Raw genomic sequence first — 144,179 nt, forward strand, 5'->3', positions numbered from 1 at the left:
TTAAGTAAAAAGCTTTGATTTTTACAGACCTTTGACCCTAAAACACAGTGCATTTTTTAAAAGATTGTTAACGCATCGTGAGGTCGTAAAGGCGATGTTATGGAAAGCCTATAGAGTGAATTCAGCTTGGTGCGTGTGCACAGTTCACAAGTTTTTATTCACGGTGGATTTATCTACATCATAAATTATCTTTGATGCAACACTTATCAAATGTCATTTAATTGAGTCATTTTTTAGTGCTGATTGAAACTGTAATTTTCTAAATGTCATTTTCTTTTCAGCACTCAGTTTTATTCTGCTTCAATTTTCCCACCTGTCATCAAAAGATCACAAATACCAATTTCCCTGCAAAAATGTCTGTTTATGATAATTTGATCCCACCATACAAACACTGTTCTGCCCAATATGTGGTATGCATCCTTTTAGTCATCATTTTAAATGCTTAAAGGCATAGTTCATCCAAAAATGAAATGTGAATTGTTGTGCCTGTCACTAAACTGCAATATGTGATGGAAAGGCATTAAAAGGGCCAACAGAACTTTTCTTGTATTCCAAAGAAAAAAGGCGGTCATGCAGGTTTTAAACGACACGCGGGCAAGTAAATGATGACAGAATTTTCATTTTTGGATGAACTGTTTATTTGAACAAACTTTGATTTGATCCACGGTCCTTTTAATGCTGATGAGAGACCTTTCCATCACACGTTGAGGTTTAATGACAGACAGAGCAATTCACAGCTGAAAAAACACAGAACAGGCCAAAAATGACAGGACCCCGCACTGCACTAAAAGGGTGCAAACAGCATAAGCACAAAACAAGTGTCCCAGTCGTGCTATTCCACCACATAAATCCAAAGAAAATTGCTTTGCAATATTCGGCTCATTAGCTGTCATTGTTATTGGAGCACTGAAGAGAATAAGTCCCTTATTGGATGAATATGCATAAAATTTGTATTCTTTATGGTAGGTGGTCTGAGAATAGTTTCACATTTGTGATTTTTTTCTATATATTTGTTTTTTTGTAAATGTTATCAATGACACTTGCACTGCAAAAAATGATTTTCATAATTTATTATTTTTATTCATGTTCAAAAATACATATAATTTGTGAACACACAAAAATCAGAGAACATTTCTGTAATTGTGTTTTTTCTTACCAATATTTGAAAGTACAGTAAATGTGTGTGTGTGTGTGTGTGTGAGAGAGAGAGAGAGCATTGTGTTTCTTGTTGATCTGGTATTATCTCCTGTGTAGGTTAGGGTGATTATTATTATTAATATCGGCCACCTCCTGTGCATCAGTCCAGCTCGCTGTCACCACCCTCTCATCGCTTCCTGCTCTTTAATCACATGATAAGGCCCAATGACGCCTCCTGGACTGGCGTCATGCAGTGTGTGTTTGTGTGTGTGAGTGTGTATGTATGCATATGTGTCCCACATGGCCCACTGTTGATGTCAGTCACCCCAGATGAGAGCCAGGCCTCCGCCCTGTGTCCCTCAGCCTCCCGCTGTCTCTCCCCGTGATCTAACTGGGCAGCTTGGTGAGAGAGAGGCTCAGGAGAAATGTTGGCGCCCGCCTGTGGCACAGCTTATGGGAATTAATCTGGTTTTCCTGATGGCCCCTCTCTAATGGAGAAAGCAGTGTGTGCAGACATGAACTTCCACTTTCAGACACTGACTCTGCTGACGGAAGCAAGAAATTATGATGTTTTGAAAGAAGAGAGTCTATCTAATTATCTATCTATCTATCTATCAATCCATCTATCCATCTATCTATCTATCTATCTATCTATCTATCTATCTATCTATCTATCTATCTATCTATCTATCTATCTATCCATCTATCCATCTATCTTACCTTTTAAATGTGATAGATATAAATAAACATTTACTGTAATATTGCAGTTTACACATGATAATTATAAAATATTCGATTTTTTCAAAATAATATATATATAAAATTGTGGATGTTGTGTATGCCTTCAATATACAATATACAGTACAGTACTTACATACAGGCAGACAGATGGATAGAGACTGCGATAATGTGCTTTGAATTTTTAATTTGAAACAAAGTGGTAAATTGGGAGTTTTGTGTGTTTGTGTATTCGTGTGTATTTGTGTGTGTCCACAAGGATGGCACTTTCTGAAATCTTTGTCCTTGTGGAGACATTATTTGATCACTATGAGGAAAACAGCATATAAATAATACTAAGTGATGTTTTTTTATTTTTTTTATGTAAAAATGCAGAATGTTTTCTGTGATGGATAGGGTTAGTTTAAGGGCATAGAATATACAGTTTGTACAGTATAAGGGCCCTATTTTAACGATCTGAAACGCAAGTGTCAAAGCGCAAGTAACTTTGTGGGCGGGTCTTGGGCGCTGTTGCTATTTTCCCGGCGGGATAAATGACACTTGCGCCCGGCGCAAATCTAAAAGGGGTTGGTCTGAAGTAGCTTCATTATTCATAGGTGTGGTTTGAGCGTAACGTGAAATAAACCAATCAGAGCGTCATCTCACATTTCCTTTAAGAGCAGACGCGCTTTTTCCATGGCGGAATGCTATTATCGCCAGGAGCGGTTCACAGCCAAGGAGAGCAACGCTCTCGTCACGGCCGTAAAAGAGAGAAGTTACATTGAAATGGAGAAACCCACCCAAATTAACTTAGGTTAAACAGGCGTATGATAATTTGGGTAAATGTGTAAGCTAAATGTATGCTTTTATAATAAATTGTCTATCTATCTATCTATCTATCTATCTATCTATCTATCTATCTATCTATCTATCTATCTATCTATCTATCTATCTATCTATCTATCGTAATAATGTATGATTTGCAAAAATGAAAACTGCTGCTTCTGTGTAGATGAGAGAATCAAAGTGTATGCGCGTTGTGCACACGCTACATTGATTATGGCCAAGCATGCGCCCTTAAAATAGCATATGAATAACATGCGCAACGCGCCACTGACTTTAAACTATTTTTTCCTGGTTAGTGGCGCAATTGTTTTCTAAACCTGCAAAATAGCATGAAGGAACGTTTGCGCCGGAACATGCCTCCTCTTTGCGCTGAACCGCCCTGGGGAGCGCAAGTGTATTTTCTAATTTACCGACGTGCATCTGTGGAGGGAAAAGTCTGCTTTGCGCGGGTGCAAAATAGGAATGATACATGCGTCGGTGTACAAAGTCAATTGCGCTGGGTGCAAGATAGGGCCCTAAAAACCATTACGCCTATGGAGAGTCCCCGTAAACCATATATTCATGTGTAGGCTATGTGTTCTCACACTGTAGTTTAGCCAAAATACACTTGTGAATGAGTCCAGAGAGCCTCATTCCAGGAATGTTTCAGCAGTGATCTAACTAAGAGTGACGCTCCATTGGAATGTCTGTGCTGTTGTCACTGCGGCCCTGCAATGAAAAGGAAGTTGATTTAGGACAAGCTCAACAGGGAAACGTAGCAATATGATATGATGAGATTGTTGTGCCGGAAATTAAAGCTTTGGCTTTAGACAAGGCTTTAATTTGATTTGACATATTTTGAAAATTAAAAATATAATGAATGGTGATGTGGTACAGTACATTAGTATCAAGCATTGTTGTCTTGATATTAGTATTGTTTTTAATTTTTTTTAATTATTTTTTTAAAGAGAAAATGTTAAACACTCTTACGCATCTATCTTTCAAAAGTTTGGGGTTGGTGAGATTTTTTTATGTCTCTTATTCTCACCAAGGCTGCATTTATTTGATCAAAAATACAGTAGCCTAAACACAACACTGTGAAATATTATTAACTGTTTTCTATTTTAATATATTTTAAAATGTAATTTATTGCTGTGATGTCAATGCTGAATTTTCAGCATCATTACTCCAGTCTTCAGTTTCACATGATCCTTCAGAAATCATTCTATATGTTGATTTGGTGCTCAAGATACTTTTCTTCCTCAAATTGAAAACGGATGTCCTTCTTAATATTTTTGGTGGAAACTGTGATACTTTATTTCAGGATTTGTTGATGAATGCAAAGTTCAAAAGTAATTAAAATAATAATTTAGAGTACCTTTGTGTAAGTATTATTAGACCTTTTGAAATCCTTCGGAGAACAAAACTATGCTATATGGAATATCAGACTGCCTTCAATGATGTGTAGCTTGTCATATCATGTTGCCGTCATGTCACAGACCAGGATCATCTGTGTCTTTAGTCATTGTTGGGTGTCTGACACATTAATGTGTCTTTGAGGATGCGTATACTAATGTGCAGCATGGGACAGACTTGTAATCATTATACTGGCATGCATTACCTGTAATGCCCCCTGTCAATTATACGTACCACCTTCTCCATCTCCTCCATTCACAGACTTAATTATAGTCCTGTTAAGAGGTTTTTCATTTTCTTCTCCGTCTCATTTGCTCTCACATTTACTGTTGCACACAGTTTCATGTGTTGATCTCTTGTCTGATCTGCTATGTTTTATATTACGTTAAGAGCTTGGCTTTAGTTTCTGGACAGTTCTGTCGAAAATCTCGCCCTGTCAAGCGTCCAACTTTGTTTGTTTGTTCTCAGCATGCAAATTGATAACTTTTCTAAAACATGTGCAGCTAGCACTGCTATATAAATATGCCAGGAAAAGACCTTATTCATAAAACACAAGCAAAACTAATTTTGCTTTATAGTTTTTCGCAGGTGCTTTGATACATTTCTCAGATCACACCTGAAATACACAAAACTATACATGTTTAACATTTACATCATCTAATCACTTGTACACATTATAAAAGCAAACAAGTTGCAAATGCTTTGGTACATTCATGCAATTGATAATGCACAGAACAATTGTCTGCTATATTATCAGTTGCTAATGTCATGTTGCTCAGAATGTATTATACTGGCTCCCTGTTGAATAGTCTTAGCCCTAAAAATATCTAGGTTGATCGAAAGGAGCAGCAGTAGCATTTTTACACTTACAGTAGCATATTACACTTGCATTTTACAGTAAATAGTAAATACACTTTATATATATACACACTATATCACACAAACACATGTATGGATATATAGTCTTGTCTTTTTCTTTTATAAATCGCAATGACATTGTACTGTCATTTGTTGATAGACCAACAGTAAAAGTGTCACTGTGAATCCTGTCCAGTCTCTTGCAATCAATATCCCATATACAGTAATGTGTCAATTTGTACTGTTAAAATTGATAAATGCCATACAGATCAGTCTTGTTTTCAATCATTGTCATTAAAATCGTAGCCATATTTACATCTGAAAATACTGACACTATATAATATAGCTTCATTTTTCAATTGTAGTATTTTAAAAAGGCATCTGAAATAAACAAAGTGCAATCTAGTGTTGTCAAAAATAATGTTTTTTTCGATACATATCGATACTGAAATATCTGAAACTCTTCCACAGAATGGATATAGCCTACGATACCAAGAGAGATGCTGTCGGACTAAATCCTCAGACTTTTACGTGCTTTTCCCAAATCACGGAAGTGACCTCGACGTCCAGGTTAGCGGTAGCATGAGCCATCAGGCAAGTGTTATTTAAATAAACTCCTGATGTACTTACATACTTTCCAATGTCTCATTTTATGAGTACAGAACCTATTTGTACTACTGTAGAAGTTTGGTACCATTCTGGGCATTATTAGTGGGGTAATTTACGGGATACATCCTTGGATCCATTAGCGCCTGCACTAAGCCATTCGGCTGATATCTCTAAATAAGCTCTAAATTTAATAATGTTCGACATAGGGAAACAAAGCTTCTGGGGGGGGTGTTTGGCTCGAGGTCATGGTGCAAAGGACCCTAGGTTGATTTTACTCCGAACCATCCCTTTAACGCACAACCCGCGTCCCTTTACTCATTCGTTTCATTTCCTCCGGATGAATATTGTTGGTGTAACAGGCAGCTTGGGCTTGAATTTCGGCGAGGGATTGCGCATATTCAGCATAATTTACTCATTCCTGCAGATTTTGTGCTCACACCCAAAGTGAAGCACACATAAAGACAAGTATTGGCTATATAAAACAGTATAATGGGTCCGTGCGTCAGGTCTTAAACCGACAGCAGCCTAATATAGGCCTACCGGCTGCCAAATTATGAGATAATAATAAAAATATCTGTATGGCAGGTTTTCCCGATGCTATCGATGTCAAAATGGTGGCCAGTGAAAATGAGTGGCTAGTAACTTTGGAAAACCACTAGCCACAGTGGCTGGTGAGCAAAAAAGTTAATGTCAAGCCCTGTTATGACAACGTGGCTAAACATTTGAACTATCTTGTTTGTGAGCAATGACACAGGGACTTGTCATTCTGATAGCACTGATATGTTCATTAATAAATACTTGCTTTTGAGAGACGAACAAAGGATTTCGAGCCAGTTACAGGCTTTTGCAGGTAGTCCATTGTCTGGTGCTGTTTGTACGAATTGTTTCGAGAAATTTAACCAATGTTATCTCACGACTAATTCGTATGTAGGCCTATTTTACGAGGTGGCTAATTCGTACGAATTTGTGCGATTTGTCTAAACCCCGGTGACGGGTAGGTTTAGGGGCGGGGTCAGGGGTAGGTCATTAGTACGAATTCATACGATTATAGCCACCTCGTAAAATACGTACGAATTGCCGTGAAATCGGGTTGAATGAACTTAACTGGTTTGCAAATGTTAAGGATGATTCGAGAAATGCACCAAAGCGACTGAGAAAAGCTGTAAGAACGAATGGATTTATGAATGAGATCTGTTATTTTAGCATTATAGTATTTATTAATATTTTAGATGTATGTTTTCATTTTAGTAAATATATATTTTTTAATTGTTAATAGCTTAAATTTATTTTCATTTCAGTTTTAGGAATTTTGGAACTTACACGTCAAACATGATTTGTTTAGTTTAGTTTATTTAGTTGTCAAGGCAGCATTTCTAATTTTAGTTTTTTGTTTTGAGTAAGTTTTTTTTTCAGTTTTATTTCAATTCACGAAAACAAATTTGAATAGTTTGTTTAATAACAACACTGTTACCAATGAGTGCAAAGCACATTTTTAACATTTTCAGCAACTATAATCTATACTGTTTTTATCAAATATTTTTTTTTGTTTAAATTCAGTTTTACCTCTGAGAGGGTAAGTTGCACAGATAAAGTGGACAAGTTTCCCACAGTGTCTAGTGTCAACTATGCCGACAGGTTGAACAAATACGCCACAGGCTTATTTGATTGCTTCACTGTCTTAATGGGCTGATGGGATTCTGCTGTCTGTCCCATAGGAGCTCTCATGTATAACTTTTAATCATCATATGTTGCCATGGTGACAACATAACACACAAGCACTCCCACACCCTGCAGCTCCAGCTCGGTTTAAGGAGCATGAAAACCTGTAGGGTGGAATCACTATGAGAAACAATAGATCATATACAAAAAACTCTCACGCATGTAAGTAGATCCAGACTAAATTCAAATGCAATCAGCAACTGAATGCATGCTAGAACGTTTTCTGTTTGTTCTGCTACATGGTTGCAAAAGAAAACCTTCTGTTGTGATTAATGACAATGGGATTAATAATGATCAGTAGTGCTTGCTATGACAAGTATCACTAATACTGTTGCTCATATTTAGGATTAGGGAACAAACCACTAACAGTAAGTATTACAATTTGGTGCATAACTCATAAAAGACATGAATTATGCTTCAGATAATAGGATTTGTTGAGGGGAGGTGTGTTATTGCTTTTCTAAGGAATCAGTCATACGCTTTTATACCAGATGAAGTACATTGGAAGAGACTCAAATCAGAATATTAGAGAGAAAAGGCTATCATATTTGATCAAATCAAGAACATCCTATCTTTTGATTTGGGAAAATAAGAAGTAACCCAAAACACGCTAGCAACCACATAACACACACACACAGACGCACACACACACACACAACCGTTCAAAAGTTTGGGTCAGTATTATTTTTCTATGCTTTTATTTAGAAACTGACAGTATGACAGAATTGAAAGACTTTTGCAGGGTTTAATTCTTTTTTTTTACTTTGATCTCTCAGTTTCCACAAAAATATGAAGCAGCACAACCTTTTTCAGCATTGTTGATGACAATAAATGTTTCTTGAGCACCAAATCAGCATATTAGAATGATTTCTGAAGGATCATGTGACGCTGAAGACTGGAGTAATGACGCTGAAAAATCAGCAATGTTATTTCCCAACATTATTGTCGATCAAATACATGCCTTGATGGGCATAAGATAGTTCTTTCAAAAACGTACCAACTCAAACGTTTGAACGATATTGTGTAACTATTGTTTAAACACTAACAATGTCATATCATTGCAACATTCCAGCATTACTGTTTTGTGAGTGTGTGCACTCAAGTGAACTGACTTAGTCATAAACCATCAGACACGTTAAATGCAACAGTTTTTAAAACATGCATAGTTTCTCAGTGAATCAGGGAATCACAGCCATTTAAAACCTCGCACGGATGCCATTCCAAGCGCACAGAGAATGAGTTACCCGCAGGGAAGTGAGAATTATTGAATAAGAACAACAAGTTATAATTAGGGGTGTGGGCCCGCTTGCTGTAATGCTGTAAAAGATGAGACTCACACTAATAGATACTCTATGTAACATGTTCATTGTATCTTGTGCTCTACAGAGGGATTAAGCACCAGCTGTGAGACACCACCTAATTACCTTACTTGAGCTGTGGATTACACCCAGATGAGAAGGTACTACCAGTGGTAAGAGATCTCACCCCTCTCAGACAGGCCCAGACAGGCCTCCTTCAGACCTGGGACAAAGTAACGAGTATCATACGTCCATCTCTTGGGGTTTGTAAGGTGTTTGCTGTTGACAAGTATGGCTGGGGTGGTTGTGCTGGGCCATAGAAGATGTGCTGTGGGTCTTTTGCCAAGGTTTGCATTAACATTATGTGTGAAAGGTTTATTGCATTAGGTATTGTCAGGAACTAACAATGAATTCTTTCAAAGCATTTTGTTCATTTCTGCGTATTTAACTTATTTATTATGAAAAAACAAATTAACTATGAACAAATAATATAATATAATATAAATGCTGTAATAAAATTAAACCTTATTGTCAATTTTTTAAATAATAAAAAGTTATTACCATTGCTTCTAAATGTCCCAAATATATTTTAATAAAATTTACTTTTACTTTTGCACAAATGTTGACTTTGTCTTGCTGTGATGCCCAAAAGTGAAATTTAAACCTGAATTCTAAAAAACATTGTTAATCCACTAAGCAAATTGGCTATATTGAGCATTTAAGTAATTTAAAGTAAAAGGAAAAAACAAATACTAAGAAATGTATATATATATATATAAATGTATTTCAACTTTTTACCCAAATTGTTTTGTTGATAATATAATTTGTATTAAATTAGATTGAGAAATGAAAAATAGGAGCATAATCACTGGTCTCAGACACTGGACCTCGGTGTATATCATAAGACTAGCGGATCTACCTGAAGAAGAACATTCACCACTAAAAGGTTATTATGTTTGAGTACTTGTTGCATTCACTTGGAAAGTAGGTGGGTGGATGTAGCACTTCAGATGCTGTGATATGATGATTTCTCATGTCTGTCTGTCTCCGGCTCTCCACTTTTTTTTTCTTCCCTGAGAACAAAACGTGTCTGTATAAAAGCACTGCTGGACGGAGAGTGAATTAAGCTGAGCCTGCTCTAATGGAAAGGCCAATAATTGCTCTGTCTGTTAAAAGATACAAAGTGGGAAACATGGGGATAAGAGTGTGCCATTGAAAGTGTGAACGGGAATAAAAGGACTAATCATGAGGGGTTTTTTCACGGCCCTAAAATGCTGTGCTAGTTAAAGGTCAATCTTTATTAGTGGGCTAGTTTTAGCTCACGCAGACCTACAGCCCGGTTCATCTCTTCAGAGCGTAATTTGGTCTTTATGAAAAGCAAGAGATATTATTTGAATCAAAGGCCATCTGAAAAAAGGGTACAGTCGATGTAATAAAGCTGTTGCACAATGGTTAATATTCCTGCGTGGAAGGCGGAGATAATGGCATCATGCGGTGTCGTAATAGTTAACGTTACTCAGAGAAATTACCAAAATGGCTTTGATGTGGTGTTCAGACTCTTTGGAAGATGGACATTATGAAGGCTATTTTCAGATGTCTTTCTCTTTTGCACTCTGAAAGTTATGACTCAGAAGTGAACACACGACTACAAAACTTTTGGGCCTTGAGCTCTCTGGAAAGAAAGTTGACATTTGCGCTGACGAAGACATGAAAGGATCCTCTGCGCGTTCTCCGCCGTGTCTCTCCGGCCTGTCTGTTGTGGTGTGTTTTGTCTGATCATATTCCGTTGACTGCTGTCTATCCCTTCACTCTCCAGGAAATTGTGTTGAATCTGTGACGCAAGGCCAACTCTCACAAGCTCGTTTTGATTCGATTATGGCTCACCTAATCAAATTTAGGCTTTAATGCTTTTCTCAATTTAATCTTGGCTATCAAAGATGCTCCTCAATTCCTCACTACTGCAACAAGGTTGTGAAACCATGGGCAACGTGCCTTCAAGATGCCCCAGAAAAGAGTTTAAAGTGCCAAATCAGATTCGTTTCAGCTAAATGATGAGATGAATGCTGTATTTTAGAAGATGTGTGTGTAACGGTGAATGTGAAGTTTTCTGTGTAGGTTTTATGCATTTAATTATGGTGTTGCATTGAACCAAAGGCTTTCCTCAGTAAACTGTTGACCTATGACTCCACTTAAAGACTTTTTATTCTCAAAAGATGTGGTCCACAAATCAACTGTAAGACAAAATAAAGAAGACTGTCAAACAAAATGTATATGAATAGTGTTTGCCTCTTAGCAGGTTTCTAAATCACTAGAATTATACATTTTTCTGTAAATTTAGGCTGTAAAAATGTTTTTAGTATCTAATTGGAAACTTTATTTTTTGTTGCATTATTATTAGTATTTTTCATTTCAGCTCCCAATTTCAATTGCACGATAAAGTGCAGTGTTTTTTAAAAGCAGCAATAAATAGACAATTCTCGAAATTCTTCTCGAAATTCTCGTTTCTGAACCAGTGGTCCATGGACGGTAGTCTTACTGCCTGGGGGTTGGTATCTAAGTACCATATGTCATATAAATATTTTTATTTTTTGAAACATGTTGTGTTCCAATAAAAGAATAAGCCATGCATATAACTGATTATATGAATGAAAATTGGATAAGTCAACTGCCTTTAGTTGTGAATTATACTTGCTTGCATTTGGTCGTCACAAAGAAGCTTTAAATATGGATATTTTCTTACACAAACGCATCGCTTCAGAAGGCCTTTATTAACCCCCTGGAGCCGTGTGGATTGCTTTTACAATGGATGGATGCACTTTTTTGGGCTTCAAATTTTGGGCTCCCATTCACTGCCATTATAAACCTTAGCCAGGACATTTTTTAATATAACTCGGATTGTACTAGGATGGCTTGAGGGTGAGTAAATAAATCATGGGGCAATTTTCATTTTTGGGAATGAAACTATCCCTTTAATGATGTCAATGAATCGATTTTGTTCTGGGGGTTCAGTAGTTCTGTAGTTCAATGGGGATCCAGAAAAAGGTTGAGATTCACTGTTCTAAAGAACATGGTAATAGTTTGTTGTTGAACCTAAAAAAGTTCTCTCATCAGGCTGCAAAACCCTTTTTGCTTCTAAATGGATTCTTTAATTTTAGTAGTACTGTAGCCGCAGCTACATTCACCAAATAGCTGTGTGGCGTTCACCGGCCTAATTGCCCATAATAATACAGTGACTCGAATCGTGAGTTGTTGACTCAATTTATTTCACTGGGGTTGATGGGAGACACTGCAGACAGGTCCACAGCATGAAGCAGGCATGTGGTGTTTAGTAATGGAGCAGAACGGAGCTGTGTAAAACAGAAAGCTCCCTTATAAACTTTCTGGAGAGACGCTTTTAGCTGAAGCGCCGCAACTTAAATGCGATTAAGGTCGACGAAAATATGATTTCAGACGGGGGTCTCGCCACTGAAGAGTGTCTCTTTCAGCTGTTGAAAATAAACTGACCCATAATCAGATTTCAGCTGTAATTAACATTATGCAGCGGTTGAAACCACCGAATCCTATTTTGCACAAATGATTTTAAAATGCACCAAATAAAGGCTGCAGAGACTGGCTGTGGATCCAGAGGAGTGATTCGTGGGTCAGTGCTGCTGGGACACAAGCCAGGGCCTGATCAACCCTGGCTGGGTCACCTGAGAGAGTGTGATGTTGAAAGACCCAAAACACATGATGACCTCAGGAATATCACTGAAGTTGTGTCCCAGCGCAGGATTATTAAAAGAGCCAAACACCAGCTTTCTTTGGCATGTGGCTCTGTTTTACTAGGTGTGGGCCTGGGTGTATGTAAGAGAATACCTGAAACACATAATGTGCACCAAGCTACACACAAATATGGGAGGATTGGCGAGTGTAATGGGCCGAACTAAAGATCCACACTGTAAAAAAAAGTTGCTGCCTTAAATTTTTTAAGTACAATCAACTTGGATGTTCAAGTCATGTCAACTTAAATTAGATTAAACTGACTTAAACAAAGAGTTGAATCTTGCATAACTTATAAAAAAGTTGAAGACTGCTTAACTTATTATGATGAGGTAAAGCAATGTAAAATCATGTTTTCATAACTTATTGATCGTATAATGTTACAGTGTAGTCTCTCTAAATCTGTCATTATTCAGGAAAGCTCCCAACAGAGCTTCCAATGCAGCGCTGCTATTCCCAAATGAATTGAAATATTGATTTTAGTTTAAATGATTTTATAATCTTCCCTGTATATTATCTACTTAGAGCTTCCACTAAGAAAAAAAAAATGTCTATCATAATGTACAAAACAATCGGCACTATACAAGAGGAACACTGCACTGTAAAAAAATAAAATAATGATTGTATACTGATGAATGTACCAGTTTTGGACGTTTAGGCCTAAAAAGAACAAATCATCCTATTATTTATAGTAAAAGCCGTAAACTGACAGTCCCAGAAATCCTGTGTGATTCTTCATATTTGATGTTTTTTTTTTTCATTTTAATAATTGTGTTCTTATTTCTTTGCTATTAGTTATATACATGAAGGTTTTATGTTACATTTTGTTTTAAATTAATGTTTTTTTTTGGCATTATTATAGTGTCATGTGATGGTGTTATTGTTTTATATGACACTGTGTGCACCTTCTATATATTAGGTATTTAGATATTATTTACCTCAACTTTTTTTTTCTCTTTACCCCCTGTGTTACTTTGGTGGTTGTCAGGGAGGTATTAAACAGATTTTAGCAGTGTGGCCTTGCTGATTCAGCAGAAAAGGGCTGTTTGATTGACCGGTTTGTAACTAATTTCTTTGTTTACCCTGTTTTGTGTTAAAGGACTTCTGTTTTGATATGTAATTTCTGTTTCTGTTTCACTTCCTGTGTTTAGCGCCTGTTTGCCACTGTTTCCACTGCTGCCAACGTATGCTTCCATAGTTACCCTTGTTTGTTGCCATAGCGATTCATGACCTTCACCTGTGCCTTGTTTAGCCTCTTTTTATCTTGTGTATATATACACAGTACACCCCTGTGTTTCAGTAGTCTGTTGTTGGTCATAGTCTTTATCTACTCCTTGTAAAGCTGCTGTGTTTAGATTTGTGTTTTTGCTTGGATTATTGTCAGCCTTGTTTGGATATGTTTTTTGTTATTTAAAAATTACATAGTGTGCAATAATATTAATGCTGAAATCCTCTGATGATTTTCAATACTCTCGATTACTGAGACGCAAGATAGCATCATTTGCGTTTGTATAAAAGACCACTGTGTGATAAACAGTTTGCCACATGGGAAATCTAGTGAAATATCTGACTGCTAAATTCCATCACTGACCAATCAGAATCAAGTATTCCAGAAAGCCATGTAATGAAATGAGACAAAGTTGAGGACATTTTTTTTTTTTAAAGAAGCCTAAAACAGATCACAGGACTGCCTCGCAGAGATTTCATGGCGACATTGTCTCGTAAATGTCATTTTCTTAAACCCATAGGGAACATTGTAGCTTTGCTGATAATAAAAACCAAATTTACTGACAGCTTTTAAAAGCTACTCAATATTTGGGCAAAGCTTGTTTCCATCTCTACGTTCCAGCTAAATCTATCTACAAGCCTAACAAATATAGGTTTAAATAGATGAGGACGTGAGGACTACACTCCAACCATGTCTAACGCTTTCTTCTGTACTTACGTGTCATCAGTTAACTGAGAAACAAATTTTAAACATATGTAACTTTTTTTTTCCTCCCAAGAAATACAGACTGTGTATAATATTCACAGACAGACACTTTATTGTAAGAACTTTATGTCAAAAAGGGAAAAAGTGTAAATTTAGGTTAGGTTGGTTGGTGTGTCTGGGTTTGAAACTTGTGAAGTGGCTTTATAACAGCACAAATTGTGTGATTTACATAGCTGTTAAAAATCAAATGTGGCCAACAGGCACACGTCTGACATATTCTTTTCAGCTTGTCAGCATGTTTCAGAAGAGATGGAACAAAGGGAGGTTCCCTTTGACTACGTGAATTCCCCTTTATAATTCTCAAGCTGGTTTGACAGATCATGGGCTGTCTGAAGAGTAGGTTCCAGAGTGTTTTTTCTCTGAACTGAGGTCTTGCTTTTGAGGGAATCAAAAGCATGGTCAATTAGGGGTAAATTTTATGGCTAATTGAACAAACCATGCTAACAGAACTCACTAAAAAAATTGCCTGCCACCTTGTTGAAATAAGTCATATGACAAACTCTTGTTTGTCTTCATATACACCAAAAGTGCACTAGATCAGCAATATCCCATCCATCTCAGTGTGAGGTCTGCAGCACAAAATGTAAAACCAAATAGTGGGAGTACCAATGAAGCATCAATTTTGAAGCTCAGCAAGTGATTTTTCTGTCCTACTTTCTAACTCTTCCCTTTAATGCAGGCAAATTAAGTCTGGCAGGCTCTTTTGGCCAATTAAAGAGTGTAGCGTGACAGGAGATGAAAGCGCTCTGGTCTACTTTCAACATTTGCAGCACTGTCCATTGCCAGATATATGGCAACATTTTAAAGACACCATCAAAATTGGCTTTTAGTCCACATATGTTAGCTTTAAAATCATCTATATGGTAGTGTACACCTAGTTCAAAAATGTTATCAAGTGGAAAAAGTTAGTCAGTATATGCAAAAATGCTGATGACTCATCCCACACTACACAGATTTTTGTCCAATCAAATGCACTTTAGAATGAGAACGTCACTACAACGAAAACAGTACTTGCAACCAATTAGCAAGTAGCACATTACATTTCATGACTGTGGTATACAGTAGGATCATTGACTTTCTTAGATGTCCACCTAAGCTTCCTGTTTTAATAGGAAATGGCTGCGTCTGAAAGCTTAAAATGGCTGCCTTAGGAGGATGCATTTTCATAGTATTAGTATGGGTGGTATGTATGAAATTCGGACGCACTACCAAAGCCATTTGAAGGCAAGTCGGCAACATTGGATTTATCTATTTTTAGAGTTTACACCAACAACAACAACGAGTTTTATAAAAGAAGGTGCGGACAGGTATGATTTAGTTTACAGCACTTATACATTTCTATGGTAACCGACTGTCGCGCAACTCTGAGAGGATTTATGAATGGCAGTGATGCAACGTAACTGAAGCTGCTAGGTTATATGACAATGGCAACATGGTGAATGTAGTACATCCACCAGATTACAATCATACTTCACACACTCAAACTTTATTTTTGTAGCGGTCGTGGAGTAATTACTTATTCAAAACAAGTGCCTACTCAAGAAAGTATGCAATTTGCAATGCAACCAATGTATTCGGACATACTACTCTTTTGGCTTAGGCTACTATTTTTTGCTTACTATATAGTTGTCACAATTATGTTCTGTCTTGTCTGCACCTGTTTTTCTTAGTCCCTGATTTGTTAACCTTCATCCACCTGTGTCTAGTTAGTTCACTCATTTACCCTGTGTATATATTCTCCCCGTTCAGTCCCTTGTTGGTTATTTTTTCATGTTGTTGTTAATTGGTGGTCAGTTTTCCGCTTTTGATGTCATATCTAGGTGAGAAATTGCTATTGAAGTTATTAAATATTTGCTTAGTTATCACCAAAGCTCTCTCTATTTTAACTGTAGATCATTAAACCGTTACGCTGCCTAAGTCTGTCTGAAATCAGTTAAGGTACCTTCGCATGCAAAGCCTGGTTGCAAAGTAATTGCCTGATAAGGCAGCGGGGCAACAAGTCGGCTGCCTAAGGTTTTGGAGTCGGACACAGCCAATATGTCAGCACAATCTGTGGAAAACTGTATCCCACAATGCAATTTGCCATTGACCTTCGATTTCTTGTGACAAATGATCATCTGCAGATTTTAACAATCCTTCTTTGACTCATTATTTGATCAGACTGCCAACATTGTATTAAATATTGAATTTAATATACATCCATCATCAGTTGTGGAGATGTAAATTAAGCTAATTACATTTATAACAAAGTTTTAGAAAAAAAATTCTTACTGTCTAGTGATTTATTTGTTTTTTTTCTGTGTTATAAGGTATGAAATAAGTGAAAATGAAAATGACAGTGAAGGTCAAGCTCTTTTAATTAGATTTGTACATTCAAACATGTCTTTAATTCATGCTGTGCTCAATTATCTGTGCAGTTGAAACGCATAGAGATCCCTCTGAAATGATGTAATAAATTGTACACAGTTAGTTCAGAAGTGTTTTAAATAACAGTTTGTGTTGCAAGAGACCCTTAGCGCCCTTTAACTTCAATTAAAACTCCACAACTGATGGTGGATGTATATTATATTCAATATTTAATACAATTTTGGCATTCTGATCAAAGTCAAAGAAGGATTGTTAAAATCTGCAGATGATCATTTTTCACAGGAAGGTCAATGGCAAATTGCATTGTGGGATACAGTATTCCACAGTATCCTCAGATTTTATGTTGAAAGACAAAAAATATATGCACATCCAAGACAAACAACTTCAATTGCAATTTTAAAACTGACAAACTAATCTAAAAGTAAACTTCTTAACATCTTGTATACTAATTTTTTTAAACCAAATTAGCATACTGTGTAACATATACTATATACTGCAGAGGAAGTATTTGTAATATGGTAGTGCACTATTCCATGCTACTCCATGACAGGCAGGGTTGATAACAAGTTCCACAGCGCCACCTACTGGGTTTCAAGAGAAAAACTTGCCTCTGTTTATATTGAATTAATGCTAAAGATCTCCCTCTAGTGGACAGAGTCCACATTCACTGTGTAGTTGCCATTTTAGCAATTTTTTTTTTGGTTGTTGACACAAGCAAGGTTCTTTGTCAACACGCACATGATTCTTTGCATAAGTAGGCTAATATACCATGATCGAGACCATCACTTTTCAGAGAAGAGCTATTAGAATAACATAACTCGCCCCACACAGGGTAATAAATACATTTCGTGTAGGTAGAAAATGATATAGCAGGGGGCCCAGCTGGAGACTGTATTTAATGAGTTATATTTGATGCAACCGAGAAAGGTTTTATTGCTGCTTGCTTGCGGCTGTCGACTCGACAGAGAAGTAAAGTGGCAAGAGCAAGGGGATAATGGCTAGATGAGTTTAAACTAAATCACAAAATCATGATAGGACACAATGAATCAACTCATGCCTGTTTGCTCAAAGCAAACACATTTTTGTCATTTTGCTGCCACTTATACTGGTGTGTCTTGCTTAAGCTGAAATAAACTTGTTTATGTCAGGATCTTGTTTTATATATTTCAGTGGCAATGGCAGTAGCACAGGCATGAGCGCAGGGGTGATTTGAGGAAACATGGAGCTGGATGTGCATCAAAAAGCATGAGTTCTACGAGAGGGCCATTTCCTGGATGGAACGTAGCCTACGTCAAGCAATAAAACCGTCTGCCCAGCTGCATGTTTACCTCCCTAAAAGGCTTGATGTTTGCAAGTGAAACTTTTCATTTTTCCTTGGGATACTTGTATGGACGAGGAAGAAGAATGAGGCTTGTTGGCCCATCTATTTTTTTGACTACTTTGAAGTAGTGAGCATTAAAAGAATAAGAAATGCTGTTATTTCAATAATTTATGATGCTGCTTTAACATGATTCAAACAACTTTATCCTCCAAGGGAATTTTTATTCATCTGGTAAAGCTTTTTATGAGAATCTTTGTGCGCTTGGTTTAAATGGTCTTTAGCTGTAATGTTTGTAATCCATTTAATCTAGGCCTAAACTATTACAACATTCTACATTAAATATTAATATACAATATAATTAATATATTGGGAGGGGTAAAAAATCTAGAATAATTATCACATTTCTCTATACTTTAAAGGGTTTCAACTTCTGGGTCTGTTCTGATAGTGTCAGCAGGGAATCATCATAAAAAAAAAAAAAAAGTGGGATTAAATAGGGAGAAAAAACACTTCCCATGTCTTTTTGTTTCTGGCCTCAAAACATGTGCGTCCAATCAAACTCCTCAGTTTTTCATCAAGGATTTTTTGTGTACTTTTGTGCGGTTAAGAATTTTTATATTGAGTTGTGTAACGACTTGATGCCAAATGTAAAATCTGGATCCTGAAGCAGAACTAGATGGAATACTGGCTCCCAATCTTTACAGCAGTGGCCCACTAGGGGTCCTCAGTAAACTTCTGCAAGACGTAAAAAAAGGATTTTAATTAAGAACAAATTAAATAAAGTAACAAACCACTAAAATGCAGCATCCAAAGTGACATCAAATGAATTACTCTGGAGAAAAATCAGGAACTTCCCAAGCAAGAGCACAATGACTTTTTTAATCTAATGAATGGGGTTGCAAAATGACATGGTTGCCATCTACTAATTGTATAGGCTTGTTCATGGCTAAGCCAAGTAAGTAGCTACCTTGAGATTTATTGTCAGGTGGTGTTTTTTGCGTCTCTCTCTGAAAAAACAACACATGCTCCTTGTAATTACATTTGGTCTGATGAAAAGTGGAAAAACAACAGAACAATTTAATATAGGTCATACATTTTGTCATTTCTAAACTGTTTTCTTTCTAGACATGTCAGAGATGTAACCCAAACTGGGGGTGGGGGATTTAATCAAAAATATCTTAATTTATGTTCTGAAGATGAACGAAAGTCTTATGGGTTTGGAACAACATGAGGGTGAGGAATTAAATTTTTGGGTGAACTATACCTTTAAAGGATGGTGCTAAAGTGTCACAGAAGTTACACACTTTACTTATAATTGAATGAAGGATGATAATTAAAAAGGAGAGGGATAAAAGAAAATTGTTATCTTTATTCATTACATTCATCACTGACATTTAATTAGAAAGCAAACAGAAGTTGTCTATAAGCTAAAAAGGGACTACAGGGGTGTTAAAGTGTGAAAGTCAATTTGAGCGCTATGTGTTATGGGTTCTCTGTCCCTTTCTCCTTCACAGAGTGCTGTGTTTGCATTTATGATTTGTGTTGCGAGGTTCATGGCTGAGACTTCTGGAGGGTGAATAACAGAACCTCTTTCTCTGATTCATTCACTCACTCAATGTTGCCCTTTTCCATCATCTCCACCCCTCTACCCCTGATCATGCTCAAACAAGGTATCATCCTTTGTTCTTCATGACTCCTTCTGTGTGTCATTTGTGACTTCACAAATCTGACTGGGTGTCATTTACACTTGGCCAAATAAATGTGTTTCCGCACTTGATGTAGTCCATATGAACTAACAGCATGGCCCAAATTGCTTTTACGATTGCGATATAAAATGCAACAGCTGTTATGTGCCACATTTTATTTTACATTGTTCCATTTGTATAACAATTAACGTATGTGGCCTCCTGAGGTGGTTTGAATGATCGCATTGGTATCGAATGCGACTTGGAGAGCATTTCCACTGCATGCAGCATAAATGCCTTCTTCTTAATCTTGGCTCAACTCAGTGAAGAAGGGAAGGACAATGGCAACCACTATAAAATGACTTTCGTTGTCAGCCTGAATGACGAATTTCTTACAGGGAGACTGTACTGTCTTCAAGTATTCACAGTAATGAGGTAAATGTGTGGGTAACTGTGAGATCTCATTAACTTCTCTTGTGAGATTCTTCATCATTAGCAGGTAACAGTTATGGTGTCTCTGTGGATCACATTTGTCAGTTTAAGCAACATGGTGCAACTACACCACAAAGACAGACTATTTAACATTCTTATGAAGTTTTGACAGCTCATAACCACTTGTGTTGAGGGAGAGGGAATAATTATAATGGTCGTGTTTTGATGAGTGTCTTTGCTCTCCCAGGTCGCAAACTGCCATCAAAGTCAGATGCTCCGATAGGGTAACAAGGTCTCAGTTCATGGTAAATGTCAGCTTGGCACTAAATTAACTACTGTCATATACATCTGTGACATGCAGGTGAATTCTATTGAGCTGAACACACATCTGGCATCTCCTTACACTTTTAATAGACATCTGGGTTTACTGGGTTCACTGAATATTGAGCTGAAATCAGATCAGTCAGGTGGAAAGCAATATGGCTTCTGCAAATTGATTTGGTGCTCAAGTAATCATAAGAGCTAATGAAGCAATAACTCACAGGACACAAATATCATAAATTAAAGTTCTTTAAATTTATTAGCTGGTAAATGCATTTTATTGTGTTTCCTACACAGCACCCCATTACTAATAGCCAAAGTCAGTCATGTGGGGTGTTTATTTAAACATTATTAACATTACTATAATTGTATTATTATTGTTTATTCATTGTTTTATTATAAAATATAGTTTGTTAATTATTAATAGAATCAAGATTTTAGGAGGCAAAGATTATTTTAGGATGTCAAGATTGAAAATTGAACATAGGCTGGGCATATGCAGTTCAAATAATAATCGAATACAGATGGAAATTTTTGCATACAGATTTTTAATATGCTAAACAGAATAATATCATGCTGTGAGGCTGGTAAGTGAAATATTGCACCTTTTTCTTTGTGTTGGTGCAATTAAAACCACCAATGGGAGCAGCATCACAAAGTGTGTGTGAGTAACATTATTCAGTGGTAAGGGGGAAAAACATCAAGCAAACATATGGTCACAAACACTTCAATGATCTGAATGCAGAGCCAGATGCAAAAGAGTTTTACAGAAATTAGTGTGGTGTTTTCCTGTAGGATCATGGTCCATTGAGAAGCTAAATGGTCCGTCTATCTAAAAGGCTTTATACAGAGATTCAAACAGACCTGAGTTGAACAAACTGAATGAGATCAGAGGATTGACTCAGAGGAGGAGATTGAATCAGAGGAGACTGCTCAAATTGTGCTCTCTCTAACATTCGATTGAGAGATTTCCACTCAAAGGCAAGTTCTGGTTGAAGTGTGCAGGAAATACATCCCACTATAGAAGTCATAAGTACCCAATAACTAATCATTGGACAGACATTTGCTGCCCAGATCTTTAAACACTAGGCTATATCACAGTATACATATCAAATAAAGTAGTCTTTCAGTCTGGATATTTCATGCGCAAGAGGCGCTTTCTATGAATTCTGCATGACTGCTTACGGCTGCATCGCTTTACACAAGGGAAAGAAGTAGAGGTGGGCTCCCCCAATTTGCATTTCTCATCAGGGTCAGAACTGCTTTAACATGCAGCAAATCTCTGATGTTGCTTTTGGTTCATAATAAAATGCATGAAACAGCAGTGAAGATATTGAATACTAAAACATCATTACAGCCACATTAGCCAATGCCACCAGAGAGACACTGCTGATGAGAAATAACACTGCAGGATGGAAATTATAATAATGGATCAAGAAGAGGTGCTGACAGTGTACCCTCTCCTCTGTCGGTTCCTGAAGGTCATTGCTGCCCTCAGAACCATTTTGATAAACATCAGTTTGTATGTGCCGTTTAGGCATTGTGACAGCATACATGTGATTGATGCTAGCTAGCCCATGCTAGCTTTCAAAACTCAGCAGTTTGCAAAAGGTTAGTTCGCCCAAAAATGAAAATTCTGTCATTAATTACTCACCTTCATGTCGTTCCAAGCCCGTAAGACTTTCGTTCATCTTCTGAACGCAAATGAAGATCTTTTTGATGAAATCTGAGAGCTTTCTGTTCCTCCATAGACAGCTACGCAACTGAAACTTTGACATTTCAAAAAAGTTCATAAAGAGATAGTAAAACTAATCCATAAGAGACCAGAGACTTGATTGCTTTATATGATGAAAAGATTTAATTTAGTCTTTTATTCACATTTAAACATTGATCAGCGAAACCGATGCTGCTTGACACCGAAAACAAACCTCATTGGTTCTTGCTGAAGCTCAAACATGCTGAGTACCGTATTTTCCGGACTATAAGTCGCACTTTTTTTCATAGTTTGGCTGGTCCTGCGACTTATAGTCAGGTGCGACTTATATATCAAAATTAATTCAGACTGAGATGAACCAAGAGAAAACATTACCGTCTACAGCCGCGAGAGGGCACTCTAATTGGCGGAGATGTTCAGAAGCGACACACCAAGGATGAAGAAAATGATGTGAAATGAGATCGCGGGAGCTTGGTTAACTTGTTTACTGGTAACTTGCATGTTGGACTCGCTGGCTTATGTTAGTTTAGCCTATTCAGCCTCCCAGGTATTATGTTCTTTATGCTATTGTGTAGCTGAATAACTGTTGATGTGTTGCGTTAACACACCAGACACCTATTCAGCCTGTTGTTCTGTGTGCTACTGTGTAGTTGAATAACTTGCCTTTCCAGATTAAATGTCTGTTCTTGGTCTTGGATTTTGTGAAATAAATTTCTAAATAAATGCGACTTATAGTCCAGTGCGACTTATATATGTTTTTTTCCTCTTCATGAGGCATTTTTTGACTGATGCGACTTATACTCCAGAGCGACTTATAGTCCGAAAAATACGGTAACACACGAGAACAAACCTCATTGGTTCTTGCTGAAGCTCAAACATGCTGAGTAACACACGAGAACAAACCTCATTGGTTCTTGAGGGAGCTCAAACATGCTGCATAACATGAGTATGAACCTCATTGTTTACTCCTTAAAAAGGGGGGGTGAAATGCTATTTCATGCATACTGATTTTTTTACACTGTTAAAGAGTTGGATTCCCATGCTAAACATGGACAAAGTTTCAAAAATTAAGTTGTACATTTGATGGAGTATTTCTGTGCCAAAAATACTCCTTCCGGTTTGTCACAAGTTTCGGAAAGCTTTTTTCGAGTATGGGCATGTGTGACGTCAGATGGGGCGGAATTTCCTTATATGGGTCCTAAGGGCACTCTCCCGGAAGGGCGCGCGCGCACCCGTAGACCAGAGCGACCATCAAAGCTCTGTGCTAGCTGCTAGTGCATTTCGACGATGATTGTTTTATAAACAAGGCCCAGTTCGACGCCGGATTTGCAGGTCGTCTAATGCTTAAGGATGGAGCAGTCCCAACGATAAAGGTTAACGGTCGTGCGTTGGAACCGTGAGTAAAACTGCTTCAAATGTCTGTGTGTTGTCAGCTATCGGCGCGTAAGCACAGCCCACACAGCCTCCAGCCGCTCGGTTTTTTTCGGAAAGACTCGGAACAGCCTATCTTTCTTTTATAAATATAATAAAACTAAAGACTTTTTGGAGATATGAAGGATGCAATACTACTCTATAGGTACTCAAGATTAACATGAGATTGACTGAAACTGAGTGTAAAGTAGGCTACTTCAAAATTTCCGACTCAAAAGAACGATTCGTTCTTCAATCGCACATCAGTATTTGACGGGGCATGTGGCGCAGCAGACATAACGTAGGTAGGCTATAGAATATTTTATCTAAATTATGTATTTTATGTAAACTAGAAATTGTATTGTTGCTTTTTAATTTTATGATTAAAATCGTAATATAGTTAATTTCATAAATTATTGTTGATGTTTAAACTTAATTTGTATTTTGTGAAATGAAGCCTATTATTGTACCCCATATAGGGTATAAATTACTTATTTGTCTTCAAAACATTTGTAACCTAATATATTTTTTCACCATAGCTGCTGGAGACACTGTACTTCGTTTCTACTCTCCCACGGAACACCGAATGACAATAAATGATTGCTTTGACTTTGACGAGGGACTTTGAGAGAGCGCGCGGCAGCCAGGCGGAGTCTTGGGAAACACAGCATATTGTCAGACCAGCCCCTGGGCGGAGGATCTGGAGATTGATGCCTCCGCTTGCGCACTTTCCTACTCCGTATTAACACTCGGTTTAGTCCCGGGCGGAGACGTGCATGTGCTCGGGCAGTGAGTGGACTGTTGACGCCAGAGTTAAAGACTTCAGGGACGCTCGACCCAGGACAGGATAGAAGCAAACAGACAGCATACGCCACATTTTTTCGTGTTTTATGCTCTTTAGTTCTTGAAAACAAGTGGAATCGGAAAGAGTGAACGACACAGACATGTGAGATATCTATTGCATGCTTAAATCAGTTTCTGACTCACTTTTGGACTATGGTTCTACATGACAGCTCGTCATAATGTTTTCCTTTATGTTTACATCCCACATGGTTATGGATAGATTACTCATAATGTGTCCATTAACTTTTCTTTTATCAAAATCAAGATTTTAGGTCAAAATGAATGCATGAGGAAAGTGTGTCGTATGTGCTTTACCATTTTAAATCTCCTCTTACTTGCGCTCGTTTTTTAAAGCAATTTTAAATGGCCCTGACATGTGACATATTTTAAAACTACAAATATCACATGTAGTCTCTCCATTAATATGAAGTCATAAAATGTATAATCTATTATGCTAATAAAATGAGCAAAATTCCGTATAAAATGATTTTAGATTGAGTAGCTACAGCATGTTACACAATGTCAACATCCTAAAAATATTTTTTCTGAAACAAATGTATATATATATATATATATTATTAGGTGTGAAAATGTAAATTGTAAACGCACTCTTCATTCATTTAAATACCATAATCCAGAGTTTTGAGTCTTAAAAGTATTTTGTTGCCTGGATATTGTATTTTTGTCTTATTGGTGACATTTTATTTCAATAATGCATTTAATAGTTTAAGTCTGTTCATTGGTCTCTAGAAAACTACCTCAGAAATTTTAGTAATGAGTAATCATGCACGACTGGAAAAGTCAATCAAAAATCTATAATTTCCTGGGTTCTCAGAAGTGGAAGTCGTCATAGTTGAGTAAACTTCTATAATGATAAAAGGGGAATGACAGCAAATATATTTTTTTGTATTCCCATTTGCTTCAACAGCAAATGAAAAAATCCATGATAGTGTTTCCACGACTCCCAAAGATAGAAAAATATAGAGAGATTGATTACAGCAGTCTGAACAGAGAAAATTATCTAAAATTTGCCATTATACTCCCTGAGCTGTTGTACAGTAGAAGCACCCACAGCAGCAGCGTTAATTCGTTTTTGTCATTTACTGTCGGGGTAATATAGAGCTTAGTTGTCACCTTGGACTTATGACTTTTTACTGATTTTCCCACACTTTTTACTATTTCCTCAGGTGTAACCGAGCAGGAAGACATCGGGAGGATCTGGGCCGGTGGGCTTAGTAGCTCTGCATGTGCACAACCTAAAATCAAGTGTCTTTTGCATCTGAAAGCTTTTAGTTTGAGCTGAGCGTGATGGCATCCAGTCTTACATGTGCAGGTGTGGTATGGGCCCTGTTGTCCTTCCTATGTGCAGCCACATCTTGCATAGGCTTCTTCATGCCATACTGGCTGCTTGGGTCACAGATGGGTAAGTCAGTGTCATTTGGAACATTCCGGCGCTGTTCCTATCCCGTAAGGGATGAAGCTCGTGGTGGGACGGTTATGTTGGAGCAATGTGGGCGCTATGCCTCCTTCCAGGGCATCCCGAGTCTGGAGTGGAGGATCTGCACGGTGGTGACTGGGACAGGCTGTGGACTGCTGCTCCTGGTGGCTCTCACAGCAATGATGGGATGCTGTGTTACGGATCTAATCTCTCGCACCATCGGACGAGTGGCAGGAGGGATACAGTTCGTGGGAGGTGAGTCCAATTATAAGGACCTTGACTGGAGATTCAATGGATGGGTAAATGGATAAATGGTTGGATGAATGGATGTATTAGTTGCCTGAATGAGACTGAATTGAGAGATGATAATTGTGAATAATGAATAATTGAATGGACAACTGTCATAATATTAAGTGGTTATAGATTGACATACTAGCCATGATGATAACTCTGCCGATATTTATTTTGGGTTTATCGTCCTGTAATAGAAATAGAATTTAATTAAATGAAATGCTAAAAAATAGCCTAACATTTGCTTATATAATATAATATAATTATTATTAAAAAAAAATTCTAATTTCAGATTTATACCAATATCGGATTTATATCGGCCACCCCACTTTCTGGTTAATTGGTATTGGCATTGGTCGGCTACTAGTTTTCTGTGCATTTATTGGTTGGATGCATAGATGGGTTGTCAGTATATGAATATTTTGATAAATGGATAGTCAGATGAAACACTGCAACTTTGCAAACACACACTTCCATTTGCTGTCTTCCTAGACGTACTTAGCAACTCCTGAGAGGGAACACATGACGACCGCATCCTCTTAGCGAAACTCAGTGTGCTTGTTTTGACATTCGGTCGCTACGATTCGTGTCATCCTGTGAAGAGAGGAGCCTGTGACCTCTTGCTGATTTGGGCAAAGACACCAAACTTACATCCTGGTGAAAATCAGTTTGAGTTTGTTTGTTAACCGAACAAATGGTGAAAAGCAAACAAGAGTTTCCTTTCATGTCCTTTCATGCCTGTTTAGACGGGATTGGTTTGCCAAACAACGATTGAGTTACAATTGTTAACACAACACAGAATGTCTTATGATTTCATGTACTGATTTCGGACGGGGTGTGGGCATATTATGGAAAATTTGGTAAAATGATAAAATAAGTTATATACGTTATTATGTGTATAATTAAAAGCATAGTTCATCCAAAAATTTTAATTCTCTCATCATTTACTCTACTCACAAGATATTTTGAATTCTTATATCGTAGTGTTCTTTCTTTTGTCCATACCATCATATCCATAGACTTTCATTTTACGAAATAAAGATCCTTCAAAAGTCGTACAGGTTTGGGCCGACATGAGGATGAGTAAACGTTAATAGAATTTACATTTGTTTGGTGAACTGTCCCTTTAAGAAAAGGTCATTAAAGTAAGAATCATACCTGATGCTTCTACTACAGTGGCCTTTCTGATCAGTTTGTGATTGGACTTTCTGTAGTGCTTTTCTTTTTATATCGGATGCAATACCAGCAGTACTTGAACCGCCAACTGTTATTTTACCCAGATGGCAAGCTGAAGTCAGCCGAAAGGTCTAAATCCATCATGAAGACTCACCAGGCAGTGAAACGAGAAATTTAAGCTTTAGTTATGGCATTCACCAAAGGTCAAAGTAAATGAGGAGAAGAGTTGTGAAAAATAATATACTGTAATCGCACACATTCCTCTCCGGATGGTATTCGATTTCTCACAGGACCTCAGCATTAGCTGAGAAACTTAAATTGCTCAGTAATTTATACAGAGGTTTTATGAGGGGGGAACAGACTTGTTCAAACGTCTGTGAAGAACAAATTTACCTGACCTCCTTGGGGAAAACTAGTCAAATATGGCCAAATGCCAAATAAGCTTTTAATGGTCAAGAAAATGGATGTGCCTTGCAAATGCAGTCTTGCTCACACACACAGGTAGAAAAAGAGCAGGTTACACAGCATAATTTGGCTCTTGTAACTGTCCTTTTTACGAGATCTTTATATATGTGAGGCAGTAACAGATCTGCTTATGAATTGGCCCTGTAATGAGCAGTATATGAGGGGAGGCGGGCCCCTCACGGGCCCTTATGACTTACATCACCCTTTCTTCTTTTGACTTGCCTCAGAGCAGTGACTTTGCTCCATTTCAATGAGATGGGAAATAATGAAGGTTGATTTTACGTGACCTCTCTATGAGGGACTGTAGGCAACTGTTCTCTCTTTCATATCCCTTTCATATCCCTTTCTCCTTTGTGCTCTCTTAACTTTACCACACACACACTTTGATACATACACCGGCTTGCTTTGTGATGTTTTATTCATGGGCAACTAAATATTTCCTGTTTGTAGTTTTTCCTTGCCATAGAAAGCTGTGGCTTTGCTTTGTTTTTTTAATCACTTGATACAGTAAGGGCGATAGAGACTTGCTAATTCTGGGCCAGATGCCAGATGACATATTGGTGTCACATCTTCAGTTTGCCCTTTTTCAGATGGGAATATTATTCATTAATAGGTCGAACTTGTGAAGTCTATTGTTTAACGTTCCTGCATCATGTTGGATTTCCTCTCACACCCACGTCTCGCTTCACAGCACCCGTTGCATGTTTGCATACATCACGCACCCTCCTGAAAGACAGTCGGCTCAGTCATGTTTTATACACTGAATTTACCATAGGATTTATGGGTTCCGTCTAAATACTGTCAGGATCCTGTCTAATAAGAACACAAGACCTTGAAATGAGTCTTATTCGCTTGAGAGATCTGCCGATATGACTCAGTTGGTCTGGGTGTTTTCTCAATTACTCTTTAATGTCTTCTTATCACATTAGTGAAATACTGAGGACATATCCTTTCAGAACAACCAGTTCCTGGGAGATGTTTCACACTTTGCTGTAATGACAATGCCTGATGAGTTTGTTACATTTTGCGAATACAAACATTTTTTGAATTTCTCCCATGCTTTTCATCCCTTATGCAATGCCTTACTGTCTCTATCAAAGGTCTGTTCTATAATTTTCTTTCCTTATCTCTTACCTTTTTCTCTTAACTGTTGAAGTATTTTCTGCACTGTATGCATTTCACAGTAGAAGATGAAAAAGAATGCATTCATTGAACCATATCAATGCCCACTAGAGTCGATATAACTTTTTTTCATTTTCTGCAGTGGTTGCAGGCAAGACTCTAAAATGATTTAACATAAAAATATATATAAAAAGAGGAATTGAAAACAGAGTAATGATGCTGAAAATTCAGCTTTGCCATCACAGGGATAAATTATTTTGTTATTTGTAATAAAATGTTACATTTTTTACTGTATTTTTGAGCTTGTTGTTGAGCATAAGAGTCTTCTTTCAAAAAAATCTTACAGACCTATTTGCATGTATATCCTCTATAATATAATTGTGAATTCCCCACATTCAGTTCAAGTGACAGAAATGATGCCAACTTACAGTATGTCCAGCTGTGACTCAATATATCACAATCATTCTGTTTTTGTGGCCCCTTCACTCCATAGATCACGTCATTGTATTTACAGTGGGGAAATCTTATACAACCTTACCCTGAGGAAAACACAAATAAGTCAGGTGGCAAAAACTCTGTGTACAAGTGCTCAAGTGAGCTTTGAGACGTGACGGTTCAGTAATCCAGGCGGCAGCAGTATGGCATTGTCTTACTGTAATCTTTCACTTCTTGAACGGTAAACTTTCAACGAATACCAACAGAGAGTCAATGCAGCTTGGAAAGCATGTATGTTGTTTTTCAGTGTTTAATGTTCATTGTTCTCAGAGTTTAAAAACTGCACAATAATATGGTGTTTTACTCTTATCTTTAAGTCATTAAGCAGGATAAGTATGAAAATAATCATTAACTTTTCCAGAGTTGTCCTTGACTTTCCGTCCGGTCACATTGGACTGCAGGGTTCGCCTCCTGATTTCCCTCTGTTAGCTCAGATGTCCAATATGTCACGTTTGTGTGCTGTGTAAATCTCTCTCGTTTAAATCTAGATTGGCAATATTTAATTAGTCACGCTGGAATGTTTCTAATTGGGGATACGACCGGGTGTTGAGAACTGCTGATTTTCGTGTACATTCGTGTGGGTGAATGGAAGCGTGTGCGCTTGAGCGACGTGCCGTGTGTATTTGTAGTTGTGTGGGAACAGGCCTAGCTGAGGGTGTAAACGCTGGTTTTAGCTGACCCGTGCCGACCCCTGGGCGCTTGGAAAGAGACGGATGGAGAGATGAGAGGACGTAGGGTGGTGTGAATGGGAAAGACAGGCAGGATCCAGCTGATGGAGACAGCTGCAACGGCAGGAAGAGACTTACTGGCTCCAGTACGACGAGAAGACTGGTGCACATCTCTCACTATGTCTCACTGTCAGTTTCTCACTGTCTGTCAATCCGTCTGAAAATTCCGTCGACTCATTGGAATGTATTTGGAATGTTGCTGGAAAATAGGAGAAAATAAGTCTGAGAGAGTGACACTTAGTGAACTGAACGGGGGAGCAGAGGTAAAGAAAATCTGTTTCTGTCCTTCACAGAAATCAATGACAGTTGTAACAGATATTGTCTTGTAAACTTGACAACAATGGGTGTAGCCCATTATGAATCCAGGATGAATTTCAATCCACATTTCCTCCTTTCTAAATGAAATGAAAGATTAGAAATCTCACAAGGCCAGCCATGTTTCACCCAAAAATCAAAAAGAAATATTTGACATAAAGGACAATGAAGCCTATATTTAAAACCAGTAAAACCAGCTATTAAGCAAAGTTTCCCCAAATTTTCTTTACTTTAATGTCCCCAGTATTTATTTCATTAATGGTGCATGTTACAGGTTTATCGAATGGTTGTATAATGTATTATTAAACATGATGATACTCAATGCTGTAAATCCGTAATTTTTGTTTTACTGTGTTAAGTTAAAAAATATTTGGGGGGAAAAATCGTAAATTACTGGTAGAACAACAAAAACTATGATGTGAAATATTTTACAATTAAATTTATTTTGCACATTATACTAATTATATTGTAAGAAATAATTTCTTTTTTATATTGAAGAAAAAGGAAAATGTGCTTAGTCAATATAATATAAAAAAATAAAAGATTAAAATGTTAATTATATGCAAAATATATATTCTTATTTTTTTCTTTAGATTTTTGTAGGGACTTTTTCATGACAGATTTTGTTAGATTCACCCTAGTGCCTTCTGAATTATAGTACGTTATAGAAAATAAAATTCCAGAAGATGCCTGAATGATGTACTAGTGTGCATCCATGCGTGCAAATATTGCTCGCAACCCTTTGTGCTATGAAAGAGATGTTTGTAATTATTCCCTTTCAACTTCTTTTACTGAAGTCAATGGCATAATGAAAAAATTAAAGGCAGAAACTACCACAGCTTCTTTTAAATGTATGAATTTAAACGTTAAGTTATAATGAATTTTAAAGTAATGAATTTACAGATGCTAGCAGTACAACTTGATATCAACAGTGTTGAGGGTAACGCGAGTTACGTAATCAGATTACTTTTTTCAAGTAACGCATAGTGAAACATTAAATGTTAACACAAATATACTTTAATCTGTATTTAATATTATTATTTTTTTATTGTTATTAAAAAACAAACAAGCAAGCCCAGGTGGGAAAAAGTAATGCAAAAGTAATGTAACGCATCACTTTCAATAACAATTTTAGTTACTTTTAGGGAGTAACACAATATTGTAAAGCATTACTTTTAAAAGTAACTTTCCGCAATTTTCCTTTTTTTTTTTTTTTGACGTTACACGTCCCTATGCTAGTATGTACTTTCCCATTGCAAAGTGCAATTATAGGGATATTTTATCATTCGGAAAATAAAAATGGGTCATTATACAAGATGTGCAATAACAGTTCCACTTTCCATTTTCTTGTTATTTGAGTCACACATAATTTAAGGCATATTTGGGAGAGATGATGATAGCATCTCTCCAGATTCCAGAGAAAACAATGTGAGAGCAGCAGGGCACCATCAGTTGGTCAATCACAACTTTTATAAAGAAACCCACATGGTTTACAAGAAATGATTCCTCCGTGACTCCTTAAGGAAATGACTCTGGCCACAGCATTGGCCGCCTTGACAAAACTGTACACAGCTGTAATGATATGTAGGTCATGGCTTTGACTGGTTTTCGCATGTTTACATTCTTGTGAGAAAAGCGGTGTGCTGCATGACTTCATTTTCAGCTCCACAAAATCTTTGCCTTTGCTTTGCGCTAGTCTGGAATGATAGGTGCTATCTTTGCTCACTTTGCTCATTGTAGGTCAAGGACAAAATGCGAAGAAACTTGGGGTTGAGAGTGAGATCAAATACATTTTTGGGGGTATGCCTTTTGTGACACTTTTTTTTTTGTCTTTTTTTTTTTTTGTCAGTTGACAATACCAATTTAAAATTGAATTTTAAATATGAATAAAAGGTTTTTTTTTGTATTGAAATTCAGTCATTTTAACCACTAAATATGATGTAAAGTATTTCCCAAAATACAAAGTGACGAGAATAGTATAGTGTATATTGTTTGGACGACGAGACTCACAATGAGTTTGCTATGGATTTGTTGAATATAAAGAGGTTTGTGTTACCATTGTTTTGAGCATCTGTGTGGGGGTGTGTGTGGCCAGATAAACGAGTCAGGCGGACACGTGCTGGAAGGAGAGCTTTCATTCATGAATTATTCATTGGAAAAAAAAAATCTTGTCTTCAAATCCAGTTTGATATTTTAGCTTTGAGGCATAAATCTTGAAACCAGCTCACATAATTGAGAAAGGCAGTGATTCACAAGAGAGCGGGGACGTTCAAATCCTCAGATGCTCAGAATAGCATATGCGAGCATGTGGGTGAGTGCAGCGCACGAAAAAGCATCCTGATACTTTTTCATATTTGCCCGCCTACCATGTCCTCAGTCTGCTTCAGCGTCCCTTGAAAATAGTATTTAGCACTCCTTCTTCCGTCATCATCTGACAAAACTATGAGCAATATGAGACATGGATCTTTTGTTCAAGTTAACGGAATAGTTCACAAAAAAATGAAAATTCATCATTTACTTATCCTCATGTTGTTTCAAACACGTATGACTTGATCGTTCTATTCCAATCAGTTTCAATCAATGAGGACTATAAATAAAGTAGTTTCCATGTCATACAATAGCTTTTGACTGAAATCGACATCATTATTCAGTAATAATCATCCCCTCCAGTGAGCTGTTATCCGCTTTGACTGGATCATTGAGTCAGTGAGTTGATTTGAGAACTGGATTAGTCTGAATAGTTCTTGAACACGATTCAGACATCTTTTGTGAAATGGATCAACCGATTCATCCCAAATCAACTGAAAAGATCTGAATCAAATCATTTCTTAAACTTTTATATTTGATCACCTCCAATCTTTAATTCATGGTTACAACCTCCTTTTTTGTCAAATAATTTAGATATTTATGGTTTGGTTTGCCGTTGAGTTGAAACAATGGCGTTTTTCCAAGGTTTTGGAACTACATGAGGGTGAGTAAAGATGACAGAATTTTTATTTTTCTGTGAAATATCACTTTAATTTCTCATTACAAAGTTTTTTCTTATCCAGTAGGGCAAGAGCTAGACGTTATTAACTTTTCACAAATTTGCACACTCACATTTGAACAAAGCCAACTTTCTATGGATAAGTGAACAAAGGATCCTCTGTGTTCAAGAACTTTGAGAAGTTCCATGTCTGACTTGGCTCAGTCCACTTCCAGCGCTGCGTGGTCCCTCTCCGGCCCGGCTCCCTCCCTCAGATTGGAATGCAGGTCTGCATTCTCCTTAGGGCAATCATACTGGAATGTTCCAGGCTTCCAGATGGTCCTCTAAGGTCCACGACTGTGGCAGCAGAGACATTCTTTGGCTACAGTAGAAGAGGAAATAAATGGTTTTCTCTCCTAACTCGGAGACCGATCCAAAAGCGTGGCAGAGGGAGATTTTTTTGAGGATAAAGCAGAAGAGAAGAAAGGCTTGGATTCACACAGATGGCACATGCATGTTTGAAGGAAGCTCAGTAGAGAAGGGTTTTCATCTTTCGCAACCTGAATGTGTTATCTCTGAGGAACCATTAGAGCCTTGATGGATTTTTTTTCAGTCTGTTTACTGCTTTCTTGAGTTTGAATATTTTTTTAGTTTTTTTCTACAGCACTGTAACCTGCAGTTTCTGTTGAAGCTGATGTAGTGAAAATTCTGTCATTTACTCACCCTCATGATGATCTTTCTTACATAGAAGAAGAACAGAGAACAAAGAATGTGTCTGCTCACTTTTTTATGCAGTTACAGTGAATGAGGACTGGAGCTTTCAAGCTTCAAACAGGACAGAGAAGCACCAAAACATATCATAAATATATCATAAAAGTGCTCCATATGACTTATTTATTATATACTGCAAGTCTTCAGAAGCCATACGATATATTTGTATTATGAACAAAACAAAACAAAAATAAGACTTGATCTCCTATTCTAGGAGTCTTGCGACCGAATCATTGAGTTTACATTGAGAGTGAGTTGAACTTTAGATCTGGATCTGATTTGTGAACAGATCATTCACACTGCTTTTGTGAACTGGATCAACCGATTTATTTACTCCGACTCAGAAGAACAATTTGTGAATAATTTCAGTAAATAATGAATTAAATGTTTGTCTTCTCAAAATAAACTATTGTATGAGTAATACAGACTCGGAATTTAGCATATATGAACCACCTTTATCATACTTTTATGGTGTGTTTTTGTTTAATTGTGAAAATAGAGACAAGGATATTAAACATTTTCTTCGATATATTCTTTTTTTTTAAAGAAATTAATACTTTCATTTAGCAAGGATGCATTCAATTGATCGAAAGCGACAGAAAATACATGTATTATAATGTTACAAAAGATGTTTATTTCAAATAAATGCTGTTATTTTGAACTTTCTATTGAAAGAATCCTGACAAAATAGAATCCAGAAAAATTTTAAGCAGTTTTCTGAAGAAGAGAGATTTCTGAAGACTGGAGTACTGAATTTTTCAAATTTTCAGACCTCTTTCAAAAACATAAAAAAAAAAATAATAATAATTACTGACAGTGTGTTATACACTCTCAGAAAAAAGGGTACAAAAGCTGTCACTGTGGCGGTACCTTTTCAAAAGGTACACCTTTGTACGTAAACAGTGCATATTAGTCCCTCAAAGGTACATATTGGTACCAAAAGTGTACATATTAGTACCTAAATGGTACATATTAGAACCCTTTTGAAGGGTACTGTCCCAGTGACAGCGTTTGTACCTTTTTTTCTGAGAGTGTAAGGAAGAAAGAAAGTCATACAGGTTAACAAAGGGTGAGTAAATAATAAAAGAATTGTAATGTTGGAGAGAACTATTTGTTTAAAAGGGAACTTGGCTATACTATAATTTTAAATAGCTGAGATATTAGGTTCCTCTTAACAGAACTCCAGCATTCTTAATTCATTCCCTGCCTCACACCAACATTGTACAGGTTTTTCTGCAGTGTGATTTTTAAAAGTAACAGGCTTTTGGAATAATTCTGCGTTTATGTTCATGAAAACATTCCCAGCTGTTGGCTGTTATGATGGTAAATGAATTCATGAGCTTAGGACACAGCAGTGACCTTTTTCATCTGTGTTCTTTTCTCTCACCATTTCATGCCTTCCTCAGTCTCTGGCTGATTGAAATAAGAGTTATGGTCCGTGTAAGTCTGTGGTGGTCTATAATGGTGTGTGATGACAGTGCGGCTTTACATCGTGTGCACGAGGCTGATAGCAGTGGCTGGCCGCCCGCTTGAGCCGAGCTCAGGACTGTCAGTCACGTCTAGGGATTGAATGCCAAGTTTTATGATGGAACTCCGTTTGGACACTTTGGTCAAGCTGCTGGCCCAACTACTTTATTAAATGGATATTTCACCCAAAAGATTCTGTGTCTTTCCAAACCTGTAAAACTTTGTTCTTATGTGGAACACAAAAGATGTTTAACAGAATTTTAAAAGCTTAAACCAGTTGGAATAATAGTTTTGTAGTGGCTTGTTATTTTACTCTAATGTTCCTTGTTGGTCTAGCTCAAAGGTTAAACATAAAGACTATCCCTGTCGGGCTCAGCTGGAGTGAAAGGGTCGCCTGGAGATCGTTGACCCTTTATTGCCTTCTCACACGTTACTGTCACGGTATTTTAGTCATGCTTTGTCGGTCTTTTGGTAAAAGAATTTTCAGAAGAACAAGTCAGAAGATGCTTTCGAGAGGGACACACACCTCTGTGTTCAAAGGAAATCTTGTCAGGTCAGGTTTGTTTTGACTGTGGCCCAAGAACACTCTAAATTAGCAGCCTTGGTTTGTCCTCAAATTTACTTTACCATTTTATTTTACAGGTCCCTTTTGTGTCCTCGCTTTGCTGGCAAATTCTTATGCAGACTTTAACAAACAGCAGCTAATTCGTCGCGAAAGCTGCCAAAAAAGCCAGTCATTCATGGAAAATTCCATCTGTAACAGCAGGTCCGAGCCGGTGCAGGTCTGTCTCTGTTTTCACAGTGTTGGGTTGTGATAAGACAGGACTGCACATAAACATCCACTTGCCAACTCACATATAAGATAAAACAGGATGTCTGAATTTTTAGAAATGGTTGTAATTGCTATGAAGAGTTCCAGATTGTAAGTATGTGAGTTGTGGAACTTTTCTGTCTACATTCTGACCAGTTGACTTGGCAACAATGAATTCAGCAATGACATGACTAGCCCTGGCAGTGATAACCCTTCATCCCTGGCAGGCCACTTCACAGATTGTGCTCTGGTAATTGAGATGTAATATGCCTAGTGCAGTTATATATAGATTGGAAAGTGCTTGGTGGTGAAAGTCAGATGAGGAGAAGACAAGCTTATTTATGTGCTAGAACTTCCTCCTTTACAAACATTGCACTCCACAATCACTTTACTATTGACAAATGGTTTGATTAGTTTTCACTGCTTTTGCAAAGTCTTCCTATAAAGCAATGAACTGCAAAAGGTCAGTGATTTTACTCTTTTAACTGGGGTAAAATCTAGGGATGCTCCATTTTTTTCATTCTTGCAGATAATTACGTTTTGGCTAATAAGTGATAAATTACTGATATTAATTTTCTGCACTATTTGTTTAAACAAGTAAAAAATAAAAGATTAAAACCAATAATTTTAGGCATCACTATAGTATTGTACCGTATAAAAAAATGGATATTCATTTTGATGTTTGCTTAGGATTACATTGTTTTTAAAGGTTAACTTTAAGTGAGTGTTATCTAAATGTAAAAAAATAGAGTAAATGAGCATATTCAATTAAATAACATTTTATAGTGGATGATAATTTATACAAGACAAAACAATATAGTATCAATATATTGTGCTTTCCTTTTCACTTTAACACACACCATTGAACTAGAGGGTTCTGGACGGTTGCTAGGGCATTTCTAATATGGTTGCTATGGGGTTTCGGATGGTTGCTGGGTTATTTAATAACCAAAGTCAAAAGTGCCCACCCATGATATTCTGGTCTCTATATGGCTATTTTCTTTAACCTGATTTTGTCCACCACCTAAAAATGTTACTTTCGGTTTCTTGTTTAATACACACCATTAGACATACAAAGCTTTTATTATCTTGTAGTTCTAGTTTCTGTATCTTCTAATGCACTGCCACAGTCACATTCTCTGAACTCTTTTTTGGCAAGCTTTATAACAGAAGGCTTGTTGTTGTTGTTGTTGCAGGTTCAATAGACCTCCTGTGCGTCATTTGAAAGCTATTGATTTTCCATTTTGTAAGTGTGCTTTAATTATATTTTTAGAAAGTAAATGCAAAAAAAATCTCACCTCAGTTTTCCTACAACCTCGGGAAATGATATTGGATTTGAATCACTGCAAAAGACAGACTGCATCGGTAATGCAATACTTACATTGATTTCTTTTGGCGAGAAGTAGAAGACGGACAGAAGTGGTAGAGAGTAATCAGAAATATAACATTCTTCAGTGTGAAACAAGGGCCAGCGGTTTAACATATTTAGAAGTTATTTTTTGTTGCTTATGAAGGACTGTGTGGAGCTGAATGGACAAGCCAGTTTATGCTCAACCCCACAGAGTAAGAGGATATTGTTTATTCAGTGTATATTCAAAGCCACTGACTCTGGGTTTTATGTCTCAACCCACTGAAACTATAATACACTAGTAGAACTAGTTTTAGACACTAGTAATAGAACACATTTAGACACATTCTTTTATATAAACTGGATCATTTAGATGACTTAATCAGTGTTTGACTACACAAAAAAAAAATCAGTGAAATTTACAGTAAAAAAAAACGTCAGTTGGCAGAAATTTACTGTAAAAAAAATACAGTATCAACATTTTAGGTTTTACGGATTTAACTTAAATTTATAGTAAATATAATGATAATATAACTGATGTAATGTTAATATACCAACCTATTGAAGTACTAATATCTATTTCTGTTTTGTACCTAATACACTAACAACCACCAATAACATGTTAGAACGGGAGTCCAAAGATCAATTGCCCTCCAGAGAGTTCCAAAACTCTGGAAGGAAGCCACCGTAGTGCCGGTGCCGAAAACCACACATGCTGTAACACTAAATGACCTTAGGCCAATAGCATTAACATCCCTTATAATGAAATGTTTTGAGAAATTAGTAAAATATGAATTATTAGATAAAACAAAGGATTTGTTAGACCCTCTTCAGTTCGCATATAGAACAAAGCGAGGTGTAGAAGATGCAACAGCAACTCTACTAAACATGGTATTACAGCACCTGGAGGGTAGTAAAACTCATGCTAAGCTCTTATTTGTCGACTTTTCATCTGCTTTTAATTCTCTACAACCTCATATTTTAGCAAAAAAATTAATTACTAATTTTAGTCTGGATCTTAACTTGGTAGGTTGGGTCTTAGATTTTTTAACTGAACGAACTCAGAGAGTGAGAGTTAACGGTAGTCTTTCAGCTCCCTTGACAATATCCACAGGTTCTCCCCAGGGGTGTGTTTTGTCTCCTTTATTGTATATTCTATATACAAATGACTGTCTAAGCAAACATAAAAATAGGTACTTCTTAAAATTTGCAGACGATACAGTTATTGTGAGTCTTTTAGAAGAAAATGAAACGTGCCATGGTCCAGTGGTTGATGATTTCGTGAAGTGGTGTGATGATGCTTGTTTGCAGATAAATGTATCCAAGACAAAAGACATGAGTATTGACTTTAGAATACAAACACATCCTTCCCAAGACACATTTGTCAAGTACAATAAGGTGGAATGTGTGGACAGTTATAAATATCTAGGGACAATTATTGATAAAAGATTGCGGTTTGACTTGAACACAGATGCCCTTTGTAAAAAGGGACAGCAGCGTCTTTTCTGTCTTAGGAAATTAAGATCATTTAATATAGACAAAACACTGATAGAATTGTTTTACAAGTCTTATATAGAGCCAGTGTTGTCTTTTTCCATTAGCTGCTGGTTTGGAAATCTTGGTGTGAAATACAAAAATGCACTAAATAAATTAGTTAATAACAGTGGGAAGATTATAGGTAAAGAGCAAAGAAGCTTGACAGTTCTGTTTAACAGAAATGTTTTGAGTCGAGCCCACTCTGTGCTTTTAGATAATGAACACTTTTTATATTCAGAGTTCTCTATGCTGCCCTCGGGCCGTCGCTACAGACTACCAAAGATAAAAAATAATCGATACAAATACTCTTTTGTTCCGAGTGCAATCAGACTATTAAATAAGTCTTAAAGGTATTTATTAAGTTTTTATTTTATATATTTTATATATGTATGTGTATATATATATATATATATATATGTGTATGTGTATATATATATATATATATATATTTATTTTTTAATTTTTATATCTTAGGTATTTTTTGTACTTTTTTTTTTCTGAAATCCGTAATATGTGTTTGTTATTTACTACCATGATGTACTGTATGTGTCAGTTTGTTGTCTGTTTGCCTGTGCTGCAACCAAATTGCCCTAAAGGGATCTTAATAAAGCTTGACCTTGAGAACTCAGTCATTAACTCGCGCTGTTTGATTGACAGCTCCAGCGATTATAAAGGGAGGACTGATCGCTTTCGATATGATGTTATCACAATTTAAATAACGTCTGACTGTACATGAATCATTACTTCTCATAAATCACTGGTCACAGATCAGACATTAGAATTAACACGGTTACTTATATGTTGTGGCATTACTGTCGGGTCCATATCTTACAGTAAAAGTCTTTTTGCCGAAATTGAGACTGATTTACCAAAGAATCCACAGTGAAATGTACCGAACAAATAATGCTCTACTGAGAAATTCACAATAAATAAGCACTCTCCTAGCATTAGGATCCTTTGGAAGGTAATGTTATTTTTAGTCCAGTGATCCTGTATCGCTCTTCTCTCGGGGCTAAAGATGCGATAAAGTAGAAGAAGGCATTGATCTGATTCTGCAGAGGCGGGCTTTCATGATTGCACTATTACATAATAATGTGACAAAATCCGAAATGAGTCATTTTCAGAGCTTGGTTTCATCAAAAGCTGTTTTTGGACTAATGATTAAGTTTTGCGCTCTAAAACTTAGAGGATGTTTTTAAAGTATAATGACCTCTTACATGTTAAAAGATCAAGGAAAATTTGATTCCTCAATTCATGACCCCTTTAAAAATGCATATAGCACGGGAATTGAAGATCAGATTTATAGATCAGCTCCACTCACATGCTTATAGATCAGCTTTCTATTAGAGCTATGGAAGGAGAAGGCAGCAGTTCTAGTAGATGTCCAGGATGTGTTTTTTAGTGTTTTGTGCAGCCTAAACATGAAATAATTGAGACGTCTCACTGTTTTTTCAGCATCTTGCATCAAAGCATTGTGCTTTTTAAGACAAGACAGAGTGTTTAACTTTCTGTCTTCACCAATTGTTTGAGAGCCTATTTTACTTACTTGTTTGAGATCCTATTTTAATAGTTCCACTGTTTTTTTCTATCTGGTTGTAGCTCACTAAAAGTCACGGTCACCTTCTCAAGCTGAAGAAAAGGACACAGTATTGATCATGACGGGACACAGATCAATAGGAAGATAATCACTCTTGACCCCAGTGCCTCTGTGACCTGTAAGAGGGCATGCATGGTTCTTTGTGCTGATAAAAATGTATAGAGACGTAGTAAGGAGAGGTTTTGTTTGTTTGATTTATTTTGTGTGTTCTAGAGCAGGGAAGGTATCATAGTCTCGGGGGGGACGACAAGTCATAGTCTGTTCTTTGAACTCCTGGTACAGCTGTCACAGCACACTGTGACACCTTAGTATGGCAGCGTAGGACAACCTGTGATGGATGATTTTTACACACGCACACACACACACACACACACACACACACACACACACACACACACACACGCGCGCGCACACACACACACCAATTCTTCACATGAGCAGTGGACTATAAACTAGAGATTTAATTTTCTAGTTGGCAGTCTTTCCATGATTTGTAACCAGAGTTTTCTGTCAGTAGGAGTGTGTGCATTTCGCATCATTTTAGTGTTGCTTGCTTGGACTTATTGCTCATACTCAGGGTTAGGGATTTTAACAAACCCTTAACCATAACCACTGGCACATAACAATTACCTATTTAGTGCTAATCATGCTGCTTAAATATATAAAAAATATACTTTTTTTATTCTTTTTTATTATTTTATTTATAAATTTGTACATTTTGTTTTGTTTTGTAACCAGCCAGAACACCCTAGCATCCATCTAGCGACGTGTTAAAAACCACCAAGAGAGAAACTATGAATAATGGCTTCCGAAAATGTAAGAATCTATAGTCGATCATTTATTCTGAAGACCTTTATCCTTCAGAATAACATGTGACACTCCTCGTCAAACTCCCCTTCCCTCATATATCTCATTTTAATAACATCATCTATGTTTCGCTTAAAAATGTATTTTCTTTTCCTCTTTTACTCTCTATTTGTCTCATCGAGCTTTGGCGTATCTTTCAAGTCAATGTTCACATCTTCACTAATGTGTCTTATTGAAACCTCTGGGTCTGTTTATTTCACAATAGCTTTGCATGTTATTATTTCCTGATTTCATTTTACAAAAATATCACTGGTTTTATAAACTGAGGGACAAAAGAAATCCAGTTCACCCTCTATTGCTATATAGGTGAGATATTTTTTCAGTATTATTATGGCAGAGTATCAAGCCCTGAATATTACACTGGGGAAAGAGAAAGCGAAATTGTATTAGGGTATCTTGATATCATCCAACTGCAATCCATTTCCTCTGAGCTTAACTGGGATTTTCTTTCCCACATCCAAGCTGATGATGACTCTACTTGTGATGCATGTCTCCTAGACGGTGACCTTGAATTCTCTTTTTCTCTCCTTTTAGTAGGTATAACCGGTTGTGATGAAGAGTAAATTACTGTTCTCCTTCCTAATGTGGCACTTCACTTCATGCTGGCATTTTTCATTAGTATGATACTGGGAGTGATTTTTCACGCCTCCTATCCACCTTTACATGTTTTCCATAACTCTTTGATGTCATTCGTTCCCTTCTCTTTTTACCCTTCAGATTCCTGCTCCACTGCTCTTCCATGATCAAAGCTCCTTTTCTATATTAAATCACATCTTGAAAGGGAGAAGATATTAAAAGGGTCCAGACTTTTTTTGCATGGCAGAAACCTTACATGTGAGCTATTAAAATCCCATTTTAACAAATTAAAAGGCAGGGAACATTTAAAGTGTACTGAATTAGATTTTAATTAAATGCGGACTTACTTTTTTAATACCTTAAATGCATTAAAATACCATCTTGATATGTAGAGATAGCTATAAGTAAGCAATGTGTAGGTTGATTCCCACATTAAAAGTGTGAACTGGCAAATTCAAAACATTGCATTGTTTGTTTGTGCTGTCCAACCTGCCCGACAACAGAAACATTGGCTCAATCAATGGCATGAGTTTGGGGTGGAGCTATTTGTTTGGCTGACCAATAATAGAAACAGTCATTCATTTTTTGCTATTCTGTTTGGTAATTGGAGCCTGATAATGTTAAAATTAGTTTATTAGCTTCAAAAGGGATGGTTCACCCAAAAATTTTTATTCCATCATTATTTACCAACCTTTGTGTGTGTGTGTGTGTGTGTGTGTGTGTGTGTGTGTGTGTGTGTGTGTGTGTGTGTGTGTGTGTGTGTGTGTGTGTGTGTGTGTGTGTGTGTGTGTTTATATTGTAAAAGTCGATGGGGTCCAAAGTTGTTTTGGATCCCCTTGACTTTCACTGTATGGACAAAAACATTATTTTATGAATTTTATTAACAATATATTTTATGCTCAACATTTGTACATTACAAGTTTGTAACAATACAAATACATTCAGTAAATGATGCCAGAACTGTTATTTTTGGGTGAACTATTCCTTTAACATACAAGCTTCATGGGTAATGAGTGAAGTTTATTTATTTACAGTTCTATCGATCTATTTATTTATTTATTAAACTTCTAAGAGCTTCTTCTAGAACAATGGAACTCTGTTCTTTTTCTGAGAACCTTGCGACTGTCATTTAACATCTGGTATTGATAGAAGTTGTGGGTCTTTTGGGAAGGTTCCTCCCATCGGTTCTTTTTCTCAACTCTCTCCTGCTGATTCCTGAATGACGTCTTCTCCTCTGTGTGGGAACACACTGTGTTGTAACTGCATCCAGATGTTTCCAATGTTGACTTCAACCAAACTCAATAAACTTTCCATTCTCTCTAGGGTTAAAAAGAAAATCAACACTCAACATCTGCAAGAACGTTATGTTGAAACTAGTGAAATCAGTGGGGTGTTGAAAGCAAGACTCTAGAAGCACTTCACATCGTAACCTGTTTAAGAAAGACTTTCTGCTTTCTTGTGTCAAGACACCCAGTTAGTGTGCGGGTTAGGACAACAATGCCTTAGTTTCCCCTATTTAATCCTTAATCATAAATCCTGTTCAAGAGTTTATGGGTGGTCTGGGAAAGTCCTCTGCCTTCAGAAAATACTTGGTAGAATAATCAAAATGCATATTTTCTGAAGCAAATATGAGCAAAAAATGATTTCCTTTAGGGTTTGAGGAGATCGACTGGTTTAAAGTCAAATGAATTTGAAGTGATTTGAGGTTAGAAAGATGATGACACAATTTTCAGTTTAAAGCAAATAATCTGTGGAAGGAGCTGCTCGATTGGACTGACCAAACTTGAAACGAAAACTCGTTCTGTAATATTTAACAGGAAGATGGTGTGGAATAGAAATGTTGTGTCATTCTCAAAAGGCTGTTAATTTCAGGTTAGAATTGGCTTTGGTCTGTGTGGATATGATCTTCCACCATATGCTGCCATAATGGAGCCATCTGTGATCAGACCTTCCAGCCAAGATGTCACACACTGATGTTAACAGTGACAGGAGTGGATGCATGAACATGGGAGACCAAGGTTGGTCATATGAAGCCTTCAGGGCTCCATTTCCATGAGTTTTTCATCTAAATGAGCCAAGAACTGCCTCTGTTATAGGTCTGTTTCATTAGCCAGGGAGAGTTGTTGTAGTCCACCAAATTATATTCTTAATAATTTGTGGCAAAATAAACGTAGGCAACATTGCAATGTGATTGCAAATCTTTTGTATTTGGTCATTAAATGGATAGCATGCAGGAATGAAAATTCTGTTATGCCAAACTTGTATGACAACATGAAAGAAGATATTTTGGAAGATGTATTTTTTTTTTTTATCCTTACAATGAAAGTCACTGGGGTTAAAAGTTGTTTTGGACCCCACTGACTTTCATTACATAGGCAAAAACAATTGAAATGTTCTACAACATGTCTTCTTGTGTTCCTCAGCAGGCTTTGCTGATTAAAGTGGCACCCGGCCTGGAGCCGCATCAAACCTCAGAAGTGCTTGCTCATGAGAACATTAGTGGACTTTGTCTAAACTTGCAGACCTCACGTTGACCCGTTTGTCATGGCCTTTCATCTTTGACCTGACACTCTTTCCTGAGAGAGGCAACAGTAGCATTGCTAAACGTCAGGCTGCTTTTGCAGCTGCTGAGTTTGAACCCTTCAGAAGTCATTAAAGTCTTCTGAAATAACTTTGTTATACTGACCAATTATCTACTGTAAAAACAAGATTAGAGTTTAGACAATAATTAGACAATAATACAAATAATTTTAATAAAATAATTTATGAGAAACATGTTATGGGTTAGAGGAATGGATCAGATTGCAAGATTTGCAAGCTTTTGGACATTGGCTATTTTCGCAAATGTGACTGCAGATTAATTTCATTATTAGAATATTCAATTATTATAATCATTCAGTATGTTGTTGAAATGTAATACTTTGGTTACTGGTTGGTTTAAACCAGTGTTATTAACTAATCTGTAGTTTTCATTAGTTGAAGCTGAAATAAAATAAAATATTAGATGAAAAACTTAAATATTTAAAAAAACAAAAAACTAATAAAAATGACAAAGGCACATAAAAGTACAAAAGCAAACTAAAATTAAAAGGAAACCTAGATATAATTTTAATTCTATTCATATTATTAATTATATGAATATTAATAAAATATGAATAAATCATATAATATTATATACATAATAATCATAAATAACACTTAATAATGTTAGTGTTAATAATAATAATAATTAGTGGTTCGAACCACTAACCCAAAGTATAAGCAATGGTAAACGTGATGCTTGCATTAGCTACAGAGTAAATACATAAGGCTGTATCTTCAAGTCTGCAGAGATATTTATCAATATGAAAGAGGATTGTCTAGTCCAGTATGCAGTCCAAAGTATATCTGAGCACTTAACAAATGATCAGGCAGGGAGGCTCATCTTTAAGCCAGCATAAGACAATTCTTCTTCCTCCCCAGTTTTGGAGATGCTTATTTTGAGAAGCAGAGGGAATGGAAGTGGGAGGGCAGGAGAGAGCAAGAGTGCAGGGCAGACATGGAGCCAGATCCAGTTCATGAAAGAGCTATGATAAAATATCCCAAAGCCTATAAGACCGACTAGCACTGTATGAATGCCTCCCTTCCTCGAAAATGATGGTTATGTCAGGACAGCACACTCCAGTTCTGAGGAATGGCTTTCAACATTAGAATGAGGACCGGCTGGGTTTTGTTCTCAATCGAAGCGGTCGCAGCCTGCCAAGACTTTTTAATAAAGAAGGGCAGATTTATGCCGACATCAAAGTGAGATTCTAAATGTCTGACATTGTTCGTCTACCCGGTGCCAAACTGTATGGAAAGGGCAGAGCTTGATCTATGATAGTGGTATTATCAAACATTTGAAGACTGAGTTCTTCTGAAGACACTTCACACAAACCTTAGATTTGCAGATGACTTTCAAGGTCACAAGTTCTACATAGATTTTTAACCTTGGCTAGCATGTGGCATAATTTGACTAAATAAGTATTTTTGTTTGAGAAATATTGACTTTATAATGGAATTACACACTGGTTACAAATTTAAAGAAAAATGAAAGCATATTTCTTAAAGGTCCACTATGTAACTTTTGGCCCTCTAGTGGTTAAAAAACAAAACCGCATGCATTTTGCGAAAGAACATTGTTTTGGTTGGGGACTACCCGGGGGGCGGGGTTAGCCTATTCATCTGTTAATATGAAACGCGACTTGGCCATTGTAATTAAGGCTACAGCACATCTTGTACAACTTAAACCCTTGGTAGCTAGGTAACGATAAACAAACTGAAAGACCGCAATTCCTGATTTCGCTATCGTTCACTAAACAAAGACTATGGAAATTAAACATCACTTTTCCACCAAAAAACGTGTTGTAAAAAACATAACTTATTAGATTTAAGACCTAGGTTCGCTAGCTAGCTCTGTGCCTGCCTGTGTGCGCTATGGTGCGCGCTGACCCTGGTCGACGAGAACCCGCACGAGAGATGTGACGCAGGACGTAACCCCGCCCCCCGGGCGAGATGCCCCAAAATTTAGGTATATGGTATACCTTTAATTTCAAAAATTAAATAATTCAAAAGTAAAAATAACATTATTCATTATTATTAGTTGATTGATTGATTGATTGATTGATTGATTGATTGATTGGGGGGCTTTTTTAATTATGAAATGGACTTTTGGATTAGGATTTTTGTTTTGCCCTAAGGGTCATAGTTTGATTGGCAAGGCCACAGGGTTGAAAATATTATTTTATTATTATTGTTGGTTCTTGGCCAAATGTCCATATTTCTTTGATGTGATATCCTCTCTCTTTTTTTTACTAAAGTCTTTGAATCGACAGAGAGGATGGGGTGAGTGATTGCAGTGGAGATGAAAGTGGAATGTTTTGAGACTGTTGTCTGCTGTCGGGATAAGAGATATATCTTATCATTGTGTGCTGGAGTGTTTACTGTATCCATGAGTGACTGATACCCACGCGTTCCCGACAGCAGATCTTCGGGATTGTAAGTGAAATGTGAAGTTCAAGTCATTCCTTTTAGATTATGCTGTCCCTTCCTCCACAGCATGTATTGTTCCCGGTGGAAAACACTTGGTACAGATACTGTATGAAGGTCCTATCTATGCGCACTCACTGAAGAGAGCTTGCGTAAGTAGCAATCAGAGGTGTTGCTTTTAGTGATAAGACAGTTGTCTCAGCTGTCCCTGTGTTGGCGCTCTCATTTCCTGAGGTGTTGTCAGGCTGTGTGAGCACTGTAGAGTTGACAATAGACCATCTGCTGTGTGTGTTGCACAAAAACTAGTTATTACTTATCACCTCTAGAAAACAAGCTATTCCATTGTTTTCCCCAAGCAGGGGTGCAAGTTAATTTTAGGTTTTTTTTTTTTTACTATGCTATTAAATATATCTGTGTATATTTTTTCTTAGTTTTATAGATTGTTATTGGGGTTTATAATACATTTCTAAATGACTAATTTTGGTTATATATTTTATTATTGTTATTCTCTAATAAATTTCTACACTCTTTATCAGTAGCTATGTACCTATTTTCCATCAACCTATTTTTCTGTGCATTTTGAGATATCGCATAAAAAAGCATGTATCGAAATGCCAAGATGAGCATAAATTCTAAAATTGTGTATAAAAAATGTAGGCTCTCAGTTGAGGCGGATACATTTTTTATCCAATAAGAAGACATATTTTAACGATCTGAAACGCAAGTATCAAACGCGAAACGCAAGTAACTTTGTGGGCGGATCTCGGATCTCAAATCTAAAATGGGTTGGTCTGAAGTAGCTACATTACTCATAGGTGTGGTTTGGGCATAACGTGCAATAAACCAATCAGAGCGTCATCTCACATTCCCTTTAAAAGCAAGTGTGCTTGTTCCATGGCGGATTGCTATTATAACGGCAGATTTGCCAGGTGCACGCCAGGAGCGGTTCACAGCCGAGGAGACCGACGTTCTTGTCAGGGCCATAAAAGACATGTTGTCAGGTGTCCTTATATACCTATGTGTCTTTCCACTATTGGTCAAACAGGTTTGATCCGTCATTACTACAATTAGCCTGAATAATTTGGGTAAATGTGTAAGCTAGATTTATGCCTATTTTTTCACATCTTCATGGACACCACAATGATTTCCCTCGTGTGGTAATATTTTTCCTTGTAATTATGTATGGTTTGCACTAATTGGAACTGCTGCGTCTGTGTAGATGAGAGAAGCAAAGTGTATACGTGTAGTGCACGCGCTACATTATGGCCAAGCATAAGCCCTAAAAATAGCATCTGAATAACGCACCACTGACTTTAGACTAGGTTTTTCCTGGTCTGTGGCGGAATTGTTTTCTGAAACTGCAAAATAGCACCAGGGAAGTTGGGAACGTTTGTGCCGGAACACGCCTCCTCTTTTCGCTGAACCGCCCCCGGGAGTGCAAGTTCATTCCCTAATTTATCGACGTGCGTCTGTGGAGGGAAAAGTCTACTGTGCGTCGGGTGCAAAATAGGAATGATACATGCGTCGGTGTACAAAGTCAATTGCGCTGGGTGCAAGATAGGGCCCATAAACTACGATGGAAACGCATTTACCATATAAATCCCTCAATATACAACAAAAACCTTTGCCTAAACAGAGAATGTGATTGGATAACTGGACTAACAACCAGCGTACCAATTTCAATTTCATAGTTTCTCAAATGTTTGTTTGGTCATTCTGAAACGCTTGAGCCAAAGTCTGTCATCAGAATGATTTGGTATAATGTCCCAGAAGTGTCTCACATGATTGCGTTCCCAAACACCAGGCATCCGAACGCAATATAACAGGACAACGTTTATTGTGTTTCATCTGCGTGCTCTGAGATGCGAATCATGTTGATAAAAAAGCCACAGTTGCCTACCCGATTGCAGCAAATCCATTTTTATTACAGATGTTTTGCACAAATTTCCCAGGAAGTGAAGATTTTGTTCTCTTGAATACATGGGATACAATGTGCTTTATTCACAAATGTTTTATGTGAAATTCCAATTTTGCGCACAAGTTAAATTCACAACTTTTGATGGAAACATAAATTATGGAAAAGAAAACTTAATTAAAATCTTAAAAGGTTTTTATTTAAAAATGTATCTGTGGTGAGATGTTTAGACTTTTAGAAATGTATTCGAAAATATTATTATTATTTCTAATAAATTTATAAATTCTGCATCAGTTACTAAATTAAAAGATTTTCTCTCAAATAAAAATGAGGTAAACCCATATTTTTTACATGACAAAGATTGACTAATACTAATCCATTCGATATAAGCCTATATACTCATTCTATTTCAGGGTTCTGAAAGCTCAAGTATTGGCAACACATGTGACATGAGAGTTAAAAGATTGAAGTTGTTGTTTTTGTGGACTGAATGAAAATTCAAAGCCCTGCCACTCTCTATGCAGGCTGAGTATTGTGTTTAGATGAGGGTTTAAATCAGGATTATGGGTTTCAGGTTAGAGCTTGATCTTTATATGTGAGCAACATGAGAATCCTTAGAGACGAGATGCTCAGAAGTAGTGTCTCCTATGCAGGATTCTTTTCTCCTATGCTTCTCTCTTACATGCATCTTTATACTTGATTTCCTCCAAATGTATGGCAGCTACAGATAAGACTTTGCCCAGTACACATAATGGTTTTCCTTTTCATCCTGTTATTCAAACACATATGAAGTAAACACACACATGCCATTTCATCATTATCTATCATTATCTAACGATTCAAACTCTCCACTGTTTTCTTCACTTTGTTCCTTAGATTAAAAAAAATGTTTGTGCTTTCTGTTCAGATCCAGTATACATTACTCACATGTACAACTGCAACTAGTCAGCTTTGCACACAATGTCATGCACTCTACCAAGTGATTTAGTTTTTATGCATTTTTTTTTTTTTTTGGTAATGTAGTGCAATGCATACTATTTTTGTTTCGCATTCTACTTATTATATGCTACATTTGTAATGAATTGTATCTGGTTTAGTCTTGTTGTGTAGTGAATTCTACTGGATACTTGTTTTGTAGTGCATAGTGCCTAGTTCAGTCTAGTTGTGTAGTACATATTTGTAGTAAGCATTGCTAGTGCATACTGTTTTGTATGTAGTTTTCTAGAGCACTTTTATATTTTACTGCAGACTCTTCGATTAAAATGAACTTTTGTTAGTATGCACTAAGGGTGTGCCTGAAGCCGAATACAAAATTCGAAAAGGAAATAACATATTCTACGGAACCCCTAAAGGGATATGGTAATAGAAAAAATATGAGATGGGAGGAAAAAGTATATTTCAATGCTTTTGCGTCTCGCATAATTATATAGTTGGGTAATTATATGTGACCCTGGACCACAAAACCAGTCACATGGTCAATTTTTTTAAATTGAGATGTATATATCATCTGAAAGCTGAATAAGTAAGCCTTCCATTGATGTATGGTTTGTTAGGATAGGAGAATATTTGGTTGAGATACAACTATTTGAAAATCTGGAATCTGAGGGTGCAAAAAAAATCAAAATATTGAGAAAATCGCCTTTAAAGTTCTACATTTATGTTCGCAATTGTGCTGCATTCACTCACAAAAATAAATGTTTTATATATTTACGGTAGGAAATTTACTAAATATCTTCATGGAAAGTGATCTTTACTTAATATCCTAATGATTTTTGGCATAAAAGAAAAATCGATAATTTTGACCTACAATGTATTGTTGGCTATTGCCACAAATATACCTGTGCGACTTGTGACTGGTTTTATGATCCAGGGTCACATATATGCAGGGTATTGAAATTGTGGTAACACTTTATTTTAATGTGTCCTTGTTACACGTTACATGTATTTACTGTAGTAATAACGTCTCGGTTACTGATGTAACCCTCGTTCCCTGAAGGAGGGAACGGGAGACGTAACGTCGACGTGACGACGTAATTGGGATCACTTCAGGGAGCCCTATCAACTTCGAGTGTCTACAGAACGAGCCAATGAAAGTTGGCGTGCGTGAATCGCGTCACGCGCCCCCGCCCCGCCGCGCGGGTATAAACAGGAAGCGGGCGCACGCACACATTGTTTTTCGCTGAGGAGCCGAGATTTGTGACGGCCATGCAGCGATGGCCAGCAACGGTGGCGACGGGACGTTACGTCTCCCGTTCCCTCCTTCAGGGAACGAGGGTTACATCAGTAACTGAGACGTTCCCTTTCAGTCGCTCACGTTCGACGTAACGTCGACGTGACGACGTAATTGGGATCCCATGGAAAACGCCACGGTTGCTGCCACATCCAGCGCCCTACGCAAGACTCTCAGACCCCCAACTGCTGGGGCGGAAGACCTGCGTAGAGGGAGTTCAACTGCTGTTCCATTATACCCCACACAGCGGAACTCTTGGATAACACTGGGAAAGCGTACCTCTCCAGGGGAAAGAACGCTGCGGAGCCACATCCTGCCCGAAGGGAGGTAACATGTGGAGAATACACATATGGACTGGCCGAGGGGGCAGTGCGACATATGGAATGTCACTGGGGTGGCTCCACCCGAAGGGGGAGACACACCGGACAGTGACGGCAGAGCAGACTCTGCCAAGGGAAGACACGGGCTCACCGCAGGGAGCTGGTCGTGGAAGAATACACATATGGGATCGCCGCAGGGATCACCACATATGGAACCCAGCCTAGCACAAGTTACACAAGCATACGAGCACTAGGCCTGGCGTCGGACGCTCCGCAACGTCCGACTGCCGAAGGGGTGCGGAGGAACTCACAGGGTTCGCCAAAGGGGAACTCGACTGGAGTAAAAAGCGCACGTATCCATTCCTAGGAAGGGAGTGGCGCAGCAAGCCGACACTAGAGCGGGAACTTCGGTGTTACCAGCTAGTAGAAGCGAGCACACAGGAAGAAACCGGCTCAACACGTAAGCTATAAAACCTAGCGAACGTGTTAGGTGTCGCCCAGCCCGCAGCTCTACAGATGTCTGTCAGCGAGGCGCCGTGAGCCAGCGCCCAGGAAGAAGCGACACTCCTAGTGGAGTGGGCTTTCAACCCAGGCGGGCAGGGCACGCCTTGGGCTTCGTAAGCCAAGGCGATGGCATCCACTATCCAGTGGGCCATCCTCTGCTTGGAGACAGCCTTCCCTTTCTGCTGGCCTCCGTAACAGACGAAGAGCTGATCTGAGGTCCTGAGGCTTTGCGTTCTGTCCACGTACAGACGCAGAGCGCGAACAGGACAGAAAAAAGCCAGGGCTGGGTCTGCCTCCTCCGAAGGCAGCGCTTGCAGGTTCACTACCTGGTCCCGGAAGGGAGTGGTAGGAACCTTGGGCACGTATCCGGGCCGGGGTCTCAGGATGACTTGAGAGTTATCCGGGCCGAATTCTAGGCACGATTCGTTGACCGAAAATGCATGCAGGTCCCCTACCCTCTTGATAGAGGCCAATGCAACCAGGAGTACTGTCTTACAGGACAGAATTTTTAACTCAGCTGATTGCAGAGGCTCAAAGGGTGGTCTCTGAAGTGCCGAAAGGACCAGAGACAAGTCCCAAGAGGGTATAGAGAGTGGGCGAGGAGGATTCAGTCTCCTCGCTCCCCTCAGGAACCTGACGATCAGGTCATGCTTTCCCAAAGACTTACCATCAACAGCATCGTGATGTGCGGCAATAGCGGCAACATACACTTTAAGGGTGGAGGGAGACAGCCTTCGCTCCAGCCCTTCTTGCAGGAAGGAAAGCACGGCTCTGATCGAGCAAGATCGGGGGTTCTCCTCATGAGAGGAGCACCAGTCAACGAACAGGTTCCACTTCAAAGCATAGAGGCGCCTCGTAGAGGGGGCTCTAGCGGAAGTGATGGTGTCAACTACCGCAGGGGGTAGGTCACTTAGAACCTCCGTGTCCCGTCCAGGGACCAGACATGGAGTTTCCAGAGGTCTGGACGCGGGTGCCATAGGGTGCCCCGACTCTAAGGAGAGCAGGTCCTCTCTCAGAGGAATGGGCCAGGGAGGGGCTGTCGCGAGGAGCACTAGTTCCGGGAACCATGTCCGGTTGGGCCAATACGGCGCAACTAACAAGACCTGCTCCTCGTCCTCCCTGACTTTGCACAAGGTCTGTGCAAGAAGGCTCACTGGGGGAAACGCATACTTGCGAAGGCCCCGGGGCCAGCGGTGTGCCAGAGCATCCGTGCCGAGGGTCCCCTCGGTCAGAGAATAGAACAACTGGCAATGAGACGTGTCCGGGGCGGCAAACAGATCTACCTGAGCGGTCCCGAAGCGCCTGAAAATCGGCTGGACCACCTGGGGATGGAGTCGCCATTCTCCCGGTAGCACCTGCTGCCGTGAGAGCTTGTCGGCTGCCCGGTTGAGCAGGCCCGGAATGTAAACGGCACGAAGCTACCTCAGATGCTTCTGACTCCAGAGGAGGAGATGGCGGGCGAGTTGTGACATGCGGCGGGAGCGTAGACCACCTTGGCGGTTGATGTACGCAACGGTCGCAGTGCTGTCCGTATGGACCAGTACGTGCTTGCCTAGTAGCAGCGCTTTGAAACGGCTCAATGCAAGACGTACTGCTAACAACTCGAGGCAGTTGATGTGCCAATGCAGTTGAGGCCCCGTCCACAGACCTGAAGCTGCATGCCCGTTGTACGTGGCCCCCCAGCCGGTGGTAGAGGCATCCGTGGAGACCACAGAGTGCCTGGACACTTGTTCCAGGGGAACACCTGCCCGCAGGAACGAAGGGTCCGACCACAAGCTGAGAGTTTGGCGACAGTGCGGAGTCACTTGGACCCGGCACGAGCCGCTCTGCCACGCCCATCTCGGGACTCGATCGTGGAGCCAGTGTTGGAGCGGCCTCATATGAAGCAATCCGAGCGGCGTAACCGCGGCTGCAGATGCCTTATGCCCCAGGAGCCTCTGAAACAGTTTCAGTGGTGCCGCTATTCTGCGTTTGAGCGTGCTCACGCAGTTCAACACTGACTGGACACGGGCCTCGGTGAGGCGCGCTGTCATGCTGATCGAGTCCAACTCCATACCGAAAAAAGAGATCCTCTGCCCGGGGGTGAGTTTGCTCTTTTCCCAGTTGACCCGAAGCCCTAGGTGGCTGAGGTGACTGAGCACCATGTCCCTGTGTTCGCACAACTGCTCTCTCGACTGGGCCAGAATAAGCCAGTCGTCGAGGTAGTTGAGGATGCGAACACCACGCTCGCACATGGGAGCAATGGCCGCCTCCGCGACTTTCGTGAAGACGTGGGGCGACAGGGCCAGCCCGAAGGGTAAGACCTTGTACCAGGGCCGTTTCTAGCCTTTTTGGCACCCTAGGCAAGATTCATATTGAGTAATAAGGAACCCCCCCCCCCCCCAATTAAAATTTGGCATTAACAGTTTTACTCACTTAAAAGGACTTTGTTGCACTATGCTGGAGTAAAGTTAATAAATGATCGTTCTCTCCCATAGGATTTTGTGAAACTATGTTGGGTGGACCTCTGTCCCTCTAGGGGGTTTCGGGGGCATGCTCCCCCGCAAGAAAATTTTGTACATTTTAAGGTTAAATTAATGCATCAATCTGATGCACTTTGAGAGCTAAAAATTAAGAGCAAATATATAAGTATTCCTATGACGTAAAATCCATATAGCCAATAATATGTACTGTATAAATTAAAATGAATATTTCAAAAGTATATTTTACATTACACTATAGTATAGGAAAATTACAATACTTTTGTCCTAATTTCTTCACTTGCAAGAAATAAACCCTTTAGCTTTTATTTTGGAGAAAACACCAGATCACCATTCTGATCGCGTGAGCAAAGTGCGCACTTTTCTTTAAATCACGCAGCATAAACAGAATGCCTAGGCTACTTAATTAAAGTATTGTGCTGTTTTATAAAGGCACAAAGCCATATCACGATTTCGATTTTAGTTCGTTGGCAAAATATAACGCTAGAGACCTTTATGTTAGGCTATAAATTTTACATCTCATGTGTTTGGAAAAGGGAGAAGAAGAGCGAGTTCGGCAAAAGGCGGATTCGAACTTCGGTCGAACGCATCAAAAGCTACTTTAAAGCACTTCACGCCCTACGACCTATGGCCACTGTAGATTTTTAGAGATGGGCGTCTTTTTGCCAAAAAGACAGGCACTTAGTGCAAATATATGCTCCATTATCGGAAATGTAAAAAAAGAAGGATTTTTCTTCCACTCGCTTGGACGAGAAAAAAATCTCTTGGTGTGGTGGGGGCTCTCACTGGCGCCGCCCAGCTGTTTGCGCCCTAGGCGACCGCCTAGTTTGCCTATGCCTAGAAACGGCCCTGCCTTGTACTGATATGCCCGTCCCTCGAACGCAAAGCGGAGAAACGGTCTGTGTCGAGAGAGAATCGAGACATGAAAGTACGCGTCCTTCAGGTCGATCGCTGCAAACCAATCTTGGGGACGGATGCATTTGAAAATGCGTTTCTGCGTAAGCATCTTGAACGGTAGCCTGTGAAGGGACCGGTTCAGGACGCGCAGGTCCAAGATTGGTCGTAACCCACCACCTTTCTTGGGTACAATGAAGTACGGGCTGTAGAAGCCGGTCTTCATATCGGCTGGAGGGACCGGCTCGATTGCGTCCTTCGCCAGTAGGACTGCGATCTCCGCCCTGAGCACCGGGGCATTGTCCGCCAGAACACGGGTGAACAGGATGCCCCTGAAAGCAGGGGGGCGCCGGGCGAACTGAATCGCATAGCCGAGTCTGATGGTACGGATGAGCCAGCGAGACGGGCTGGGAAGCGTTAACCAGGCTCCCAGAGACCGAGCAAGCGGGACTAACGGCACCACAGACGTACCCGGGGTGGGGCAGCGCGTCGGAATGCAGGGACCCGACTCGGACGGCACAGCGGCCCGAAGTGGGGTCTGAGTGTGTGGTGCAGCACATACCTGCTTCCGTCGAAGGGCAGAGTGAGTGTGTGGAGGCGACAGCACGTCCGGAACACAGCCACTGCTGCTCGCTGGCGATGAAAGAGGGGCTCGGGAGTGACAAGGCATGGCGGCGTCGTCGACTGCCAAGCGCACCCTCTTGGGGCCCAGAGGTTTCAGAAATTGCTCTTTTTTTGAAAATGTGGGAAATGTCGGAACAAAAAGAAAAGGAAACAAAAGATTCTCCGCCCGGCCCTCCACCGGGGGAAGGAGTGGCGCCTTCGCCATCTCCTGAAGAGCAACTTGATCCACCTCTGGGCCGCCCGTCTCAGGGTCGTTTGCACTGTCGCTTGCCTCCTGGTTTGGCAGCGGCCTGGACGGGCGGGGTCGGCTTCCTGCGGCTTGCTCCACGCTGAGGCCTGGATGATGGCTGCTGCTGCTGGGGCTTAGCGGGAGCGGAGGACGCCGCAGAAGGCCGACCACGGCGACGAGCAGACGGAGGGTCTGCGGCCGGCGGACGGGTGGGAGCAGCAGGGGTCCGCCGGGGCAGGATGTGCCGGATGGCCTCCGTCTGCTTCTGTGCGGCCGAGAACTGTTGGGCAAAGCTCTCGACCGCGTCGCCGAACAACCCAACCTGGGAAAGAGGGGCATCCAGGAACCGATATTTATCGGTGTCCCTCATATCCGCCAGGTTGAGCCAAAGGTGGCGTTCCTGGACCACCAAAGTGGACATCGCCTGACCAACCGAACGTGCGGTTTCCATCGTCGCCCGGAGGGCGAGGTCGGTTGCCACACGGAGCTCCCGGAGGAGCTCTGGGTCAGAACCAGCCTCGTTCATGTCCATGAGCGCCTGGGCCTGGTGGACCTGCAAGAGCGCCATGGCATGGAGGGCGGAAGCAGCCTGTCCACAGGCCTTGTAAGCCTTCGCCGTTAGACCGGACGAAAACTTACAGGCCTTGGACGGGAGGCGTGGATTACCCCACCAAGAGGAAGCGGACGCCGGACACAGCTGCATCGCGACGGCCCGCTCCACTGGGGGGATATCCACATACCCCTTAGCTGCCCCGCCGTCGAGGGTGGCGAGGGGTGAGGAGCCACTAGAACGGCTTCGGGCACTATACGGTGCCTTCCACGTCCTAGAAAGCTCCTCATGCACTTCCGGAAAGAAAGGTACCGGGGCGGCGCACTGAGAACCAGCACGGCCCGCCCCGAGAAACCAATCGTCCAACCGATAAGGTTCGGGACGTGGTGGAGGATTCCACGCAAGCCCAACCTTCTCGGCGGCCCGGGAAAGCATAGCAGTCCATTCTGGATCCGGCTCGGACAACGCTACACACCCCGAGGGGGGCAACGCAGCCGAGTCGTCATTTCCAGAGGACAGCTCCCCCTCCGATGCTGCGATCGACATCTGGTCATCAGCTGGAGCCCCAAAGGAAACGGTTGGTCGTTCCGGAGAAGGACCAAGGCGTCCACTAAGGGGCTCCAGTGGCGACAGCGCTTGTGAGGCGTGAGGGGCCCGCGGAGGATGACTCGACGGGGAAGCCCTCACGGTAATCCTCAGATCACCCTGGTCATGCGCCAAAGTAGGTCTATTCTGCGGGGCAGAATAGACACTAGATCGGGGCATAGGCGAGGGGACTGCACCTCCCTTGAGGTAAGCAAGTCTCGATCTCAGCGCTGCGATAGTCATATTCCCGCAATGGGAACATGAACTTTCCACAAAAGCTGCCTCAGCGTGTTGAATGCCCAAACACGAGAGGCAACTGCTGTGGCCATCTGCTGGCGCCAGGGAACGACGGCATCCAGAAACGCACAAGCGGAATGACATCTTGAAAAAGACGCAGGGTCACGCTTGTGTTGCTCTTTTAGTAAAAAATAAAAAGGATTTAGAACTCTCTTTTTGTGTTGAGGCACCCAGGGGTAGCCGCAGTGTGAATGCACACACAGGGGAAACGCCCACCGAACCGACACACACACACACAGACACAAACACAGTGCTGTGAAAACAGCAGTTGAGAGCTGCAATGCTCGCGGCCACCGCTGATCGCGCCGTCACACCAACACAGGAACAGAGAGAGATGATCCTCTTTGAAGTCTTCAAGGCTGATTCTCATAGACAAAAAAGTATCACAGAAACTCGGCTCCGAAGTGAAAGACAATGTGTGCGTGCGCCCGCTTCCTGTTTATACCCGCGCGGCGGGGCGGGGGCGCGTGACGCGATTTACGCACGCCAACTTTCATTGGCTCGTTCCTTAGACACTCGAAGTTGATAGGGCTCCCTGAAGTGATCCCAATTACGTCGTCACGTCGACGTTACGTCGAACGTGAGCGACTGAAAGGGAACCATAAATTAGGCATAATTGTATTCAACCAACCCTAAACCAAACCCTATAGTAAGTACACATAGTTAATTACTATTACTCAGTACTTAAAGGTATAGCGGAGGATTTTCTTTTTCCGGGTGGGTAGTGTAAACTATTGGTCCACCTAAGTGTCAATCATTCTGGTGATATGTAACATAAGGCCGTCGTACATGCTCGTCCCTTAGTTTTCGCTTTCTGCGCATGCGCACTTTCAGGTGTTTATGTGTGGTGGTGAGCTAGAGTTACGGTTTAAGCCATTCATTGAAGCTCGCCGTTTCACCGGGTCCTTTGAAAATGTCTGAGGTTCGCAAGAGAAAAAGTTTGTACGAACTGTATGAGAAGAAGAGAAAGGCCTCAGAAGAGAGAAACAAGATCAGAGTGTTTTTGGGAGATTGTTTCACACGATGGCGTGCGCTGAAAACACAGGTTGGGCTTCCCACTGATGCCTCAGTCGCGAAGTTTCTACTCGACAGGTAAAGTTTGGCATGCTATTTGGTGAAAAAGTGCAAATCTTCTTTTGGAAAGTAATCTTGTATGAGTGATGCCGACAGCAACTTGTAAACAGAGCGTGCACGAGGAGAACCTCGCACACGTTTAATAGGCGTTCCCTCTCGGGAGCATGTAGTGTGTTGCGCATGTGCATTTTTTCAAAAAGTGGAGAGGGCGGTTCTTATCTAAAATTCGGAAAGATCCTCCGCTATACCTTTAAATGTATAATTACACTGTAAGGGACACATTCAAATAAAGTGTAACCGAAATCGCTTTGGAATGTGCGCACGCTTTTCACTTTCGATTTTGAATTCGCAATCACGTACTCTGTGTATAGGAAGCGGCTGTTCTGACCACACTTTTTATAAGATAATATATTTGTCAATGACGCTCAAGACCTGTTGCACATCAAATCCTCTACCTGGGCAATTAATGTAATGTAACCTACCTTAGCAAGCCAAACTATGTCCTTTTAGGGGCTCCGTAGAATGCTCTATTCATTTTCTGTGCTTTTCCGAATAAGGTATTCAGTTTCGGCATGTATATTTATAACTTTTAACTTTCCCAATGCTAGTGTTGATATGACTTTGAAAACACAGTGCAACCAGAAGCCCATTGCAGGCCAATAAGCTGCTTATTTCATATTCAGAGTGTGCAGCTCTCCGTCCCTCTTATTCACTTTATCACTGTCAATTTTTCCTCACCTTTTCTGTGACCAAAGGACCTCCTAGTTTCACAGTACTGCAACAGTCCATTTTTGTCTTGGTTTTGTCAAGGAGAACTGCTGTACACGCAACCGTACAATACGTGCTCAACCACATGGCAGCGAGTGAAATGAGTATGCCGCTGCAATCCATAAAGTTAATTTCTGCATAAGTTGGCATTCTTCTCATGCTCTCACATCCACATAATAAACTTGCCCAATATCGACTTATCGATTACTCGCTCATAACTTCTCTGATTGCAGGATACAGCAAAGTGAAGCACGTAAAAGGTTATTTCCCTTCTCTCTGTATTCCTTTGTCGTTTTGAACTCTGAAGTAGAATGTCATTTTTATAAGTGCCTGACTCAGTGTAATGGATTTTCAGGCCTGCTTGAATGGATGCAGAGAAAAGAAGACATTTGAAGAATTTTAAAGACAAAGACAAGTTTTGAAACTATAACAAGGAGCGATTCCTATAGAACTGGAAAAATAATGTTGTATTCTTGACTTTTTTTATATCAAAGAATATCCATGACATCAAAGTAAGTACAAATGAAAGTGTCTTTGTTACTGGGATTTAGCTTGCACGGCAGTGTGGGAGTGTTCTTTGTGTTCAGTCCTCTGTCCTTTCATTATCTCAGATTCAAGCCAAAACTATTCTGCACAGACAACTTGAGACGATCACACACCCATCATTTGTAAGCAGACACAAAGAGAACCAAACATTACATGGCACACATAGTATGCACACAACGGCACTAACTGCTAAATATGTTCCATGCACACAGTTAGACAAGGCAAAGTCACTGTATATCTACTTATTTACATGTAATTTCTCTCTCTCTCTCTCTCTCTCTCTCTCTCTCTCTCTCTCTCTCTCTCTCTCTCTCTCTCTCTATATATATATATATATATGAAGAGTTCAGATGCAAAAGCCTCTAAGTGCCATCTGAAATTTTCTTCTAGAATGATCATTTTTATAAAGCTTGTATATTTAAGTTCAATAATTTCACTTAAATGACAATAGGTCATTTGCATTGCCATTTAAGTGACATTATTGAACTTAAATATACGAGCTTGATAAAAATGATCATTCTAGAAGAAAATTTCAGATGGCACTTAGAGGCTTTTGCATCTGAACTCTTCATATATATATATATATATATATATATATATATATATACTGTATATACTGTATGTATGTATGTATATAAATATATATATTCACCACTGAGAAAAGAGCCTGGCATTGAAATAGATGAAGGCACATGGTTTGCAGTTCTTTTTTTATTAGGAAACATTCTGGTAGGGATTTAGAGAGGAGGTGCCACAGTGAAACTACAGTTTTATATATTTCTGGTGGGAATTACATGCCTGTTTATTTTTGCTGAATTGGTGAGAACATAAAAGGGGAAATATGAAATAATTCCCAAGAAGCTTGTTTATAAATAAGCTACTTGCTGCATTCATTATCATATTTTCATGGCTGTTTGGATCTTGAGCCCAGATGAAAACAAGATTTGTGCTTTATAGTCTCTGCGGAGGTGTGTGTTTGCATTTGCGTGTGATAGAGTATCTGTGTCAAATGGGGAAAAAAACAAGCTAATGATCCTGCGTTGTTTGCAGTAAAACAAATAATAGCTTTTCAGACCGATGACAAAATGCGTGAAGCTATCGTGGCTTTCATGGCCATCATCTATTTTTCAGGAGATATCACGCTCTTCTCCTCACAGAGGGGAACTATGTGAGCTCTTAGTCATGTCTTAAAGTTCTACTTCTTGTGTACGTTTGGGTCTCTTTGCATTCATAGTGTGTTTTTTCTCTCTGCAGGGCTGCTGATCGGATCTGGATGTGCCCTGTATCCTTTAGGATGGGACAGTGAAGAGGTCAGACAGACTTGCAGCAACAGTTCTGACCAGTTCGATCTTGGTACGTTGGTATATATATTGAGACGCAATATAATTTAGGCCTATATGGCAAAGTAGGGGTGTACCAATATTGAAATTTAAAAATATTAGATATCAGTCTACATTATATGAGACTTGTCACAATTTATGTACACTACCATTTAAAATTTTGGCATCAGGAAGATTTTTTTTAAGAACTTACTACTTTTTTTCAGCAAGAATTTATTAAATTGATCAAAAGTGACAATAAGACATTTATAATGTTCAAATAAATGCTGTTCTTTTGAACTTTTTTCCACAAAAATATTAAGCAGCACAAAGGTTTTCAACATTGATAATAATAAATGTTTCTTAAAGGGATAGTTCGGCCAAAAATGATATTTAACCCATGATTTACTCACCCTCAAGCCGTTCGAGATGTATATGTCAATCTTTTTTCAGACGAACACATTTTCAGTTATTTTAGAAAATGTCTTAGATCTTCCGGTAGCGGTCGACGCGCGTTCACGGAGATGGATGCTGGCGTATGACGTAGGACGTAGCGTAGGAAGCGTTGTGACGTAGAACGTGACGTGTGTGTGTGTGTGTGTGTGTGTGTGCAAAATCTAATTTCCACAAATATAACAAATTATTAAAGTAAAAAAATGCTGTATCATGGTTAAAATACATGAAAACATTTTATTTTTGTTTAAAAAATAGGTAGGCCAACTTTTGAATATGTGGTTTATGTTTCTTCCAGGTTCTTGTGAGATCGGATGGGCTTATTACTGCACCGGGGCTGGGGCTGTGCTGGCCATGCTGTTGTGCACGTGGATGGCATGTTTCGCAGGGAAGAAACAGAAACACTACCCTTACTGAACATGTGGAAGACAAAACAACAGTAAAGGAAACTATATGAACACCACATACGGGCATGACTTTCATTCTCTGATTCAGAGGGCTTGGCCATCCAGTCCGCTTCCCTAACACTTATCATATACAAGGAGACATGACTGAACGTTGACCTTTCCACGGCAGTTCCCTCTTCAGATTTTTTCTGTGACTGACCTTTGACCTGCATTGGAGTCTTTTGCATTTGAAGTGATCAAAAAGAAATATGTCAAATGACGTATTGACTTTTGACCTTTGTAGTTGAAAAGGACTTACTGTATTACTCTCATTTATCTGTTGTGTTTGTGTAAGAACAGTATTCTTGGTGGCGTTTAAGTACATTGTGATATTATAATAACCTATTCTATATTATGCATTCAATCATGTCCTGTTATTGACTTAAATGTCTCCGCTGCAACAATATACATCTCAAACAGTCTGTGTATTTGCTAATTGTATGTTTGACAACATATTGTCTGATATATTTATCTGTTATTTACAACTTTTATATATCACATGCATAAATGTCCATTATATTTCACTGTATTTGTAAATAAATACTGAGATTTAAACTCGGTTGTTGAGCATAAATCATTCATGTTAGTGCATTTGTGTTTTTAATGCCTTTTATTTTAACCTTAAACAGAGACTCGGTAAACGTAATTTCTTATCTGCATGATCTGTGTATTTTTAACCTGCATGTATCTTTCTCTTTTCAAATGATGGATTGCCTAGTGTTAATTTCCGACAGGGAGATGCAGTGCTGGAGAATTCGCCGCTGGAATGTGAAACTGCAGGGATCCACACTGCAGGGAGATCTAAAGGCTGATCAGAAGTTATTGACGATCTGCTGTTCCCATTTAGCACCATCAGCAAACCGTCACACACACGCTGCAGTCAGCTGTTGTTTTAGGAATGCATATGCCTGCCTGAATAAGATGAACTGTTATTGATAATCACAGCATTTCATCAAACCTCCCCCTGGTTTAACACTTGACTGAGTGAAGGAAAGGTTCAAACAGTTTCCTCCTTGATTAAGCTAAACCTGTCAGTGAGAAGAACAGGCCAGTGGCGGAGAGCTGCAGTCAATGTAAGGCAACAGAAAATCAATGTCACACATGGTGGAGTTTTGACAAAATATCACTTTGTTCAGTAAAGATAAGCAGAATCTGGCTGACTTAAGGGAAAACAAGCTGTCTATATGTATTAAGCTCATCTCTTCACTGCTCTGTGAGTTATTCTTACCTCAATAGTTTTGTTAAATAGACACTTTACTCTCGCTATGGTCCATGTCCCATTGCTCCTACACCTGTATTGTCTTAAATCAGGTATGTCTTTGAATAAGACAGATATTTCATATTCACAACATTCACCTTTGGCCAGATATTTCATATTCACAACACTGTTTTAGACTGGTGTGGTATCGAAATCTGACGCCAATCTGAATCTATTCAACTTTGAGGAGCGCAAGCATTTAAAGCAGCCAATGACAAAACTATAATAAGCAGAACGTTATCGTGTACTGGTGTGGACACTAATATTTATCATTCTAGTATATTTAAGTTATCGTTCTTTGTGTGAATGGATCTTAATAGAAATAACAAACTTATCTGAGGTCATTTCACAACAATCGATAACTGGAAGGCTGGAATACACTTAAAAAATGTTCACATTTTACCAAAGGCAGTAGGCAACATACACTTGCCGACTTTGTAAAAGGTTGCAGAGAAAAACTAGGCATCATACACTAAATGACTGAGGATCACACACTACCAGACATTCAAGTTTTTCAGAACACAACAAACTCATGCAGAAACGTGTGCCTTTGTTGCTAGGAGAGGCAACATATAGTATTCATAGTCTGAAGCTAAAGAATCGGATTCTGTGCCCATTGCCCATACACTACACTACTTTTGTACTCCAACTGCCCAATATCAGCAGCTAGCTATTTTCGGCAACTAGCATTAACTGTAATTCAGGGCAAAAATCTGGGCAAAAGCCATGTTGTGTTTTCCAGCCTTAAAGTCGACATTAAAAAGAAGTTGCCATAGTCTTTTCTTCCCTATTGTGACGTATATCTGAGTGAAACGGCTTCTCAAACAAGAAAAAAAGGGTACTTTTTTTTTAAGTAATGATATGCACATATAATCTATTCAATAATAGCATGATAATATTATTTATAACAAATACTGCAATATTCCATTTAAAAAAAAGGTCAGTTTTGATTTCATGGTGACTTTAAGACTCAAGATGCATTTCATTTTAAACAAAAGAGAGCAAGTGATAGACATAGAGGTAGCAATTACATTATCCCTCATAGAAGTTGTCTGATAGTATGTGACAAGGTTTAGTGTTAGTGTAGATTAAATACAAAACAGGGAATGGTTGATTTTGTTTTTGATGTTTAGAGACATATGTGAAGTTTGAAGGGGTACATAAAGATGCTTCCATTTTTAAAGGTGAGAAACTGTTTTTTCCCTCTTGTAACATCAGGAGTGGACTGAATAACATTTAAATATTAAATTAAAAATATATATATATTTAAAAAGAAGTAAATGTTAGTGGATATTACAGTAAGTAGGTCAATGTCCATTTTAAATCTTACAGAAAACAATGCTTTTCACGACCCATGTCCACTTAAACAGAAAAACCAAAATGTTGATCATGCTTGCTTGGTTATCCAACCTTCTTTTTGATATTGAAATGAGTCCAGTCCAGACACACAATTACATACAAGGTAAATTAGTTGCCCTTCTTTATTTAAAATGAATAAAGGGCATAAAATGACTATACATAATCATGCAGTCAGCAGAATGTCTCATGAATTATATATTGCATTAATTAAAGTGGAAACCTCGAGGGAAGCAATTTGAGGTCACAGTTGGAGACATATAAGCTCCTTATTTACTCATTATCACACACTGAAATGAAGGCACAGTCACATTTTACATTTTACTCAACGTAGAGCTGGTTAAGGGCATAAAGATTGTGGAATCTTCTGCCATCTTGTGGCTGAATGTGATTTTTTTCTACCCCATATGGACAAGTAGAACTGTGAATGCGTCCAAACTTTTTAATCGAGTACATTTTGTAGGTATGCAGGTGTGTAGTATAAATATATTCAAGGACATTGTAGACAAGGCTACTATCCACCATGTTGGATAAGTCATTGTCCTTGCGCGTATGTTATTTGACTAGCAAAAACCATGAACACAATTTACCTCTTTCATTAAACATTAATGTGATTAAACTGGAGTTTAGGTCAAGTGTGTTCGGTCGTCCAAAACACTGAGCAGTTATTAGAGGAATTTTATTTTGGTTCAAAACAGGCAGCACCCAGTTTTCAGAAAAGGGGTGGGGCCGACTCTATTTTTATCACGTGATCAGAAGCAGCCAATACATTTCGTCGGCTGGAGTGACTCACAAACGGTCATCGGCAAAGCCAATCCAACAGTTCGCCGCGCTGAACTCAAATCTCTGTTTGAAAGAGCGTGCTCCATTTGAATGTTAGGATAAATGCTCTTCAAATTCACTTTTTAATCTGAGATACCTATACTTGTCTTGCCTGACTGATTGAAGAAGCCTCAGATAACGTAAGTAGATGTTGTTTTGTCAACCGTTAGCATTGATTTGTGAGTATTGCCATGACCTTTTTGAAGCGTGTTGGAATAATAGGGACTCCTTGCTGATTATTTAGTAAGTTAACGTTACTGGTAAGTTAACGTAGAAACCCGCTGATTATTTTGAGTTAATATGTTCAACATGTTTATAGGTATCATATATGTCTGGGTGCAACCACCGCCTGTTTTCTAACAAACTATGGTTCTCTTAACGTTACCTAGCTTCTAGCGTCATCAGATATCAGAAAATATATCTGTCATGTCAAATATTTGTCATAAATATTGACAAATCTAGCATTCACTTCAATAATTAATGAATTGAGACTAGTGTATTGCATATTTAGCTTTTTTTTTTAAATGCAGAAGCCTTTTTTGGGTATTGTCAGCTAACTGTTACTGAAATGCAGTTATAAATAGTCCCAAACAATCATGATTGTATAGGCTAATTATTAATAAAAGTGTAGCCTTATCAAGAACAATAAAATGTCTAAAACTTAAAATAAATTGATAAATAAAAACTAATTTAAAATATTAATAAATACTTTATTAGTATATAAATCTAAAATAACACTTTTTATAACTTACACACACATAGATCGAGAGGGGGAGGGGTCAAAGTTGAAATGTTGCTGTTTTAAAAACTATTAGGCAGGTAAACTTGAGACATCTTTTCTTGTTTTGCTTGTTTGACCATTATAACAATGTGATGTTCTGCAGGAAAGATAATCTTCTTTGAAGAACTGTCCTTTCCCTGATACACAGAATGGAGTCGGTGGTGACGAGAAAGGTAACATTGCGTTTTGTGAAGCAGACCAGCTCTTTCGTAGATTTAGAGCATTTATTTCTCACATGTACATGTGTAAAATATGTCTGAATGCATGCATTAAATGTAGTTTGCTCAATTTTGCTCTTTTATTACTTCTATTTAGAATAACAAGGAGAACAATAAACCAGTGTGTGGCCCAAAAAAACAAGTCTGCAGTATTGTATCAAAACAAAGAGTGCTAAATAAATCGGCACCTCTTCAGTCAAAGAATGATCTTAAGGAGGATAACTCTGGAAAACCAGAGAGAGAAAAGGATGTTAAACCGAAGACCAAAACTAATGATGCTGATCCTACTAAGCGCAACACACTAAGCCAGGCCTTCCGTACGCAGCAGACTGTAAGACACAGGAAGCTTGTGGAAGAAGTGCAAAAACCACCGTCTACTGTCTCTGCCATTCAGAAATCCAAGCCTGGTACATATAAGGGCCGTGTGGTACAGTCTAAAATAGACTGTTTCAGAAAACCCAGTGGTGATGCGAAGACCACAGAAAAGAAAGTGATTCCAAAACCTGATTTGCCTAGAGTCCGATCCAAGTCTGTTACTTCCCTGCCGGCGTCCTCTAAACCCAGAGTCAACTTATCTAGACCAAAATCTGTTTCTGATGTCCCGCGGAATGCCACTGAAAAACCAGTCCAGAAGTCAGTTTCCCATAATCGGATACTTCAGAAGGTCCCAGGCTCCATCTCTCAAGCAGGTGCCCCGCGGGTTTGTGTTCCCCCCAGGCCAGCCCCTCTGGCTACAGGGCGCTCAGCCATCAGACCCACCGCTTCAAAGAAGCAAGAGATGGTGAAACCCAAACCAGCCACCACTGGACAGAATGTCCGCAAACCTGTCACTAGTACAATCAGCCAGTACAAAGTGCAAACGAATACCGCTGAAGAGAGAAGGTGAGTTGTATACACTGCCATTAAAAAGTTAAGAAGGTAAGATTATTATATATAAAAAGACAAAGAACTAATACTTTATTCAGCAAGGATGCATTAAATGAATCATAAGTGACAGTAATATACAAAATTGCAAATAAACCCGGATAAAAATATATCATGCTTTCCAGAAAAATATCAAGCAGTGCTGTTTTAAATGGTGATAAAAATAAGAAAATGTGCTTATTCAAATGATTTCTGGAGGGTCATGTGACCCTCAAGACTGGAGAAATGGCTGCTGAAAATTAGTCTTGGCTATTATAGGGATTAATTACATTGTAAAATGTATTGAAATGTTATTTTAAATTGAAGTTATTTTTGACCAAATAAATGTAGATGTTGCCTTGGTGTGCATCAGAGACTTTTTAAAAAAAACATTACACCAAACTTTTGAACGGTTGTTTATTTTAGAAACTTCAGTCATATCCTGAATGCAAAACCTGATAAATTATAGCTAGACAAGTGTGACAGTGAAGAGATAGTAGAGGATATATTAATGTGGTTGCCTAATGTTTCATTCATATTCTGCTTTCAGAGCAAAGCTTGCAGAGTGGCTGGCATCTAAGGGAAAGACTCTGAAGAGGCCTCCGGTCTCAGAAAAGTCAGCAACCTTTTCACAAAAACCAGCTCCACAGCCTAAAACTAGAGCCAAAGCCCCAACTGGTGCCAAGTCTAATCCTGTCATCCAAACTGAGGCTGTAAAACCAACCCCTGCATTGCAGACCAACAACCAAACTGATAATATTAAAGTCCCCGACAATAAACCAGTGAATTCTAGTGGAGCAAGCAATATTATGAATACCACACTAGACTTGCTGGACAACAGTGACATGGATCTGCCGATCGACCCAGAGATAAGGATGGAGTCGGTAAGAACTATAAGAGTGTCTTATTTGTCACACGCATACATACATGCATGCACTCGATCATTTTATAACTTATTTCTGTTTTGCAGTTGGTGATAAACTTGTGTGATAAACTGGAGGCAATGGAGATACCCTCATCCTGCGAAGATGGTGAGTCTCATGTGAATTCTTTATGCAGTAATTGCAAATGAATTCTAGTATAGTATTACTAGAGTAAACCGATTTGTAGTCGTGATGTGATTTTCATAAATTGCTCATGTTTTTGCCCATCCTCGACAGGCATGAATGCTGACAGAGCTGATGCGTTGGCAGAGGAAAGTATGGAAGGACAAGTGGAGGAGCACGAAATGGATAAAGTGTTTGAAATTCTGGAAGAGGAAGAACTGAGATATGAGGAAAGCTCAGAGAGCGACATTACAGAAGACACTAAGAAGGCTGGCATAAAGTTTGAGGATGATGATCAGGAACCTAAGGAGAAAAAGCCATTTGAGAGTGAAGATGACAGTGATGATGAGATGAGGAGTGCCACTCCAGAGATGGCAGGGGCTTCCATTGTGAAATACAATGTGAAGACGACACCATATCTGCAAAGGTGAGTTTAGGGTAATTAGAATGATTATTAAAACTTTAAAGGTATTGTCCTAAGTGTGAACGGGCCTTATGATGTTTAAATATTCATTTGGTTTTCTCTTCATGCCCTTTTAGTGTGAAAAAGAGAATCGATTGCGAAACCGCACCAGCCAGTGGCTCGCGACGCAAAAGCACCATCAAAGACCTAAAGTTTCTGACACCTGTGCGACGATCAACACGAATCCAGCGTAAGTCCTCTCGTCTGCCAGGTATGCTGAACGACCATGACACTTGTGTCTCCTCATTGGCTGAGCTGGTGCAGATGGACGATGCAGATGCGAGTGCCTACATCTACAGAAAAAACCCGGCCCTACTCGAAGACCTTCCTGATCAGCCTGTAGACTTTGCAAAAGTATGCAGCTAAACAAGATAAGCTGATACAACACTAAGGTCACTTTCAAAATTGGACATTTATACAGTAGCATACATAACACCTACATTTGAAGTATTCTATGTGACACTATTAAAAATGCTTTATTTTAATATTTAAGTGTTTGTTGCATTTGGCTGCTACGTGGAGTAATCTATTAACTGCAATGGCTTAAGTTTTAAGGACAATAATTTGATTTATAGGCACTATTGTGAAAATATGATATGATAACATAAGGCTCATGCAGTGTGTATATATAAAGCGTTTTAACTCTACACTCCTTTTGTTGGGGAGAAAATTGACACGGTTGGAAAAAGTAGGATTTGTTTTGTTGTTGGTCTGTTTTGGGCAGTATCAAAAAATTATCAAACCAAAGAATGTTGCCTTTCACTTTGTAAGATGTTTAAGATGCTGCAATTTTTATTTGTTCCGTTGTTCATTTTCTCACTTTTAAATGTGTAATCGTTTTAATAAACTAAACTGTTCAAATGAGGATTTAATTCAACCCACACTGACCATGTCTTTTTAAAGGCAAGATGAGCATTCAGCTGTATTTTAACCATTTTGTTGATAACTCTACTATGACCTAAAACAACATAATAAAGAATATTTCATTGAAAAAAAAAAATCCTGTGTCATTATTAACATACTAGAAAAATTGGTTTTAATTTCTCATGCACGCACTAAAGGGTTTATTTGTTCAAATTGACAAATGTAGTTTATTCACTGTCATGTATTCTGTAAATTACAAATAGAGATGTGCAGAATGACAGTTTCAGTCACCATTCACCTTTATTGTATGTGAGATGCAAGGAAATTAAATGGTGACTGGACTTTTTCTTCTGAAAGTCATATAATAACGTCATATGACATAACATTTGGGATAGCAGTTACTTTATAAATTGCTCATACATTTTTTTTTTTTTTTTTCGAATCTATGATTTATTCAGGTTCCTCCCTAACTGCCGCCAATTTCTTCCCGTAAGCGCACTCTGATTGGCTGGAAATTTGAACTCGCGTTGCGAGAGCAAAGCATTGTGGGACGGAGACTAACTCCAACGCGCTTCTCCTCCAGGCCACACAAAGCACTAGAGTGCAGATCAATTTACCGCTTTATTAGTCTATAAAACTAATTTTTTAAAACTTTCTGATCGGAATATCATAACAGTGAGTCAAATGAACTGGATTCGCTATTAAGATTCGACTCAGAGTGAACGCACGATGCCTAATTTCTGCGCGGCGCTGAACTGCTCCAGGAACAGCACTCACTCGGTGCTGGCGTTCTTCAGGTTTCCTCGGGACCCTGAGAGGTATTACACACGTTTTCCTCATCTATCTTACTCTTTGTTAGCAAGACGATATGATTTCGCGTTTAACTTTCATTTAACTTCATTTATTTACCAGTACAGACTATGCAGAGCTCTCCTGAGCTAGTTAGCTTGCTTAACGTTAAAGATCAGATGCAAGTCTGTCATTAAATAGTGTTTATATACTAACTTACACAAAGTATTATTACAGAACTGGGAGTTATTCACCTGACAGCCCTGTTTTACTCAGCATTTCTATTGTTCATATTGGATAGGGAAGTCTATATGTTAGCCCAACTGGCTGTTACAACACAGATTGAATGAACTCATACTGTATTATGTGTATATGAACTTTATTGATCTCAGAGTAAATGTTGTGTATTAGCAGCCAGGCACAATCAACATTGTGTAATACAGTAAAAACAAAAATAGGCACTATATCATAGTATTACACAGATACAATCTTACATGTTTACATCATTGTACTTAATAGGCTAACTGCTATGATGCTCCATTCATGTCATATTTATTCCCTAGATGTAAGAAGTGGGTGGAAAACTGCAGTCGCTCAGACCTGAAAGACAAAACGCCTGACCATCTGAACAAATACCACAGACTTTGTGCAAGGCACTTTGAACCTAACTTGATCACCAAAACCGTAAGTTATGAATTCATGCTCAGTATGTAATTATTGTGGTAGTTTTCTAATGCACTTAAAATGATACTTTAAAATTCTAAAATTGAATTTGTATATGTATAATGGAAAGGATATTGAATTTGTATATGTATAATGGAAAGGGTATGTTTTAGGTGCTGTTACACTTAAATGTAATATTTTTCAAAATCTAAAATAAAAAAATGCATTTATAGTAATTATACAAGTATTAGGAATTGCTGTATAGATTAGTAAACCATGTACAACTATTTGACTCTACAGCTTGACATCACAACAACTTCCCATCAATAAATAGCATGCGATTACTAACATATTGCATTGCACATTATTGTGATTATTACCCAGAGCCCTTTCAGGACTGTACTGAAAGATACTGCGGTACCAACCATATTTGACAATCCTTCCTTCAAACGGTCAAATAATGAGGTAATAGTTGCTCAGTATGTTTTAATATATGTTGATAGTGTACTGTATTATGCCTGTCTCTTTACATTTCAAAGTAAAGTTGAAATTCAATTGTCTAAATACTGAATGTGAGTGGTTTACTAAAAACATACCGAATTCTTTAACAGACTGAAAATAAGGATGCCCCTGAAGCGAAGAAGAATAAATGTGAGTTGCTTTTGTGTTTTGTTTGTGTCTTTGTATCTATCTAGGCATTGCAGTATAATTTTTCTCACATATTTACATACCTCTCTTGCGAAATCTGCAATTTGAAATATTTTAATCATTTCATTGCTGTAATATAGCTATTTGACATTCTTTATACGTACATGTATTCCACAATACAAAATAATTACTACATTTACACAAATATTGTTTTTACATTTTCAGCGGACTCCCAAAGTGAGGAAACTAAAGATAATAGTGAGACAACAACCAAAGAGATCAGTGCGAGCAAAAATGGTGATGGGGTTGACAGCAGCCCTCAGGTCATTGATGAGGAAACGGTGAATAAAGAGTATCTCAAGTCTCTGTTTGATGTTGTTGTGATGATGGGCACACAGAACATCCCTCTGCATGGGCACTCTGACAAAGAACCCAGAAGCAAAAGCTTCACTCCCAGCAACTTCCAGGCATTGTTGGAGTACCGGATCAACGCAGGTGATGAATTCCTCAGAAAGAAGTTTGAGGGGTCGCCTGTAAACCTCGAGTACTGCTCCTCCACACAATTGCAGCAGATGCTGGAAGTGATGGAAAATTGCATTCGTGGAGAGCTTTTGGCTGATGTTAAAGAAGGACGCTTCTTCTCTTTGGTTGTAGACAACCTGGTTGAGATAGGCAGAGAGAGCCATCTCCCAGTGTTCGTACGTTTTGTGGACAAGACCAACAGCCTCCGAGAGGAATTCGTCGGGTTCCTGCTCTTCGAAGGTGATGTGGAGGCTATCACCGAGAGGCTTGTTGCTGAAGTGACCGAGAAATGTGGCCTGGACATGCAGTATTGCAGAGGACAGGCGTATTTGTGTTCTGGTGTGTCCGCTACGAAGGTCAAAGCGGTGGTGGCCAGAATAGCTGAGCTACACCCATTAGCCGTTCTCACCCCTTGCTCCAATTGCTCCTTGAACATCTGCCTGGCGAACACAATGACGTTCACAGGAGTGCATCTCGTCATGTCTACCCTGAAAAAGCTGGATGCATTTTTCAGTAACTCGCCCTTGTTGCAAAATCAGCTAGAAAGTGCAATTTCAATTTACTACCAGGGAAATGAAGACAAAGCCATTGTCCTTAAGGAGGCGTGTTCCTCGAAATGGACCGAGCAGCACGATACATTTGAGGTAGCTGTTGACCTCCTGGAGTCTCTCCTGCTTTGCATGGATAGCGTCCATGACAACGAAGATCACAAATGGAACGATGAAGTGGCTCACAACGCCTTCATCATATCCGAGGCATTGGCCGATTTTGAATTTGTCATGACGTTAGTGGTGCTGAAAAACGCCCTTTCTTTCTCCAGAGCCTTTGGTAAGAATCTGCAAGGGCAAACAAATGAGGTCTTCTTCGCATCTAACAGTCTAACTGCTGTTCTGCATTCTCTGAATGAGGTTTACGATAATATCGAGGTCTACCATGAGTTCTGGTTCGAGGAGGCTGTCAACCTGGCTGCAGCCCTTGAAATCCCGGTGAAAGTTCCCAGGCTGTACTTCAGAAAACGACCAACGTCTGGTGAGGAAATCCAACCTGAAATCTACTATAAAGAGCAAGTCACCCTTCCTGTGGTCACCCATGTGATTAAGGAGCTCGCTGACCTTTTCTCTGAAAATCATCTGAAGGCCTTGAAGTCCTTGTCACTTGTCCCTGCCATCATGGGACAGTTGAAGTTCAACACCACAGAGGAGACCAGTGCAGACATTTATAAAGATGACCTGCTGAACCCGGACACCTTTCCTGCCGAGTTGCACTGCTGGAAGATCAAATGGAAGCATGGAGGTAAAGATGTTGTATTGCCATCGACCATCTACGAGACGCTTCAGCTGTCCGATGTGAAGTTCTTCCCCAATGTGTGTGCTCTCCTGAAAGTCCTGTACAATCTGCCGGTCTTTGCTCTGACAAATGAGAATTGCAGTACCGCGAAACAACGACTGACAACATACCTGGAAGATACACCCATGCATCACAGAAACAAGAGTATGGCCCTGTTCTATATCAACTCTGCTATTAAGCATGATTTGGACAACATGGTGGAGACATACTTGAAAATGTATCCAGATAGTGAGCCATCGGAGAAATGTGATTGATTACAGGGAGCAGTACAGTCTTATTTATGGCAGTATGATGACTCTGCTTGTCAATCAGCAGTTTGTAATTTTGCAGCTATAATTTTGTTACTTTTGCTCTTCATGTACAGTCAGCCAAGATTACCAGGACTCAATCCTTTTCTTATTGTCCTACTGTTTCATTTAACATTGTATATATATATACATCTACCCCCAATTTGAATTGATTTGAAAACATTAAAAATATATTTTCCTGTTCAGCTCCATGAATGTGTCTTGAAATTGTCTTGTGGTTTTTTTCAGAATTAAAAACATTTCTGCAAAAATATTAACATCTTATGTTTTCTGTTCTTCATCTTTGGTATAATTTTATATGAAATCAATTTGGACTGTCAAATAAATTGTGATTTCCTTTGGACACTATTATTACATTTAATAATATGTATATATTTCTATAAAGAGTTTAGAAAAATGCATTACAGATTTAATGGTTATACATTGAATTTTCAATTATTATGTCATGCACATAAACATTTATTTTGTATGCATATTGCATTTACTAAAGATTTATATTGCCATATCACAAAGCTTGGTTATTTTACTGGTACATTATTTATTAATCCTGAGGCCTTTGATTACAGCTTCAAGATGCCATTATTAAATCATTTATTTAATTACACACATTAAAGTTCAGCTAAGTAAATACTAGAAAAACTAGGCTAGTTCAAATCCTTTTACTGAACAAACCACATGCCTTTTCTAAAAAGGTTTCAAAAACATAATTTAATCATCAAAAATCATTTAATAAAAACACTCCAAAGTGGGAAACAATAACTGACAAACGGAATTTATTATAAATCTATTTAAATATTAATATAATTTCAAATTTGAATAAATATTAATACATGTACCAAATGGTGGTTGTGTTTTATGACATCTTTTATAGGAGCAAACTGAAATTAAATATCTGTAGGCATAATATGAAATGTTAACATGAAATCGAGACAGTCTGAACCTGTAATTTATTGTTGACAACTCTGTGTACATCAACTTTTATTATATCCTTCAAAGTCAAATGTTACCGGTGGGATTAAATTAGTTAAACTAATTGTTGCATGCATACTTACACCTATACAATAGTTATGACTCAATATTAAGTGTTATTAAATGGGTGTGACCTCGAATGTTCACGTGGGTTACAAAAAAAAACCCGCTTTGGCGCCTCGTGGAGACTGGACACAATTTGTATTTGAGTTATCACTTGTAATGACATTTTTTTGTAAATCGTTTGTGCTGCTTTTTTTGACATATTCTGTAAATGCACGCGAGAAGGGGAACGAATGACGACGATAGATTTATTTTGGGGGGATCCGTCCTCAGTTTAGTCCATTTCCGCTCTACATAGGTGTTCTTCCTGGTTGTTGATTCCTATGTGAAAGTAGCAACATTTCGGCCATGAGCAAGTTCCAGTAGAATGCACGCGACGATTGGAAAAATCGCTCGATAGCGTTAAATCTATGTAGACGCGAGCGCACTCTTTTTGCTGGCAAAGCATCTCATTTTGCGCTGGAGGATCCATGCAATGCAATATCAATTATGATTAAGTCCAAAATGCCCGAATGCTGTGCCGCAGCAAACTGCAAGCAGAGTGCGGACCAGTCCAACGTTTTCTTCTTTAGTTTCCCGCTGGATCCTGATCGGTGAGTGCAGCCTTTTGTGCGTAAATGCAGTCGCAATTTAATCAATGTTATTTTTTTCCTATTTATATTTTTATATATGTACATATTGAGCAAATTAGCTTTATTTGTTAGCTGGTTAGCTTCTGTCCCCCTTTGCAATGATTCATTGAATGCATTAAACCCGTATTTTCAGTTTAGGCTTATCATGTTGCTATCATTAATCTTGATGCAGTGATTTTTTTTTTTTTTGCGAAGGTTTATTTTTTAGCTGGCAGTTAATAAGTCACATTTCGTGTTTCTTCAAAGTGATTGCTTCAACTTTTATGGGGTTACTGTAAGCAAACGAGTCCTGTGCACGTTCGCCATCATCAGGCCCTTCCCAAAATGGCAGGAATTTAATTCCCTCAGAATACGTTATTCTGTTTATGGCTCTATGTGCTTTGTTGGTTTCTTTTTGTGGTATTTGGTATTTTGTGACATCCATTAAACAAAAGTGCTTTGTTTTAGTTGAGGTTTTTAATGTTAAAACATAATTTTTTACACTACTGCAGTAACCTTACCTCATATCTCTAGATGTAAACAATGGGTGGGTAACTGCCACAGACCAGATCTGGAGACCAAAGCAGCTGAAGAGTTACACAGGAACTTCAAATTGTGTTCAAAACATTTTGAGACATCAATGATATGTCAGCAAGTAAGTGAGCATTTTCTGTTTCTTCGTATTTGGTATTATCTGCTTAATGTAAGTGAACAAAACCAGTAAAATTAATTTGTTTCCTAGTATTGACAAGTGTAGTTTTCACCAGTGGGCTGACATGTGTCTGTGTGTGTCCCACCCCCCAAACATTTTTTTGTCCATCCCCGCCCCCCCCAAGCAATTTTTGACATGTCATCATCATGTTTGTAAATGTAAAATTAAATTTCATACATGGTTATTAAAGTGAGTTTTGTGTGAAAGCAGATTTAATCAGGTCTAAATATAGCATGAATGTGGGTGAATTGCCCATGTTTGATACCACATTTATTTTGCTAAAGAGTAAAAGTATTATCACCCAACATGATAGTAACTGTGCTACATGCTTTAGTGTAAGTTTTAGTGGCTAAACTAGATTTCAGTAAACATTGAATTTAAATGAAATACATTAAGATTGGTCTTATTTAAAAAAAAAAACTTTGTAAAATTCAGTTTGCTCTTCTAAGAATTTGATTGTTTCTTAAAATGGATAAAAGGTTCAATTCATTCACAATATTAAATTTGTTTATTGGTGCCTGCAAAATAAGACTCTTGAGAATGGGATGTTATTAAACTGATAATTGGGATGTCTTTTTTTATTGTATAAATTGCAGATTTTTATTCACATTTTATTTGAAATATAAATCATTCCCAAATAATAATCCCTGTCCCTGCCCCAACCCCATGTCAGAGTATACCCCTGTTTGGTTAAATGTATAAAACTCCTTTCTTTTTTTCAGGGCGATCTTAAGTCTGTTTTGAAGGATGATGCCATTCCTACTATATTTGATTTTGCATCTAACCAGGACAATGCACAAACTAGCAACAGAAAAAGGACAAGGGAGAAAGTGAGTCTCTGATTTACACTTCAGATTTACAATTTTTTTTTAAACAGAATCTTATTAGTTATTAGTAAATCAGTAATGCTTGGTCTCTAGCAACTCCTGAAAGGATCAACCAAAATCTGGTAAGCCTAAAGATGATGTGAACTGTTTTGCATCGGACATGTTTTAAAGAGTTTCTTTGTAAAGAGTGGTACAGTGAACCCAGCACATAGTAGCATCAAGTGGAGTTTCTGAGCTAAATGTTTTTGCATGCATTGCGTACTGAACTCTGCATAAGACTAATTTTCAGCATTATCTTACACAATACAGGCTTTTATGAAGCAACATAAAATAATGAAGCAAACTACTCACCCTTTTTTGTTGATGATCAAAGTTAGATATGCAATGACAAGGTACACAAACACTCTGGGATTGAATTCTGTGTAGATTAATTACCATTTGAAGGTAAATGTGATTCCACCATTTCATGTAAATTAAATGTCATGCTTGTAATAGTTCTCAATGGTCCCTTAGCCAACAAGCATTTTATCATTTGTAGCTATCAGTAAAGAAATTTATTAGCTTTTTATTGTTACTATTAATTGTTTTTATTTGTCATGTCTACAATGTGTTATCTACACATTGTAGTGTTGACTTCAGACATTTAGCACATGATGATACATTTTTTTGTTTTATTTTTTTTCAGACAGGAGATGGGCCGATTGTCACAAAGAAAACTAAAGGTAGATAATGCATTTCCATGTCAGCATCTTTTAATTCTCTCCTCTTTTTGTAATTACACAAACTAATTACCAGGGATTCTCTGCTCTTTTGTTTTTCTCTCTCTCCTTTTTTTGTTTTGAAGGTGCCACTGATAACTCAAACCCCTCTGTGACAGAGGTGGAAGTTAAAGTTGAGAGTGACTCAGCAGAGAACATTGAAGCTCAAAATCCTCCTGCACATGATGAATCAGAGGAGGATCCTGCTATTTCCAAAGCGAAGGAAACTTTGAAAGACTATTTCAAAGAGACGTTAGCCTTCACTGGATTCAGCATCACCAACAATACATCTCTTAACTCTGTTAAGCCTTTGGGTAATGACCCAGCTGGGCCGCTTTCAGTCAATACCACATGTACAGAGAAGATCGACCAAAAAGAAGTGCTTAACTTGGGTGAAGATGTGATGCGTGAGGAGATCCGCAATAGCCTGCGCCTTGCACGCTTCTTTTCCATACTTCTCCAAGACAAAATAAACATTGAGGGCAAGGACCAGATTCCTTTGTTTATCCGCTCTGTCACAGGTGAAGGTTTCCCACAGAAACACCTCATGGGATTCCTTCCCTGTGATGTCGACTCTGACAGTCTGTTCCTAATGCTTATATCCGAGATCCGCAACAAGTGGGGCCTTCGAATGGAGCACTGCCGTGGCTTCACCTACCTGTCTTCAGGTAGCATGTGTCAGAAGCTGAAGGATCTCGCCTGCAGGATGCTGCGGGATTTTCCACAGGTAGTTTTGTCCCCCAGTGAGCCCTACGCCTTCAACATGTGGTTGATTCGCTCCATGCCTATCCTTCCAATTCAAGACGTTGTTGATACTGTAGAGCAGGTCGCTGCCGTTATTAGGCAATCAGAAACTCTGGCGAAGAAACTTGATTCCAAGATCACCGCTTCATACAGCCACATCAAAGGTGAGGTGGACCGAGTCAAGGATTCTTGCCAGAACCATTGGGAATATGGCACAGATGCTTTCCAGACAATGCTTGATATCTTGGAGCCGCTTTTGAGCAGCATTGGAGAGATGTGCACCAGTGCCCTTTCAGATGTGGATGCAGATACTGTCGAAGTGCTTCTAAAGCTGAAAGAGAAACTGAAGAACTTTAATTTCATCATTACTCTTGTGGTCTTAAAGAACACTCTGTGTTGTGTAAGCATCCTGAACCCTAGCCTCAGGGGAATAATCAGCATCAGCAGCACTTTACAGTACACCATCTCGAACGCCTTAAAGCTTCTCACCAAACACATGCAGGAGATTGACATTTTTCACCGGAAGTGGTTCTCTGATGCATTGGGCAGAGCCAAGAAGTTGGGGGTGTCTGTCAATTTGCCAGTGGAGATGGTGACAAACGGTGATGGCACGGAGAAACCTCAAGCATCATTGGAGGATTACTACAGGGAAGCACTGAGCAAGAAGGTTTTGCAATACCTTGTTGATGAAGTCAAAAGAGTCCTTGGCACTGAAATGGCAAGAATCCTCAGATGGTTGTCATTGGTGCCCTCATATATGGCTGACCACAATTTTAGCATCCGCAAAGACAAAGTTGCTGATGCTAACCTGAATAACTTGGCTCGTCCTGACTCCTTTTATGATGAGCTGGGCTGTTGGGAAGTGAAATGGAGGCATGCTAGCAAGCGAAGGATTCTTCCCACTAGCGTGTTTGCGACCCTCAAGATCCCAGATATAGGCTTTTACCCAAATGTACAGAGCCTGTTGAGAGTGCTGGGCACCATCCCTTGTGTCCACGCAGATTCAGATGTGTATGGGCAGTACGACATGGTGCTGGACCGGTATCACACCTACATGAAAGAAGTACCAGTGGAAAAAAGACTGAGCAATATGGCCTTTGTTTATGTCAATCAAGATGTCCACTTTAGCATTGAGGAAATGGTGGAGGCGTATGTAAAGAAATATCCAGAAATCCTGCAGCTATTACAGGAGGTAAAGATATTTTTATTGACTAATTTAAAAATATACAATTTTTTTTACTTGTGTTATATTACATTTAATTACAGGAGATAATGGCAAAAACAAACTCAAATATATTTTTAACCTGCTGTTCACAATTTGTGTGTGTGTTTTTAGGATGATGTTATGGAAGTGCAACCATCAGGTAAAACTTTTTACTTCTGACTTATTTTTTTAAATGTTAAAGTCATCTTGTTTTCATAGCTCAAACAAGATTAAATAGAATTTTACTGAATTTTATATTAGATGCAGGTGTTGATTATTATTTTTTTTTCAACCCCTGTACAGTTCCAGAAACCAGTACAAATGACGCTTCTAAAGAAGATACAGAAGAACAAAGAGAGATGACTTTAAATATGGACGTTGAGAGACCGAAACCACCCGAGTGTTCAGAAACTGATAAAGAGGCATTAAAATCTGCATTACAGGCTGCTGTCACTGCAGCATATAGCAGGCAAAGCAGACACACTCAGGGTGATCAAGATCAAGAAGTAGAATATGTGACCAAATCTGAGATGAATGAAGTCCTTAAAGTGTGTGAGGATGTTGTTAGGGATAGGATTCTTTCAGAGGTCAGAAATTCGTTCTTCTCCCTGTTTATCGACAGAGTTGTCAGATTTGGAGAGACTGACTACTTACCCATCTTCCTCAGATTTGTTGACAGTTTCGATGTCATGCGCCTTGAGCTTATGGGATTTGTCGAGGTTACTCTTGACACCGAGGCCATTTGCGAACGACTTTATGATGTTGTCACCAATGAGTGGAGTCTGGATTTAAGCTACTGCAGAGGTCAAGCTTACCTTGGCTCTGGTGAAGTGTCCTACAAGCTCAAGGCTTTTGCATGTAAAATACAGGAGAAGTATCCACTTGCTATATGCACACACTGCTCATGTTACTCTTTCAATACCTGGTGGTCAAGGTCAGTTCCAGTAGCTGCAGTCATCAGAGCCATAGACACATTAGAGGAGATAGTGTCTTTTTTCCACAGCATGCCTGCCCTTGAGAAACAGTTAGATCAAGTCTTAGCCATAGGCCTAAGAGAGAGCTATGAGAAAATCCATGAGCTTCAAGGAAAATTCTGCTCTTCTTGGCTTGAAAAGCATGACTCTTACGAAGTCTTCGCTCAGATTCTGGAGCCTCTGGCACATTGGCTAGAAAATATTGACAACTGTCAACCACAAAGATGGAGTTTGGCAGTATCCAACAGAGCCAAAAGACTACTTCAGTTAATTCGGGACTTTGACTTCATTGTGGCAATCGTTGCATTAAAGAATGCCTCATCCTTCACCAGAGAACTGAGTGCAGCGCTACAGAAAGACCATTTTAGTGCTGCCTCGCAGCTCAGCCAGATCAGTGGTATTGTGGCCACACTTAACCGAGTGAAGACCAACATCAAGGTTTTCCATCAGAACTGGTTTGATGAAGCTTGTTGTTTTGCTCAGAGTCTGGGTGTGCAGGTTAAAGTGCCTGATAGTGTGATTGTTCCAAGGGACAGCCTCTTGAAGCCAGGTTCATACTACAAAGATGCAATGAGTGTCCCTTTAGTTGACCACCTGATAAACATGGTGAAAGATTATTTCTCTGATGACCACAAGGAGGCTCTCAACTTATTGTCCTTGGTCCCATCCTCTGTGACAATGAGCTATGTTTTTGAGACACTTAAGTCAAAACCTCCATTGTACATTGGTGACCTTCCAGATCCTGACAATTTCTTCACGGAGCTGAGCTGCTGGAAAGTGAAGTGGAAAACAAAAGTGGTTAGTGTAACTATACCAGAGACCATTTTTCAGACTCTGCGTCTACCCCTTATGCAGTACTTTGCAAACATCAATACGTTGCTGAAGATTATGTGTGTGTTGCCAAGCACAGCTTTGGAATATTGTGGTGAAGTGAAGCGGCATAAAATGTATCAAAACTACTTGAACAACACCTCACCCATGGATAGATTGCCCTGTTTAGCCATGCTTCAGATCGGCACTGACTTTAACAGAGACCTAGACAGAATGGTTGCTCAGTGCTTAAAGCTTACTCCTAAGACGCTGGAGGGCATTTGCCTGGTAAGGATCAGTTTTGTACAAATTAGTTCTGTAAAATCTTTTATTTGCTTTCCAGATGTCTAATGTCCGTTGTGCTCCACAGGACAAAGAATCCAAAACCCTAGGAAGGACTGCTGAAATAAAAACAGAAGGTATGTAATCTATGATTATTCTTAATGATTATGATCTAAATGTTTTTCCCTCTCTTTTGGGTAAGGCAAGAGTATTTGTGTGTGTATGTTTATGCATGTTTATGATTCATACTTGTTTTACTGATAGATAAGTTGTCCACATAAAGATCAATAACATGCATTAAGAAAATAGGGTGAATTTTCAGTTCATGCCAACTTTAATTCCCACTTTGCCATCATTGCAGATGACATCCACATGGATGAAGTAGAGAACAGGGACACTCTGCAGGTTTGTAAAGTTGCATTAATGATTATGTAGTATATCACCTCGTATTTTAAGTGGGTTTAGAGAAGAGTGTAGTTTGGTGATCTAGTTAAAAAATTAACTATTTTGAGTAAAACGTTGCCTCATATAATGTTATGGGTAGAGATCAACCGATATTGATTTTTATTTATAACAGATACCAATTATTTGCATGGTTTTGTGCCTGATAACAGATATATAGAACTGATATTTATTTGTTTATTTCTGTTTTTTAAATAAAATATTTGATAAGGTAAACAAACGGGTAATGAATATAGCATGTAAAAATAATTCTGAATATTTTTTATTTATTTATAACAACAGCATATTAACAACAGGAAAAATAAATTTACTAAGTCTAATGTTTTCAAATGGAGAACATAAATAAGTGACAAGGGAGTCTATCAACTTACCATAAATATAAGCATTCGTTTTAAACTACAGTTTTAAAAGGTTTATCTGTTGTTTGATAGGCTAAAGAGTGAAGAGTATGGAATACGCAAACATAGTCAGACAAATAAAACAAAACATCTAATACATTATCGCAATTACTGAGTCCATCTCATCTGGCATGTTATCAGAATTATTAATAATGTTTTTGTCGGTCTAGATTATGAATTAGTCTACCTGCTGACAGAGTGTTGTTTTTATCTGTGCTTTTACACAGAACGTCTCTCGTGGAGATATTTTATTTCCACAGAGCTGCAATTATTTAGGTTTATTAGCTAAATAAATGTTATATTGTAGACGTTAATATAATTCAAGGCGTTTTAAATGAATGGACCCAGTGAGTGAATGGCACTATGAACGTGACTTCACGAGACTAATGAAGAACGGAGAGAGAGAATAAAATTCAGCGCTTTTATTTCCATTCATGGCTGTTTTAATTCATGAAAAGTTTCGTCTTTATTGGGACATTACTTGATGGATTACGTGAGTCTGTCTATTTTTTTAGTGCTAAGTTTAATCTACATGACAAGTATTTATGTAACTTCATTAATGGCTGTTATGTTAAATAAAGTTTATTAATTAAGGGATGCAAGTTATTTTACCTTTGAACACCGTTGTTGGCTCGGCTCCCCTCAGACGCTGTGCTGTAATGGTGGTCTTGCGTGGCATTCTCAAAACAGCCATAAGATGGCATTGAATTTATCGGTGAATCTGATATTAAAAAAACGATACCCAATTATGGGAAAATGCTTAAATATCGGGAAACTGATATATCGGTCGATCTCTAGTTATTAGTTTATTGCTTTTTTCAGCTTTATTCACAAGTACTTCTTTTCACAGGACAAAGACTCCAGAATACTATTGGTGAATTCTGAGATAACAGGTAGTGGTTTGTAATTTTTTGGACTGGCTTTTCATTTGAATCCTTGATGTGTTTGAGTCATTAATGTAATATTTGTTTAATTTAAACTTGTACATTATCTAAAATAATTTTTCCCCCACCTTCTAGAAGCAGATATCCACAAAGAGGCAGCAGAGAGCATAGAGGCTCAGCAGCAGTCTGAAAACATAGAAGTAGTTGCTGAGGACCTGCATGTAAAGGTTAAAGATGTGGAGCAGGTTGTGGATGAGAATGGACGTTCTGATGAACCAACAGATAACATAAGGAACTGTGAAGAAGTCTTCAAACAGGCAGCCATACTTGCAAGGAGAAACTGCTCATGGATCGACCTTAACAAACCAGAGCAAGATGCTGTTGTACAGAAACTTGCCTCATGTCATTGGGTACAGAAGGAAGGGGAATCATTTTCAGAAGGGGAAATGCTACAAAGTATTGTGAAGGCCGTACGAGAAACAATCCTCACTGAAGTTCAGGACTCTCCTTTCTTTTCCATCATCACTGATAGAGCAATCTCAGTGGGTGCGGCAAAGTTCCTACCACTCTTTGTTAGATATGTAAATGACTGCATTCCTAAAGTGGAGCTCATTGGTTTTCTGCCCTTTGATGAAAGCTCTGATCTGGATTTGCAAGCTAAAGCTCTTTCAACCACTCTTGAGGATGAGTGGGGACTTCAGATGGGCTGCTGTCGTGGCCAGTCCATCATGTGCATTGGTACGGGGAGCCAAAGTCTCAGGAAGATGGCTTTGGGCTTTTTAGAGACCTATCCGTTAGCTGTGAACACTCCCAGTGAGTCTTGTGGACTTGCCTACTGGCTGGCTTTAAGCCTTCAGAATGCCTACATTACAAAGGTTTTAGAGACAGCTGAGGATCTGCTACAGTTTTTTGACCAGTCACCCAAATTAGAGAGTGAGCTTGCCAAAACCATGGATGGGCTTCTGAATACCCCACGGGAAGCACTTGCAGAGATCCCAGAGACCTGCTTGTCTAGATGGAAAAAGAGAGAAGACTTTTTCGATATTCTGGTGGACATGCTAGAGGGAGCTCTGAACTGCTTAGATTCTGTGAGCACCAACTCCAGTGGGTCATGGAGTAGTAGCATGTCACTGCATTCTCAGACCCTGTGCACAGCTATTAGACGGGTCGATTTTGTCATTCCCTTAGTGATCTTGAAGAACGCCTGCGCTCCCTTGAGGAACTGCAGCACTGTGTTTCGCTGCGGAAACCCTGCTGACATTATTTGTGAGCTTGAGAAGATTATGCCAATAATAGATTCTCTTGGCAAAATGTTGGACAATGTGAGTGCAGTGCATTCTATCTGGTTTGAGGAGGCTGTGGAGCTTTCAACTAAGGTTACAGGATTGCTGTCATATGCGGAATCTGTTAGTAGCTATGATTCACCCGAAGCGTTCTACATGGAAACAGTTAGCTTACCAGTTCTTAATGGTTTGATTGAAGAAATGAAGTTTAACTTCTCAGAGAATCACCTAAAAGCCCTGAAAGTGTTGTCCCTTCTGCCAACGTGCAACCCTCTTCCCATTCTCCCAGAATCCAAAGATAAACTGCACACAATATACCTGAGTGATCTCCCTGAGCCAGAAACAGTTGAAGAAGACATCAACACCTGGGCCACAGTATGGAGGGAGAAATATCAAGATGTTTGTCCTCCCACCTCCATCTCTGAGACTCTGCTCCATAATGAAGCCAGAAACCTTCCAAACATTGCTACCCTTCTTAAGCTTGTGGCTGTGTTGCCTAGCATTAGCATGGAGTGTGATCTAATGAAGACAACCCTAAATGCCTTGAGGACCTTACTTAGAGATGGTATCTTCAGCAGAGGCAGCAAGACTGATGCAGTCATGCTGCTTATGCATCGCCAGACACTACAGAGCCTGGAGGAGGTGATTGAGAAATGCGTGGATAGTGATCCGGAAAGTCATCAGTTTCTTGCTCAGGTATGGTAAATTTCTTAGTCTTTATACTGTTATAATTCATTGTATTCAGTGTATTTTGCTGTACCTTCTTATTAGTATTATAAGATTACTGATAAATAAATAATGTTCCTGAAAACCCTGTTCTGTTTTATTTTTTGATTGTATTTAAACATACAGGTAAAAGCAATAGTTAATCACCTGAGAATGGAAGGTGGTAAGTAAAACTAATTACTCAAAAAAAAATAATAATATGCAAGTAGAACAATGAATTATTGATATGGTAGTTGAACAGTTGTTTTTTGAGTAGCTGAAATGGGCCCTCAAAGTATTGTAATAAGCTGTTGTGTTTTTTATTCTGACACACTCTTTCCTGTCCTTTCTCAGAGGTGATTGCCATGGCTCCACAGGAGATGGCTGTGGATACAAATGGTTCTGGTTATCCACAAGAGGCAAAGGATGCTGGAATCGGTCAGTAATACTAAATGAGAAGTATTAGTGATAACCTTAGATACATGAATATAAATCATCTCTGTTTTTTCTTACACAATCATGTCTCCTGTTTTGTTTAGATGTTAAAACTGTTGTTCCTGAGGAAATTCCAGTAGAAGCCAGTGAAATAGAAAGGGCTGAAGAAATACACATAAGTACACCTGACCAGCCATCATCTTTAATGATCATCAGTTCAGACAAAACTACAACTGCAGCTCAAGTCATCCCTGCTTGCAGCTCTCTGCCGACCAGCACAACTGACCAACCAACAGAATCTGTCCAAGATGCCACTATGCAAACCGCAACAGTAGAACATGATAGAAGTGAACAACTGATCGCACTTGTTCAAGATGTAAATGATAGGTCTGAAGTAATTGATCAGTGTGGAATTGGTCTGCTAGTAACAGGAGATCAAATTGTAACTAATCAAGGTGTAACTGAGCAGTCTAATGAAGAACAGCCAGTTAACATTGTTCAGTTAGTGTCAGTTGACCAAAGTGAAACTGAGCAACCCATGGAAGTTGATCAGTTTGTAGCAACAGAACCAATTGAAGCAGACAAGCCAGCAACAGAGAAACCAAGTGATTCATCTATAAATGCTCAAGATGAAGGTTGTCATACAGTAGCAGGGTTAGCAGATGGTCAGTTAATAGAGGATCAGACTGAATCTGTTCAGCTCATTGCAGTTGATTACAGTGTAAATGATCAGTTGGTGTCAGTAGATCAAAGTGAAACTGATCAAGTCATGGAAATTGACGAGAGTGGAAATGATACATGTGCATTTGAAGATCAAGTTGGAAATGACCAAAAAGAAACAGGGGAACAATGTGTAGTTGAGCAGTTGACAGTTAGTCCTGTTGAAACTGGTCAGTCTACAGTAAAAGGTCAGGATGAGGGTAAGACTGGTCAGTTGGTACCAGGGGATCAAATTGAATCTCATGAATTTAAGGCTGTTGATTGCTCTCAAGATGAACATTCTGCAGCATCAGGTCAGGATGAAACTGATCAGTCAGTAACCAAAGATCAGACTGTAAATTGTCAGTTCATGTCAGATGGCCAATTTGAAATGGATTTGTCGGTAGTAGAAAGTCAAGATAAGGCTGGTCAGAAAGAAACTGGGTTAGCAAATGAAGGTGAGTTAATACCAGGGGATCAAAGTGAATCTAATCAGCTCATGGTAGTTGAATCTGGAAATGAACAGTCCTTAACAGCAGATCAAAGTGTAACTGGTCAGTCAGAAATAGTAGATCCAAGTGTAACTCATCAGTTCATGGTAGAGGGTCAAGATGACACTGCTCAGATAGAAACCAGGTTTCCAAGTGAAGGTGAAACTAGTCAGTTAGTATCAGGAGATCAAAGTGGATCCGATCAGCTTATGGTTGTTGACTCTGGAAATGAACAGTCCTTAACTGCAGATCAAAGTGTAACGGGTCAGTCAGAAATAGTAGATCCAAGTGTAACTCAACAGTTCATGGTAGTTGGTCAAGATGAAAACGATCATTCTGTAGTAGAGGGTCAAGATGACCCTGCTCAGACAGAAAATGGCTTTCCAAGTGAAGGTGAAACTAGTCAGTTAGTATCAGGAGATCAAAGTGGATCCGATCAGATTATGGTTGTTGACTCTGGAAATGAACAGTCCTTAACTGCAGATCAAAGTGTAACGGGTCAGTCAGAAATAGTAGATCCGAGTATAACTCAACAGTTCATGGTAGTTGGTCAAGATGAAAACGATTATTCTGTAGTAGAGGGTCAAGATGACGCTGCTCAGACAGAAAATGGCTTTCCAAGGGAAGGTGAAACTAGTCAGTTAGAATCAGGAGATCAAAGTGGATCCGATCAGCTTATGGTTGTTGACTCTGGAAATGATCAGTCCTTAACAGCAGATCAAAGTGTAACGGGTCAGTCAGAAATAGTACATCCAAGTGTAACTGAACAGTTCATGGTAGTCGGTCAAGTTGAAAATGATCATTCTTTAGTAGAGGGTCAAGATGACACTGCTCAGACAGAAAATGGGTTTCCAAGTGAAGGTGAAACTAGTCAGTTAGTATCAGGAGATCAAAGTAGATCTGATCAGCTCATGGTAGATGATGACTCTGGAAATGATCAGTCTGGACCTGAAGATCAAGATGTAACCTGTCAGTCAGTAACTGAAGATCAAAGTGTACCTGATCAGTTCATAGCAGTTGGTCAAGTTGAGTCAGATCAGTCTATAGTTGATGGTAAAAGTGAAGCCGGCCAGACAGAAACTGTATTTCCAAATGAAGTTGGAACTAGTCAGTTAATTTTGGGGGATCAATGTAGATCAATGCAGTTCATGGTAGTTGACTCTGGAAAGGATCAGTCTGTAATAGCTGATCAAGATGGAACTGGTCAGTCTATATTACCAAATGAAGTTGGAACTAGTCAGCTAGTTTTGGGGGAACAATGTGGCTCTGATCAGCTCATGGTAGTTGAGTCTGGAAATGATCAGTCTGTAACAGCAGATCAAAGTAGACCTGGACGGTCATCAGCAGATCAAACTGTAACTGATGCATTTGTGGAAGATGCAACTCATCAGCCTATAGTAGATCAAAGTGGGTCTGGGTTAGCAGATAATGTTGGAACTTGGCAGGTAGCATCAGGGGAACAAAGTAGAACTGATCAGCTTGTGGCAGATGTACCCTGTGGAAATAATCGGTCTGTAGCAGAAGCTCAAGGTGGAACTGTTCTTGCAACTGCATTGAATCAAAGTGTACCAGATCAGTCTGTGGAACTTAGTCAAGTTGGAACTGACCAGATAGTACCAGGGAATCAAAGTGAAATTGATCAGTTTGGCCCTGACCAGCCTAAAGTAGCTGCAGAAGGTGGCACAAATCAGCTCAATTCAGCAGCTCCAGATGGCTCAGACCAAGAAACTGCGGCTGTACACGTTTGCCTTTATCGGCCCTCTGCAATAACTCAGAGTGTTACTGACCGCTGCACACCTGTTTCCCCTGAGGATATTACTGATCATCCCATAGCAGCAGAATCAGAAGGCACAGACCAGTCTGAAGTAAAGGCTCATGATGGTGCAGACCAAGTAATTACCCTGGATAGCACTGGACCTGAAAAAATTGTTTTTACCCCCTACAATGCTGATGCTCGAGAGGAATTGCTCAAAGAACTATGTAACATAAAATTCTTTTCCATATTTACTGAAGAAGAGTTTGCAATTGATGGCCAACTGTACATTCCTGTAGGAATACACTACCTTGACATACAAGACATTCAGAGTGAAAATATATTAGCATTTATCCCCCTTTCCACAAATATTGCTTCATTTGTTGATACTCTCACCATTGTCCTGTCTGAGAAGTGGGGTTTGAACTTGGCACTCTGTAGAAGTCAAACCTTGGCAAGAACAGGTGCCTCACTCTCTCAGATGACACAGGCTTCAGCTTTGCTTTCCCAGAGACTCCCTCATGCTTTCAGTTTCCCGAACCCTGTGACTCTGAAGTCTTTGCTAGCCAGTTTGTCCTCCCTGAGAGAGATAACTCAGAGTTTTGAGTGCTTAGAGCAGCTGTTTATGTGGTTCTCTGAGGATGTTCAACGACGGGTAAGACTAGAGGATGCTGTTGTGCATTTGTTCCAGAAGGACGAAAGGAAAGCCAGTGAGCTGAAAGCCAAGATCAGCAGCAATCAGTTGGCATTGAGTCATGAGGTTCTGGAAATTACTACAGACATTCTAGAGGCCATCGTCCTTTGCTTGAATGAGATGAAAGGAAACCAAGATAATGAGGCAACTACAGCACATGCCCAGAGCTTCCTTTCTGCTGTCCAAAACTTTGATTTCATATTGACAGTTGTAATTATGAAAAACATCTTGAGCCTCACCAAAAACCTAAGTCTGAGTCTTCAGGGAAATTCCTATGACGTGTATCAAGCTGTAAACCGCCTGTCTGATCTCCTGCCCTCTCTCAATGAAACGAAGAACAGTATTGACATGCACCATCAAACCTGGTTTCAAGAGGCAGTTGCACTAGCTTCTAAGCTGCAGGTACCGTCACTACAACCACCCTTAAATGTGCACTACAGAGAGGACCTCAGTAAAGGGGCCATTGAGCACTATATTGCTGAGGTGGAAGGGATCTCCCAGGATGTTCTGTCTGCTCTTCACTGCTTGCAGGTTGTGCCTTATGTAATGTCAAACGTGGAGGGATGCTGCAAGGACACTGAGTTTGTCAAGGTGTTTCAAGATGACTTACCTGACTTACACTCCTTCCACAATGAGCTGCAGAGGTGGAGGGACAGGTGGCAAGATCCTACTCCCACTCATCAACACCTACCCGACACTGTTCTTGGAACTCTCAAAGTTTCTGACATCCAGTTATTTCCCAACATTTCAACCATCCTTAGGCTCCTGGCAGTCCTGCCCTTCTCCAGCATGCACAGTAGCTTCAGACAGGGAAAGATGAAATCTGAGCTGTACCCTCTGTAGTAGATTTGACTTAACTTCCCCCAAACAAGCTCTCCATTAGGTTGTTGTCATACACTGCTGAAACTTCAGAATGTCCCTCTGTATTCTCTAAACTGTAGATCACATCTGATTGTAGGTTTCAGTATGTTTATTTTATTACGTCATAATTATGAATTAGACCTGTACACTTTAAGTATAATCACATAATGGTTTTATTGATGTTTTGTCTTTTTTATTTTCCTTTTACGTAAGTGGCATGGAAAAAGAGGACTGCCAATTTGGACCAATGTCTTGCCAAAAAAATGAGAATAGGATGCCCTTGGTGGGGCCTTACTGCTTTGTGCCTTTATGCAAAAACCCTACATAACTCTGAATCACGAGACAAAAAGTCTGGATGGACGCTTTCAGACCAGACTTTCTGGAAATTTGCTAATGTCTTCAGGAACTTTTAAAGACTTCAAATCATGTAAATCCTCTGAGATGCATTGGGGGGTTAAGAAAATCATGTTTTATCACAATAAATTATGATGGTTGTGTTATACTGTCAAAATGTCATCCCACGGCACAAACTAAAAATGTATCATTGGATACTTGGATAACCCTGTATCATTATGCGTGTTACAAATGTTGATTTGTTTGCAGTTTTCTTTAGATGAATGGATTTTTCTGTAAACATTTCTCCCAGAAGCCCTCCTCATGAAGGAAGCATTCATATATATTTGACTAAAATAAATAAAATCATTGAAAAGAAGCAGTGTTTTATCTGAATCTCTGCTCAATTTAAAGTCAAAACATTTCAAGCTGTCCACAAGATGGCAGTGTACACCTTTCAAAGTTTGGGGACTACTTGTGGGTAAATATTTCATTTCTGTATTCTTTTTGTTTAGCTTTTTGCCCCAAGACTTTTTTTCTTATATGATTTTTCATGCATTATAGAAACTAATTTAATTGTTTTAATGATTTGAAGAATTGGCCAGTTATATAAAATTGCAGTAAATGCAATAAATTTATGCAACATTAATGAAGTTTGTTATTGGTGCAGTATTGTGGTGGCAGTTAACAGTTGATGTCATTAGCTGGTAGTGCAGTCTGTTCTAATATTTGTTTAATTCCTTCTTTTAATTGCTTTAGTCATATTAATACATAGCTTTTAAAAATAAAATAAAAAATCAAGGATATAAAGACTTAGGAGAAGAATCCTGCTTCTGTTTACCATTTCCTGTCAGTGTCCTCTACTCTCCCACTGAGTCAAAGGTAGTAAATGATTAATATCTTCACTTTTTAATGCCGTTTTCTAAGAGTTCAGGCTTTTCACAAAGTAGCTTTGACCCCCCTATAGCCTATCGATGATTTGCAGCCATTCTTTAGTCTTTTGGTTCATAGACTGCAGATCCATCATAGAATATTGTTTTCAGGAGTAGATTTCGAGATGTTGAGAAGCAATCAGTCTCCCATTTCCATGTAACCTTGGACCTATGATTCACCCTTGGGGGCTTCAGTCTTTGACCTTTTAAGGTCATTTCTTGTGAGAGCGGCAGTATACATGGTTGGAAAGGCAAGAAAATAAAGCTATTAACAAGACAACGCCACAGTAATTGCGACTACAAATCAATCAAGGCCTGGTTTATTACTTTATTGTGTCAGACTGAATCTATGACTTGCAGTCAAGAGAAGAGTAGCGGTTCTGAGACCAATGAAGACAATTCCAAAGAATGTATGTATTTTTCTTTCTTTTCTCCCCTGGAATAGGATTACCAAGTTTTTGCCAAGAGCTTAATTGATTTAAGTTTGTATCAAGAGAAATGCATGATTGTTTGTATAAATGATCAACAGTTTCATCAAAGCATTCAAATACATTCATACTCCTATTCTACTCTGTTGTTAATTAGGAAAGCGTGGTTAGAAAATAGTGTGCAAAATATATCTATCCCGAAAACAATTGCTTGTTTGGTCAGTTCACAGCGGATTTTTTATTTATTTATTTTTTATGTGCCGTTCGATAGTGTGCTGACAAGCCAAGTCCTTGTCCGTCTTCATTGACCAATGCGTTTCGCATACCACAGTGGTTTTGATTTTCTCCCCATTTTTCCACAAACAATAAATGATTTTGTCTGATGATATGAAAGCTTTACCGTAAGTTCTGCAGTGAAGACTCAATTGTTACGTCACTTATTACTTTCTCATCTATCCAATCGTGTTCTAATGCTTGTATAAAAGATCGGTATTTACACATGCTGATTCACACAGCATATACGCAGATGCTGACGCCTACATTCACCTCCATCCTCCCCACCACCACCACCAGGATGGTCCCTTCCCAAACCTCCTAGGGGGTCGGCTGCGCCCCTGCCTTCGTCTTCAGGCAGGAAATGCAGATTCCGTACCCTCGGATTGTGAGCTACGGATGGGGCCTACGCCAAAGAACTTAAAATCACAATGCTTGCTGGGCTGTTAATAAATGCATGCTTGTTATTTTGCCTCCCGAGTCTTTCTGGTAGAACTGGCCAGATTGTTGTGAATGCTTTGTGATATTCATTGTACTCAAATACAATGTTCTGCGCTACATTTAGATGTTCAACTACTTTCTCGTCTTTAGAACCCCCCAAAGAATTCAGGTGAACATCAGTCCGGTGAATTTGTATATTATTTTTTCTGCCACGGAATAGACCTCTTATTGTTAGTTACCACCGTCGATCCGAAGACACTGTTGCTCTTATGTTTTCAGATTATTTTGTGACTATTCTTTATAAGCAATGAACATCTAGCCTATCTTTAAGGACTGAATTCTTGTTCCTTTGTCAGCCTTTTCCAGGCTAATAACATGAGCCTTAAAACCCCTGGAGCCATTAGCCGCAGCTGAAATGCCAAGATACCTTTTCTCTTGTGATCTGCTATCTGGGATTAGTACATTTCCTCTCTCTCTCCTCCAAAAGCACTCAGTCTGAACGTTGTTTCACTCTGTGTGTTCATCTGGAGCATCCTCCACTCTGATCACTGAAGAGGGCTCATGTATTCTCTGTCTGTAGGCCGAAACAGAGCTGCCCTCTCCCTCCTCTCAGAACAAGGGTCTGATTGTGTCTGCTCAGCCCGGTGTGAAAGAACTATCTCTTCGTGTTTCTCCTGCTCATGCACAGAGCAAACGGATCTGTAGACTGGGCAGCCCAGCAGCGCTGTTTGCAGACAGGATTACGTCTGAATCCTCTGGTCTTCTAGTTCTCAGAGACTCCCACCATCCGCTTTTGTCATAACCATTTTATTTCAAATATTTCAAATCTGTTAATTCTAAGTTTTGTCTGTAATCTTATAATATGTTATAAAATCAGATGTAATCTTTTAAATGGCTGATTTTTTTATTTGTTTTACATATTTCATCACTCTCAGTTTGATTATATTACATCGCTTGCTAATCTCCTGGCCAAACCGAGAATTGCCCTAATTGAACTCCTGAGCTTGTTTCCTGCTGGAAGTCAAGGCTGGGCCATGCCGTAGGACCTGTGCCGGTGCATAATCATGTCCATGCACAGCATGGTTTTAACTATACTCCTGAGAGAGAGGCAGAAGGCTTAACAGGATTTTATTTCAAGGTTTCCACGCCGGCAATCCCTTGCCAAAATCTCAGAACCACCAACAAATAACGCATTTGGTTTGAGTTATTTCCAATGTCAAATATGTTGGTCAGATCCGGAAACACTCTGGATTTTTTTCTTCTTCTTTCGTTCTGTGTATTCTGCATGTAAATCTAGACCTTAACATCAGATCTCTCATGTATTTAAATGCCATGGATTAACCTGTGAGTTTTTAAGCAGTTTTAGTGTTTCCCCCCCTACTTTTAACTGAACCTGAGTATTTTGGAAGTAAAATGGGCATGTCTTTGACATTAATATGGCTGTTAGAATTCTTGAAATAACTGTGTGCTTTTTGGCTTTCTAAATCAAGAGTATTAGGAATGTGTGATTACTCACTGATTAATTTGCTTATGAGAGTTTGAGGTCTGAGTGCCTGCCGATATGAATAATGCCCTGCTGTAAGAGTGGAGGGCAAGTAGGATTACCTTGTGATTTGGAGTGATTAGGTTACCGCTCTGGCAGTCTTTTCTCCCAACTACTTTGCTTTCAGATCGGAGTGTCTATAGTTCTTATAACCGACCCGGTACTCTGGTTTCTTTTTGCTTTAATCCTACAGCAAGCTATTGATCAAAAACAGATGTGTCTGTACAGTTTATCTATTGTTCTACTTGTTACCTCTTTCTGCCCTGTTAATCTCTGCCGCCTTAGTAGATCAGTGTTCATCTAGACCCAAAACTTTTGCCAAGTCTGTGCCCTTACCACCCAGACAGCTCAATCCATTCTTTCATTTGGATCAAATTCTTCAGAAACAGATATACAGGACAAAATCTGCAAATCAGGTGAAAGGCTATTATAATAGGCCATGTTCACACAGCAGCAGAATGCGGTTGTCAGAAGAGTTGCCAAATCCGCTTATTATGAGCGACTTTTTTTCTCTTCTTTTTTTAAAGTCGCTTATAGATTTGGCCAGTTGTAGGGTTTTTTTAGGGTTTATTTCCATAATAGAGTTGCATATTTGGGCCTGTTATTGGTGTTGGCACCCTAGGACAGCCTATGTGTGGTGTGCAGCTTCAAGAGAGAACCCATACATCTTTGTTGTTTTATTTTCTTCATTTTATTTTATCATTTATATTATTTATAAATTAATCATTTATACCATTTATCATTCAATCATTTATTTATTTTTATTATATTTCTATAAATTATATTACATATTTTCCTTGCTCTTCCTCGATGCTTGCAATTGTTGTTTAATCTTATGATTGATTATGAATGAGAGATAAGAGGTGTCATGGGATGTTGTTGTGAAGCTTGATGCAAAAACACTTGTTGGATTTGTGGTGGTCAGACTGAACATTGTCAAATCTAAACATAAACCTGGCTCATTTTTATCAACATCACTTTGTCTCCTGCTTTCTTCTCTTCCCTGGATTCTTCTGTTTTGGATACCAGACATAATGCAATGTTATAGGTTTTGGGTATCAGACAAAACAGGCTGACTGGTTTTGGATAACAGAAATGCTATTTTATAGGCATGTGTGAAATACAACTTTTATTGTGTATTGGTTCAAGGCCAACTGTATTCCTCTAGCTCTTGTGTTGCACAGTTGCTTTTGGTCTCGCTTTTGCTAGGAATGCTGGAACAGTATATTGCGCCTGCTGTCTCATTTCCAATGACAGTGGTTATTTCTCATCCGTATAAACCTCCATAACTCGCTCGCTTTGGTTGATGAGCAGCTTCTTTTGATCTTGTTTTGAGCAGAAAATGTTCTTTACCACAAGAGTGTCTCTTCTGACCGATAAAGTAGCTGATTTTATCTCATCTATATCGCCTGTCCCAGCATTCTCCTTGGCAGATGGGTTAAGACTTTGATCTTGCACTGAGGGAAAAATAATGCTCTCTCAAATGTGGACAGGACAACATGGATGCACACAAGGCGATGTCTGGAAGGCCTTTCATGCTTCTGCTGTTTGTAGCCATAGCTTAATTCTCCTTCCATGTTTCATGCTGGCTTGTGAACAAGCGTTCATTGTTCCTTCCCTTCACTTCCTTGTCTTTCCCACCTATTTTATCATTTACAAGTTGAGAGATCAAACCCCACACAGCTACAGCACTGCAGTGACAAGCCACAGAGCATCGAGTTCCCTGCGTGTTTGTTAATGATTATACAATTTGCTTTCATGAAAGGTCTACCTCCTTGTAGCAAGTTTTGTCATTTTCCAAATCACTTTGCATATAACCATATCTGAGAGACTTCTTTGAAGTAGCAAATGTTACCAGACTCCAATAGCATAAAACAAACGGGTGCATGTTCCCATACAGTGAGACAAGTCACTTGTGTTTTTGAAAGTACCTCCCATCTGGTACATGAAAGGGGCCATCGCCTTCAAAGAGGGGAGAGAGGGCCAGTCCTAAACAAATGGTCCCTTTCTGAAGAACAGGTCCGAACTCTCTAAACAGTCTGAATTGGACGCTGAACGTTTTCTCTCTGGGTTCTCCTGCTGAGTGTGACTGTCCCAGTGTTTTTACAGCAAAAAGCACGTGAGAACACACACACACACACCCCGACACAAAGGCATGTTCTACTTTTTTTTTTGTGAACTGAAAACAAGTGTTCGTGGAATTTAAAATGAAGTCATTTTGAAAAGTTTCTGCATAGGAATCTTAATTGCGGGGAGCGGCTCTTAAGTTCTCATTCTTGATGTTTAGTGTATGTAAACTTCCTAAAATGTTCTCCTAAACAGTAATTTGTTTACATTCAAGTCAATTGAACTTTAGCACCACCATGCTTGCAATAGAAACAAAACCTCAGGATACTGGCATGCCGACATAAGCTGTTTGTCAGGCCTCTCTTCGTTCAGCCTATTAAATCACCATTTGTTTTTATGAGATTGCCTAATTAAAACAGGTTTCAAAAGAACAGCCAAAACAAAGCTTCTCCCACCTTAGCTTAAATAAACTGATTGGACACAGTGCTGCGGCCAAAATGATGCATTTCCTCTTAGTTTAAACAGCCAGTCAATGACAGACTCTCCATCACAGAGCACCAGACAGCACCAAACAGACGCTGCCGCCTTTCTTGTGTCTCAAACAAATGGATTTCGTATTTGTTGGAGACGCAGAGCTGCTGAACAATGTTTCAAATCAACATTGTTGCTGTGTTCTGTTTGTACTGTGTAGATGTTTTCCCTCAAACGGGTAACGATTCCACCCATTTGTTGCTGGCAGCATGTATTCATGCAGAGCAACGTTTCTCAATTTTTCTATAACAAGTTTGACTTTGTCTAAAAAGTCAATATACAGTGCTATGCATAAGTTTAGACACCCATACTAAAGTTGACTAAAAAGAGGAATAAAAAATCATCTTTTGGAAACTGAACTTAATGCCTTAATTTAAAAAATTAGGAAAAATCCAACCTTTAAGGACACCAATTTTCTTTGTGAATGAATAATGTATCGTAAATAAATAAATGTTCTTTCTTAAAATACAGGGTGCATAAGTTTGGACACCCCTATGTTAAATTCCCATAGAGGCGTCCTTAAAGGTTGTATTTTTCCTAATTTTTTAAATTAAGGCATTAAGTTCAATTTCCAAATTTTTTATTCCTCTTTTTAGTCAACTTTAGCATGGGTGTCTAAACTTATGCATAGCACTGTATATTGCTAACCAAAACAAGAAGCTATGATCATTTTGTATTATTTCAATATTATCTGTGGTGGTCTACCAGTAGATTATCAACATAGATATTTTTGCATTCGTGAAGATATTTTGGTAACACTTTACAATAAGGTTCATTAGTTAACATTAGTTACTAGTTAACATGAACTAAGAATGAACCATACTTCTACAGAATGTATTAATCTTAGTTAATATTAATCTCAACATTTACTAATACATTATTAAAATCATTGTATTAGTTAACATTAGTTAATCAACTGTGAACTAACATGAACAAACAATGAACAGCTGTATTTGTATTAACTAACATTAACAAAGATGAAGAAATACTGTAACAAATGTATTGTTCATTGTTAGTTAATGTTAAGTAATACATTAACTAATGTTAACTAATGAACCTTACTGAAAAGTGTTACTGATATTTTATATTAGGCTATATGTAATACGTGTAGACTATATAGTACAATGAAATATAATAATAAAATAGATATGTATATGTTAGTAAATGAACATATGTATATAATTATCTATCTATCTATCTATCTATCTATCTATCTATCTATCTATCTATCTATCTATCTATCTATCTATCTATCTATCTATCTATCTATCTATCTATCTATCTATCTATCTATCTATCTATCTATCTATCTATTGTTTATACACACACAGACACATTCAGTTATTTGTGATATAAATTTTAGAGCAAGAGAAGCATTTCAATTTCTTTTTAAATCTTTTTGCACTTAGATCAAGCAAAAGATGAAAAAGACATTGAATAAAGTTGTCAAACAAAAATAAGTCTACTCTAAAGTTGTAAATAATATTGATCACAGGTTTTATTATAGAATTAGCATCAAAAGACAATAAAACCTCATCACTTTTGACAATATTCAGGCATTTTTTGAAACTAAGACGCATTAGATATATATTTGCTTTCAATTGAAGTTTTTGTTCACACAACTCTACATCTTCACTGAGATTTAGACCGTTCAGATTTCTCCGTGCAGTTCTAGCTCTGCGCCGCTGACAGTCGCTGAGACAGGAGACAGCTGTTAGCAGGGCCGAGACCCGAGACGTCAGGGGACGGGGGGCACTGTGTCTCTGTACTCCTTCAACAAGCTCAGAATGAATGACCTGAATATGTGTCAGGGTAAATGGCACTATGTCTGATGATGTCTCAGATAGAAGACAAATTGCGTGGACCAGTTGGCACAGCTGCCGCAAATGATTCATTATGCAAACCTTATATCATTAGTATCAGTATAACGGCATTAAACTTCACACATGGAAATATCTAAAATGACTCAATTGAGTTAACATTTCAAACAAGAAATATCAAAAAAAGACATTTTCTCATTCAAAGCACATGTATTTTTCTGCCCCATGCATAATTTCTGTTATATAAACCAAAGTCGCTTTCTTGCCCTCTATGAACCAGCCTAAGGCTATGTAAGACTCTCGGCTTGAAGATCAAAGTGTCCGTGGTGTTGATCCTGGTACGGGGAGGAATATAGAATCTGCATGTTAAAACCTCAAACAGAGACACTCTAGGGAGGTCACAGCTCTGTTAGTCAGTCTTCAGTCCGATTTAACCTGATATTAAGAGTTCATGCCCATTCACATCTCACTGCTACTAGATGCTTTTCACGTCCCTCATAGAAAGGGTGTAAGTCTCCATAAACACGCTCCTATTATGGCTCCACACTGCCTGAAAAGAAGCTCTTTGAAAGATGTGAATGCACATTTTTGTATAACATATCATGAATCAGTTGGTTTTATCATTAAAATAAGTCCCATTTATTGATGGCTACCGTCTATTCACAATGTTCAGAATGCACTGAATCTCTGAAATGTAAGGTCTGTGGTTTTTATTCATGTCCAAAATCTATTATCTCCGGCACGTCCCTTCCCCCTCAGCTTGGCTAATTCCCATTCCCACATATAATTTGCTGTGGGCAGATGAGTTTAGCGAAACGACATATATTTGCTTTCCCGTTGCTTTGGGTCGAGATTAGAGCTCCACGGGCATTTCACGTTATATTGAGCTGAAATGATGCAGCTTGGCAGTGAATGAAAATGTCATGCTTCGGCAATCGGCGGTGGTATCTCTTAAGAGTATCAGATTAGCTCTAAATATACACGCTGCCCTCTTTCCTGCTCTTCGCTGCTTTGGTTTCAGCTGTGAGAGAAGGATTACTTTATTAGATTATTTCTTAAATCAATTAAACTAAAATAGTCATGCCTAGAGTTTTCAATACCATGCCCCTCTCGCATTGTTGAAGTGAATGATATAAGTCTGTGTGACATTTGGTTCTTCCTGACATCCCTCAGTATGCCTTATTATGAAATAAGACGTGTAAGGAATGGCATTCAGTGGGTCAGTCAAGGTTATAGTGCATGATTTACTGCACATAAGTAAATACAGTTCAAGATAATATAGCGGCAGGCGTTTACTCATACACACGCAAGACCTCGAACAAAAGGGATCTGCGCGGGTTCGATTCAACTTAATAGGCGAGAAACATCCACTCAGTTTCTTTTGATTTTGAATAACCTCATTCAAACATTTGCAGAAATGTATTTTGGTATATTTAATAAATAAGCAGACTTTTTATTCTTCTTTTAAGTATTGACCTATTGTAATGCTGTATTGTTATGTAGTACTTTACAGTAATTTTCCCTAAATGTTATGTTAATCTTTTCATATGCAGTATTTTTTTTTTTCACTGTAGCTTTGATGTTTGTTTTTCTTGTTTTTTTCTTTCTTGCTCATTTGCCTCAAATTCATACTCACAGCCCTACGTTCACACACTTAACCACAAAATCAGTGGAATTGCCTGTTTTATATAAAACAGATAGGCTACTGTTAACAGTGGAAAAACTCTTAATGGTCGTATTTTAATTGCGTCGTTATTTGAAAATTGGGTTGTGTGGTGTGTTTTACAGAGGAATCTTGTGAGTGTTACGGAATTCACTGCAGGAGGCGTTTTTGGACCAGAGAGCCAGGCAGGTTAATAAGAGAAGCATATGGCCAGAGAACATCTTGACATTTATTACACCATAGACACTATTAAAATGACAGTTCCATAGATGGTTAAAATATTAACTTGGCCATTGTGTGTGGTGGGAACTGTAATAAATGGATACACGTAGTGGACTATTTTTTATTCTATAAAAATATTTTCTCAACACATTTATATTTATTATTAGCAATCTGTAAGGATAATGAATCCTTTAATGGACTCTTTTATACTTCTTGATAGACCAAAAATAACAAGAGAATTTAATAGCTCATTATTATAAATTAGGAAATATCTTTGCTCAGATGTGGACTTCAATGGGCTACTGGGAGTATTTCTGAAGGTTAAATCATTTATTGTGTGAAATGTAGAAGAACCTTTGTCATATAGTGGCTATATGAAACGTGCATCGGGATGTATTCATCACGTGGAAATCATTATTAGCGTGCTTGGAAAATTGCCTTTGCCGTTTTTGGAGTGGCCAATATGGGCCGTGCACAGCACTGTAAATGGCATGAGTGTGGAAACTCTGCATAGCCTATAATTTTATGGACCATACAAACACTAGAATTGCCATATTTCCAACTTTGTAGCGAATTCTGTTATTTTATTTCCCGAAATTCACTCTCCCGTGATTTCTCACTTAATTTACTTCTCATGGATTGCAGTGCTGAAAATAGGGTGTCTTTCCCAAAGTATCAGTTTTTAAAATAAATGCAAGCCAATTGCATGATATTATGTGTGGTTTATTAAAAGGAAATGTAATGCAAATATTCCGTTTTCAAAAAACATTAGGCTACTGTACTACATAATAATAGTGACAGGATGGACTAGCCTAAAACCATGCCCTGACAAAATAACAAGATAAAGTGATGATAAATCACACCTCTACGCTTGAGTATTTCATATCCTGCACGGATGATGATGTCATCATGACCGTTATGGAATTGTAAACCATTTTAATAAAGCACAGTTATGAACAACTAAATTATATATATGCTTATCTATACATTATTTTATTTTTTTCATTGAAATGTGTAAAGGATATTTGGATAATTAAGAATAATTTGGAAACGGAAGAGGAAATTAAAATAAAAAACAATAAAATATTTGCCTTCAATATCATATATGTGTCAGATTGAAGTCATCGTTTACACACATACTCATGAGGGACACAAAACGCACCTTTTTCGAGGAATGACCCACAATGCAAATAGCCTTGGAAAAAAACGCTGAAATTCCCAATCAAAAGTAGCGAGATGTCTGAGTGCCACAGATCATATTTTCGACGTTTTCTTTGGCTTCGTAACCTTAACCACTTTGTTATGCTAATGGTCCCTGACATCAGCGCGAGATCAAAGTGGCGCGAGGGCTCATATAGTCTCGACCTCCGTGTGCACCGTCAGTCCAGCAGATTCCAGCGCGCGAGCAGCACAGCACAGCAAAATCAAGACTCTTCTCTTTATCACTGGACTGTTGCATGATGCTTTCTCACTCGGACTTCACAGAAACGGATTAACTGCAGAAGTTTGGCTGGATTTAAATAAAACGCACTTTTGGATTACTTTGCACAATCGGCATTTTTTTTTTGACGTCAGCCTCTGTTTGATAAAGGTGAGGATGAAAGTGCATTCCGTTTTATTTACGCTTGATTGCTTATTTACAAAGATGTCGTAGTTTTTAAATATCCCTGGTGCAAGTTAAAGTCAATTGACAGGGCAATAATCTGCAATAGTGCCTAAATTGTAGACCACCCAAAGGGGTTACATCGAGTGAACTAATTACATTTTAAGTTTACTTCGGTCCCCCCCCCCCCCCCCCCAGGTGAAAATACAGGAGATAAAAGATAAAGTGCAATCTTTGTGAAAGCGCTGCCTGCAAGAGTAAACAGCTGTTTTATTGCTTTTGCTTATAGGCTATTTATTGCTACTTAACCTATACTCTTATCACTCATATCTTAAAATAGGCGTTATCTATATCATAAATGAGCTTTGTTTAATTATGTAGGCTGTATATGAGCTCTGAAAAATATTAAAATCTCTAAACCACGTATAGGCGTAGCTATATCTGTCCTAATGGGATATAGATTATAGATAATGCATGGGATGTAAACTACACTTGTATTGTTGAAATTTTCTTTAAAGCAAAGAAAAAAAAAACTTAATTGCTGCCTTAAATTTGTTTGTAAAATCAAAGTTGTGTCCAAGTTACAATCTCCACTTTGAAATTTGTTGTTGATAAGCACTAATATATACATTAAACCGTAGAAATTATTATAGTAGTAATTATATATTCAACAGCAGAAAACATTTTAAGTGTAATACATATAACAAGTACTATAATTTTGATACATTAGGTACATCTGTAGTTGTAATAGCACTTTTAATGTATAGTTGTCAGGGTAGGTCTATAGCCAGGAGGGGGGAAAAAACAACAGCTCTGCTATCTGGACAATCACTGTCTGTATGTGAAAGCATCATGCCTGAGGCCAGACAGCATGTCCACTGGGAGGTAGTATCTGTTTATTGCTGTCCTGTTCCAGCGAATGGAATAATCTGAAAACATTTGATAACATTCCAAAAATTGCCACACCTATATTTCAGAAATGTGCATGCTGAGTATTAGAAAACACTTTGCAAAAAAAATTGCAGCGTACTATTAAAAAAATAGTTTTGCTTTAGAATAATTTATCTTTTGTAATTAGGGTTTTCTTAACTGCTTCTCACAAGGAGATACAAAAACTTAAAATTGTATTTTTAAACCCGCACAACAAGAGAATACGGTAATGCAATAGAATTGGCTAATAAAATAACAATACAGCCTTACAAAATACAAAATTACTATTTGGAGCAAAGCAGTGTGTAAAAGCTGTTTTTTTATGTTTTAAAAATTCTTCAAAGTATGTCAAGTGCACATTGCATAGTAACCATCAGATGTGTGTGATCGATTTAATCTGAATCTTATTTTCTTTTTAAAGCAGGAGAGGGACAGAAAGAAGGAACAAGTGTCATGGCTTTTGGCTTTTAATTAGAATTGTGTTAAGAAGCAGTGGGGTCAGCGAGCACCTGCGTCAGTGTCTTCTGATCGAGCTGGATCTTATTGTACAGCATGAAGCGAACCTTCCCTTCACTCCCGCTCTGTCTTCTCACATTCCTGCTCCTGTCTCAGCAGTGCACAGGAATCAAATGGCTGTGAGTTGCTCCTTTCTCTCTATATATACTGAAACTGTTTCAAATGCATTCAAGATGTTTTTTCAAGTTGATTTGTCAAACTATGTGTAACATGAAAAAAAAAAAAAATGAATTTTGGAACCTGGGAATCGACCTTTTCTTGATAGTGGAACAATGGCTTTTGGTTAGGAAAAAATCTAAAAGGTCGCTTCACAGAATTTGATCTTAATTCTATTAAGTCCAAAGTAAATCTAGTTCAACACTAATTTGCCGGTAACTTGTAATTTCTGCAGAATGTTTTGTATTCACATAATTGATACATTGGAATGGAAAACATGACGGTGGATAAAATTGGATGTGAAGAGGCCATTTCGCATGCACAGGATGCTGGTAAAGAGTATTGCATGGCAAAAAATACAAAACAGATGCCGCCATAAACACCTGTGTTCCCTGTATAACAAAGACAGAGGGTGTATGTGTGTGAGTGCGGAGGTTAAGACAGGGGTCTGTCAGTCATATCATGGAACATAAAGTGGCGGCCCCTAATCTGAAACAGGCATAGGTATTGGTTGGTTCTCACGAATAGTAATACATGTATGTGTTTTAGTAAAATAGAACAGGAATCATGAAAACAACGCTTGAATTCAACAAGTTTCACTACAAAGTCTTACTGAAATGAATATTGTTTATCTTTAACGATTTTGGTCGCAGACGTTTCGCAATCATTTCTTGTAAACTGAAAACCTATTAGATCATTTCTAAGATTACATCTGTGACTTGAGGTTTCTACTATGAATTAACCTTGCAAAAATGATTCTAGTATTGTATGACAGCTGCTATACCATGGTACATTCTCTAAAGTTTTAACAATGAACAAATCATCTTGCGGATAAACAACATTTTTTCCATTGGCAATTGCTTTTTGGTTCCTTTCTTGCTTCCAAGTGATGCAGAAATAATCTTCTTCCATTTGCTCTAATCTTGATTGATTATCTCTGGGAATGGGTTGTTGTTTGCATGCCTTTGCGAGCGAGACACTGAACAATTTTAGCCCGCAGCTTAAATGCGTGCGAGAACGCTTTGTTGATGTTGCTCTTAATATTTTAGGGTTGGCTTTAACCATGTTTATTTGAGTTTGAGTTTAAACTCAAGACTTGCCACAAATATTTTGATCACTTTTCACACCACCAAACATTTGAATTCTGTTTAACTTGCGATACAAAATTTGATTGAACATCTTCACCTCAAAAGACATTTAAATGAACGAATATAGTTTGCAGACATCAAGTGTTCACTGAAACGTGTCTTTCCTCATCCAGGGCACTATCACAGACCACACAACACATCAACAAGACCCAGCACTGCAAGAGTTTGCCAGGCCTCGTCTCCTCTCAGGCTCAGCTCTGTAGGAGTAACCTGGAACTCATGCAAACCATCATCCAAGCAGCACGGGAGGTTAAAAAGGTCTGCCAAAAGACCTTTGCAGACATGCGCTGGAACTGTTCCTCTATTGATACTCAAAAATTCCTCCCGGACCTGGAACGAGGTGAGTTACAGAAGAAAATCATGTCCAAAGAGGATTATTTCCAAGTCAAGCTTATTTTGTGTGAACCTTTTCTGAAACCTATCCACAGATGTTCTGTTTAGACACAGTAAGCCCTAAATATACGAAAGGGCCAGTCTCCGTCTATTGCCAGTTCCTTCAAGGCAACTTAAGTGACCACACACCTCTCTTTATACCCGAGTATGGTTTCCATTCAGGCCTTAATAGGTCTGAGGAACCCATCTAATTGTTGAGGGAAAACTTTATGAGGGCAATGGTTTAAAAAGCAGCCTACGGTGATCCTTAAACACTCTCGCTCCGGGTAACGAAGACTATGCCAGTTAAATGCTGCAATTGGGCCTAAGTGCCTCGCTGCATGATAAAAGAAATCGTACCCCTGCTCACCCGGAAACCTCCGACCCATGGAATTCTTGCACATCGCTCTTCTTTCTATTGCTCCGTTTGATGTGAGGCTTCACGGAGGAGCAGCGTTTACTGTGAGGACTAACAATAGGATCCATTCTATTCAATGAGAGATGCTATTGAGTGAGTTAGTCAGTAATGGACAGAGAATTGCCTTTTTTTGCTAGTTTCACAGTCTTTTAAATCCTACAGTTTTACCCTTTGTCCGACCCCTGTAGCACAGATGTGATTTTTTAGCTGTCAACAAATTAAAGAAATATGAAATCAATTCAATTAAATAGTCATGAAAGGGATATCATGTTGTCCACTTTATGTTTTTCATTGCTTTTCCATGGATTTATGTTGTGTCGTCACGTCTTGAATTTCCACACGGCGCTGACACATGCATGCTTTGCTTTATAACGGGTGGTTTAATCGTCCTCCCTATTTATTTATTAAGAGCTTTTAGCATGATCCAAATGCTGGTTATGGTCAAACTAAATCTGGTTGAAGTTCTAGAGAACTGCCCTCCTTCCCCGTAGACCGTTCGCATTTGTCAAGAGTTAAAGCGCTCCTGCTTCTCATAAGTGCACCGCTAAGGAGATGGTCTTTGATGTACCTTGTACGGGGTCAAGCTGAGCCTCTCCAGTTTCTACACCTATTATCTTGTCATGACATATGTGCACTGTGAGAACAGTTCAGTAATCTCCACCATTATCCTTTCTTACTGCATTCTGACGGGTTTCTCATGTTGCTTTGCTTTTCTATAAGGGAAAAAAGTCAGTGATGAGGATTCAGAATTCATGTTTTTTTTTATACTAGCAAATCATTTTAATAATTTTTTTTTTTTTTTTTTTCAGGAACGAGGGAATCTGCATTTGTATACGCTCTCTCTGCAGCCGCTATAAGTCACACTATAGCACGGGCGTGCACCTCCGGAGACCTGAGGTTGTGCTCGTGTGGTCCCATTCCAGGTGAAATACCAGAGCCTGGGTACAGGTGGGGCGGCTGTGCTGATAACCTGCATTATGGTCTCCTTATGGGCTCCAAGTTTTCTGATGCACCTATGAAGTTTAAGAAGAAGTCTGGCACGCATGCCAACAAGCTGATGCATCTTCATAATAGCGAAGTGGGCAGACAGGTAAGCAGTACCTCACAGAAACCACATGGTATCAGTTATTCACTATGAAAGACTCAAGGCTTAAAGGGATAGTTCACCCAAAAATGAAAATTCTGTCATTAATTACTCTCCCTCATGTTGTTCCAAACCCATAAGACTTTCATTCATCTTCGGAACACAAATGAAGATTTTTTTTTATGAAATCTGAGAGCTTTCTGTCCCTCCATAGACATGAACATAGAAAGACATCTTTTCATAAAGAGATTGAAAACTAATCCATATGAATTGAGCGGTTTAGTCTAAATTCTCTGAAGAGACTCGATCGTTTTATATGATAAACAGATTTAATTTAGTTATTTAGCTGAAGCTCAATCGTGCTGCGTGACATGAGAATGAACTTCATTGGTTCTTGCTGAAGCTCAATCGTGCTGCGTAACACGAGAATGAACCTCATTGGTTCTTGCTGAGGCTCAAACGTGCTGTATAAAACGAGAATTAACCTCATTGGTTCTTGCACGTCAAGCGAACGTCCTTGAGCCTCCGTTTACCACAACTGATGTGTGAGTTGGTGAATGTTTAAATGCGAATAAAAGCCTAAATTCATTTTAATTTTTGGGTATACTAACCCTTTAAGGTGCGTTCACATGTATTGTTGCTTGGCAAAATTTCACGGGACATTCCAACAAGAATTTACATGGGAGTTTTGCATCAGGGCGAAAGTTTTCCACGAGATTTCGCTCGTGTTTGAGTTGGTGACACGTATTTGCTGACAGTCACTTCTGTGTGAGCTGTTCTTATTACATCTTACACTATTGACAATCTACCTTTTTTGGCTACGAAATTTCACTGAAATACTGCTAATGTGACCACACCCTTAATCTGAAAGGCAATCGGTCAAGGAATCTGATTCGAATTATAAACTTGATTCAAACCAAGTTCTTAATTAAAATGGGGTTTTTGGTATTTGTTTGAGTATGATCAGTTTTCAAAGTGGATTTTTTTCTTTATTTGTTGAAGAAAAGCTGTCCAAATTCACTAGTATGTTGCATTCCCTGTGTAGATTGTCATAATGTCATTTTACTTTTGACTTCATCTGAATCCATCCCAAACCCCCCTACGCAGGCTTTGCGAGACGCTCTGGTCATGAAGTGCAAATGCCACGGTGTTTCTGGATCCTGCTCCATTCGGACCTGTTGGAGAGGCTTACAGGACCTGAAAGACATCGCAATGGATCTGAAGACCAAGTACTTGTCAGCCACTAAGGTGGTCCATCGGCCCATGGGCACACGAAAGCAACTCGTCCCCAAAGACATCGACATCCGGCCAGTCCGAGAGAACGAGCTGGTTTATCTGCAGAGTTCACCAGACTTTTGCATGAGGAATGACAAGATGGGCTCTTTTGGTACTCAGGACAGGTGAGACTAACTAATTAACAGATTACATACTTCAGTGCTCAGACAATAAGGATTGTTCGTTTTTTTGGGAAATTTGGAATTTATAAAGTCAAATTTATAAATGCCCCGCCAATATTTTCACAGGCCCTAATGCAAAAAGTATATTTCTAATATCATATTTTTATGCATTTGAGATTTTTTTTTAAATATATAATATTTAAAAATATTTATTACCATTTCATATACCTGTCATTTTAGTTGGAATGGACACAAGTACTTCATGTGACAGCAATGACAGATCATAAAAACATATCTTAAAGTGCAAACATTTGAAGTCCAGAAACAAAACTAGAATCAAATTTAACTAACTCTAACGGATTGACCTCTGGCCTCATTTTTAACTTGCTGATTTGTTGCTGATTAGAAAAGCAAATTATTCCACATTTCCACAACTATTTCAACTTGTAGGTTGTTTTTAAGCACAATGCTCATGTCATTAAACGTGGTGCAACCTTTTAGTTTGTCCCTCTTTTACTGTCTCTTCTCTTCCTTCTCTGGTGGCACCATTTTGTTGTGAAAAGCCCTGATAAAGCATAGAGGATCAGTCTGTGTGTGTGCACACGTGTCTTTGACATGTCAAAAGTGACTGTGTCCTCTTTACCGTTATCAGAGTCAGTCTGTGAGTAATGCAGTTATTCACAGAGCTAAGAGCTCTCGGCTGATACCAGCACTGCACACACAGATTAGCACGACAATGAATTCTTCCTGCTTATTTCCTATTGCTTTATCAGTGGAGACTCAGGTATAGATTTAGGTAAGAATGGAGTAACCTCAGCTTCCTTGCTTTTGTTATGTTTGCGTATAAATGTGCTCTGTAATGTTTTTTTTGGCTAAGATACATGGAATTATTGGATCATATGACATTATTTTTCAGCAACTGTGTGCAATTCACAGTCTTAAAGTCACCATGAACCTGACAATTCTTATTTTTAAATTCATGTGCCCTCATAATTTATAATCAAAATAACTTCCCCTCCCTCTTCTCTGATGATGTGTTTACTGGTGCGAGGGCAGGACAACCTATCACTCACATGACATCACAGCAATAGCAAACCACAAACATCCAACCATCCAATCAATTCCTGATTGACAAAATCAAATCCCGTCCTACATGTTTTCTTGTTTGAGAAGCTGTTTCGTTTTGATATACATCACTATAGGGAAGTAAAGACTATCGGCAAAAACACTTCAACAAAATGGTGGCAACAAAAATAAAAGACACTGGGTCTTTTAGTGTTTTTGCACCCTTAAAGGGCACTTTGGGAAGGGGACACCATTTGTAGGGGCGATCCAAGCGAAAGTGAACTTCTAAATCTTTTCACGAAGGGCCCTTCCAAAAGTCCGTTAGCGAAGGGAACATGCCATGGTCACTTCAAGGAAGTAATTTAATTGCTTATGGTTAAGTCCTCGCGATTCTTTTTAAATCTAGATATGGAGGGTGAGCTGGAGTTAACGCATGACACAGAAGTGCCCTACTGCCTACAAAGTCCCCACTTCAAGGGCTCTTCCCTTCGGAGTGAGTAGGGCATAGGGGTGCTCACTTCCGATTGGAATTTGCCCACTAATATATAGTAATAATTATTATATATAGTAATAATACAATTATTTTACTTATTTTTTCTATAGCGTTTTGTGTGATTTGAGCCACAGAAGAAATATTTATAATGTTTCTAACATAACATTTTAACATGAAATAATGTTTGCATAATAATATCTGCCTAGATGTCACCAAGATGCCCACTTGTCATAGATTCTTCGGTGTCACTTATATAACAATGTCTTTGAACGTGGCTCATCCGGTCAGAATTTAGAGTTGGAACTTTATAATTCTTAAACTCAATGTTTTCAGTTGAACATTGTAACCATTTAGGCTTTACATATAGGTATTATAAGTCAGTGCACAAATAACCTAGAGACATGCTGTATGTCAGGTGCACTCAACACACAGTATGCATCCTCGGCCTTAATCCTGATAAGACCACTCACATGCGCTCTCTGTTCATATATTTAGTGCTTTGCACTTGGTCACAAGACACTGGTGTGTTTTGTAATCATTAGAGAACGTCAACAGGGAACTGTGTGTTTCGCACATGTTGCTTCCATGTTGGTCTCTGGTATGTAGAGGGTTCAGCTCCTCTGTTGAACCCATCACCCTATACCTGTCTCTAAAACATGTAACTACCACATCTCCTGTCCTCACATTTAATTTTGACTAATCACATGACTAATTTAGTCCTCACGTTTTGATTTGCTGTCAGTTTTACAGAAGGTCAATTAGCATAATACCATGAAACAAGGGTGAGTCTCATGAAACCTGTGAAGAACAAGACCAGGTCATATTCCACCCCGAAATCAGCACTATATATATAATCAGCACCATAACAATTAATAATAACATTTTATTTTTATTTTTTTATTTGATTTTGGGGGTGAAATGTGAGATTCACCCATGAAGTCAGGAAGCAGTCAGGAAGCTGCTATCATTGCACATCCTCTCTTTGTGATTTGGAAGGTCTTAAGATAATGAGCCGTAAGTGTTACCCTAACTAGACCTGCAGAGTTGGGTTCTCTAATCTGATTTGGCGATGAGAGATGGGTAGAGACCCAATGACAAGCGTATCTCATCTGCCTCATCTATAGTTACATTGCTCTCCGTGTTCCCCCGTGCTGCTTTGTGGGCCTCAAGACTGTGATTAATGAAATTGGCACATTAGAAGTTCAGACAGAACAACATCCCAAAGGCTTAGAGATGATCGGTATCGCTAAAGAAACAAACTGTGAGCGATGTTTAAAAGATGTGTTTTAAAATGTGTTTTCACTTTGAGGTAAAATTTAAAGTTCTGCTCACAGCTGTTAAATTGTGAAACTGATGGTAAAACCAGATCACTTTAAGAACATTAGGAGTTTAGGAGGAAAGTGTACTAAATTTAGGCTTTTTTTCCCCCTACTCTTCATAAATTATAAACTTTCTGACTTTTGACTCCACGTTGGTGCAGGTCAGCATTTGAATATATGCTACTCGTCGAGTGCTGCCTTTCAGCATTGACCTGGGAGACTTTTACTTTAGTTTTAAATAACAGCATTCTTCACTTCTCTCTCCTTCTCATAGAAGCCATGCCCTCTGTCTGTCTCTCAGCACCCTGAGCATTAACACCACACAATTATAAAACAATGCACTTACACGGAGAGGGCTACACACAGGCCGACCCCTAGTGTATAGAGTGTGATTTATGACAGGGCTATTCATTGCTCAGATGCCTCAGGCTTCAGTACATGAGGGCGTCTGCAAGATCCACTCCTGCTAGGTTTAAATGCAAGCGAAGAAAATGTTCCCTGGGTACGAATCAACTGGCTCTTAAACGAGCTATAAGAAGTTTTAGTGCTGTTGGTTTAATATGTGGCTGAGCTAAATGTTTACCTTGGTTTGAAAAGACGCTTATGTTTAGTAATGGCTCTCATGGTCACAGAGAGATGTTTGGTCATCTATTTGTGTAAAAATGTATTTTTGAAGTCTTGTTCCTGGATTGGGTAGGAGTTAGTTGTCCAACAACTGACTAGTCAGTTAGTACATTTATCATAATTTTTTTTTCCCCCGTTCATTATTAAAAAGTATTGATACATTTTTAATCAGTGAGACAAATTGGCTGTTTTATATTTTACAAAAAAAAAAAAGGTAATGATAGATAAATATAGAAAATAATTCTGAAAATATTTCTATAATTTATCATTCATTCAATATTAAAATGTCTGGATAAAAATAGTTTAAAATAATAAATAATATAAACTGTGAAAATAGACAAATTTAGAAGATATTTCCAGATTTTTTTAAAAATAAAAATGTATATTCTTTAATATTTAAGTGTGTTGATAAAAAAAAGTCACATAATTAAAAATTTGTAAGTACTTATATAATAAACTTTGTATAAACATTTTAAAAAATGTTTTTAAAAATACTTTTTTATGAAAAACTGTAATAAAAGTACTATTTTATCAGAAATATTACATTTAGAAAATAAAATATTGAAAATATTTCTGCAGATTTTTAAATAAAATAAAATTCATCAATATGAAGTCTTGATAAAAAATAATGTCAAATATTAAAAAATATAAATAATAAAAAAATAATAATGGAAAATATTTCTATAAAAAAAATATTTCTCCCAAATATGTGTGTGCTTTGTCTCGCTAAAAGCATTGCACTTTTAAGATGACCTGTTAAAAATAGCCCTTATGTAGAAATCTCCAGAGAACGTCAATCAGAGCAATTATACTAGTATTAACTAGTTGTTGTCAACCCATTACTTGGTAAACTAGACTTACAGTCTAGTTTATTTTTTTTATTTGCATAGCCTTAGTTTTTATGTTTCAGAGTTGAATGGTTGGTACAGTCTGTACTATAAAGTTGTTTTTGTCTGTTTGTTCTATAGGCAGTGCAATAAGACCTCCAGCGGCAGTGACAGCTGTGATCTGATGTGCTGTGGCAGAGGCTACAACCCTTATTCAGAGAGAGTGGTGGAGCGCTGCCACTGCAAATACCACTGGTGCTGCTACGTCACGTGCAAAAAGTGCGAGAGGACTGTGGAGAAATATGTGTGCAAATGAGTCTGCTATCCATCTCTGCGGTCTGCTCCGATAATTGTGCTGATCCCCATCACACGTACCTATTCTCAGCTAAACTAATCTAAAGGAGATCTGGAATCCGCTCTACTCATTTTAACAGAACTGGACTGAATTCTCATTCGAATTCCCAGACATTGTGGTTGAACAAGCTGAAAATGTCAAGACTTGATTCTGTTCTAGATATATTCAGCCTGGGTGTGGAGCATAACCTTTGTCTACCTGACATACTCGGCCACAGATAACCAAAGCATGTGTACCAACAAGGCTTACTTTTGTCTTATGCTTTTCCAGCTTGTATGCTTTTGAGAAAACATGGTTTATTTTTGGCTATATGAACTTTTATAAAGAAATATCAACTCAGAAGCTGGACTTTATTTTTTTACTGCACAAATGAACATGTTTTTTTTTTTAACACCCAGCTCACCGTCCTCAAGAGGATCTCTCCTCTTTTTTAAACATAAAAACATTTATCCAGATTTTAAGTCTATTTTCTTACACAGTACCCGGGTCCCTTTTTTTATTTTTTGAAAAGGTACATTTTCCCTATTTTTGACAAGGCATTGATTTTAAGCGCTCTTCTTAGAACCTTCGGAATTGCTTGACGTTCCAGAGGATTCCACATTCCAAGTTCTAAGGGATACAGGCCTCAAAACTCAGATGGTACTTTACTTTCACCAGTTAAGACTGTTTAAGAGACTGACGAGATAAAGAAAGTGCTGAACACGCAAAGGGAACTTCAAATGCGGCTCTTGGATGAGGAGCAATGGCTTCCATCTGTTGGTTGGTTACTTCAATTCTAGAGGAAGAATACCTGTATTTATTCCACGTATATCAGCAAGGACATTGGACTATATGTGTTGTGCCTTGTTATATCTTTACCCAACATAAAAAAATGCTGACATTCAAATGCCAAACCTCTCTGAGCATGTGAACAGAGTATGTGGGTCACCCATTACGGCCTTCGTGAACCACTTATCTGTGGATGTACATACTGTCATTTTTGTATGCTGAATTAAAAAAAAAGAAATATTTATAAACTAATTAAAAATCTTTACCATTTAAACCTCTTAGACTCCCTTTTTTCTTTTCATTCACAAGGACTTTCATGACATGTTGAGCAAGATTGACTGCAAAAACAAAACCACACTAGCTAATTATTTCTTGACCGGTATATCCAAAGTTTTAACATAGTTGTCATTAATTTAAGTTCCTTGTCTTGAGCAAATAACAATTTAGCACAATTACACATGACATTTCTATTAGTCATCTCACACTTGTTATTGTTCCGATTAAAAGCACACAAGAACTGGTCTCTCAAACTCAAAAACCCTGGGGAAGTGTTTGTTTGGACATCATATCCCAATAAATAGCAACGTGCTAGTGCTAGCGCTAGCAAAACCTCTGTGCTTGGCACAATGTGCTCAACTCTTTCCAGCGTTTAATTGTCCATTACTCAGGGGCCTGATCGACTGTTGTTTTATTCAGGTTTTACAACAACAGAGAAGATGACGTAGATGGACTGAAACCTTACATGAAAAAAGTTCAGGCTAAATTGCTTCTCATGGTATGACCAGAACAGATTTTCAAGGGGTTAGCATTAAGATGAGCCTCTTTGCTTTAGCTCTGTTTTAACACTTTAAGGTCATGAGCACCACCAGGCAAGCACATGTTCTCCAGGTTGACTGACATTGTAAGAGAGCAAACTCGGCCAGGAAAGCAGACAGCGCAATGCAATACCAGACAAGGAGGCCTGGATAGATTTTGGAGCTTTTACAGTGTTTTGTTTGTTTGCGGTAGTCAAGAAATCAGTGTGCGGGTGATTAGCACGTATTTTGAGAGGATTTTAATGATGAAAGTGCACAGTTCATATACAGAAAAGTTCTGCCTTGTTAGCTAGCCAAGCTGTTGTCATGGACTCATATAGGTTTTTCATGCTGAGACTGCTCTCGGGCCAAGAACAACGCTAGTGTTTTCATACATGCTGAGGAAAATCCTGTAACAGAAAATCATTTGTAAAGTGGGACCGCTGAGAAGGAAGCAACGTGCTCGTACATCACATTTCAAGTCGATTACGACCCAAAACACAATTGCAGATAGTAGCAGCAAGCTCATTACTTCCTGTTCTCCCTATCAGCGTTGAACCAGACTTTCAACACAGATAAGTGTTTTCAAGTGATGAGTCTATGCTACAGGGTCTACATTTTTTCTTGTAAATTGAACTAAAAACAACCTCAGACAATTTACAAGACACTCTGACAGTCTTATATAATCAACACAAAAGAACTTGTGAAAATCGAAAAACTCATTTTGGCTGTATCTTTTTCAAATTTCCCTAAATGGCACGTTAAAATAAAATAGCTGCCGTTGATCACTTTACATACCAGTTAAGGCAGGACACACTACAGAACTTTTCAAATCTGAACAGATTTCTAAGACTGCATCATACACTTGCTGACTCAGTAAATGGTTGAGAAAACTGGACATCACACACTTAACGACTGAGGAAGGATGACATTATATCAGACTTTCAAGTCCTTCCAATTAAAACTAACTCACCCAGAAAACATGCACCTTACTGCTATGAAGCGCATGACAAATAAAAACAATCGGCTCAAAATATCAAATGTGTTTGATATCCTCCGACTGGACGGATTCATAATTTGAAGAGAAGAAAGTGAAGTGAGGAGTCTTTGCCATTATACACTACATGATTTTCGGTTACACTTTATTTTAAGGTGTTATTGTTACAATGTTATTATACATTTAAGAACTGAGTAATATTACATGTACTTACCGTAACGTTAGGGTAGGATTAGGGTTGAGGAGATGAGGGTTAGTTGGATGTAATTATGCATAAGTTTACTGTTATTACTATGGTAAGTACACGTAACATATGTAACATGGACACTGTAAAATAAAGTGTTACCTGATTTTCGGAAAAAATGTCAACTCGACTGCCCAATATCCGCAGAGTGGATCTGAATTCTGCAACTAGCATTGACTACTCCAGACTGCAAATCAGGGTGACCATTTGGGCAAAAGTTGTGTTAGTTTAATTCCAGCCTTGAGATGTGTGGGCAGTTCTTGACCAGAATAAGCAACAAATAGACTTTATCTTCCTCTATAAGTTCACATGCCAAATCAAAATGACATACTGGGTTAGTATGAATAAAGTTAGTCATGGGGTTGAGCTGGCATTGGATGTCTATGTATAAGTCTAAGTTTGGGCCTGTTTGTGGGGGCAGGTAGGGAAAAGTGAGGAAATAGCCATCTTGTGCAGGTGGGAGGGGTACTTCAGCGCCCACAGCTAGTTCTGTCGACAGACTGAAGGACGCCTCTGTCAGTTGTGTGCCCTATCCTGGCAGCTGGAGGTGGGGGTTTGGGGTGTTAGTCACCCCTGCCCTCTCTCTGTCAAAGGGGCTTGAGCTATCACCAACACCAGGGACTCTCAAACGATGAGTGAGAAGACGCATGACCGGGTATCCCGTTAAAAGAAGACAGCAAACACAAAGACCGTGGAGGTCCAGCAGTCCTTTTCTCACGCACTCTCTCAGCCAGGAGCCATACCTGTCACACACACCTTTAAAGGAGTGTGAAGGTTGTCATGTCATGAGGGGGAAGTATGGCCAACTAATCATAATGGGACAGGTATAATGGGAACAAAACTGAAATAGAAATGTTGACAGTTACTGATAGCCAGTAATTATTTTCCATGCTGCTGCCGACAACATGACGTCTGATATTATAATCTATATTGTTAACAGTGTTTGCTAAGGCAATCATTTATTTTATTATTGGGCATACTTCATACTTTTTAAAGTAGGGCCTATATTAAACTTTGTGTGCATATGCCAAAATATAAAACACTCAGTCCAACCACATAGCAACTCTCTCAAGAGAGAGAGAGAGAGAGAGAGAGAGAGAGAGAGAGAGAGAGAGAGAGAGAGAGAGAGAGAGAGAGAGAGAGAGAGAGAGAGAGAGAGAGAGAGAGAGAGAGAGAGAGAGAGAGAGATAGACAGATAGATAGATCTGATACTGATATGGTCATATATTAATACATTGTACATCCCAAACCAAAATGTTTTTAATTTATGAGGGTGTATGCTTGGCTAAACCCACAATTGTATCTAATTTATATCATATTTTATTACTTGTGCAAGAGGATGTACTGTACATTGTATGCCTAAATATGGATGTACCTTCTTCTAAAAATATCATAATATCACCAAAATATTTGATTTGGCTTGAATAGCATTGCTTCGCTGCAGCAGATTAGATTTAATTCAATTCAGGAGTTTAGGAATGTTATTACTCCAGTTTTGACCTGATCACCTTGAAAATGGGACAGCCAAGGCATATTTATATATTTTATATTCATTATTTCTTGTAATTGGTTTCCTGCTATACACAAGCTGAAATTTAAGACTATTTTGGCTTTATGAATAATTTGTAATAATATACTATTAATTGTTCATGGCAAAACTCTGCATTCAAATTAGGAAGGTTTATCAAGTTTATCTTTAAAAGCAAGTCCCTGTGAGATTTTTCCCATCTTTAGATGTTTGCACTAACCCCAGCATCATGTCCTGTGTGGATGCTCTGAGGATTGACCTAATTTTGACCCCTGTAAAAGCAGGATTAGGCTGGGATGGAAGCATAATGCATGCAGCTCAAACTCACAGGGAGATTTCTCCAATCGCTGTGTCGTGACTCAAAGCCAGGCTGAAACGGAAGCGGGACTATGAGCTAATGTGAGGCGAATGGCTCCAAAGGCCGGGACCCTCTTTGTTACGGCAGCTAATGTCTCCTTAACAGCAGAATCCTTTTGGTGCTCTGAAAAAGGCTGATTGTTCCATCGTACAGAGGAACTAATTATTGTTAAAGGCAAGTTGCTGCATCTCGCTCTCAGATTGCTTCACACTCGAAATGACCCGTGTGATGGAAAAAAAAGGGAGAAGTTTAATGGCTTGATAGAGAAAAGAAAGAGCAGTTTAATGGAGATGAGCCGAAATCTGTTGGGTTAATGTCAGCGGAGACCATAAACCGCCGGTCGGCCTTTTGTGTGTGGCGTGGGGCTAGATACTTATTGTCAGTGGGGGGGACACAAAGAATTTGACTGGAATTGTAAAGGTATTGAGATGTACTGACCCGTACTGTAAATGGACTTTTGTGAAGCTGCTCTCTCCCCAGCCTCCAACCCTTTTCTAAATAGCGGGAGCAGTGTGCTCAGTTAAATACTGTTTTGTCATCATTGTGACCCTCAGGCTGTTCAGGACAGGCTTCAGGCATGTTGCCATGGAGAAGGTTGATGCAAGCATTCCCATCCTTCCCTATTCTCTCTGCTATAGGGGCTGGGGCATTAAAAGTGGCCATGGATTTGCAATCGGGAACAACCAGGCTGAAGAATCCTAGATCACTGATCGAGTCTGAGAATGTATTTCCATTCTAGAAGTTCTGTTGTAGTCTGCACCTCTCAAATGAGTCTGTTGAAAGCAGTGATTTGTTGGTTTGTTGAATTTAGTTATACATTTACAGGGTTTTCTCATGACAACATTTTTGTTGGAAATGGCTTTGAGTTAAACACATTAGTTAACTATGCAAAGAATTTTAATGTTACAACGTGAGGATAAATATAGTCCCTTTAAAAATTCTGTTAAAATGGTCATCTCTCTCTCTCTCTCTCTACACACACACACACACACACACACACACACACACACACACACACACACACACACACACACATATATCTTGCATTGGAATGGTTTAAAATGGTTTGAATGTGTAAATTGACAAGACAAAAAAATTTGCAAATGATAAACCTTAACTCAATTTTGCAAATAATCCGCTATAATCCAATGCTGAATTGTGGGGCCTGGTCCGTATGGATCACAGATCAGCAACGATCCACTACACCCCTAATATATACACTACTGTGCAAAAGTCTTAGGCAAGTTAGTATTTTCACCCCCCAAAAAATGGTTTTAAGCCAGTTGATCATATCTTTTGCTGTAGTGTGTTTGTAGGAAATATCAGTTTACATTTGCAAACATTAATTTTGCCATTAATTGTAATAAATAATCCAATGAGATTTTTGTATGCACATCGAGTCTGACAACAGCCGGTGCTCCACACGGAGATCTGATATCACCATAATCAAGTCTTTATGTGATTACATGAAAAAAAGGAAAAATCCTACCTGCAAAGCTATACAGTACTTGTGTAAAAAGTGAGGATGCTTTCAAAAATAATTGTCATAAATAGATTTTATTTATCAATTAACTTCTATTATATCAAATTAATATTTGGTGTGACCACCCTTTGTGTTTAAAACAGCTTTTGTCCAGTTTTTCCAGGTAGCTTTGGAGAAAGGTTTCTCGAAGCGTCTTGAAGACGTTGCCACAGTTCTTCTGGATTTAGTCTGTCTCAGTTTTTTCTGTTTCAATGATGGTGAGATCAGATATCCGTGTGGAGCACACCGGCTGTTGTCAGACAAAAACCTCACTGGATTATTACAATTAAAGGGTAAGTTCGGTATTTTACACTTAAAGCCCTGTTTACAGATCGTTTCTGATGAAATAGAACGGTTAAGATTAAAATTTGGACACATGCTGCTGTCCCGAGAATTTTAGGTTTCTTTCGCTTTCCCCAAAACCTCTAGAATGGGTGTATAGGTGCACTGGAACAATACTTCATAAAACGCATTAAACTTTCGTTTACAAAGACCTGAAACTCACCGAGTAGTCAGGGGTGTTCACTGATATGCTCACACAAAAATCGCTGCAAAAGATGCTTTCCAACAGGTTTTATCGTAGTTTTTGTCCAACTCCATTGACTTGTATTGAATGTGCTGTGTGAGGTACGGTATTACTCCGCCGCTTCTTCTTCTGCTTCTTCTGTGTATTCAATTAAATGCCAGTGGTTTGCTTGCAATTGGCAAAGGTGCATTATCGCCACCAACTGGGCTGGAGTGTCTATTATTCAAGCTCTCAACGGAAGAATCTACGGGTGTGAGACGTTTGGAAAAATAGATCCACAGTTTTACAACGAATGGTAAAACACCTGTTGGAAAGCATCTTTTGCAGTAAATTTTTGTGTGAGCATATCAGTGAACACCCCTGACCACTCGGTGAGTTTCACGTCTTTGTAAACGAAAGTTTAAAGGTGCATTGCGCAAGTCTCTGAGTTTTTGCAGAACTTTGCCCCCTTCTGGCGACACACGAAACTGCAACCAGAGTTGTGCACGCGGTTACGTGGAGTTTGCGTTGGGGTTTGGGATGAACTAGAAGCCGGTTGTCAGGGTTCTGTCACTTCGGTCTAGTTAATTTCTTGGTTTTGTGACAGAGCTCTGACACTCCCTGTTTTGTCTCGTCTCTGTGTGAGTGTGCGGTTCCGAGCGCGCTCGGGCCGTGCACTCACTTGTCTATGTGCCTTGTTATATGTGCGGGGCATGGTGTTTGGATCCCGACATGTCTGTCTAGTTAGGTTTCGGTTCTGTGTCGGGATTCGGACATCAATGCTCCGCGTGTTTGTTTTCTTTTGTGAGCGCACGGAATGAACTTTCGCTCGTTCTCGTGCGCTCTGTCTTGTCACGTGAGCGCGCGCGGTTTCGAGTTCGCTCGAGCCGCGCGCTCTTCTGTCTGCGTGTTTTTTCTTGTCTTGTGCTGTGTAGCACACAGCTAGTTTTTCACTGGCTGTGTGCTTTCATGTTATGTTTTGTGTGAACACGTGGCTTATGAGTTTTCACTAGCTGCGTGTTCATGTCTCGTTTTGTGTTCTAGTCCTGTTTGTTGTGAGCACATGGCTTGTCATGTTTCCTTGTGCCATGTGCTCTCCTGTTGATTGTCTAACCCCGCCCACCTTGTTACCTGATTATTGATTCATTTTCCCCACCTGTCCTCCCTCGTTACCTGCTTTGTTTGCTCTCCCTATTTATTCTCCTTGTGTTTGCAGTTCTGTGCTGGTTCGTTGTCGTATCTACACTGTGTGTTTCCCTGCCGTCAAGTCAAGTCAAGTCAAGCCGAGTCAAAGTCAAGTCTGTCTTGTTTTCCCCTTCGGGGTAGTTTTTGTTTGTTCCTGTTTTATTTTATTTTTAAAATAAAGCCCATCAATTCTGCACCTGAGTCCTCGCTTCTTCCTTCACCCCCAACCTGACACCGGTCTCTTTGAATCCATCTTCTACTTTTGCCAAAGTCGCTTGAGTTGTCTTCGCTGATGCGGATAATTGTGGCGAATACACAAACCTGCCAGACATAGCCAGGTGAGCGTGAACGCGCATGACGTCACGCCCAGTCGATTCCGTCCCGAATCCCTCTTATTTATTTTACTGTACAGGATTATAGAGGCAATCGCAGAGATCATAGAAGGGCTCATTCAGCCCATCAGGCAATTGTTTAAGCATGTATGTGTTAGAAAAACGGGTATTTTTAACATGAAAAGTTGCTTAATGCACCTTTAATGCGTTTTATGAAGTATTGTTCCAGTGCACCTATACACCCATTCTAGAGGTTTTGGGGAAAGCGAAATAAACCTGAAATTCTCGGGACAGCAGCATGTGTCCAAATTTTAATCTTAACCGTTCTATTTCATCAGAAACGATCTGTAAACAGGGCTTTAAGTGTAAAATACCGAACTTGTCCTTTAATGGCAAAAGGAATGTTTGAAAATGTAAACTGATATTTCCTACTGACACAGAAAAAGATATAAATAACTTGCTTAAAAACATTTTTGGGGTGTGAAAAATACTAACGAGTCTAAGGCTTTTGCACAGTACTGCATACATTACAAAATATTATAAAATAAAATAAAATATTGCTTTGATAAATTTAGCCCAGAAATAAAGTGTTAAAGTTGCAAGTATTTAACTACTGGCAGTAGTATGTTCCAGCCCAATAGCTCCTAAATAGGACAACAGGGAGACTAAGGTATACAATAATGGAATTCTGTTTCTACAGTATAAAATCTGGAGTTAAGCACTTTGGGAAAAGTCAACACGAGTCTCTGTAATTGCTGCAAATCTGAACGGCCGAGGTGGGAGAGAAAGGTTTGACTAAATAATGGAGTCAACAAACACCAGCACAATCACTGTGAGGGGTATTAGTAGCTGAGGCTGGTGAAAGGGGAGGCGACCCTGGGAGCGTTTTTAAATGGGCACTGTTTGACTGGGGCCTCTGCCAACCCCAGCTAGGGTTCCATATGTGTGCCTTTATTAGAATGGGATTGAACTTAATCACGTTTGGCTTATGTTGCACCCTGTGATTGCTGAGAGTAATTTTCAAGGCCAGCTGCTCATACAGACTCCCCACATTTCCCTATGTCCTCTGCTCTTAAACAGGCTTCAAACCAATAAATTATTTTGCTTATCATGTTATGGCCGCTGTCCACTACGAACACACATACTTAACACACTGTTGCTGGCCAACGTAAACTAGTCTGGTCTACCGCTCCAGAGCCAATGCGGTGGCCACGGTTTGGCCAGGCCAGAAATCAGCGCCGATAATCCGACGAAATGGATGAACTAGTGCTTGAATCTGACCTCAGCTGAGAGTGAGGGCGGTCAGCTGTACATCTTCTCATGTCAACGCAGCGTGTGATGGATTCGTGCTGTTTGCTTTACTCTAATATACAGCCGGGCGTGCTCTGATAATCTGGCAGAAGAGGGCTCTTGTAAATGTGCCATATTAAATTCCTCAGCCGTTCACTCTACTGTAGCATTTTGTTCCCATCTCCCAATTTCCGAAGGATGACTTTGGTTTCAAATAACTTGGCTGGAGTGCAAAGTCCAGTTTGATTCGTGTTACTTAGTAAATACTAAACTATCACAGCCTCTAATTGAGTAATACAATACTGCTTAGATTTGCAACAAATTTGCACACTCATTAATATACAAAACCATTCACTTTTCAGAACGAACAATGCATTTGAAGCTAATTAAAATAAAGTAAGGCCTAGACACATGGGTCATTTAATTCACTCGTATTTCATTGTGCCATTAACATCTGACAGGAATACAAGTCTTTGGCTCACAGACATTACCTTATAAACTTAATACGGTATAATTATAAGAGTAAAACGTTCAGCGATGCACCTGCAAATGGAGAAACCATAAAAATGAGATTTTAATTCCAGTACAGGAAGTACGGCAGCCTCTGACATCCGAATGACACTGTGAAGTAAATAAATCATGCGGCCTTGGAATCTCGATCCATTTTTTACGTTTTTGCAAGGCAAGGAAAACATCAGATTCCATTTGATTAGGGCGAAATTAAAACGTACACACATGTACGTTCGCATCAATCCATCTCCTGCCACTGAAAGCACAAGTGATTGTGAGAGGTAGCTCTGCCGTTAATTGCTTCCATATATTTCAGCATGGATGAGGTAATTCCATGTATTTAGACCTGACTGAGAGCGAATGGCAGCAGTCAAACTCATTACAACTGATTATGAGTGCTTACAGGAGAGTATTGGCCAAAGTGCTTGAGATGGTCTGATTGTGGCTCGTCCCATCAGGAATCAGGGTTGATTCTTCTCCGCAAGCAAAAAACATTTTGACATATCATTAAACAGCCATATACTTATTTTTCATATTATAATTAAGGGACACGCCATGCATCCCCCCTACTCATCTATCACGGTAAATTATTATTGTAGGAAAAGGTTCCCTGCGTGTGCTTTGATTTATACATTAGCGGATCCATCGCTCTTCTGTTCATTTGAGCGGAGCTGGGTTTTGACAGGGAGAGCAGTCTATCACATCTCGGGCAGCTGACCCCATTCATAGGCTGCATATATCATACCCAGACCTGACAGAAACCTGATTTACAGTATTTTATTATAGCACAGTAATGTGTTAAACCTCCACCTGGGCTGCTAAAACAACTCTGTGGGTAAATCTGGAGGGAGAACTAACTCTAGACTCAGAGCTGTGAACTGGCACTTAATAAGCACAGATTGTAGCCCATTAAACCCCCGAGAGGACTGAACTGTATCAGTCGAATATGAGAAGGAAGACCATCTAATGTTCTGAGAAAACCCTCACAAATCCTTTGACTTCACCTCGATTTCACCCTATACGGCTCACCCAAACATTCATCTCTTCTGCTTGGACTGTAATAATCATTATTTGCATTCCAGTTCAGTCTCCATCTATATTTGGAGACACTGTAAGAGGTTGATGGTAAAGTCTTTTTTTGCAAGGACTCAGCTGAGTGTTTGGAAATGAAACCCAAACACACTGTTCAGCATGAAAGAAAGCACTTACTTTGGCTCCTCAACTTACGCTACCAGTTAAAAGTCTACACACACATCATTTTTTATTATTGCAAAACAAATTTTTTAAGAAAAATACAAAAACACAAACTGGAGCTCACACTCAAGTAAAAAACCTTCAAAATGTAAATATAGAATAATTATATAATATATAGAATACAAGTAAAGTCATCAAAATTATGAAATAAACAGAAGTATGGGAATTATGGTACATTATCAAAGAAATTATTTTTTAATTTTAACAAAATAAAAATTACAGCTTAACCAAATTCATGAGACGCATCCTGGGATACATTTAAACAGTATTAAATGAGTTTGAATGTATGTTGTGCGCCTATTCTAAACTTTAGCTATTATGCTAAACTGGAATGAATGAATGAATGAATGAATGAATGAATGAATGAATGAATGCAAGGGCGAAATTGCCAATCACACATTGGGGGGGACAGCTGTGGGACTTTTTGTGTTGGCGCATGCACACATTTTTTTAATCAAAATAAAATAAAAGTCAGAGTCCGAACACTTAACAGCATACAACAGTCATGCTGTTAAGTGTACTTGGTACCTCTAGGGGGGTCCGAGGCATGCTTCCCCGGAAGAAAATTTTGTACATTTTAAAGGTAAATTCATTGGATTCGGGTGACTCAAAGTGCACCAGATTACTGTTAAAAATAAATAATCCACCCGCAAACCGCCCAAACCTGTGATATTCTCTGATTTAGATATCTGCATCTGATCATCACATTACAATTATTCAAATTCTTAGTGTTAAGCATGATAATATGGTAACATATCACACTGACATAGGCCGATTTAAAATGAACATTTATTTAAAATAAAAGTTCTTCTTTTGCCAAAATTATATTTCCTTAATAGCCTAAACAGAGGCTTTACTCAGTTTGGGCCATGCAAATTATGGGAGTTTCCCGGGAGAAATAACAAACCGGGAGGGGTCCGGGAGATAGGGCTAAAAAACGGGAGAAACCCGGGAAAAACGGGAGTGTTGACAGGTATTGCCAAACGTCTGTCAGATTTCGCGCTCCTATCTCTTCTTCTGTTTGGTTTTTCCTAACTCACTGACGGTGCACGAGCTACTAAAGGTATAGGGAAAACATGACATGGATTTCAGGAGAAATAGGTTTTGTTAATGTATAGTGTAAGGCCAGTCGAATGGATTTGGGAAATGGACCGGCCGGGATTTTATATTTTCGGAGCTGGAAAGAAAGACGTATTTGCAATCACATCGATATTGCCCGCATAATCATACAGTATGATCAAATATTGGGGGGGACAAATTTTCCTTCTTTGAAAATTGGGGGGGACGTGTCCCCCTGTCCCCCCATAGAATTACGCCTATGAATGAATGAATGAATGCCATGTTTATTTGGCTGGATATGAATAAAGATGTAAGCAGTTGGGCTTTCAGAACAATGACATCTCAACCCAAGACAGAAGATAAATGAAAACCAGTTGGCCATTTGAAGAACCCAACATGATGTGTAATTTTGAAGTATTAATCTTTATTTTCACCAGGATAACACAGCAGCAACTGATGACAAATATGGTGATCCATCTTAATTTCACTTGGGATTTTGTGGCAGAGAAGAGGGGGTGGGGGGGGATATCCATCTTGCTCTAGCTTGGGCATAGTAAAGAGATGAAAGAATGTCAGAGAAACAGAGCAGCTGTTTCAGAGAATCAGATGTTTGTTGCAGGTTGAGGGCATCATGTCTACAGCATTAAATGATGATTGAAGCTCATCTCTGGCATGGAAGCCATTCAGGTCTAGTCTTTCATTATCAGCCTGGGCTGCATCTCCTAAAAGCATCTTAAGCCTAAGTTAATAGTAGAACAATTGCCACCAATGGTCTCTACAATCAACTCAGGCTTACAATGCTTTGGGAAACGCAGGCCCGGTGATTGTATGAAATCGGGGCCTTTTTCAGTTTAATTGTATTGATTATACTTTATTAAACATTCTATTAAACATAAGTATTAAGACATAAGTATTAATAAGTATTAGACAAATATGCTTACAATAGAGAGGGAAGAAGCGGGTGCAGTATTGTTCATCCAAGTGATACTCATGCTTATCCTGGATAACGCAACCTATATAAAAAAATAAGATTACGTTCGCTTGCGCGATCTCAATCGGAAAGATTGACTTTTCACAAATTCCCAACATTTGAGAGCTCCCTCCCGCGCATCCTACATTATGCGACAGGAAGCTCGCGCTACAGAGGCTGTGGATTACTGGTAATAATGTTGAAAATGATTTTCAGTTTCTTGCACAGATCGTCAATTTCACTTCATAAAACCTCAATGAATTGTCAAGAGCTACAGGTATTAAATTTGTTTTGCCTTTATATATATATATATATATATATATATATATATATATATATATATATATATATATATATATATATATATATATATATATATTGACTCTAAAAGTGATGGTAGCCATTAACTTGGCAATCACCAAGGACCAGATAAGTAATTGTGACTCAAGGTATTAAATGTCAACATTTCTACTAATATAATATAATATAAAAATAAAGTTTTTGTTTCATTTTGCCTATATTAAGTTGTTCAGGACGTATGTAGCCTACTGTATGAACTATGAAGGCCACACATTTCACCTGTTTTGTAGAATGACCCAGCTGCCTTTTTCCTTCATTATGTTTTCCATCAGCATTGACAGTCCACTAATCAGCCCTGGATCCATTCACTGAGAAAAACTCCTTCAATCGACAACCGCCTGAAGCTAAACAAACACACCTTGGTGTCAGAGAGGTTCTTCTGCTTCCATACACTAAAACACACTCCCGCACAAATCCACATTTACGCACCTCTATGCATGTCACGATGTTTCCTGCTCATTTTGCATCGCGTGTCCTAATATTTACTCTCAGCTTCAAGTCCGGGCATAGGGTGTGCTTTTACCATCAGCACTCTAACTGAGACTGTCATTAATTCTAGGCTTCTTGAAGGACAGTGACAAAGATTTGCCTTTTCACTGTACAACTATGCGCTGCGCGGAGCTGTATAGACTGACAGCTGCTTTTATTGCACTTCAATGCAGGCGATTAAGTAATCCAACCTTTGAATGGTTATATAGAACAAAAACAAGCAGGGAAATAATAATAATAATCTCTCTAGTGTGACTATGCATTCAGTGAATATGGGCGGGTTGGAACTAGAGTGGGAATCCATATGCCTACACATGTACCTTTTGAATCGTCATTGACCGAAAGTATGTGGAAGCTTATAAAATGAAAAATGAAAAGGAATGTTTGTGCAAACAAATGTAATAACATCATTCATCACAACGCAATCCGCGAATGATGAATAGATATTAAATAAATATGGAAACAACATCTGCACAGATCAGAAGGGGATAGACTGAAGAAAAGATGACTGCGTCTGTCTATGTGGCCAACAGGAGTGTATACAGGTCTGACTGACGTTACACTAAGTAGATTGATGTCGTCTAAACTCTGCCCTTTCAAGGGGTTCAAGAGTTCCATCCAAGTGCAATTACTCTCTGATGTAGAGCGAGACAAATGATGAATCGTTTTCATTCTTTCTCTCACTCTCTCTTTATTGCTCCTCTCATTAATCTATTTTTCAATAGTCCTTTTCATGTAATGTCCACCGGCTGCCTTGCCAAATAGAGATTAGCACTACAGGCAAATCCCCTGCCCAGCCGCCCTTAAAATGGCTCACTCCTGGCCGAAGCATTCCACGGCTGGTCACATGTTCCCCAATAGAGTAGGGTGTTTGAGTCTAAGGGTTCAAACTCAAAGCTAACATTCCTACACTGTCCACACATTTTGTTGGAGGGATTTCTGCTGCTCATCATCAGCGACTCCTGTGATAGGTTTACAGTATCATACATGTGGATGCAGTCTTCAAAACTTGCTTTTTGGGATCAGAATGGGGTAATTATGACACCTACCAGCAGGGGGATAATGCTAGCTTTTGTTAATCAGCCAAACCCAGTCCTCTTGGGCCCGACATGGTGACATTATCTCAACAAATATCTGGAGTTTTGGTAGAATCTGTTTGGCTAAAAAATGGACATGGAAAACTATTTGCAAAAAAATATTTTTCATTTCATTTGGTGCAGAATTTGCTTATAATTTTATTAAAATATATTTCAAATATAAAAAATGTAGCATGCAAACTGTAGGTTAAGGAAGGAAATACATATTTCAAATTTAACATTTATGTCATGTAATCCTTCAAATACCAAAATATATTTCCAAAATTTACTTCAAGGGGACAGAGAAAACATTTCAAACCTTAAAATACATTTTCTGACCAGACTTATAAGACTGCATGCAAAGAGATTGCGGAAAACTTTGGCTGAGGCTTTGAAAAATAGATGATTGTCAAAAACAAACAATGATTTTATTTAGCAGAGATTTAGAACTGCACGTTTACAACACAAGGTTCAACTCAAGACATTAGATGATGTGTAATGGACTTAAGCATAGCTGTGGGTTGACCGGACCGAGGCTTTACCACAAGGAAATGAGACCATGTTTGGAGAAGTCTACATCAACAGAGTCAACCTGGACAATAAGTCAGTGGAGCTTGTCCAGCTTTACCTTGGCTTGAAGTCAGAACCAATTATACCTCTCTCAGTAAGATTGAGTAATGATCGGTACACTGTAACAGCTGTTTCTTCTCCATCTACGCTAACAAGACGAGATAAGTTCTGGCAAAGCTGAAAGACTCATTTGTTAAAATATCAAGAGGAAAATTTACATGAATCACTTTGCTTTGGCTCTACAATGCTGGAATGAACATGAAATAAAGTGATTATAAAACACGCTTTGTCCTGTGGACTAGCATGATAAGCAAATGCTGTTTTGCGAAAAATTTGAACAACTTAAAATGGGGATGAAAGATAGACCTGAATCCTTAGACCAGAGACAAAATAGAAACATATATTCCTTTCAGATTTCTCCAAGGAAATTCCATAAGTTCCATGCAGAGGATAATTCTAGGAATTTTAAGCTAGTGAAGCAAAACAGCGCATGTGAGTTATTAGCTGCTTGATAAATTCTGGGAATTCTAGGACCGCAGCTTGGATGGATTTTAATAATTCTTCCAACTGTTATGTTTAGCTACGTTGCTTTTACCATGCTTTTGGACATCTGTCTGGACATGCATTGGTAACTACAATGGCAATGTTACAGAAAAGCCATTCAATGTCCATAAATTTGTTAGTCAGCTAGAAAAATAATTTTTATTTTAATTATTTTACTAAATGTATGCACTATATTGCATATTCATTAAATGCTTATATTTTAAAAAACATAATTATGTCATTAAAGAGTTATTATTATAATTTTATTATTAAAAAAACTTCAGTAGCCTATAAATCAGTGAATTTTAACCTTTAATATTATAGTAATGTACATGGGTTCCCTGTATAGTGAGAAAAAATGGCATGTACTGTACCTGTTACATAGCCCAATTAATTGATTTTGAATCGAATTGAATCAGAATCTGAATTGAATCCAATCGCAAGCTTGTGAATCAAATTCAAATCGAATAGTGAAATTTGTGCCCATACCCAGCCCTACCAAGACCATAGCTTCTTCTAAATCCTGTCCAAAGCAGAGAAAACAGGTTTAGGATGAGGAAATGAGGATGACGCTGCTGGCAACGGACATAAGCCTGTCTGAGTCGGTGCCATCCTCAGCAGGAGCTAAGTATGCCTAAGAGCTGATGGGGGCCATGATAGCTCCCACATGCCTTTATCTACGGCGACAGGAATGCCCCTTCTGAAGTCCTGTCTGTGTTTATAATTTGATAACGTGTGTTTGTTTGTGCATTTTCGTGTGTTTTTATGCTGATTTTGATAGCTCTGTTTGCTTTCCCGTTCACTTCACTCTAATACGCATAGGATGTTTGTGAAGTGGATGGGCAAAGACATTTATTTAAGCCATTTCCCGAGCGAAACAGCATTGATTTCGACGTAAACAATGTTAGGAGTAATCAACAATCATAATTACCTCCTGTTGTGGGTATGATAACAAACACTTCTCACTTTAAAAGAAATTATAATCAGACTTTGATCAAAATCAAAGGGATATTTCTTTCAAGACATTATTACAAATAACGTGTGAATTATTTTGAACTTGCAGAGATATAGAGAATGATGTAAATAATGTCGAAACGCAGAAATAAATACTCTTAACTTGACGTGCAAGAGTAAATCAGTGTTTAGCGATCCAAAGTTTGTGTGGTCACAAATGTAAGCAAGTCGTGAGAGATTTTTCTTTCGCGTCTAAAGTTAAACAACCAAACAATTCAGGCCGAGCACCATTAGGGGGCTGATTAATGCTATTGCTCCGACAGATGCTGAGCCGGTGAGTTTCTTAACATTGTTGTGGAGCTACACTCTCCTAGGGGACAAATCTTGGCCACAAACACTTTGATAAGCTTAAATTTAAAAGATATAGCAAAAAAAGGAGGCAATCAATTTCTCTTCTTACTGTTTTTCCCCAGTTCCTGTTTGTTTGGGTTAGATCTGCCATGTTTTCACGAACACATATAGGCCTCCTCCTGGTTGGCTTTGTGTCAGTGTTCTCTCATTGCTCTACTGAGCTTGCATTTTCCAGTGCAGTGCGCTGGGTTGGTTTAACAGCTGTGCAGGGTGAAATGTGTGCTGTCTTTTTATGCTTGAGGATCATTTCCTGTGCACCCCTCTAACCTTTTCTTTGCCTGACTGTGACTCTAATCCACAGTGTGTATAACAGCATAGGACAGATACAAGCGAATGACAATGAGAACTTCGCTCCGATCTGATGCCACAACTTTAAACTGGTGACAAAATTGATCTGCTCTTTTGTGTGGAAGCTCATTTCCACCACATAGGAAAAAAATAATGCTTTGGTAAAACTACACTCACAGAAAAAGAGGTTCAATGGGTTTCTATAAAAAAAACTCTTGGGTTCTTGACTGGATTTTAAAGAACGGTTTGTGCCAAAAAGTTCTATATAAAGAGAAATGCCTTAAATGATTGCCTAATGCGTTCATGTTTAAAGGGTTATTTCAATTTTTATAGTGATAAAGTATGTTTCCAAGCTGTAACTTAAATTAAAACTAAATCCATAAAATGATCCCATAATGGGATCCCCTAAATGGTTCTATGTATGAAGCATCTGACGGAAACGGTTAAGGTTCTATATAGAACATTTTCCTATAAGTGTGTATGACATAGAAAGTCATAATTATGAGATACTAGACATAATTATGAGATAAAATGTCAAAATTATGACATACTAAATCATAAATATAAGAAGAATACAATAAATTTGAAATAATGACAAAAAGTCATTATGAGATACATTATAACAGTCATGAGATAAAAAAGTTACAATTATGGAATAAAAATATTTTTGTCAATTATGACAAAATTTGGGTGTAAAAAACTATATCTTTAATACTTATAACTTTAAATTTCATAATTATTTCCTTTCTCATGGGTAATGAGTGGAATGGACAATCCATACTTTTGACTAAAATCAAACCAAAATTAACATTTGCCTAGCAGTAGAAAGTAGTTGTGGAGAGTAATTAAAACTTAGCGACTTATAAATAGATATAATCTGCTGTAGCCTTTTTACACTTTTTAAACATTGTTACTCAAAGAAATTTAAGTTCAGACATCCTTTTTAGACCTGGTTGACAACAATGATTTGGGGCCCTATCTTGCACCCAGCGCAATTGACTTTGTACACCGACGCATGTTTCATTCCTATTTTGCACCCGCGCAAAGCGCGCTTTTCCCTCCACAGAAGCACGTCGCTAAACTAGGGAATGAACTTGCGCTCCCCAGGGCGGTTCAGCGCAAAGAGGAGGCGTGTTCCAGCGCAAACGTTCCTTCATGCTATTTTGCATGAGTCATTTATCCCGCCGGGAAAATAGCAACAGCGCCCAAGACCCACCCACAAAGTTACTTGCGCTTTGCGCTTGACACTTGCGTTTCAGATCGTTAAAATAGGGCCCATAATAGGGCCCATAGTGTCATGTGTCCAAGCTCATTGGGCTTTAAGGATTAAATTAATGCATGGTGGCCATTACGCAGCATACAGAAATTTGTTTTGATATTGGCTGATACATCAATATGGATGAAAAGTTTGGTAAACATGACATGCATATTTTTGAGGCAGTAAGCGGCTGGAAGCTTCTGTCCTGAAACTACACAGGCCAGTTCAAATCAGTTTAATTCTGTGTGTAAACATGGATCTGTATAGCTTTACATGCCTGTTTAACTGCTATGTTCCACTTAATCTCTACAGGATACGATTTCCATTTCAATCCACCACAGAAATCCCTCCCCAGTGGGTTTTATGTCAAAAGCTATGGCTGAACAAATTCATGTATTTTAATGCATATTCAAACAACCCTTTTGTACATCACCGATTAGAAATTTTTAAATCACAGCATCCTAAAACTTGATTTGTGCGGTCTAACCGAGAACTATGTTATGATTTGTATAATCTAGTGTGCAATATTCAGACCCATGAGACACCTTTACATGAGGGCAGAAACTTCCATCTGACTTGTGAGCTGAATTGTAATCGTGTCTGACACAGCAATGCCACATCCGTTGGCTCTGCCCTCCCTCCCTGCGTGCCGTGTGCAGCCAGACAGCAGGAGTGAGTAACAGCTGATTTATCGATGGGTTAATGTGGAGCAGAAATCTTGGAGGGGGCCCTGAGATGGAAAGCCATGCACAAACACACTCGCAGGCACGCACATTTCAACAGTCACACATATTCTAATACACACTACCAGTCAAATGTTTGGACACACTTGATTGATTTTATGTTTATCATGATCTTTAAAACGGAATGAAAGAATGTCTTATGCTTAATCGCCTCATAAAGTAGACTAAGCGAATACCCAAAATGTGCAGAAATGTTGTATACAGAGAAATCCACCAATCACACAGCTTTTACACTGATCTGAGGCTTGCCAACTTATAGTTATATGCTAAATTATATATATATATATACAATCATTATCATTCAAAAATTGTTCTTCCTTATTATTCATATACTATGGTATTTACATGGTACTCCAAAGAATGTCCAAAACAAAACATGGCATTATTTATCAAGATTCATTTCCAGAAATCCAAATGTAATAACTTTGAATTTTGAGAAAAGCATTTTACTGGAAAAGCAACAAAATCTGTAGCAACAGTATAAATATATTTTAAAATGATGTGCAATTAACCTCTAAATATTTACATGCCAATTAAATTCAGTTCATGTCATGAGGCCTGTTTACAAAATTAAATTGAATCGCATAGTAAAAACACCCCCGTCCGACGTCATCCATCTGCTCTGACAGGTGGATTTAACTGCAAACAAAGACACTGTAAATATTTACATTCCTTCATTGTTCCTTGGATTCTCTTCTACGTCCCTCATCCCTCAATTTCTCCTCTCTTTTAACCCTGTCTTCAGACACTCATTTACCCAGGTCATCTGGCGTAATTGTCCAGCACACTCTCCCTGGTGTTCGTATGTACGATTCCAACTTGGTTCTATTTGAAAGTGTTTTATCCTGTTACCAAACAAATGTAGCTTTTGATTAAACACAGCTTTCAACACCTTAATGAGGTTAGTTAGATCTACTTTCATCTCACTCTCCAAAGTATACATAAAAATACACAAATTACTTTTTTTTTCTCTCTAGGTGCAAGTCAGTGTATATACCATATTCCCATCTAATTAATTATTAGTGTTGTCTTTCCTTCCCCATTTTCCATACAGTGGCCCCCAAAAAGTATTTGTACACTCACAGTATGTAACATTAAGACTGCCATTGCATTTTATACAGCAAAAATGGATCGGATCACATGTCAATAGTTAATGTGCTGAACAACACCTGTAGGACACCTGTATGAACTTGAGGACTTCATACAGCCATTTAAAATCAAATTGGGAATATTCGGTTTAAAAAAAGTGCAAAAATGTTTCTAAGAAAAGCTCTAGTGTCATTTGTTTGCATATGCAGCTTGGTTTGATATTTTGTATATAATTCAAAGATAGATTATTAAGTGTTATACTGTAAGCTTTTGAGGTAACTGTATATGGTCACAAAGTGAAGGACAGAGGAGAGTCTCTACACGGACCCCGACCATTTGCCCAACATACCTTCCTGAATGAGAACTCAAGGGACACTCATTCTCTCTCTCCTGGTCATACTGGGCCATTGGAAGCACAACTATGCATAAACACCCATCTGTTTCTATAGCAATTAAAATCAATGCAGCTCTTACGCTCAGTTGTCATTATTTAGTTCCCCATGTGGCATCATTACACAAAGCCAAAGAGAAATAGAGATATGGACAGACAACAAGAGCTGCTTTCCTAGTCATAACAGACATACCTCATCTGCAACCTGCGATCTAACCTTGGTTTCTCTGTTCTCGAGCCTAATAGATTGCATCTGTATTTTTTACTTTTACAAATCTCACAGGAAACTCACAAAGTCACAAACTATTACATTTACAGACTGTTATAAGCTGCCTGAATCACGGGGATGTTTTCAACATTAAAGGAATAGTTCACCAAATAAAATACAATCCTGTCATTATCTACTCACCCTCATGTCGTTGACATTAAAAGGTGAGTTGACAGTGACCGAACTATGGAGTCCTGCAGCAAAAAAAAAAAAAAAAAGAGATTGTGGAGACGAATTAAGAATTCGCTCTCACAATTTATTTATACACTAACATATATTATTCAATTGTTTCCTCGTTTTGGTTAAATTGTGGACACGTTCACTACTCTTGTCAATATAATAAAAGTGAATGAGGATTTGTCTATGAAGCTCAAAACGATAAAAACAACATCATACAATAGTCTTCTAAAGTCACAAGCTGCATGTGACGAACAGACCAAAATTTAAGTTACGTTTTATTTTATTAAAAATCTGAAAGTTCATGAGAGTTTAATGTCCGTTTTGTTAATGAATTGTTCTTTTGCATCGAATCAATTTGATGAATTGGCTTTTCACAATTCACAAAATTCAGGGGCGTAGTAGGGGGTGGGTTCTGTCATTTCAAAAGCCTAAAAACTTTTAGGTTTATTAATTGTGTTGTCAAAAAATAAAAACATTACGATGCCATAAATGGGGGAAAAATCAATTTGGGCTAAGCCTCGAATGTTTACCATGTCTGGCTTCGCCCCTGATTTAAATCTTTTGAGTTCAACTCACTGACTAAATGATCCGGTTGCAACAGTATTTATCAGGGCCTTTCATAAGCGTTCAATGTCTGATTTGTTAAGTCGTTCTTTTGCGTCAGATCATTTCAATGAGTCAGGTCAAAACTGATCTAAATGTTTCGTGTACTGATCCGGTTCTTGGGTTCATCTCACTGATTCAGTGATCCGGTTACAACAGTTATCAGTCTGTTCATCACACAAAGCTATGAAATATGACGCACAAGCTGAACCACTTTGTTCATGCATTTATTGTGCCTTTGCTTCCATTTTGAAGCCTGAAAGCTCCCCATTCATTGTCACGGAGCTGTAAAAAAAGAAAAGTTGACTTAATTTAAAATTATAAGGCAACTTGCTGCTCTAATTTTTTGAGTTGACTCAACTAAAACATCTCTATACTGTAGTTGAGTTGACTCAACTATAACATCTCCAGTTGAGTAAACTCTATTAGTTGAGTCAACTCAAAAAACCTTATAATTTTAAGTTAAGTCAACTTTTCTTTTTTTACTGTGATGTCTCCCTTTTTGTTGTACAGAAGAAAATAAGTCATATGGGCTTTGAATAAGGGTGAGCAAATAATGGATGTTCAGGCTTTTTTTTTTTTTTTTGACTACCCCTTCAATCACATCATGCACCGCTGATAACTCGTGTATGGTGTATGAACAGCTATTCTTGCACAGTTTCCACTGTGATGAGACAAGGGCAACCGGTAAGCATGCACAAGGGTATTGTATTCCCTTTAGAAGCAGTTTGCTATACAGCGGTCACAGCAACAACAAAAGAGTTTATTAGTCTCTCCCTGTAGAGCTGTCAGCATTAGTTTTATTGTTATAGATGGATGTAAGAGGAATGGACACATCCTGTTGTCCTCTAGAAAGGTTACTGGAATCCTGTGAGCTGGGGAATAACAGCAAAAGGTCAAGCCCTGCAATGTAGCCCAGTAGGGGGAGACATATGGGGGATTATTGTCCTCAGATTGGAAGGTAATAAGCTATATCTTATGCTCTAGATCAAAGTAAAGCCACATCATTGGAGCTGTCCGTGGCACACAGCAGGCCATGGGCAGGGTCAGAGCAATGTGCCCAAAATAAACATGAACCGAGTCTGTCGCCTTCACACTGCTGCAATATCTTCTCTTAAAAGTAACAGCATGTGTTTGCTTTTGTCTCACTTTCTGTGGGAGTCTTTGGTTTGGTTGCCCTGAACCAGATTTTGACCATCAGGCCACAGGCAATGAGGCCATTAGTTTAGAGAATAGCCACGATTTGCAGAAATGTTTTACCAAAACTGTATATAAACAGAGACAAACAAAAGTAGATCTGCTGAGCACCTGTGCTTACATGCTTTCCTTTTGTTTTGTCATGCACCAAGTTCTAGACATATTGAGTACACAGCACTCTTTCTTGAGATAATTATTTGCTCCTTGAGCATTAATTATTTCTTGCGTATCAAGAGTTTATGTAAACTGTGCCTGGATGGGATTATTTATATCTGTAGTTCGTTATAAAATAAATCTCCTAACTCGACATTTCTCATGCCCATTATTTCCTATCAGTTTTGGATCTATGGAAACAATAAGAATATTATAGCAAGGGAAATATCTGTGCTGGACATTCAAAATCCAACTTAGACCAGCAAATAAAATAAGTTTTAGGATTTTGATGAATTTAAGACAAAGAAAATAAATTCTGCAATAAATTTCTATGTTCTCTATTTCTAGGTTAGTAATATTTTTTCCAGGTTTCTTTATTGATTATAATAACAAATAAGAGTGTAAACAGTGTTTTGACGTTGAGTATGTGGACCTCAGATGCTCTTTTGGTCAATCTCGAATCATGCTGGAGAACATGATCACCAGGTCATGTTCTCCAACATGATCAACACATACTTAGAGTTCATGCAACTCTATTGCTGCTGACACTCATGCAAAAGGGAGACAAACCAAATACTAAGACATTCTGGTTTCACTTTATTTTGATGGTCCCTTTAATACATTCTTTTGATTGTAAGTAACGTTGCACCTACATGTCTAATAACTCTCATTAGAGTATTAGTAGACTGGTAGGGTTAGGGTTAGAATAAGTTGACATGTATATGCAAAGTTACTTATAAATACAATAAAGAGTCTGCACATATAAAGCAGACAGTCTACTGATTCTCTCATGAGAGTTAGTTGACATGTAGTTGCAAAGTTACATATAGTCAACAGAATTGTAAATAAATGTATATTTTTCAATTCAACTTACATTACGCTGATAATAGAAATTGTAATGAAAAATGTATATCTGTCAGACTAAGATATCCTACTACACTGCAAACTAAAGCACATTAGGGTTTCATCTGCTATTGTTTGTGTGGCTATAATGAGTCAAACTACCACCTCATAAAAGTATGCATGACCACAGAGTCCACCGTAGCGGTGACTGCTTTCATGTTTAACACCAGCGTTGGCCTGAGACCATGTGCAACCATCTGTCAGACCTCAAACCTTAACCAAACACTAAACTATGTAATGTTTCTCTTTATGAAGACAGTTTGAAGTAAAATTCTGCTTAACCAATGTGCATCTCCTGTTATAATAGGGCTGTAGTTGTTTGCTAAACTTTGCAAAGACACTCACTATAAGGTATCATAACAGCCAAATATATGGGTCCTGCTGGTATGGTATAAATTATCCTCCGTAAATCACAAAGAAAGAAAAAACGCTTTCCCCAGCATAATGGCAACTGTTCAAAATTTTCACAAGGTTTGGAAAGGAACTTTGGAACCACAACCTGAATGATATCATTTTACTGTTAACCGTTATGACGTTTGTTTGACCGAGCGCAATTCACGGGGAACCGTTTTTCAGAATGGGATCTTTTTAAAGGGTGTTTGTGGGTGAAAGCTTCTTTTAGAATGACATAAAGAGAATGTTATTGGTGATGAAGAGAAGGAGTTTGCATTTTGTATATTGAATGTTTAAACTCTATTTATACTCAAAGACATGCTAATAGACCCCACAAAATCAAAATGAGAGTTTTGGGCTTTTAGTTCATTAATGTTAGCTTTTTCAAGCTGATACATACATATATATATATATATATATATATATATATATATATATATATATATATATATATATATATATATATATATATATATATATATATATATATATATATATATATATATACAGTGCTATGCATAAGTTTAGACACCCATGCTAAAGTTGACTAAAAAGAGGAATAAAAAATCATCTTTTGGAAATTGAACTTAATGCCTTAATTAAAAAAAATAGGAAAAATCCAACCTTTAAGGACACCAATTTTCTTTGTGAATGAAAAATGTATCGTAAATAAATAAATGTTCTTCCTTAAAATACAGGGTGCATAAGTTTGGACACCCCTATGTTAAATTCCCATAGAGGCAGGCAGATTTTTATTTTTAAAGGCCAGTTACTTCATGGATCCAGGATACTATGCATCCTGATAAAGTTCCCTTGGCCTTTGGAATTAAAATAGCCCCACATCATCACATAGCCTTCACCATACCTAGAGTTTGGCATGGAGTACTTTCCATAAGATCATCTCTCAATGCAAATCAAACCAGCTATTAGGCTAACTGAAATAAATGCCAATCTCTAGGTTGTTAAACATGATTTAAATATCTGACAAAAATACAGATGACTCATCCTGCACTACATAGATTTTTGTCCAATCAAATGCTGATAACACCTGCAAGCACATGGAAAGTAGCAAATAATGATTCATGGCTTTAAAGCCATGCAAGCTTGCAGCCGATAAGTAATGGGAGGGGTTTAAGCAGGCTAAATGATCAGAGAAGTCTGGCATATGTTTTACCAAATATTTTAATTAAAAATGAAGAGGTTAAAACTGAAAAAAAGAAAGAATAATAACATGCATTTAGAAAATAAATAGGGTGAATTTCCTTTTCATGCCAAAAAAATATATTTCCTGCCCAAACTTCCTGTTTCAATAGGAAATATGACTACACAGGATAGAAAACTTTCCTTTAGACCTTAATACCAACCAGCGATGAAGTGAATGGATAAAACAGAGACATTCCTTTCATATTGTTTCTCCATATGGGGCTGCATGTCTTTAGGATATATATTTGTGTAGATGCTATGCTCTGCCTGGTACCATAGGTCTCAGTAACATGAGTCTCCACAAACTCTTGACAGATCTAAGAGCAAATGTACAGAAGTAGCAAAATAAAGCAGCTAAGGTCATGGCCACTACGCAATGTCATTTCTCAGAGACTTTGAGAGCCAACTAGGAGCCACTGATGTGTGTGTTTCTATTCGCTCCAAGAGGAAATATTCTCACTCCATTTTTCAAAACATACCGCCTACACTTTTTTTCAAGTCCTATTCATCTCCTCTACATTTTCCAGAAACTCATTAAGTGTGTTGTGTCAGTGCTGAATGGTTTCAATAATCCAGGGCAGGTGGTTATGACTCTACCGAGGACCTAAAGTGTCTAGTCAACTCCAGAGTATGAACCGTAGGCTCTAAAGACCCTGATATACTCACAGCAAAGTTATTTTTCGTCCTTCGCTTAGGGGTAAAAAGAAGTTTGAAATACTTTTGCAGCGATATACTGTTAGCAAACTTCCCGCTGCCACCCACGCAACTGGGAGCAGCATTTAGATTAAAGGGGTCATATAATGGTACATGCACTTTTACAAGTTGATTGTACTGAAATGTGTGTTGGCAGTGCCTGTACACAACCATCATAAAATGATAAAAATCCATCCAGTGTTTTTTTTTTTTAAATCTCCTTATATGTTTTACCCTCTCTGAAATCAAGCTGTTCGATTTTGTGGCGTCACAAAATCGACGCCCCTCCCACGATTGTTGATTGACAGAAGCGTTTCAACACAGACCCGCCCTCCCTCGTGAGCGAGCTGTCAATCACAGTCCGCGCGTCATTGTTGATACCCTCACTGGAGCACTGTCTATGAGCAGAATGGCGTCTGCGATTGTGGTGTTCTGTTCTTGGGTGTAATAAGGAACACAGCAGTCATTTTGATGTTCCTAAATCCTAACCGCTGAAGACACAGTGGCTGAGTTTTGTTTTTGAAGGGAATATGCCCAAAGCAATTCCCTCGCAGGGATTCCCCGCGATCAACGTCCATGCTTTCATGTTTGCGCGAATCATTTCACACCAGACAGCTTTACAAACAAGAAAAAAAGGATCGGTACCAACGTGTTCCTGCTGAACCTCCAGAAGAAGTGAGTGTAATGTTTTATTAACCTTTATATTAATATTTATATTAATACTTGCAAATCGCTTGCACGCTTCAAGATGAATGCGTCTAAGGTTTACACTCAGGGTACATTACGGCATGCTTTCTATGTACGACGTTCTCAATATAATTCATAATCCCACGTTTATAATGAACAACGCGTTATGGTTATTGTGTTATTATTTCAAACGGTGTGCGCACAGAACAGAGGGGGCGGGGTGAGCAAAGCTCATTATCATTTAAAGACACATGCACTGAAACGGCGTGCATAAAACAGAGCTGTTTTTGACCAGGTAAAACGAGTGTTTTCTTACAATACTAATGAGAGTTTTTAATTAAAGTATATTACAGACTTTTAATTTAGACCCTAAAGAATCATATTAGCTTGTACAAAAATGGCATTATATGACCCCTTTAATATGCAAATATGTACTGCACGCTTTCCTCTCAATAAAAATGACAGCGGTAAGTAAACAGTTAAGAAACCATTTGACCATTAAGCAATGTGGATATGTTTGCACTAGCTCTGCAATTTGACACTCCAATCAAGTCAAGTTATGTTTATTTAGGACTTTATACAATAAATTCAACTAAACATGAAAAAACAGTGTCAGTGTCTCTTTAAATTAGAATTACAACTTCAGTTTCAACTATAAACAGCTCTCCGGTGTTTTCATGTTTTTACTCATGTTTGATTTTCACGCACTAAACAGAAGAAATGAATCGGAGAAGATTTCCTTGTCAAAGAAGGCGAAGCCTCAGAGCACATCTATTACGTAATCACCATGATGGACCAATGGTAGTTCGAAGGTGTTTACCAGTCGGAGCAAACTTTTCCGGCAAGCTGTTTTGAACTCCAGAAATGAACTCCAAATGAACTTCGTTTTGTTTGAAATGACATCACAACAGTTCGTTCTTCGATTTCGCTTGAAGTATATCGGGGCTTTAAATCAAGCCTCTTTGCCATTCCCTGGCTTTCCTTTCAGGTCAGACTTTGGACACAAGCACCCAGGAGCTGAAACACAACCATGCCCACCCTGAGAGCTTCATGTCAAAGGTCACAGACATCAAGGGGACCCTACGACCCAACTGTTGACCCCTGGGACAGCTTCACTCTACTTTGTGCCTTTGTCACCATGGCCAGTCTAGAAGAGCAGCATTGATTTGCATCACTTCTGTCTTGCTGGCGAGGGAGGTCTCGTCATCTCTTCCCACCCAGGGACTTCATCTCACCAAGTACCGCTGACCCTCACCCTCTTGGGGCCGACAGGAGCTTTGAAGCCCCTGGGACTCGGCTCCTAAGCCTGGTTTTATTGCGAGGGAATGAGACGGGTCAGGTGCCTGTGGAGACCTGTTGAGTCATTCTTATCTGTACGAGCCTAATCTACACAGCAGCTACTGTGGATTAAATCTCAAGTGCCACTCTTTGCTGCTACGGTTCACATGTGATCATTTCCTCAAACTGGAGTCTAAGAGGAGGGCAAGGCGAGTGTGTCGTTGAGGTCCGTAGATTGGATTGAATTACGCAGAGAGTCCTGAGGCTGTTGGGCTGCGTTTTGTGCTTTCCTGCAATTCATAACACAATGTGTAAGTGATCAATTGAGGCAAAGTGGCCTTACAATTGCCATTTAGAAGCAATCGCTTTTAAACAAAACGCTGGCACTTCAGGGAATTTCACTGGGAACATTTGAAACATATTTGAGCGGTCCTTATAGAGTAGCAGAAAGATCACAGCTTGAGATGTTTTTTTGTTTAGCTCCATTTCAAAAGGTCATCTTTTACACTTGCATTTACCATTAAAAGCAAATAAGACATTTGATGTCCACCTCTAAACTGAATTTACTCCAAGATCAATCTGGAACAGCATATTACGAATCGTCCCACGTGTCCCATGTTCCGCGGACTCTTTTTTTTACCCAAATAGGCGGGCATTCTTGCTTTGGTACGACCTCAAGATGAAACCTCTTTGTTCTCACTTAGCTTTACACAAATCTTCCTCATCATCGAGCTCCTTCAGCTCCCTCTCCCTCAGTCTGTTAATCATTCACAGAGAGCCGAAATAAATCACCAAAGCAAGAATGTGCCGCTATGAAACCATAGTGCTCTTTGATGGGGTAGATAGGGGCATCAGATTTCACAAACATGCCAGTTTTGAATTTTTATAGAAGTGTATTGAATTTATTTCTAAATTGAATTGGGGATTTTTGCAAGAGCATGCAACCATTGAGAGAAAGCTTGAATGATGAAGGCCCGTAGGGGCAAAACAAGAATGTTACAGTCTAAAACCTACAAGTTGGAAGCAAATGGGATTTAACCATGAGAAAAGAAATGTAGTGTTATTTAATTGTTTAGTATATATTTTTAAAATGTATTTTGCATCAGGGAATAGTGTTATTTTTATTTTTGAAAGTTCTTTTCAATACTTTTTGTCTGACTTAAGTTTGGGCTTGTTTCAGGCAGACATGATTACACTGGAGCAATGATTTAATGCACAATGTTGTGATAGTTTAAAGCAGAAACCCACTATACCAGAACACACAAACTTTATTTTATTATTCCTGTGACCTACTCCAACCTGCCCGTTTCCCTTATAAACTTCTCTTCTTATG

The 144,179-nt window shown here is 38.7% G+C and overlaps 5 protein-coding genes across 8 annotated transcripts; all 5 read left to right on the top strand.

The window, feature by feature from the left end:
* The first annotated feature begins 24,277 nt into the window (after window positions 1-24,277).
* lhfpl6 (LHFPL tetraspan subfamily member 6) lies at window positions 24,278-63,223 on the top strand. The gene is made up of 4 exons (XM_081355126.1): window positions 24,278-24,527; window positions 25,612-26,117; window positions 61,670-61,768; window positions 62,486-63,223. The coding sequence occupies exons 2-4, from the start codon at window positions 25,733-25,735 to the stop codon at window positions 62,602-62,604; spliced, it is 603 nt and encodes a 200-aa protein (XP_081211252.1). The 5' UTR covers window positions 24,278-24,527; window positions 25,612-25,732; the 3' UTR covers window positions 62,605-63,223.
* Window positions 63,224-66,040: 2,817 nt separating this feature from the next.
* LOC308683533 (cytoskeleton-associated protein 2) lies at window positions 66,041-70,469 on the top strand. The gene is made up of 7 exons (XM_081354009.1): window positions 66,041-66,209; window positions 66,954-67,023; window positions 67,166-67,950; window positions 68,522-68,855; window positions 68,942-69,002; window positions 69,132-69,444; window positions 69,558-70,469. The coding sequence occupies exons 2-7, from the start codon at window positions 67,000-67,002 to the stop codon at window positions 69,844-69,846; spliced, it is 1,806 nt and encodes a 601-aa protein (XP_081210135.1). The 5' UTR covers window positions 66,041-66,209; window positions 66,954-66,999; the 3' UTR covers window positions 69,847-70,469.
* Window positions 70,470-70,873: 404 nt separating this feature from the next.
* thap12a (THAP domain containing 12a) lies at window positions 70,874-74,867 on the top strand. The gene is made up of 5 exons (XM_081354042.1): window positions 70,874-71,162; window positions 71,697-71,817; window positions 72,181-72,261; window positions 72,408-72,447; window positions 72,670-74,867. Exons 1-5 carry the CDS (start codon window positions 71,074-71,076, stop codon window positions 74,565-74,567), a joined length of 2,229 nt encoding a protein of 742 aa, XP_081210168.1. The 5' UTR covers window positions 70,874-71,073; the 3' UTR covers window positions 74,568-74,867.
* Window positions 74,868-75,735: 868 nt separating this feature from the next.
* Window positions 75,736-92,214, top strand: LOC308683290 (uncharacterized protein). Of its 3 annotated transcripts, XM_081353702.1 has the most exons (15): window positions 75,736-76,246; window positions 76,799-76,919; window positions 77,699-77,806; window positions 78,489-78,525; window positions 78,648-80,497; window positions 80,642-80,669; window positions 80,813-82,581; window positions 82,664-82,712; window positions 82,937-82,980; window positions 84,286-84,328; window positions 84,455-86,298; window positions 86,455-86,491; window positions 86,662-86,745; window positions 86,847-88,454; window positions 88,722-92,214. In XM_081353702.1, exons 1-15 carry the CDS (start codon window positions 76,143-76,145, stop codon window positions 91,220-91,222), a joined length of 10,227 nt encoding a protein of 3,408 aa, XP_081209828.1. In that variant the 5' UTR covers window positions 75,736-76,142; the 3' UTR covers window positions 91,223-92,214. The 3 variants fall into 3 exon arrangements, with proteins under 3 accessions (XP_081209828.1, XP_081209826.1, XP_081209827.1); XM_081353700.1 differs by having other exon boundaries at window positions 86,847-92,214; XM_081353701.1 differs by having other exon boundaries at window positions 84,458-86,298; window positions 86,847-92,214.
* Window positions 92,215-102,874: 10,660 nt separating this feature from the next.
* On the top strand, window positions 102,875-114,839 carry wnt11 (wingless-type MMTV integration site family, member 11). 2 transcript variants are annotated; one of them, XM_081354999.1, is made up of 6 exons: window positions 102,875-103,084; window positions 104,448-104,661; window positions 105,960-106,186; window positions 107,446-107,726; window positions 108,828-109,120; window positions 113,587-114,839. In XM_081354999.1, the coding sequence occupies exons 2-6, from the start codon at window positions 104,579-104,581 to the stop codon at window positions 113,759-113,761; spliced, it is 1,059 nt and encodes a 352-aa protein (XP_081211125.1). In that variant the 5' UTR covers window positions 102,875-103,084; window positions 104,448-104,578; the 3' UTR covers window positions 113,762-114,839. The 2 variants fall into 2 exon arrangements, with proteins under 2 accessions (XP_081211125.1, XP_081211126.1); XM_081355000.1 differs by having other exon boundaries at window positions 104,451-104,661.
* The last annotated feature ends 29,340 nt before the right edge of the window (window positions 114,840-144,179 follow it).

This window comes from Scardinius erythrophthalmus (assembly GCF_964197995.2).
Source record: "Scardinius erythrophthalmus genome assembly, chromosome: 23".
In the NCBI taxonomy this organism is placed as follows: Eukaryota; Metazoa; Chordata; class Actinopteri; order Cypriniformes; family Leuciscidae; genus Scardinius; species Scardinius erythrophthalmus.

What these genes read in the sequence shown, in the direction of transcription:
- lhfpl6 (XM_081355126.1), top strand. Translation starts at nt 25,733, where the DNA reads ATGGCATCCAGTCTTACATGTGCAGGTGTGGTATGGGCCCTGTTGTCC. An exon ending in AGGGATACAGTTCGTGGGAG is followed by an intron (nt 26,118 to 61,669) that starts GTGAGTCCAATT and finishes TTCTCTCTGCAG; the next exon opens with GGCTGCTGATCGGATCTGGA. An exon ending in TTCTGACCAGTTCGATCTTG is followed by an intron (nt 61,769 to 62,485) that starts GTACGTTGGTAT and finishes TGTTTCTTCCAG; the next exon opens with GTTCTTGTGAGATCGGATGG.
- LOC308683533 (XM_081354009.1), top strand. Translation starts at nt 67,000, where the DNA reads ATGGAGTCGGTGGTGACGAGAAAG. An exon ending in AATACCGCTGAAGAGAGAAG is followed by an intron (nt 67,951 to 68,521) that starts GTGAGTTGTATA and finishes TTCTGCTTTCAG; the next exon opens with AGCAAAGCTTGCAGAGTGGC. An exon ending in ACCCTCATCCTGCGAAGATG is followed by an intron (nt 69,003 to 69,131) that starts GTGAGTCTCATG and finishes CATCCTCGACAG; the next exon opens with GCATGAATGCTGACAGAGCT.
- thap12a (XM_081354042.1), top strand. Translation starts at nt 71,074, where the DNA reads ATGCCTAATTTCTGCGCGGCGCTGAACTGCTCCAGGAACAGCACTCAC. An exon ending in CTAACTTGATCACCAAAACC is followed by an intron (nt 71,818 to 72,180) that starts GTAAGTTATGAA and finishes ATTATTACCCAG; the next exon opens with AGCCCTTTCAGGACTGTACT. An exon ending in TCAAACGGTCAAATAATGAG is followed by an intron (nt 72,262 to 72,407) that starts GTAATAGTTGCT and finishes ATTCTTTAACAG; the next exon opens with ACTGAAAATAAGGATGCCCC.
- LOC308683290 (XM_081353700.1), top strand. Translation starts at nt 76,143, where the DNA reads ATGATTAAGTCCAAAATGCCCGAATGCTGTGCCGCAGCAAACTGCAAG. An exon ending in CATCAATGATATGTCAGCAA is followed by an intron (nt 76,920 to 77,698) that starts GTAAGTGAGCAT and finishes TCTTTTTTTCAG; the next exon opens with GGCGATCTTAAGTCTGTTTT. An exon ending in GAAAAAGGACAAGGGAGAAA is followed by an intron (nt 77,807 to 78,488) that starts GTGAGTCTCTGA and finishes ATTTTTTTTCAG; the next exon opens with ACAGGAGATGGGCCGATTGT.
- wnt11 (XM_081354999.1), top strand. Translation starts at nt 104,579, where the DNA reads ATGAAGCGAACCTTCCCTTCACTCCCGCTCTGTCTTCTCACATTCCTG. An exon ending in ATAGCGAAGTGGGCAGACAG is followed by an intron (nt 107,727 to 108,827) that starts GTAAGCAGTACC and finishes CCCCCTACGCAG; the next exon opens with GCTTTGCGAGACGCTCTGGT. An exon ending in TCTTTTGGTACTCAGGACAG is followed by an intron (nt 109,121 to 113,586) that starts GTGAGACTAACT and finishes TTTGTTCTATAG; the next exon opens with GCAGTGCAATAAGACCTCCA.